The sequence below is a fragment of the Pelobates fuscus genome, chromosome 2 (assembly GCF_036172605.1).
Source record: "Pelobates fuscus isolate aPelFus1 chromosome 2, aPelFus1.pri, whole genome shotgun sequence".
In the NCBI taxonomy this organism is placed as follows: domain Eukaryota; kingdom Metazoa; phylum Chordata; class Amphibia; order Anura; family Pelobatidae; genus Pelobates; species Pelobates fuscus.
This window is the reverse complement of record NC_086318.1, coordinates 157,831,677-157,975,855: the sequence shown is the minus strand read 5'-3', so window position 1 is coordinate 157,975,855 and position 144,179 is coordinate 157,831,677. Positions and strand designations below refer to the sequence as shown.

The 144,179-nt window shown below is 42.6% G+C and overlaps 2 protein-coding genes across 2 annotated transcripts in view; both read right to left on the bottom strand.

Annotated features, from left to right (window-relative positions):
• LOC134585661 (transmembrane epididymal protein 1A-like) overlaps positions 1 to 763 on the bottom strand; it is a 2,316-nt gene extending 1,553 nt beyond the window's left edge. The window contains exon 1 of the mRNA XM_063441114.1: positions 68 to 763. The gene's annotated coding sequence lies outside the window, so the exon portion shown is untranslated. The remainder of the gene's footprint in view (positions 1 to 67) is intronic.
• Positions 764 to 25,366: 24,603 nt separating this feature from the next.
• LOC134585662 (major facilitator superfamily domain-containing protein 8-like) lies at positions 25,367 to 130,097 on the bottom strand. The gene is made up of 13 exons (XM_063441115.1): positions 129,793 to 130,097; positions 119,876 to 119,950; positions 108,072 to 108,257; positions 106,627 to 106,689; positions 104,527 to 104,646; positions 86,150 to 86,229; positions 75,556 to 75,862; positions 72,027 to 72,100; positions 71,858 to 71,941; positions 65,218 to 65,347; positions 37,363 to 37,485; positions 29,276 to 29,406; positions 25,367 to 25,675 (listed from the first exon to the last, which is right to left on the bottom strand). The coding sequence occupies exons 1-13, from the start codon at positions 129,815 to 129,817 to the stop codon at positions 25,607 to 25,609; spliced, it is 1,467 nt and encodes a 488-aa protein (XP_063297185.1). The 5' UTR covers positions 129,818 to 130,097; the 3' UTR covers positions 25,367 to 25,606.
• Between the last annotated feature and the right edge of the window lie 14,082 nt (positions 130,098 to 144,179).

Sequence of the window (144,179 nt, the reverse complement as noted above, 5' to 3'; positions counted from 1 at the left end):
GATGTTGCATTCTGCAAGGTTACCTATCCCAAATACATGACAGGACAGACAATCTTAGACCACCTACCTTTTGTTCTTAAACGGATAAACCAATATAACAAAGAATTCAATAGATCTCTTTCCTACAACAGTTTATCACTGATGTCTGTTTGAATAAAGTCCCACTCTGAATGATTCCTGTTTTTGATGCAAATCCTTCTGTGAAATTCAGATGTATTTTGTCTTAATACCTCTTTAATACATAGAAGTGTTGTTACAGCTGTCTTTTACATTGTCTTCTTTCAGGTATATTGCTCCCGCGTAGAGCAGTTGCTGCCTGTCACAGTCACAGACTCCAGAAGTTTGATGACAGGAGCAATGTGTAACCTGAGTTGCATTGTAGACACACCCTACAAGGTGGTACCTCTAGAAGCATGAAGCAAATAGCTTAATGAAGGTGTGGGATGACTATAGAAAAAGGAGTCTGGAGACTAAAAAAAAAAGGTTACTGAGACAAAAATGGAAGTGAGACCAAGTGAAGTAAAGCAATTATATTTACAATTGAAGGGTGTGAAGAATGGGGAAGAAAGATAACAGATGAAAGATGGAATGTGAGAAAATAGAGGAGGGAGGGGAGATGTGTGCACATCTGTGCCTACATACAATCATCTTACATGCTGTATGATTTCCTAAATATCGAGGAGAGCTTGTTTGCAATTATTTGTAGGGCAGAGCCGGTAAAGGTTGGACTTTGTTTCTGTAAGTTTTGTGTGTGTATGTGGTGGCTGATGCTTTAAAAGTGTGTGTGTGAGGAGGACGGTGGGGGAGGATTAGGAGGAGGGAGGAAGGTGGGGGGAACTGTGTACAGTGTGTGGTGGCTCTATTGTGTGTGTGGAGGAGTCTGAGTGTTGTGTGTAGTGTCCAAGTGTGTGTGGAGATTTGTAAATATGTTTCCCTCTCCTGCTTACCTTTTGGCAAGGGAGGGGTGTAATTCCTGGTTGTCCAGTGTAGGGTTTCCTGCTGGTCTGGGGAGGGAGCTCTGTGGTCTGTAACAATATCGGGTGCAGACCACTTAAAAACCTTTCTCAAACGATTTAACGCCAACTTTTCTCGAATGTTGCCTTCAGCGCTGATCTGGCTTTTGAAATTTTAGTTTCAGGAAGCATGGAGCAGAGCTGGGCTGGGAATAACAAGCTGCCCTGGAAAAAAAAACAATAACAGCCCTATCATTCATTAATTGTGCCAGCTTTGACAGATATACAGGCGAATGAAAGCAAAAGATTGAAAATCATTTAACCAACAAGAAGGAGAACACTCACAGGACTTAAAAATAAACAAAATAACTGCTTTAACCTTTACAGTCTTGTAATGGGAGTGAAACATTGAAAAAATGCTGCTGCATGTCTAATTTAAATAAATGTTATTTTGTTTAGTCCTCAAGCGTAAGAGTGCACTCTTTGTTGATTACAGTTTAACACCAGGGCATGAAGACTGGGAGAAAGGCAAGATTATCCACTAAACCAGGAGTAGTCAACCTTTTAATACCAAAAATAGAAGTGCAAACAAAACAGGGTAGTACTAGCGCTAATTTGCAAAAAGTGAATAGCGGATGAGCAGCTTTAACACCAAAATCTTATCTTTAAGAGTGAATTCAGTGGTAGTGTACTGGTGAAGCGCTATAAAATATTAAATGATAACAATCGTGTTTTTTCCTATTTACAATCAGTGAAAAAACTTTGGCATGGGAATATATACATAAACAGTACCTTTTAGGTATATACAAAGGTGTCCTAAGTTGGTAATCAGTACCTTAAATAGAAACAGAATATACCAAACATAGTGTAAACTGTGATAAAAATGAAAATAAATTTGAATTAAGAGGGAAAATTCCCACTCACACTTTAGAGAGCTAATAGTGTATAGCTCAATTTGATAGCCTGTGGGGTCCGTGGAGGCGACCCTATCCCTTCTTTTTGCTGGATATTGTTGTCTTTAAAACTCTGAAACGTTAAAACATATATATGGTGCAGTACCGTATGGTTCCAAATATATATGAAAAAGAGCAGATTTGTACTCACAGACACAGAGCCATCCACATCGGCTCTGATCACGGGTATATGTGGTTAAGGACCACACACCTTCTTTAAGAGCAGGAACAATGCCACCAGTGTTTATAGAAATATAAGTATATTTATTACATAAAACTATTTATAACAATAAAAACTATATATAGCAATATAAAAACACTGTGTAGGCATAAAAAAGTCCAAATGAATAAAGACCGGTATTCTCCAAGTTCCAGGACGCGTTTCGCTTCAACAGCTTCTTCAACTGGATAAAAAAAGTCTTTAATTCTTCTATGGGACCTGTTCCTGCTTTTATACGTCTTTAAGAGTCCAATCCTTAATTGAGAGTCTGTGATTTCGCGGGCTATCTCCATGGGAACGGTGACGCCCTGCGATTCACGTCTCGTTTTCGTGTATTTCCGGGTTTCCGCATCACTTCCGGTCACGTGTCTCTCGGCCGTTACGTCATGCGTTCCACCTTGCGGTTCACTCGGCCGATACCCGGAAGTGTATGGTATCATTCCACAATGATGGGGGATAGATGAAGGGATAAGAAAAGTATATGCATTCTTAATGACAAAGGTTCAAATTAGGGGAAAGGTTGATTCTTTCTTAAATCTTATACTAGAAAAACGGGGGATAAATATATATGTTTCTAAATGAATGGGGCCATCAATATATTACAAAGAGACCAATAGTTTTATATAGAAATATGTAGCAACAGGGGAAATGAATAATATACATATAAGATAACCAGGACCATAAAGTGCATAAATTATTTTCATAGTAAATCCTTGTTATAGACGTCCAAACGGGGCGTTGATAGAGAGATCTAATGTGGCAACTAGGCAATTAATCATAGAAATGTATACATAACCGGGACCATACAGTGCATAGATATAGTCATAAGGGATCCTAGCTATAAGCAGCAAAACCGGGCATATATAAAAATATCCTATATATAAAAATAACACTATCAGAACTACAAAGGCATACAAAGACCTAATAAAATTCTATCATAAGAATGATAACCTTCTAAAAATTAAAATAAAACATATATTTATCTTAAAAAGTGGCACATCTCAAAGTCCGTGTTAAGACCATATGGGATGAGCGTGTTTAGTTTAAAAATCCATTCCATCTCGTTCTTACTCATTCTTGTGTCAAAATTTCCTCCTCTCCAATCTCTTTCTAGTTTTTTAATCGCAAAGAATTGGGTACCGGCTGTTTCACAATTGTGGTGAATTTTGTAATGGGCCGAGACACTGTGGTTCTCAAACCCTTTAGATATATTCCTTCCATGTTCTTCAATTCTTATATGCAGTGCCCTTGTGGTTTTCCCTATATATTGTAAACCACAAGGGCATATCATGCAATAAATGAGATTATTGGAATGGCAAGTCAGGAGTTCTTTAATTTTATATTTAGTTCCGTCTTTGCTAAAAAAATGATTCAAATGTCTCTTTTTGCTGGTAGTTCTTTTGCATGCTAGACAGCTTCCACATCCAAAAAAACCCTTTTCTAAATTTAAAAATGTGTCATTAGTTTTTCTTTCTTTTAGGAAGCTGGATGTAAGTGCCGTGCGTAAATTGTTTACTCCCCTATGTATGAATCTGGGTCTTTCAGGGAGGAAGGTTTGTGCTACCGGGTCTTGAAGGAGAATGGGCCAGAATTTTGAAATGATATTTCTGACTTTATGGTTTTGCGTGCTATAGTTACATATGAAGGGGATTTCTTTGAGTTCATTATCCTTTTTTTCTTTGTATTTTAAGAGCTTCTCCCTCTCCATTATTTTTACCTCTTTCCTAGCTTCTTCCAATTTTATTTCCTCATAGCCTTTCTCTATGAATTCTTGTTTGATCTTATTTGATTGGGTCTCAAAAGTAGTGAGGTCCGTGCAATTTCTCACTACTTTTGAGACCCAATCAAATAAGATCAAACAAGAATTCATAGAGAAAGGCTATGAGGAAATAAAATTGGAAGAAGCTAGGAAAGAGGTAAAAATAATGGAGAGGGAGAAGCTCTTAAAATACAAAGAAAAAAAGGATAATGAACTCAAAGAAATCCCCTTCATATGTAACTATAGCACGCAAAACCATAAAGTCAGAAATATCATTTCAAAATTCTGGCCCATTCTCCTTCAAGACCCGGTAGCACAAACCTTCCTCCCTGAAAGACCCAGATTCATACATAGGGGAGTAAACAATTTACGCACGGCACTTACATCCAGCTTCCTAAAAGAAAGAAAAACTAATGACACATTTTTAAATTTAGAAAAGGGTTTTTTTGGATGTGGAAGCTGTCTAGCATGCAAAAGAACTACCAGCAAAAAGAGACATTTGAATCATTTTTTTAGCAAAGACGGAACTAAATATAAAATTAAAGAACTCCTGACTTGCCATTCCAATAATCTCATTTATTGCATGATATGCCCTTGTGGTTTACAATATATAGGGAAAACCACAAGGGCACTGCATATAAGAATTGAAGAACATGGAAGGAATATATCTAAAGGGTTTGAGAACCACAGTGTCTCGGCCCATTACAAAATTCACCACAATTGTGAAACAGCCGGTACCCAATTCTTTGCGATTAAAAAACTAGAAAGAGATTGGAGAGGAGGAAATTTTGACACAAGAATGAGTAAGAACGAGATGGAATGGATTTTTAAACTAAACACGCTCATCCCATATGGTCTTAACACGGACTTTGAGATGTGCCACTTTTTAAGATAAATATATGTTTTATTTTAATTTTTAGAAGGTTATCATTCTTATGATAGAATTTTATTAGGTCTTTGTATGCCTTTGTAGTTCTGATAGTGTTATTTTTATATATAGGATATTTTTATATATGCCCGGTTTTGCTGCTTATAGCTAGGATCCCTTATGACTATATCTATGCACTGTATGGTCCCGGTTATGTATACATTTCTATGATTAATTGCCTAGTTGCCACATTAGATCTCTCTATCAACGCCCCGTTTGGACGTCTATAACAAGGATTTACTATGAAAATAATTTATGCACTTTATGGTCCTGGTTATCTTATATGTATATTATTCATTTCCCCTGTTGCTACATATTTCTATATAAAACTATTGGTCTCTTTGTAATATATTGATGGCCCCATTCATTTAGAAACATATATATTTATCCCCCGTTTTTCTAGTATAAGATTTAAGAAAGAATCAACCTTTCCCCTAATTTGAACCTTTGTCATTAAGAATGCATATACTTTTCTTATCCCTTCATCTATCCCCCATCATTGTGGAATGATACCATACACTTCCGGGTATCGGCCGAGTGAACCGCAAGGTGGAACGCATGACGTAACGGCCGAGAGACACGTGACCGGAAGTGATGCGGAAACCCGGAAATACACGAAAACGAGACGTGAATCGCAGGGCGTCACCGTTCCCATGGAGATAGCCCGCGAAATCACAGACTCTCAATTAAGGATTGGACTCTTAAAGACGTATAAAAGCAGGAACAGGTCCCATAGAAGAATTAAAGACTTTTTTTATCCAGTTGAAGAAGCTGTTGAAGCGAAACGCGTCCTGGAACTTGGAGAATACCGGTCTTTATTCATTTGGACTTTTTTATGCCTACACAGTGTTTTTATATTGCTATATATAGTTTTTATTGTTATAAATAGTTTTATGTAATAAATATACTTATATTTCTATAAACACTGGTGGCATTGTTCCTGCTCTTAAAGAAGGTGTGTGGTCCTTAACCACATATACCCGTGATCAGAGCCGATGTGGATGGCTCTGTGTCTGTGAGTACAAATCTGCTCTTTTTCATATATATTTGGAACCATACGGTACTGCACCATATATATGTTTTAACGTTTCAGAGTTTTAAAGACAACAATATCCAGCAAAAAGAAGGGATAGGGTCGCCTCCACGGACCCCACAGGCTATCAAATTGAGCTATACACTATTAGCTCTCTAAAGTGTGAGTGGGAATTTTCCCTCTTAATTCAAATTTATTTTCATTTTTATCACAGTTTACACTATGTTTGGTATATTCTGTTTCTATTTAAGGTACTGATTACCAACTTAGGACACCTTTGTATATACCTAAAAGGTACTGTTTATGTATATATTCACATGCCAAAGTTTTTTCACTGATTGTAAATAGGAAAAAACACGATTGTTATCATTTAATATTTTATAGCGCTTCACCAGTACACTACCACTGAACCTTTTAATACCTACCGCCCACTTTTGTATCTTTGTTGATGGTAAAATTCCTTACCGCCCACCAGTGCCGCAGTAACTCATTTTATATCGCAAATATGATTTTGTTTTCATTTTTAGAAAGGAGAAATATGTACTTAATCTATTTTTTTCTATTTTCTATTCTACTTTTTTTCTTTCTATGTGTGTCTGTGGGGTGGTGTGTGTGTTTGAGAGGTGTAGTATGTGTGAGGGGTGGTGTGTGTGTGTTTGTTAGGGTTGCTGTGTATGTGTGTCAGGGGTGCAGTGTGTGTGAGGGGTGCAGTGTGAGAGGCGGGCAGTCTCTGATGGGACAGTGTGTGTGGTGGGGGGGTGTAGTGTGTGTTGGTGCGTGAAGGGTGCATAGGGTCTATGCTGTGTGTAGGTGGGTGAGATGTGAAAATCTATCTTAATGTCTCCCACTCCCTTCTTCTTACCTTTTACCAGGTATGGGGTACATAATGCTGCAATCCCTGGTGGTCCAGTGGTGACATGTTCCCTTTAGTCTGCAACTTCTCTGGCTGCAGGCGGACTCTCCTGTCCTCCTGCGAGCACAGCACTGTATCGGAGCGCTGCCATGGTAACGCACAGCAACGACCTGACCAGGCTGCCCGTGGTAGGAGCACTGAGGCTCCCAGGTCTTTCCCTCTCTCTGCTGGAACTAAGTGCCAGCGGGCCAGTGTGGAACATTTTTGATCTCATCAACAGAGGGCTTAAAACAAGGCTGGCTCTGCATGGGCTGACAGGGGAGATCTCCCCTGCCAGCCTTGGTCCACGGCCAACTAGGCCCACCAGGAGTTTACTGCAGAACCCACCACCGTCCACCTGAAATCCCAAACCGTACACTAGTGGGCGGTAGGGACCAGGTTGACTACCCATGCACTAAACTAAGAATTTTTGTGCGTGAAAATCTAAATTGCTAAATTTAGGCTAAACTAGTCAAGCTGTAACTATAGCTGAGTTGGAACATTTTACAAATCTGCTATTTTGATCTAAATTATGCAACTTGGATTTTCATCTCCTAAGATTTACAATGTAGTGAAAACCATCTGACATATGTAAAACCCTTGTTACATTTCATATGTGTGTGTAATTTCCAAGTGTATTATGTATGTATATATTATAAACAAAATATTTAAAAAATTATGCTTCGACACACAGACACAACACACAGTGTGATTTAAAGGGACACTATAGTCACCTGAACAACTTCAGCTTAATGAGGTTGTTCAGGTGAGAACTATAGCTCCCTGCAGCCTCTCTCATGTAAACACTGTATTTTCTGAGAAAATACAGTGTTTACATTGAAAGCTAGGAACACCTCCAGTTGCAGTCACTCAGAGTGAACAAGAGGGACTTCTGAGTTGATGGAGGCATAATATGCCTCCATCCACTCAGATCTGCTGTGCACGAGCATCCTGTGATTCAGTATCTCCTCCCACTGCATGCAGACACTGAACTTTTCTCATAGAGATTAATTGATTCAATTCATCTCTATGAGGAGATGCTGATTGGCCAGGGCTGTGTTTGAATCATGCTGGCTCTGCCCCTTATCTGCCTCCTTGTCAGTCTCAGCAAATCCTATGGGGAAGCACTGTGATTGGATCAGGCTATCACATGTCAGCAGACTGCTTGTTTTTCCTGAGTCTAACAGCATGCAGATTTACAGCTTCTGGCTTGAATACAGTAAGATTTTTACTATATTTATGGAGGCATGAGGGGCCCAGGGGGGCAAAACTGATCCATGGGGCCCCCCCGATGGACTCCTTCACGTGCGGCCCCGGAAATTATACCACACCAGTGGCGTACATACCGCGGTCGCAGGGTTCCGCAGGGCGGCCGGGCCCCCTGGAGTGACGAGCTTGTCGCAGCTGTGACCCCTGCGACTGCGGTATGTACGCCACTGGTCTCGGGTGTGTTAAATTTGGTGTTTTATCGCTCTAACACTCTCTCATACTGGTCACTGGAAGTTCAATATGACACCTCATGGCAAAGAACTCTCTGAGGATCTGGAAAAAAAAAGAATTGTTGCTCTACATAAAGATGGCCTAAGCCAGGCAAAGGCAACCTTCGACACTCCAGATGTTTTGGACTACACCTTCCATAATGCTTTGACAGCATTATGGGTGTAAGAGCATTATGGGGTATGTAGTCCACAACATCTGGAGTGCCAAAGGTTGCCTATCCCTGGCCCAGGCTATAAGAAGATTGCCAAGACCCTGAAACTGAGCTGCAGCATGGTGGGCAAGACCATACAGCTTTAACAGGACAGGTTCCACTCAGAACAGGTCTTGCCATGGTCGATCAAAGAAGTTGAGTGCACATGCTCAGCGTCATATCCAGAGGTTGTCTTTGGGAAATAGACGGATGATTGCTGCCAGCATTGCTGCAGAGGTTGAAGGGGTGGGGGGCGTCAGCCTGTCAGTGCTCAGACCATAAGCTGCACACTGCATCAAATTGGTCTGCATGGCTGTCATCCCAAAAGGAAGACTCTTCAAAAGATGATGCACAAGAAAGCCAGCAAACAGTTTGCTGAAGACAAGCAGACTAAGGACTGGAACCATGTCCTGTGGTCCGATGAGACCAAGATAAATATATTTGGTTCAGATGTTTTCAAGCGTGTATGGCGTCAACCAGGTGTGGAGCACAAAGACAAGTGTGTCTTGCCTAAAGTCAAGCATGGTGGTGAGGGTGTCAGGGTCTGGGCCTGGATGAGAGCTGCCGGCAGCTAAAGTTCATTGAGGGAGTCATGAATGCCAACATGTACTTTGACATACTGATGCGGAGCATGATCCCCTCCCTTCGGAGACTGGGCCGCAGGGCAGTATCACAACATGATAACTACCCCAAACACACCTCCAAAACGACCACTGCCTTGCTAAAGAAGCTGAAAGTAAAGGTGATGGCCATGCATGTCTCTAGACCTAAAACCTATTGAGCATCTGTGGGGCATCCTCAAACAGAAGGTGGGGGAGCGCAAGGTCTCTAACATCCACCAGCTCTGTGATGTCGTCATGCAGGAGTGGAAGAGGACTCCAGTGGCATCCTGTGGAGCTCTAGTGAACTCCATGCCCATGGGGGTTAAAGCAGTGCTGGAAGATAATGGTGGCCACACAAAATATTGACACTTTGGGCCAAATTTGAAAATTTCCACTTAGAGGTGTACTCACTTTTGTTGCCAATGGTTTAGACATTAATGGCTGTGTAAAAACCAAAGAAAAGAAAATGTTACCTGCGCTTTCTCCTTAATACCTATGTATATTTAGACAAATGGAGGTCATTTAGTTGCTCCAATGGCCATTGGAGGGAATGCCCGCCTGCCAACGTCAAGGCAGACCCCCCTAAGCGGGTCCTAACACTGACCCTTCAGCCTGCTTCCTTGAGCTTCTGGCAAAGATATCTCTAATGAGACAGAAAGGGGTATTTTTATATACACCCCTATACTTATTAACCCTTAATAGAGAACACATGGGATGGGCAGCAGCATTGTAACCAGGCTGTGTGATACAAAGTAAAAGGGTCAGTGTTAGGACCCGCTTGGGGGGGGTCTGCCTTGACGTTGGCAGGCGGGCATTCCCTCCAATGGCCATTGGAGCAACTAAATGACCTCCATTTGTCTAAATATACATAGGGATTAAAGAGAAAGCGCAGGTAACATTTTCTTTTCTTTGGTTTTTACTATATATTGGGGCTGATGTGTATTGTAGTCGTTGCTGCTGGCCCAGTAGTAATGGGACTAAGCGCAGGACTTCTCTTTTTGTATTTGTATTAATGGCTGTGTGTTGAGTTATTTTGAGGGGACAGCAAATTTACACTGTTATACAGGCTGTACACTTATTATTTTACATTGTAGCAGAGTGTCATTTCTTCAGTGTTGTCACATAAAAAGATATAATAAAATATATACAAAAATGTGATGGGTGTACTCACCTTTGTGAGATACTGTACATACACAACCATTCACTCATTAACAGACATTGGCGCACAAACACACTAATGCTGCATTCCATACAAACACTGGCACGCAAGCACTAATGCATAGATACTGACATATACACATACATATTGTGACTCATACAAACGCGCTGGCACACACACTCATTAACATATTCTGGCAAACATTGATCCATACTGACACACACAATGACCCATATAAACACTGGCATACACACAAACACTGGCATACAATGATCCATACTGACACACATTGATCTATACTGACACAAATACACAGTGATCCATCCTGACACACACACAAACACAGTGATCCATACTGACACACACACACAAACACACACACATATATATACTACCTACAAAAAATATATACGAAACACACTCACAATTACACCCTCACAGGCTCACTGACAAAAACACAATTTCATCCTCAAATATACACACACCCTAAGAATTAGTAAAATGAACATGAAATACCTGGGTGCCACTGCCCACTGAGTCCACCTTGCTCCTTGATCTGTGCTCATTTCCTGGCTGAAAGCTTCCATCCAGCAAAAGGAGGAATCAGAGGCACAGTCCAGCCCTGGCGTGGAGTGCAGCTTCACAAAGCTGGCTTGGAAAGAAATTTACCTTTTTCCAAGCCAGTTTTGTGAATATTGAGTCACTGATCGGGAGCATAAGCTGACCTCTTAGCCAATCAGCAGCGCCCAGCCAGGAAGCACTCCGCACTTCTAGATGCTGAAATTTCAGAAGCCTGATGCAATCTGGCAGGGTTTGGAGAACAGTTTAACCCCTTGAGGCAAGAGTAAGACTGGGGGCATCCTGGCACCACAACAACTTCATTTAGATGATGTTCTTTTGGTGCCTGTAGTGCCCTTTTAAGAAGCATCAAGAGATGGAGGTGATAGAGGTGCAGACCAAAGCTCCCTCCAGTAGGTAAGAGGGCCCAGGGCTAAGTAGGGAGAGCTATTGATCTCCCTGCCTGCTCAAGGAGGTCTCACTCACAGTCATGTTACCTTATTGAATATGCGGCTCTTCCATAGGGGACAGTATTGTCTAGTGGGCATTTTAGTTTCATTGTAGAAATATAGTAATGCTTGATTTATCTTAACTGGTGTGAATGTACTTGTGTTTGCAAATTTTTTTATCATGTAGTATTGTTTTTCTGTCAGATTATTTTAGTTATGCCAACTAGGATTACTTATTTCAGGTATTGAATAAGAACTCACAGTACACATCTCTGATTGTGGTACTTTTTATGTATTCACTATACAGTTAGCACAAATGCAGAAGGCAGTTTATACGCACATTAGTAACGTATTTTGTACACACTAGTGCACACTAGTATTGATTCACACTTTGGTGTTAAGACTGGATTTTCAATAACTTCTCATTTATTTTACTTCTATATACAGACACTTGGATTAATGTTCAGCAAAAAGCAAACAAAACACAGATGGGTGGATAATGGTTTTGAGCTGTGATCTTTTATTGTGCAATCTCGTTATTACATACTCTTTATCTTTCCTTATCTTTTGTTGCACAGGTGTTGGTGGGGAGGGGAGTGGGAGTGTTATACTTTCTATTGGTATGTTTATGCAATGGATGGATTCATTCATGTAAAACAAGCATGTCAAACTCAAAGGCTAGCAAGGGCCAAATAAAAAAGGTTTAAGTTTATGTGGCCCGCAAAAAAACACGTAAATATTCAACCCCTCTACTAAACCCCAGCCCAAATATTCTTCTAAACTCCAGCCCCCCCCCCCCCCCTTGTCTACTAAAACCCTGCCCCTGTTTAAAAAATAAAAAAAAACAGCCGACAAGCAATGTCCGGAGTCCGGCCTCTGGCATACCCCCAATGGCCCCATCCGCACCTTAAAAACAGCAGATCCTCCCGTTGCTCTTTGAAACCCTCACACACACTATACACAGCCATACACATATACACACAGACAGCCATACACATACACAGCCATACACCTATACTGCCATACACACAGACAGCCATACACATACACAGCCATACACCTATACACACAAAGACAGACAGCCATACACACACACACACACCTGTATTACCTGGGGTTTATTGGGGCTGCTGGGCGGGCAGGCAGGCTGGGGGCGGACAGGCAGTGAGGGAGCGCTGAGTGTAAGCATTCCCTGCTCAGCTCCTTCGCGCGCCGCAGTGATGCCAGGAGCCGGAGTGAAGTCATATTCCAGCTCCCTGCATCACTCCGGGGAGCTGAGCAGGGAGAGCTAACACTCAGTGCTCCCTCGCCGCAGCCCATGGGCCACATAAATATTAGTTGGGGGCCGCGAGTTTGACATGGTAAAATGTGGTTGTGTAAATTGAATTTTGTGTATTTCTATTTGAAATAAATGTGGTACTTTATTGTATACATCAACTTAAGCTTGGACTTAGCAAGTGGAGATCTGTGTAAGGGAAAACACAATGTAGTAAAATAGACACAACTCAAAGTTTAAGTCTAATACTATTAAACAGACCTAAAATGTACTCCCCAAGCTTCCAAGCTGGAGGATCCAAGACACACTCAGCAGGAATGATTATCCATTTTTCAATTGCTATATATATCAAATATATAAAATATAAAGAGGAGACTGGTTTGTCGGAGCACAAAAGGACATGGGGTAAAACGGACACAGGTATTTTACAGGCTCTAAAGCCAATATGTGGTTCATATTGACCCCCATAGGGTTTTTTTCCTAAATATTTACTGAGGCTTCCTAGTCTAAACCTAAACCTTGCTCTCCTAAGAGATTTTTGGTTCATCTGGATCATTTTTCCCAAATAGATCACATGGACAAATTGTGAATAAACCGGAACACCACATGATTGAAATTCAGTTTGTCCAAACCAACATTTTCTTTCGGACTATTGTATTTTTAATTCCTTCTATGAAGCCTTTATGCGCCTAGTAGCTGTACCAAAATTCCTTTTGAATCTATTAAAGGGACATCCATCATTTTGAGGCAACGGTCTCATTCAAAAGTTTTAGCTGCTAAACTCTGCAGGCTGAAAAAAGCAGGTCAAATTATTTTCTGTTAATGCTCACCTGCTTCTGCTTCTACACTAAAGGTACATAATTTTTTTAGGAATGGGGAGCTACTGATTGGCTTAAAGTGTTAGCTGACTCCACTCAGCACTTCTTGCTTACTTTGAGAGCAGGGATTAATCTTGCATGTTTGTATTTGCTTTTGTATTACACTGCATTGTCACAAGGCTGCTGGCCAACCTATGTGTGCCCTATTACGGGCTAATAAATGTGATGGGCTTTATAGGAATAAAACGTTCTGCCTTAGAGATTTTGCCTTTTAGCTAAAAATAGCAAGGTAGGGAGAACTTACCCAACAGGTTTGCCTTGTTGAGGGTGGTGAGTTTACACTTTAATGGCCATTTGAGTGATGCTAAGGACCTCCTGTTCTTTTCATTTGCATAGGGATTTGGGAAAGTGTGCAGGTAACTTCTTTGTTTGTATCATATATTCGGGAGAATGAATACTATAGCCATCACTGTTGAGTGGGAAGTTTAGCATTTTTCTGAGTTCTTGATTACCTTTCTCTTGCAATCTCTTAATGAGTGTTACACAAAACATAAACATTGTATTTATTTTTTGCAGTGAGATAAGATAACAGCCTGTAGTTTCTGTCTTACCTGACCTTATTTGCACTGGTATCCATTCATCCCTTTGAATTTGATCAAGCCTTATGACCAATGTTGTAATTTCTGCTAAATCCAAAGATCACTTATTGTTAAGAATCCTTCTTGAACTTTGTCACTTCTATCATTGTGGACCAGACCACCTGCCTTTTCTTCTTATCCATCAGACTGCACTGCATTTCTGCTTCGCTCTGCTTACCTTTTTCCCACCACTTTTTGGGTGTCTGTTTTCTCATTTTCCACAAGCACTCTTGCAGGGGTTAATTCTATTACTTGCATCTTCCTTCTTTTGGAAACCAGAAGCATGCCCTCTTGCTGGGATAAAGTGCTATCCACGTTGTTTCTGGAAGCACACTATGTAGCTGGTTATACTTTCTCCTTGGAGCTCACTGTGTCACTGATAAAGTGTGAACCAGCTTCCATGGCCATGCAGCGCCCCTGGGGAGAGATGCCGACTGCTTCATATTGTCACTGGGAATGGGTGCCACTGGCTCCCTCTGTGCACACACAGCTGCCAAGGTCATCAGCTGCCAAGGTCATCACTCAGCCACTGGTGAGGGATGTCACCTGTACTGGCTCCCAAGGCCCTGAACTGCAGCTGTGGAGAGATGCCAACTGCATCTCTCACTGGAACTGTCACCGCCAAGGCTTTCCTTTCAAAGAATCCCTTCCAGCACCAAGAGGAGTGACTATAGCTCAATGTTACAACTTATATAGCAATCTCACCCAAACACTAGTTGAGACTTCAAAGTGAAGGGTGAAGAAGAATTGTTTTTATTGTCAACTTGGCTCACTTATATACCCGGGGCCTCAAAAGGAGGACACCAGAAGAACAACGGGATTGTGACATCCCCGGCCCCTTGGTGTCTGTATCTAGATGGTTAATTTTATTAGCAGCCAGACACCTCGGTTCCGGGTAACAAAATAAACAATAATTCCTGTGCCCACATCCCCAAACAAATGGTATACCCAGAAACTCTCTTTTTAGCGCCACTCTGTCCAAAAAGGGCATGGATCAGAGATGGCTAGCATGAGTTAACTGGAAGTCAAGTTTTTAGCGGGCCGCGGCTACTCTCTGATCCAGAGTTCCAGGCCGCTGGGTGGAAGTTCTCCAAACTTCACTAAAAACCAAAGTGCCTTTCCTGGGTACATGGCACTCCCTCAAGTCTAGGGTGTTATCGGATGCCTCACCACCTCCCCTGTCTCTGCTCCAAAAAGTGCTTTGTTAGCTAGGTTCAGCAAGTTGTGGCTGGTGCTGGATCCAAACCAGAGTTCCATAGCATCCTGTGGCTCCTGGTTAGGTTTGCCGTGCCTCTGCTGTAAGTTGGGCTAGACAGGTAAACATTCTTTAGAGGGGGAAATCCTGTGAAGTATAGGTGAATTATAGTTCCTTTGGTTGGGGGGGCCATGTACTAGTCCTGTGTGACCAGGGTGTTCTATCACAATTATCGGCTGCAATTCATCACATCTCATTGTTTGCATAAGCAGCTAGTGGTCAAATACACAAATGAATAAATATGGCAAAGGGTAGTTAACATCAGCATCCAAGAGTTGCACAAGATTTAAATTTGACAAAATCAGGGAACCATGAGTCATAAAACTCATATTGCTGATGCTTTTTTGCTAAAGAGGCTCTGTCAGCTTCTGGGCTTTTGCATTTTTGCAAAGACCCTAGATAGTGACTTCTGCTTGTATTGCGGTAGCTGGAGGTAGAGGGGAAGGCAGTTTTTACTTACATGAACCCGTCCCTCATGGGTGCTGTCATTTTCACCGAGCCGTTCTTTAGTTCCTGGCACCTAATCTGATGGGACCCGACATCAAGAGTACAACAATGATGTCTATAGAAAGAGCCTTTTTCCCCTTCTTCGTCACTAGAGAGAACTGAAACCATGACAAAAAGATAGCTCTGTCAAGCTCTAGAAAAATACATAAGACAAAGTAATTCCTACTCTGTCTTATGATATCTTTTGACTGAATAGTGACAGAGCTGTTTTATTGCTTTTTAGTAGTACTTCTGTGAATAAACCATGGCAGCATTGGCATTGGCATTGGCATTGACATGGGTACTTTCTTTCTCTGACAAAGGAATGGGCAGGAAACAGTTCTATAATATGTGTCACAAATTCACCCTACTCCAAGCGTGCATGTGACTTGGTTCTGGTGGTGAAAAGGTTAAAATTCACCATTTGTCTTCACTAGACTGGAAATGATAAAAATTCCCCTTAACACCACCCACACAATTATAATAATACAAATAATACTATTTAATAACACTGCCACCACCAAGACTATTTATAAATTGGGTGTCTTGGTCCTTCAAATAAATTTGATTAAAAACCCACCAAAAACAATTTAGCACAATATCTATACAATTTCAAAATACTAATAAATTGTTCTAATCGAGTAACGCAAGTCTTTACTAGACAAAGGCAAAACTTAAAGGGACACTATAGTCACCAGAACAACTACAGCTTATTGTATTTGTTCTGGTGAGTAGAATCATTAACTTCAAGCTTTTTTCTGTAAATACTGTCTTTACAGAGAAAATGCAGTGTTGACATTAGAGATCCTTCCTGAGTCATTGCTGTCTAAAATGCATCCAAACATTCAGTATCTCCTCCCACTGCATGCAGACACTGAACTTTCCTCATAGAGGTTCATTGATTCAATTCATCTCTATGAGCAGATGCTGATTGGCCAGGGCTGTGTTTGGAATCATGCTGGCTCTGCCCCCGTTCTGCCTCCTTGTCAGTCTCAGCCAATCCTATGGAGAAGCACTGTGATTGAATCAGGCCACCACTTCTGAGGATGTCAGCAGACAGCTTGCTTTTCTGAGGCAAACAGCATGCAGAGCTACAGCTTCAGGCTTGAATACAAGTAAGATTTTGCTATATTTAGGAAGGCATGAGTGGCCCAGGGGGGCTAGATGGTGGTTTTAACACTATAGGGTCAGGAATACATGTTTATGTTCCTGACCCTATAGTGTTCCTTTAATAAAGGAATATTAATTATGAACAAACAATAGTCACAGTACATATATATATAAAAAAAAAAGATAAGCAATTTATTTACACCAACAAATAAAAATTAAAAATAAAAAGGAGAAATTAATAGAGAAACTACTTAGATGATAAAGTAAAAATTTGCACTTGGTGGAGGTACAGGCTAAAACCTCCCAGGTCCTCCCTCTCCTCCAGGTACCATGATCTGATGAAGGAGATATTTGATCTGTGAAGGCCTATAGTAAGACTGGCGCTTTGATAGTGCTTGCCCAGCATGGGCCAACTGGGCAGACCCTTTCATGTTCCCTGTTGGCCTTGGACCATGGACATTGTGGCAAAACAAGCAGTCTGCCTGGTTTGCCTGATGGTTAGTCTGGGCCTGGTGAGGCCAGTTGAAAAGTAGGGCTGGATGCAGTACACCTCCTGCAACCGTCAAGAGCCCGCCCTGCCAGGTGTTGATATTGTACCCATTATATCATATTCCTTTAAATTTCACATATTGCACACTTACCCAGTGAAAGTATTGCATACTTACCCAGTGAAAGAAGAAGAATGTTACATTGTAAACAATTTTAAATAAAAAGTATACAAACATAGCCAGGATTCAGCTGTAAGCATTTGCAACACTTACAACAATCAAGTAACATACATTCATATAAAATGTAAGTTACTTGGCCAGTCAATGTAATGACAGGAATGAATAAGTAGATAACTCCCTAATTCCCACAGTATTAGGGAGCTATCTACTAAAAGGTCTTTCAGCCAAATTTACTAATACTAAGTAAAGATTACTTAGTATTAGTAAATTATGCCCCTACTCGCTATACCGCGAGTAGGGGCATGTCAAGTAAACAGTGAACAGCCTGTAGCTGCTCACTGTAAGAAAAAAAAAATCCCCCCCCCAGCCCCCACCCCTGAGCGGCGGGTGGGGGCCCTAATGTCAAATAATGTTGGGGGGGACCTATTGTCCTCCCCCCGGGCCCCCACCCCTGAGCGGCAGGTGGGTGCCCTAAATCAGAATAGCAGGGAGCAAGCAGGGAGGGGGGACATAAAAATATATTAAAATAATAAAATAAAATAATAATATTAAAATTAAAATGCCCTCGCCTCACTACACAAACACACTGCATTCACACAAACACACACTCTGCATTATACACACACTGCATTCATACAAACACATTCTGCATTCATGATATACACACACAAACACACACATACTCTGCATTCCTTATATACACACACTACACAAACACTGCAAATAAATATTCAATTAATGTAATTTTTGGGGGATCTAATTTTATTTAGAAATTTACCAGTAGCTGCTGCATTTCCCACCCTAGGCTTATACTCGAGTCAATACGTTTTCCCAGTTTTTTGTGGTAAAATTAGGGGCCTCGGCTTATATTCGGGTCAACTTATACTCGAGTATATACGGTATATGGATTTGGCAAGAAGAAAGATTCCCAGGCACTCAATGTGTGAAAGCTTGATAAAGACCTCTTAGTAGGTCGAAACGTTGCTGTTCTTTTTGTTTCAATAAATCTGCCTGCGGCTTTCACACTTTGAGTGCCTGGGAATCTTTCTTATTGCCTTAACGTGTTGGGATTGCTGGTCCTGTTCCAGAGCACCGGTGGCCGCTGGGAGTGAGTGCGGTTCCTATGATTATCTTTGCTATTTATATGGATTTGGCATAAAAACAGCATGGTGTTTTGTATGATATCGTTTTTGTCATGGTTAAAGGGACACTATAGTCACCTGAACAACTTTAGCTTAATGAAGCAGTTTTGGTGTATAGAACATGCCTCTGCAGCCTCACTGCTCAATCCTCTGCCATTTAGGAGTTAAATCCCTGTGTTTATGAACCCTAGTCACACCTCCCTGCATGTGACTTGCACAGCCTTTCATAAACACTTCCTGTAAAGAGAGCCCTTTTTTAGGCTTTCTTTATTGCAAGTTCTGTTTAATTAAGATTTTCTTATCCCTTGCTATGTTAATAGCTTGCTAGACCCTGCAAGAGCCTCCTGTATGTGATTAAAGTTCAGTTTAGAGATTGAGATACAATTATTTAAGGTAAATTACATCTGTTTGAAAGTGAAACCAGTTTTTTGTTTTTTTTCATGCAGGCTCTGTCAATCATAGCCAGGGGAGGTGTGGCTAGGGCTGCATAAACAGAAACAAAGTGATTTAACTCCTAAATGACAGTGAATTGAGCAGTGAAATTGCAGGGGAATGATCTATACACTAAAACTGCTTTATTAAGCTAAAGTAATTTAGGGGACTATAGTGTTCCTTTAATTATAGCACTACACTTGAAATTCACATATTAGAGTTTTTTTGCTGTGTATACAAAGTGTGGGAGAACATTTATTTAACCATTTGGAACTGGTAGCGAGATCAATGACCAGCAGTGATAAGACACAATTTGCATGTTTATTTGTTATTGCAGTTTGGTTCTTGTTCCTCACTGAAATGGTGGGAGCATAAGGAAATTCATAGGAAACTATATGACGAGCAAAACAAAGTTGTGTAACCCTGTGGTGCAGAAGCTGTTAAAAACGGCAGATACCCTTCAGCGCTGGTTCTTGCTCCTTCAGAGATAGCCACGCTTGCATTAGAACCTTTCATTGGTCCCCTTTTATAATGTCAGGCTAAGTGGTGCTTTATTATTTATTTATAAAATATTTTACCAGGAAAGGTACATTGAGATTTCACTCGTTTTCAAATATGTCATTTATGATGATTTATATACACCTGTGACATCATAGCCAGGGCCGGATTAACATAGGGGCTGATGGAGCTGCAGCTCCAGGCCCAGGCCCATGGGACAGGCCCATTGATTTAAAAAAAAAAAAAGTGTTTTTTTTTTTTTACTCACTACTCTTAGGGTTGCCAGGTATTGCTCATGTATTTCTTATGGTTGCCAGGTATTTCTCAGAAATATTTCTCAGGTATTTGAGGCCGCCTAGCCGGTGCCGGTATTGCAGTAATAAACAGAGTATAAACAGAGATTATTCTGCAATACCAGCACCGGCCAGTAGAGGTCGCTGTTTATGTGGAGAGAGGCAGGGATAAGAAGTTACAGCATCTCCCTCCCTGCCTGCCTCTCTCTACTCACTGATCCGTCGGGGAGCAGCTCTTCACAGAGAGGCCCGACAGCTGCTCTGGGCCTGCAAGACATGGGGACGGTGAGAGAATTGGAGACGTTGAGACATAGGGACACTGGGGAACATGGGGACCCTGAGACACTAGGGACACAGTGGCCCCATGTCTCCCAGTGGCCCCTAGTCTCTCAGTGTCCTCATGTCTCCCAATGTCCCTGGTGTCTCTCAGTGTCCCTAGTGTCTCTCAGTGTCCCTATTCTCCCAGAGTCCCCTAGTCTCCCAGAGTCCCCATGTATCTGTGTCCCCATGTCTCCCAGTGTCTCTAAGTGTCCCCCAGTGTCCTAGTGACATTGGGACACTGGGAGACATGGGGACAAAGACTCTAAGGGACACTGGGAGGCATGGGGATACAAACACTAGGGGACACTGGGCAGCATGAAGACACAGACACTAGGGGACACTGAGAGACATGGGGACACTGAGGGACACAGGGAGAGATGGGGACACTGGGCGACTTTGAGACCTGGGAGACATGGGGCACTCCCAGTGTCCCCATGTCTCCCAGCCAGTGTCCCTAGGATCTCAGTATCCCAATGTGTCCCTGGTGTCTCTTAATGTCCGTAGTGTGCCAGTGTCCCTAATGTCTCAGTGTTTCCTAGTCTCTCAGTGTCCCAATGTCTCCCAGTGTCCCCATGTCTCCTAGTGTCTCAGTGTCCCCTAGTATAAAAGAAAAAATCTCAGGCACTCACTGTGATAGATTTAAGCAGGTTTATTTGACACCGCAACATTTTGACCTGTATCCAGGTCTTTATCAAGTCTCCAGTGCCCCCTATGTATCAGAGTGTCTCAGTGGCCCATCTCTCCCAGTGTCCCTGGTGTCTCTCAGTGTATGCAGTGTCTTCGTATCCATAGTGTCTCAGTGTCCCCTAGTCTCTTTGTGTCCCCATTTCTCACAGTGCCCCCAAGTGACTCAGTGTCCCCTAGTATAAAATAAAAAAAATCTCAGGCACTCACTGTGATAGATTTAAGTTGGTTTATTGGATACTGCAACGTTTTGACCTGTACCCAGGTCTTTATCAAGTCTCCAGTGTTCCCTATATATCATAGTGTCACCTATGTATCACATTGTCTCAGTGCCCCATGTCTCAGTCACCCAATGTCCCCATGTCTCCTATTGTCCCCAAGAGTCTGTGTCCCCAGGTCTCCCAGTGTCCCAAGTCTCTCAGTGTCCCCTAGTGTCCTAGTGACATGGGGACACTGGGAGACATGGGGACACAGAAATGCCCCATTTTTGTGTATGTTCATCCCTTTCGGCAGTTCTGGTTATGTGATTTGTGTAAGTGGCCCACCCTTTTACCCCATCCATAGACTTCCTTATTTCCTGGACACTGCTGTTAGGGGGTATGGGTTTACTTGAAAGCGTGAGATTAGCATAGGGTATGTGTAGCGGAGGCCTGATATTCCACAGGTTAACTCCACTATAGATCCCAGTGAGGCTCAGGAACAAGTAGTAAAAACACCATAAAGCAGTAATTCCAGCAAATAAAGTAATCCAAGAATATCCCCATACAGATCCCAATGACTGGACGACACACAGCATCAGGAGCAGAACTGACTTTTAATCCACACAGTCTCCTTATAAAGCATTCTCCCATGAAAGGGAGGGATTCACATTAATTAGGACAGTATCCAATAGTATAACCGTTACCTCCCACACATCTCCTCCCCTCAGTATGACACTTAATCCCATTACACATACTGTAGTTTTCCCCCAGTTCTAAATGTACCCCAAAACAAGCAGTTACAATAATCCTGGGGTTACCCCCTGGTAGCCCTGATCTGGGTGACTAACATATCCAAAAATCACCCAGATCGGTCCAGGGGTTCAGGAGTTAGGTGGAGGGTGTAATTTGACCGACCGCACCTCTTCCTTCGGGAGGTAAAATACACATCAAATACTGCCATCCACGATTAATCTTGGATTCGTATGAACCCCCTTGTTCGGTACTTTGAAACTACTGAACGGGAGACTGATTAGCCTTCCCGTTCTGGAGTTACGGAGACATGGAGGTCTCAGCGGTGTTCGGGTAATCAAGTGGCGGATTTGAGTTCCAGATACTCGACGACCAAACACCGCTGAGATTTTCGTGCATAAGATGGCCGCCGTGTGTTCGTATACCGAACAGCGGCCACCCAGATACAGCACTAAAGTACCGATTAACCTGCGGTTAGAGAAGTGTGAACGATTAATAAGGTACACACTTCTCTCTGGGGTGGTCTATTGGTTCGGTAGTTTACATTTGTATGGAGTATATATACGAATCCCACATACATTTTAACCATAGGAAAAAAAATAACACACGAATTGCAATAATATTACAGTCTTTTAGGACAGCCCTGATACCATCTGCTACAGTATGTGTTTTCTCATAGCTGCATCCTATGAGTTTCCCTCCAGCATCATCTCCATCAGATACATGACGCTTAGGAGGTAGGACTGTTTTAGTGTTTTTGGTCAATAAGATTTTGTAATTAGGCCCATCATAATTGTCAGCACCAGGCCCACTGGGCTCTTAACCTGGCCCTGATCATAGCCCTCTGTAACCAATCACAACCCAGGGTATTTACATTTCCTTGTGGTCCTTCTTTCCTTGCCCTGTTGTGGATCTTGTTACACGAGAGTGTGTTTATACTGTATATTGGACTTACGTTTTTTTTTTTTTTTTTTACCTCAGCTTGTTTGACCATTCTTGTTCTGTTATCCTGCCCTTGGCCTGACTATCGATTCTGTGGATCTCTGTTATCCTACACCTTGGTCTTTTTGCTTTCAGACATTTCAAATATTGATCTTAAGCACTCTAAGGACCAGTATGTTCCTTGCCTGACACTAATGCAGCTAAGGCAGGCCATCTTTTTATACTTTGCTTGCACAGGCCTGGCAACCTAGGTGCTTGATTTCCACCATCTTTTTTATTGGGCTCTATTATGAGACTCACTGAAACTTCAGGAACCTCTAAAATCCTGAAGCATAAAGAGCAGCAACCACAGACTTCTGCTCGCAGCAAGTATCAATTAAAAAAGCTGCTACGGGCACCTCTAGACAGATTGGCAGCTGTGAGCCTCACTATTGCTGCTGCTTAAACACTTTCATATTCTGAACTCTAGATTACATTTTTTACACCAACCCAACCCCCTTCTTCAAAGCCTAAAATACAATATGGCATCAAGTTGTTCTGATGCTCCGCAGAAGAAACAAACAAAAAAAAAAACATCTCCTAACTCTTGTACATCTTCTAAACGTATTTAACCAATCTTGCTTTAATGTATCCCCCATCTGGGACAAAACAAAACCCTATATATGTCCCTATGGGCATACTCATTGCTTAGATGGCGGCATAGCCAACTTCCTATAAGTGCTCTGAGAATATTAAAATCCTATATACAGGCATCCTTTACCACTGGCCAGTGCAAGCCGTAAAATAAATTTCAGCAATAAAACCTTGGAAACAAAATTCGCAAAACAGTGCTCTCTATTTTAAGGGGCTCTCTCTTATCCATTGCAAAATCTGGAGTATGTTCTCCAAAATGGATAAGCGCAAAGCTTGGCATCAAACTTACACTTCTTCAATCCTTGCAGCCTTGGCCTGGTCATTGGGCAAATCAGGCAAATACTCAGTAGGCATCATCATAGGTGTTCTATCCCTTTCCAATATCTCCATGACTGGCTTAGCACACCCTAATGCCTCAGAGCTTATGGCCTACTGCTGACTACAGGCATGCCCAGGAGTATATCAGGAACCTGCATGATGCGAAATTTATATTAAAGGGGAATAAAACCTGTAATACATACACACACCTCATGACAATTAGTCCCTGTCCACACACAATGCTTGACAACAGCCCTTATCCAACTCACTACAACAGCTCCCTCCAAACATATACCAAACAAACACCCCACACACTACACATAATGCCCTCCCACAAAGCATTTAACACAACAACAGTCATCACCACAAGCAGTCGCCCCACACATTCTCTTCCCTTCCCAAACAATGAAAGCAGCCTCTGCATAAAACACCCTGCCCCAGTCCTAGCTTCTGCGGTATAACCTTTCTTGGCACCATAGACAAGTCATCTAGAAGCACAACATGCTTGTGCTGCACTAAGCAGACACAGCATATACTTCAAAGAAGTGCACTGCAGCACTGCTTTGCACATGGGCTGTTACTGAAGGGCATCAAATTGACATGCCCAGTTTTGAGGCATGTGTGTCATAGGTGATGACAACACTTTCCTATACCTACCTACATTGGGGTGCTAAGTCACTAACCACCGGTGATGTATTTTTGTCACAATCAGATCCTTGAATCATTCTTTCGTAAACATGATTTACCAAAAACAATGTCAAAGGAATTTGGAGGGATATTTACAAGGCCAAATACACTTCAGATCTGTATTGTTTTACACTGCCCCATCCAGTCCTGCTTATCTTGCATAAAGGCTGTCCAAAAATGTATATTGCTCTTCAGGAATATTACTAGAGACAGAAAGCAGCAATGAAATAGTGGTGGCACCAAGAACAGAAGATTACTTGTGTCTTATTAAGAGTTTTGATGTTTTCAAATGCTACTGGTGGCAGCATCCTTTATATTTCCACCTCCTTGATTTACCATTTTAAAGTTGAATTTGGTTTTCCCTTTATATGGACACATTTAAAACAGCAATGAAATAGTGTCAATATAAGGGCTAGTATGTTTTTTAAAGTAGTTCGGTTTCACACGCTCCAGTAGGGTGTTTGGACGTATAACCTGCGGCAAGGAGCAGGTGTGAATAAGAGAAGACTAATTGGAGTTCAGCAATATTACTTGTACCACGCAAAATCCATCAAACACGAATGCATCACAGGATTAGGGGCGCTAACAAATAGAACGGAAAGCACTACCTTAAATGAACAGACATATATTCTTGACACTCTAATTCTGGAATGCAACATTAGGCCCCTGGCCTCCCTTTCTCCAGCAATTAAAGGTGATCTTTTTCTCCCACGCCGCGCTGGTCTTGTCTCCATAGCCAAAATTATTAAACTTGATCTCATGCAATCCAGTGTTTTCCCATAGGAAAGTATTGGGAGGCTGTTGTGGTTAAGTGGAAAAATATGCCAATCAGCATCTGATGATAGAGATGCATTGAATCAATACATTTATACAGGGAACTTTCAGCGCCTACATGACATAGCCACCAGAACCACTACATTAAGCTGTATTGTTTCTGGTGACTATAGAGCTGTATTGGTTCTGGTGACTATAGTATGCCTTTAAATATACATATTTTAAGTAGAGTTGAGAGTATTCAGTTTCAAGCAATCTATTTAGCTTTAATTAATTAGTTTATCTGCAAACCAAACTATTAAGAAACAGGAGTGAAACTGAACGAGTCCTGTGTATCACGTGAAGCGGACAGGTGGTGAGGTAGATGGGCATTTAGCAGCTCATGACTAGCAAAGCATTGAAGAGGTCTCATGTCTTTGCCAACAGGCCAAGTCCCCAAACGTCTTCAGTACAAAATTGGAAAGAAATGTAGTTTAAACTCCTCATCATCTAGGAACATGGACTTCTGTATTTATGGGTTCCAGCAGGTATTTATATGATGCACCAACCATTACCTGTGAGAAAAACAAGGCAACATACAGGGTCAATGACATAGAGTAATGGGAAAGGCTGACAATATGCAGAGAGTGAAAACAGGTATATATTGAGGTATAGAACAGGTATATAATATATAAGTCAATACGACAAGAGGAACAGAGTTTGACATTTATATGAAACACCTATAAGCCCATAGAACAGCTGGAACACGTGGAACATCTATTTATTCCCCTTATTGTGCCATGATAGCTCAACGTCTACTGCACCTGAGTCTCTCTTAACATACAATCCCTAATTGACTGCAAAGACGTAAGTAAAAGAACAAAACATGTAACAGAGGACTGATTGAATACACAATAAGGCAGAAAAGGGAGGGAAACGGATGAGAGAGAGAAATCATAGGAACATAGAATGTGATGGCAGATAACCATTCGTCCCATCTAGTCTGCCCAGCTCAATGCATCTCTATCATCAGATGCTGATTGGCATATTAACTTAACCACAACAGCCTCCCAATACTTTCCTATGGGAAAGCACTGGATTGCCTGAGATCAAGTTTAATAATTTTGGCTATGGAGACAAGACCAGCGTGGCGTGGGAGAAAAAGATCACCTTTAATTGCTGGAGAAAGGGAGGCCAGGTGCCTAATGTTGCATTCCAGCATTAGATTTTAAGGACTTGATTGATCATTTTTCAATTTACCATATTTTTTTGTAAAATGGGTTTCACTAGCCTTGAAAACAACCAGCTATTATTTTACAATGTATTTCTCGATGCACATGATTTTGTGGTAATTGTGGCTTATAGAAATATAGGTATATGAACCAATGATAGAAATAACCTAGTTTACATATGGTAACTTTCTAATATGAGCAAAATCTTAAAAGAAAAAAAGAAAAAGTGCACTTGTTTTTTTTGCAATGCCTTATAAATAAAACAGTAACTTAAAGCAGCACTGTCATGCCAAACATACCTTTTCCCCAATGGCTTCCTCTTCCTCTCTCAGGATCTGTTCTTTTCTTCCTAACTGATAGTTTTCTTTAAAACATAAGACTACATTGTCTTATGTATTTTTCCTAGGCTTGCCCAAATTTGACCCAAGGAGGAGCTTAAGTCCGCTCCATTTCCTGTGGTCAAAATATTTTCCCATAATACTCACCTCTCCATGTGTTGCTGTATTCGCCGTTCCAACACCCTGTTCGCTGGCAAAACAACTGAATTTCAACCTAACAGAATGTGTATAGTTTGAACATTTGTTTTATGACGCAATTCTGTACTTTTTGTTTGGATCAGAATTCCCACCCCAACCCCCCCCCCAACCCCTCCCCCCAGCACAAATGGACAAACTGTACTCATTCTTTTAGGTTGAAATTTGGTAGTTTTCGCCGGCGTTCGACCCGCAAATGCAGCAACATGAGAACACAGGATGAGAAGTTAGTATTGTTGAAAATGTTTGTTTCACCACAGGAAATGGAGCAGACTTAAGCTTCTCCTTGGGTCAAGGATGGCCAAGCGTAGGAAAAATAGTCTAAATGACAGGACGTTCGAATGGCAAATGAAGGTATCAGGAGAACACAGAAGGAGGATGAGTATTGTTGGAAAATTTCTTTGACCACAGGCAATGGAGCTGACTTAAACTCCTCCTTTGTTCGAAGAAGGTCAAACGTAGGAAAATACATAAGACAACGTAATCCCAACTTTTTCTTATGTTTTAAAGAAAACTAGATCAGATAGGAAGAAAAGAAGAACAGTAGAACAGATTCTGGGAGAGAAAGAGAAGAGGAAGCGATTGGCGAAAGGTACGTTCGGCATGACAGTGCCGCTTTAAAGCAGCATCATCATGGTTGCATCCGTTTTAGTTTTTTTTTTTTTTTTTAAACACTCCCTCAACTCCACTACATGTTATGGTTTCCCTAGTCAGCCACAAATGCCCCTAGGCCTCCTATTTTACCTTTTTGTCTTTATTTTGAATGCGAGATAAACACTTGGGCATTCAATTTCATCCGAAATTCTGACAGGAATTTTGGCAATTCATTTGTCAGAAAGACTAATGAATGAACAGAAATTTCAAGTGAACGAACGAAAACCGAATTTTGGTATTTGTTCGTATAGTTTATTACAAGAAGGGAGCTACCGGCTTGCGTCTCCCTCCTTGTAATATGTAAAAAATAGAAGCAGTGCCACAGGTTGCTCACTGTTTAGCAGACATGCCCGTAGTCACAGCATAGCGAGCAAGGGCAGGAAGGAGATTTTAATCTCCCTTATTTTCTAATAAGTAATTTAAAAGTATTTTAGCAGATAGGGCCCTAACACTGTGGGATTTAGGAAGCTATCTACTAAGCGGCTGCCAGATATAGCCATGGCACTGACTGGATCGGAATCTCATTCATTCTAATGAAATTATTAACCAAACAAAAAGTACCGAATTTCATTCTAACATGAATGGACAAACTGTACTCATTCTGTTAGCAACAGAACATGGAGTGGAAATAAGTTTGTGAATGTGGTATACCATCCCATTCACAAAGGTTGCCACATCTCCATGTAAAGTGGTACCAAAAATACAAAAAAAGGGGGTGTCCCATTAACGGTTAAAATTCTTGAAATCATGGACTTTTCCAAATATTCAACGATAAATTCCAAAAGAAGGCAATAGTCCGCACATACACTAGTAATCTTCAATGAACCACAGAGAAAAACAGAAATATGAAAAAGGTGCACTTTTATTGATATAGAAATATGCAGACTGTAAATACATGGCATCAAACTGCCCTGGCAGTCCTCATAGTTGCTGGAGCTTGTACAGGTATAGCATGTCACACGGACAATAAGTGTGTTGAAGTAGCATAGGTTTCCAAGCATAAGTAACAAACTTAAGCAAATAATAAATAAATAAGAAAACATGAAGTAAAAAAAATATTAAAAAAAATAAAACGTACTACCCTGCAGCTGCCAGACAGGGGAGAGACCACCCACACCACTACCCGAAAGAAAAAGTCGAGTGATAAAGCCCAGGATGCATTTCGCACCCCCTTGGTGCTGATGCCATTTATTTACAGTCTGCATATTTTTATATCAATAAAAGTGCACTTTTTTCACATTTCTGTTTTTCTCTCTGGTTCATTGAAGATTACCCCATGTATTGCTTACTTTTTGGAATTTCTCATTCTGTTAGGATGAAATTTGGTGAATTTGTGGGCGCCCTAGTCTAAATGACAGGACGTTCGAATGGCAAATGAAGGCATCAGGAGAACACAGAAGGAGGATGAGTATTGTTGGAAAATGTATTTGACCACAGGCAATGGAGCTGACTTAAGCTCCTCCTTTGTTCGAAGAAGGTCAAACGTAGGAAAATACAAAAGACAACGTAATCCCAACTTTTTCTTATGTTTTAAAGAAAACTAAATTAGATGTGAAGAAAAGAAGAACAGTAGAACATATTCTGAGAGAGGAAGAGAAGAGGAAAGAGTAGGAGAAAGGTACGTTTGGCATAACAGTGCAGCTTTAACAAGACCAGTTTAGTAAGTTAATAATTATGTACATACTTATCTCCCAGAGGAAACAAACATGTTTTATAGTACATTCTGTAAAGATACTGGTTATTGCATCAAACCTACCGTAACCAGGAGAAGTAGACCCATCATGACCCCGAGCATTATGTACAAATTCTCTATCAAACCCGCTGCCCACAAAGGACCCATGATTGTGGCTATACCACCCATTGCTCGCCGTATCCCATGGTTGAAACCTGCCAAAAAAAGGCCAATGCTTATTTTTACACAACAAGGTCACGCAAGGCTTTTAAAACCAGTAAAAGAAAATGAACAAAATATACATTAACACACGCTGTATATAGCTACTGTAAATGTTTATATGCAATGCAAAATATTCTAGTGCAAGGGTATTAAAATGTGATTTTATTAAGGTTTCAGTTCAAGCAATGTCGTTTATTGAAGTTTGGAGGAAGAGGGGCAAAGAACGATATATTAAACAGCCAAAATCCAGAAAAGGGTACTGGGGAAAAACATTTCCTAAAGGCTTTATATTAAGACCCAAGACTGTAAGACCTAGTGCACAAGGCAGAATGAATCTGGGGCATAAATCGTAGTGAAATTTAGGCAATTCCAGATCTAAACACCGCTATCTCAATGCTAAAGCTGCAGTATTCAATAACAGGAGAACACCATCAAAAGCAAGATTAGCAGGGTTATTTACCAACGTAAGAATTCAAAGTGAATTTAACATGTAAGACCAGAATAACCAAACTAAAAGCTTAGCTAGCTGGCTTAGAGATTTATCAATTTTTGCAAAGTTTGGCTCTTTTTACCTTAAATTTGAAATTCACTTTGAATTCTCATTTTAGTGAATAACCCTGTGGGGGTCTGTATTACCAGAGCTCATACACCTAGTCAGAACTAGAATGTAACTTCTTCTTATGAGTGCAAAGTGCAAATATAGTAAATCAAAAGATGAAGCTACCATAGGTACTACTATGAAACAGTGACAGATTACTAATAAAAAAACAAAACCCAGAGACTAAATGTATTATTAAATGGAAACACCGGGCATAGCGTGAACCATTCAATGCATAATACAGACATACCGAACATTACGATTTTTTGACCCCCGAACCAGATTTAATGGCGCGTTTTGAAAAGCTGCAGGACAGCCAATCAACAAGCATTTGACTTGTGTGCCCTTAGAAGCCATCACAGCCATGCCTACTAATGGCATGGCTGTGATTGGCCAGTGCAGCATGTGACCCAGCCTCTATATAAACTAGAGTCACGTAGCGCCGCACGTCACATGAGCTCTTATTAGTGTAGGAAGAGGATGCTGCAGCTGTAAGGGACAGATTAGGAAAGAATTCTGGTGTTTAATCTGCAAACGACAGCGATTATTTTTGTGGGTGCTATACTACATTTTTGTACCCTGCCCTGAGCCCAGTGCCACAGAGGAATAAGCAATCAGTCACTTGCAACTGCATGTGTGCCAGGCACATTACTTTAATCCTGTTCTGGTAGCTCAGTGGGCAACATCTAGGCATTTTTAAATATTGCTGTGACATTGCAGTTTGAAAAATTCACATTTCTTTGGTGCTAAAAAGTAAATTTGGGGCATGCACTTCATATCTGAGAGTCAAATAGAACCATCAAATACTGTGGATACATCGCACTTTGACCAATTGTAACAGTCACCAGGGAACTTGTGTAACAGTTTACCAGGAGTTGGAGCCCAGTTGAAGGAGATGGCACAGGAAGGAGGCAAAAACCAAAAGCGCAGTACAAATTAAGGGGAAATCCAAAGGCAGGGTCAGACGAGAAGCAGAAGTCAGGGCTGGCAGCGGCGTAACGAAGTCGGTAAATCAGGCAGAGGTCAGAGTCCAGGAAATCAGTCAGTAGCGAAGCAGAGATCTGGCAGGATACACAAAACAGGCAAAATAGCCAGATGCTAGGTTTCAGGCAAGGCTGGCTTTTACAGCCTGCTGATTAGATGCAGCTGACCCTAGTTGGAAAAGGGCTGCAGGTGGGTCAGCACTGCTTAATCCAGGGCAAGGGGGTCAGGAAGCAGAAAAATGCAAACAGAAACTGAAGCCCCCTGGTGGACAGCACGACAGAGAACCTGACTGGGATGCTGGAGCTGAGAGTTCAAACCGCACGACAGAGAACCTGACTGGGGATGCTGGAGCTGAGAGTTCAATCCCAGCCAGGTCTCTTAACCCCTTAAGGACCAAACTTCTGGAATAAAAGGGAATCATGACGTCATGTGTCCTTAAGGGGTTAAAGGGGCAGCCACGCCTTGCTGTCAGCAGGGCTCGGGCTGTGCCGTGACACCAATTTGGTGCTAAAAAGTAAATTTGGGGCGTGCACTTCATATCCGAGAGTCAAATAGAACCGTCAAATAGTGTGGTTACATCGCACTTTGAAAAATTCAAATTTTTTGGCGCTAAAATGGTACATTTGTGGCCTGCGGTGCATTTCTTGCAGTCTCCCACCCGGTCCCCTGCTGAAAGCTCAGAGTTGGCACTTGCAGTCCATGGCTGTCTTTCACCTCAACCCCTTGCAAATCAGCCAAGCAGTCTGAGACAAAAGTCATGCCGCAGTTGTGATAGAATTTATCTTGATTCCAAGGCTCAAGCTTATAGGTGTCATATAATGATATCCTGTATTAAAATTGGCTTGGAATTAGGATTGATTGTTTGATGCTTGAACAACACTTAAGACCATATATTTCTAAGTCCCGGGAACAGAGAGCCCCCACCTAAGATGTCTCTACTCTAATCTTGTTGTTCTCTCTTACCCAGAAACTTATTTGTTATGTATACATGGCGCTCATTCCTATGTCTTATCTGTATTCCCTTGCTATTTTTGTTCTAAGAGTATTTGCATGTAAGCACTTACTTTTTAATGTATAAAACCCAGCTGATGAATAAAAAACGTCAGAGGCTTATTTTGAATACCAACAGGTGTCTGGTGTCTAATTCTTGCTTCTCCAAGTGCACTTGTAACAACAATTTGGGTTTCCTCTGAATATAACAAAGATCAACATTCTGATCCACAACACAGTCTCTTATGCTTTTTGATGACTCTGCTGGCGGGGTTTCTGTGGGCCATCCACCTAGCCCTGCCCCAGAAGTGGAAGAGATTGAGTGCACTGATGCACAACCACTTATGTTTCAGGATGTGGACATGCGAGGACCACCGCAGCACGTCTCTGATGATGACGAAACACAGGTGCCAAATGCTGTGGCTTTCTGCAGTGTGCAGACCGGCAAGGGGGGCAGGGTTGAGGAGTGGGTGGAAGATGATGTGGTCCTAGATCCCACATGGAATCAAGGTCATGCGAGCGACGTGTGCAGTTTGGAGGAAGAGGCGCAGAGGCACCAGCACAGCATAAGAGGGAGCAGGGTGCTAAAGCGGAGCGGCCGTCCCCTAGACAGTATGCCTGCTACTGCCCACCACACCCAGGGACCGAGCACACCAAAGCCAGCTCCAAGGCGTTCCCTGGCGTGGAAGTACTTCATACAATGTGCTGATGACAAGACACGAGTGGTTTGCACGCTGTGCAATCATAGCCTGAAGCGAGGCATAAACGTTCTAAACCGGAGCACAACCTGCATGACCAGGCATCTACATGCAAAGCACGAGATGCAGTGGAGTAAGCATCTCAAAAACAAAGAAAGGATTAGCCTCTTCTGCTGTTGTCTCGGCCTCTTCCTCCACCTCTGGAGTGACAGTGGCACCTGCCACCCCGCAATCAGAGGATGTGGCAGCAACGCCACCACATCCACCACCGTCCCCAAGCATCTCCACACTGTTGCATGGAAGTGTTCAGCTGTCCATCTCCCAAACACTGGAGAGAAAGAGGAAGTACCCCCCTACCCACCCGCGATCCCTGGCCCTGAATGCCAGCATTTCAAAATTCCTTGCCTTTGAAATGCTGTCATTCCTTCTGGTGGAGACTGACAGTTTTAAAAACCTGATGGCGGTGGCTGTCCCACAGTACGCCACTACTTTTCCAGGCGAGCCATCCCTTCCCTGCACAACCAATTGGCGGACAAAATCAGGCGTGCACTGCGCAACGCCATCTGTGGCAAGGTCCACATAACCACTGATACGTGGACCAGTAAGCACGGGCAGGGACACTATATCTCCCTAACTGCACACTGGGCAAATGTAGTGGCGACTGGGCCTGTGGCGGATAGCAGTTTGGCGCATGTCCTTCCGCCGCCGAGGATTGCAGGGCATTTCTCTTTGCCTCCTGTTGCTGCCTCCTCCTCCTCCGCTTCCTCCTCCTCTACCACCTTCTCATCCGGTCAGCGTAACACCTTCACTACCAACTTCAGCACAGCCAGGGGGAAATGACAGCAGGCTGTTTTAAAACTCATATGTTTGGGGGAAAAACCCCACACCGCGCAGGAGCTGTAGACGGGCATGGAACAACAGACCAATGAGTGGTTGTTGCCACTGAGCCTCAAGCCCGGCCTAGTGGTGTGCGATAATGGGCGAAATCTCGTAGCAGCTCTCGACCTAGCCGGTTTGACGCACATCCCTTGCCTGGCGCATGTGCTGAATTTGGTGGTACAGAAATTCCGGAAAAACTACCCAGATATATCATAGCTGCTGCAGAAAGTGCATGCTGTCTGTGCGCGCTTTCGGCGTTCTCACCCTGCTGCTGCTCGCCTATCTGCGCTGCAGCGTAACTTCAGCATTCCCGCTCACCGCCTCATATGCAACGTGCCCACAAGGTGGAACTCCACCTTGCACATGCTGGAGAGACTGTGCGAGCAGCAGCAGGCGATAGTGGAGTTTCAGCTGCAGCATGCACGGGTCAGTCGCTCTGTGGAACAGCACCACTTCACCACCAATGAGTGGGCCTCCATGCGAGACCTCTGTGCCATGTTGCACTGTTTCGAGTACTCTACCAACATGGCCAGTGCCGATGACGCCGCTCTCAGCCTTACTATCCCGCTTCTACGTCTCCTTGAAAAAACGCTTCAGGCGATGATGGAAGAGGATGTGGCACAGGAGGAAGAGGAGGAGGAAGAGGGGTAATTTCCACGGTTATCAGGCCAGTCATTCACTAGTGGCTCGGAGGGTGGGTTCCTGCACCAGCATAGGCCAGGTACACAATTGTCCAGCCAGGGCACAGTTCTGGAGGATGAGGAGGAGGAACCGTGTTCACAGCAGGGTGGCACCCAACGCAGCTCGTGGGCATCACTGGAGCGTGGCTTGGGGGATACGGAGGACACAGACGATACACCTCCCACAGAGGACAGCTTGTCCTTGCCTCTGGGCAGCCTGGCACACATGAGTGACTACATGCTGCAGTGCCTGCGCAACGACTGCCGAGTTGCTCACATTCTAACTTGTGCTGATTACTGGGTGGCCACCCTGCTGGATCCCCGTTACAAGGACAACGTGCCGTCCTTAATTCCCTCACTGGAGCATGATCGGAAGATGCGCGACTACAAGCGCACGTAGGTAGACGCGCTGCTGAGGGCATTCCCAACTGACACCGGGTCTCAGTGGAAGCACAAGACGAAGGCAGAGGAGGAGGAAGAGGTTGCCAATGCAGCTGGGGCACCGCCAGCACCTCAGAAGGCAGGGTTAGCATGGCCGAAATGTGGAAAAGCTTTGTCAGCACGCCACAACAACCAGCACCACCAGCTGATATGGAAAGTCTTAGCAGGAGGCAGCATTTCAGCAACATGGTGGAACAGTATGTGTGCACACGCCTACACATACTGACTGATGGGTCTGCCCCATTCAACTTCTGGGTCTCCAAATTCGGCACATGGCCTGAGCTTGCCCTTTATGCCTTGGAGGTGCTGGCCTGCCCTGCAGCCAGTATATTGTCTGAACGTGTGTTTAGCACGGTAGGGGGCGTTATCACCGACAAGAGCAGTCGCCTGTCCACAGCCAACGTGGACAAGCTCACGTTTATTAAAATGAACCAGGCATGGATCCCACCAGACTTGTCTGTACCTTGTGCAGAATAGACATTTATACTGGCCTCACCCAGCCATTGTTATACTCAAGTGCACTTATTCTTTGTTTTCTTTTTTTATATGTCCCAATATTTTGGGGGCTACCCCATTTAAAAAACAAAACAAAACAACAAACAAATAAAAAACAGTGTTGGCTAGCTCCTCCTCCTCCACCGCCACGGTCACCGCCTCCTCAACCACCTACTTCACATGCTCCTCCTACTTCAAGATTATTATTTTTAATTTTTATGTTATTTTAAGTTATTTCCTTATCCACATTTGTTTGCAGGGCACTTGTCCAACTCTTACCCCCATTTTACTTCCTTTTGCAGCCCTCTAGCCCTTTCCAGGACTTTTTTAGAGGCATTTTAGTACCCAAAAGTTCGGATCCCCATTGACTTCAATGGGGTTCAGGGTCAAGTTGGAGTCCAGAACTTTTTGCCGAAGTTCAGCCGAACCCGGCAAACCCGAACATCCAGGTGTCCGCTCAACTCTAATCCTGATCAACAAAGCATAACAAGAGGATGCATTTGGTCCGATTCATAAATGCATTCACATAACTATAATGACCAGGCTAACCATATCATGCCTCCCAATCGTGCAGATTTCAGCTTGTTCCGCCATGCCCTCTTTTGGGGATACCAGGGAACTATCACCAAAAAGTATGGGTGCATTATTATTAGAAAAAGTGCATAGACAAGCTACAAAATTGATAAAGGGAATGGAGCATTTTAGTTACAAAGAAAGGTTAAATTTAAATCTCTCTAGTTTGGAAAAACTGCGCCTCAGAGGGGATATAATAACATTATTCAAATATATTCGGGGCCAGTCCAAACTATTATCTGGAAATCTATTCATTATCAGGGCTATACATAGGACACAAGGTCACGCATTTAGGCTGCCCGAAAGGAAGTGACATCCCCGTCACTCCTCCCAGCTTTTACCAAACATTTCTTAATATGTCAAGGTAGTTAGACTGAAGCATTGGTTATATGCAAATGCACGTCTGCTTAAAATAAACTCGCTCTTTTGTTTACTTTGAAGCACTATGAGCGCAAGGACGTCCAGTGTCAGTTAGGCAACATTTTTATACTGTATTTTTCTAAATAAACCTACGTTTCTATGAAAACTGAAGTTTTTGTTTTTTTGCGGCCCACATAAATTTAAACCTTGTTTATTTGGCCCTTGTTAACGTTTGAGTTTGACGTGCTTGCCCTACATGGTCTGCCTTCATTGGACTGCCCTGCATAATTAAATATTAACAGTACAGTTATTAATGTAATTTTGCAAAATGGAAATCAGGATCAACAAGAGTATTATAATGCTTTTTCTATGGGGTGATTTAGCGGTGTTGGAGTCACCAGGACGCAGAACAGGAACGCCTTGAAATTTTTAAAAAAAAATAAATAAAAAAATGGTGTTCTATGATAAAATACCCATTGGCTGTCTGACAATTCTTACATTTGTCAAACTGGAGGAACAGCATCTAGATCGCTACATTTAGATGTGGCGGCTTTGCATGCCGAGACATTTGATGCTTTTAAAAACGGTTACTCTAGATACCAAACACATCAATCAACCGCACACTGTTGTGCATACTGCATTTATGTTTGTGTTTTATACCTAACCATGTGTAGTTCAAGTAATACTCCCTCACCATATATGCATTATTTTTAATTAATTTATTTGTAATGGTTTCCATCTCCACCCCTCATGTACATACCTCTAACATGACCCCAAATGTGACTGTATTCATATTCTTTGTAATCTTTTTCACACTCCAATCATGGAGCGGCTGCCGGACATGTAGCGTGGAGAGCGGAGGGAGACCAGGCAGTTGGTAAGTGTTTGACTGTTACCAATAACACCGGCTAGGCACCAACATGCGGTCTCCCTGGTTCGGCAGCATGACAGTAAGACATTAAACTATTCAAAATAGGTTTGAGACTCCCTATAATGGGAAGGAGGGGTGGCACACAAGGCCACTCCTGTCCCCAGCAAGTTGTAGTGGTTATGGTGCTTGGAGTGTCCATTTAGCCACAATTCACTGTTTAGTGAATTAACTCTAAAAAAAAAGGTAAAAAAAAGTGTGGAATTTGAATTTAGATTCGAAATCGAACTGTTAAAATATACAAATAAATGTGTCATCCAAAGTTATCAGTGACAAATGAGATTATTTGCTCATTGAGGAAAAAGATATATGAATGAACTTACCCTGAGTATTCTCAGCTGTCAGCTTTGAAAACAGAGACACCTGGGGAACTGCCACGAAGGGCAGTCCAAGGATTTGTAGAAATACTCCAACTACAAACTCCCCCATTAAAAGGCCATAACCTCCTGCAAAACAATCAAAATAATATAATTACAAAGGAAGCTGGGTTAACAGAGGAGTAACAAAAGACACTGACGAGGAAATAAAGGGAGAAATACCTGTCTTTTGGTGGCGAGGCCAGTTAAAATAGAGTAGAGTGAATTTTAATAGAAATGTTACAGGTGGTTTGAAACAAAAGTAAAAAATTTAAAAAAAAGTAAAGGAAAGGTTATGATTGGAAGTCCATCTTTATGTATGAAAGACGGTTAGAGATATATTCATGGAGATATACAGGAAAGCACTATTGCATTCCAAAGATGTATATCTGTGAAAGATCTAGGTCACCTGGATGTAAAGGATTTGAAGCACTAAAAGTGTAACAAAATTATGGAAGTGCTGGGTAATAGCCACCAAAACGATTGTGAAGGGAATCAGTGGTGCCCCAAATAGCGCAAATTAGGACAAAATTACTATTTGAGTGGAAGGTACAGAGACGCAATGGGTACCACTTCTAACAAGGATTAGTATAGGAAGGCATCACTACAAACTACTATCACTGCATGTGATAACTGGAAGCCAGTATACTCATTGGAACACAGGGTAAAGGTTGGTTCTTTTAGTCTTTTAGTTTTATTTCTCACTTGCATTATGGTCCACTGACAGAATATACAGTGCCTTGCAAAAGTATTCACCCCCTTGGCATTTTTTGTGTTTTGTTGCCTCACAACCTGGAATTAACATGGATTGTTTGAGGATTTGCATCATTTAATTTACAAAACATGCCCACAACTTTGAAGATGTTTTTGTTTTTTTATTGTGAAGCAAACAACAAATAGGACAAAATAACAGAAAAGGTCTATTGCATAACTATTCACCCCCCTAAAGTCAATACTTTTTGAGCCACCTTTTGCGGCAATCACAGCTCCAAGTCGCTTTGGATAAGTCTCTATGAGCTTGCCACATCTTACCACTGGAATTTTTGCACATTCCTCCTTGCAAAACTGCTCCAGCTCCTTCAAGTTGGATAGTTTGCGCTTGTGAACAGCAATATTGAAGTCTGACTACAGATTTTCTATTGGATTGAGGTCTGGGCTTTGACTAGTCCATTCCAACACATTTACATGCTTCCCCTTAAACTACTCAAGTGTTGCTTTAGCAGTGTGTTTGGGGTCATTGTCCTGCTGGAAGGTGAACCTCCGTCCTAGCCTCAAATCACGCACAGCGTGGTACAGGTTTTGCTCAAGAATATCCCTGTATTTAGCACCATCCATCTTTCCCTCAACTCTGACCAGTTTCCCAGTCCCAGCTGCTGAAAAACATCCCCACAACATGATGCTGCCACCACCATGTTTCACTGTTGGGATGGGTGATGTGATGTGTTGGGTTTGCGCCAGACAGTGTTTTCTTTGATAGCCAAAAAGTAAAATTTTAGTCTCATCAGACCAGAGCACCTTCCTCCATACATTTTGGGAGTCTCCCACATGCCTTTTCACAAACTCAAAATGTGCCATTTTGTTTTTTGCTTTAAGTAATGGCTTTCTTCTGTTCACTCTGCCTTAAAGCTCAACTCTGTGGAGCGTACGGCTTATTGTCGTCCTATTTACAGATACTCCAGTCTCTGCTGTGGAACTCTGCAGCTCCTCCAGGGTTACCTTAGGCCTCTGTGAGGCCTCTCTGATTAATGCCCTCCTTGTCTGTGAGTTTTGGTGGGCGGCCATCTCTCAGCAGGTTTGCTGTTGTGCCATCTTCTTTCCATTTGGTTATGATAGATTTGATGGTGCTCCTGGGGACCATCAACAATTTGGATATATTTTTTTTTCATAACCTAACCCTGACTTTTACTTCTTAACAACATTGTCCCTTACTTGTTTGGAGAGTTCCTTGGTCTTCATGGCAGTGTTTGGTTAGTGGTGCCTTTTGCTTAGGTGTTGCAGCCTCTGGGGCATTTCAAAAGAGGTGTGTATATGTAATGACCGATCATGTGACACTTAGATTGCACACAGGCGGACATCATTTCACTAATTATGTGACTTCTGAAGGTAATTGGTTGCACCATAGCTTTTTATGGGCTTCATAAAAAAGGGGGTGGATACATACGCACATGCCAATTTTCTGTTTCTAAAAAAATAGTTTTATGTATATATTTTTCTAATTTCACTTCACCAACTTAGACTATTGTATTCTGATCCATCACATAAAATTCAGATTAAAAAACATTGAACTTAAGGCTGTAATGTAACAAAATAGGTAAAAAGTCAAGGGGGTGAATACTTTTGCAAGGCACTGTACCTGAAGCTCGCTCTGCTTGTACTTGTTTCCCAATGTTGGGTTGTTTTGTTTTACTCCATAGTGTAATTACTTTAATTATACTATATAAGATTTTTTTCTGTTGTACATAATAGTTTGTTCCTCTTTCCCAAAACTGTAACTTTGGCTCCTTTTATTAGAGGAACCAAACTGTATGTGTGGAAGCAATAGTTGAGCTAGATTACAGAATAGCAGGTTGTGCTATGAACAAGTGTCTTACTACTAGTTTACATTACTCTTCATATGTAAGGGGTTCTCTAGGTCTAAAGGGTATGTCCAAACATGGATCCCTTGCTCAATGTGCTTACTATGGTCAGGGCCGGATTAAGAGCACACTGGGCCTGGTGCTGACAATTATGATGGGCCTAATTACGGAATCTAATCGACCAAAAACACTTAAACAGTCATTCCTCCCAAGCGTCATGTATCTGATGGAGATGGTGCTGGAGGGAAACTCATAGGATGCAGCTATAAGAAACAACACTCTATGCTAATCTCTCTCTAATTTATGCTTTCATCTTTCAAGTAAATCCATAACCCCTAACAGCAGTGTCCAGTGAAGCAGGAAGTCAATGGGCGGGGTAAAAGGGTGGGCCACTGGTGCGAATCACGTGACCAGACCTGCCAAAAGGGGAGAACATGCCCAAAAAGGGGGCATGTCTGTCCAAAGAATTTGAAGGACAGCCTGGCATGAATGCATGTCAGGCTGCCCGCCAATCCTGCAGGCTGTCCAACTAAGGGCATACTATCCAGGCAGCACCCTGAGCTTGACATAAATGCATCTAATGATGCGCTCACTCATTGCTTTCTAAGGACTGTCCCCTAGCACTCGCTGGTCCACTTGTCTCCTTACCTTCTTACTAGCAGGCAGAAGTTCCTGGTATACAGTCTGAGACAGAGAAAAGGTGTATGTAGTGAGTGTAGAAGAAAGGGGACATGCCACAGTGTTAGAGAGACCAACGTCTGCATTACCTAAACTAATTTTATTGTCAGCCAGTCCACCCAAGTTTTGTTCCCATACATCCCTCTTAAGCTTCCAAACCTAAAAGGGACACTATAGTCACCAGAACAACTACAGCTTATTGTATTTGTTCTGGTAAGTAGAATCATTCCTTTCAGGCCTTTTGCAGTAAACACTGTATTTTCTGAAAAAATAACTCCACTGGCCACTCCTTAGATGGTTGTTAGAGGTGCTTCCTGGGGCAGCACTGCCTAGTGTGCAGCACTGCCATTTAGTGTCTCCACCCTCTGCATGCAGACACTGAACTTTCCTCATAGAGATGCATTGATTCAATTTATCTTTATGAGGAGATGCTGATTGGCCAGGGCTATGTTGGACTTGTGCTGGCTCTGCCCCTGACCTGCCTAGTTGACAGTCTCAGCCAATCTTATGGGGACGTATTGTAATTTGCTCAGACCACCACTTCTGATGATGTCAGCAGACGGTCAGTTCAGAGGCAGAGCCAGCAGCAGACTTGAATACAAGTTATATTTTACTATACTTAGGGAGGCAAGAAGGGGCCCGGGTGGTGATTTTAACATAATAGGATCAGAAATACATGATTGTGTTCCTGACCCTATAGTGCTCATTTAAGCAAGAGTATGTGAAGAGTAGTTAGGGTTGCCACCTTTCTTGGAAAAAAATACCAGCCTTAATAATTTGTATAATCACAAGGAGTGACATCAGAAAAAATTCTGTAAAATCACCAACAAACTACTCACAGTTGGATTCTGCTGTATAGATGGATTGCTCCCAGTGTTCTCAGTCTCGCAAGTCACCCAGTGTCTCAGTGTCCCTATGTATCACAGTGTCAGTGTCCCCATGTCGCCCAGTCCCCTAGTCTCCCAGTGTCTCAGTGTCCCCATTTCTCCCAGTGTCCCAATGTCTCAGTGTGTCCCCATGTCACTAGGATACTGGGGACACAGAGACATGGGGACACTGAGACATTTAGGGAAACTGGGAGAAAGCATAGCCTTTGGCTGGACTTTTAGACTTTCCTTCTTTGTGATGTAGATGGACGTTAGTGAGAAATAAAGACCTCCTTTGTTGGTCAGTACACAGACTAGTTATACCAGTGTCCAGAAAAGAATGCACTACACCAGACATAAGCAACCCTCGGCACTCCAGATGTTTTGGACTACACTTCCCATGATGCTTTGCCAGCATTATGGGATGTAAGAGCATTATGGGGGATGTAGTCCACAACATCTGGAGTCCCGAAGGGTGCCTATCCCTGCCCTACACCTTGGCCTTGTGACCTGGTGTATGTATTTGTCCTGCTGTCTCCCATGAAATGTACATCTTTGTTACAACTACTGGGCTTTATTGACTTCAAGGGGAAACTATGATTTTTCTCCCCTTTAAAGAGAGAGCGTGGAATCCCTCCAGCCTTGGGCTATGTAGAAGGCTGGCATCACAAAGTCACAGACTCGGGTACTCTGGCATGAGGTCAAGTATTTCCCAATCATGGTATGGCAGAAGCTCCTGGTGGTAGATCGCTGGGGTTCTTCAGCCTCTGATGCAGGGGAAATATATCTCAGATGGCCTTCAGCCAAGGCGGCCTAATTTAGAAGATCTAGGTGCTTTATAAAGGTTAGCGTCCGGAGGGGGTCCGCTTGCCTCCTGTTGCTCCCGGCTGTCTTCCTACTCCCGGTTCTGACATGGTGTAACCAGCGCAGGGGCATCCAGTTTTGCCCAGAAGCTTGCAAAGAGCATATCGACATTGTGGAGTAGTCACTCAAATGCATCATGGAGGGTTATGACAGTTTGTGTCGATCTAGGCACATGATGAGTAGGGGCAGCCGCCATTTTAAGAGTAACTGCTGCAGTTTGAACTTGTGTCTGAACAGTTGCTTGTAGTGTAGCTGACAGAGGTGTGTAAAGTAAGTCAGTAGACCGGGATAACCCCCACTGGTCCGGGGGGAGTGACAGCTTGGTACAGGTTTACTCCACCGGGTGAAGGGCTAGGAGAGCGTCCGTCTCTCTTTCACCCCCGCAAGCCTTAATGCTGGCGTTCCGGCAACGGGAAAGTCCAAATTTGGTATCCCTGGATACACCGTCATCCTGTTATCCGGGTGATCTCCAGTATCTGTCCGATATAGCAAGCGGCCCAGTTTAATTGTCGTTTTCCAGTCCCGCACAGTGGAACTCAGACAATGCATGTTTGATCCGCTCGGCAGCCAGGCTCCGCCCCCCATAAAATAGTTTTTATCCCATGCTGGCAGTGTTCCATAGGTACTTCGCAAACTGGTGCCTGCCCTACCTCTCCTGGCTAGGCAGAGGGAGCGTGGTTCCCGGTCTCATTTACCTCTCTCAAACATTACTTATTACAATAATTAATGAAAATGTTTCCTCCTTGCAATCATTATGCTTTAACTGCATATAAAAAATAAATAAAATCACAAAACACCCCGAATCGAAACTCCAACAAGCGCCAACACCCACACACATGACCAACCGTTACCATAGACGATTACACACACAACCTTCCAAAAGGCTACACAATTCCACCACCGACGCAGAGACAACCAAACAAACATCAGACACACACACCCCAACCCAAACCCAAACAATCTCACACCCACGGACACCAAAGAGAAGTGTTACAACCTAACAACCTAAACCAATCCCCCGCAAATTCACACACACAACAGATACCAGACAAACCTGACCCACAAGCCAGTGAGAGGATACGACATCAGAGCAAAGACAAAAGGGCAAAACATCAGGATATCCTATCCCCCCTCCCTTTTTTTCTTTCTGTACCCCACCCCAACCAATAGACAAATGAAAAGACGATACGGAACACGATTGTAACAATGGGCAAACGAACACATAAAACAAACGCCCAAAAAGAACTTTGTAACCAGTTGTATTGTATTTCGAACAACAAGATCAACCAATGCAAATGTTGTATGAAACAAACCGTAATTGTCTACCCCCTCCTTTTTTCTCTTCTGTACCCCTACCCCCAAAAACTGAACTTTCTATAAATAAAGAATTTATAAAAAAAAAAGCAGAGACAAAAAGTTCTGCAACTGACTCTGCCAAAACCCAGGGAAGGTCTGGGTATAAGCATCAGATTTAAAAGTATACCGGGTACCGGGGGGGCGGAGCCGAGCAACTGACCTGCGTGGACGCACGATCGATGAGCTCCGGGCTAATTTACCATAACCCGGTGAAAATAACAAATTTGCTAGCCTCAATACGGTAGCCCCATAGCCCCCAACGACCATGGGCAGGAAAACCAAGAAGTTGGAACCCAAGAGACCAAAACCAGGTGTGAATATTGGTGATCTTCTCCACCAAGCACATGGCGCATATGGGCCCAAGATGGCCACCGACCTGGGAGATTTCTATGATGACTTGTACGAGCTGTCCTCAGACAAAGATGGAAGCGGATTGACAACGTCCTCACAGCCTCAACCCAAGCCCAAGACCGGCGACTCCAGACCGGTGACGGCAGAAATGCTCGAGAACATACTGGGAACCCTCCAGAGGTCCATACAGGCGGAAGTGGCCTTGCCCCGCAATGATATCACACAGTAGGCTGCATAGGCGCAGTGGAAGTCACTTCTGAGCAGCACACTCAAACCATAGCGCAGCTCCAGCACGACATCCAAATGCTTACAAAACGCCAAGCGGCCTCTGATATGCTTTTTGCCTTGTTGGAACATCTCCTCTGGCGGCTCGTAGCCCATCTACTGGAGCCTAAGCATTTTAAAAACGTAAACCTGGATGGCACATTCCAAGTTCCAAAACCCAAGAAAATACCTGAATCGCCACCCAGAGACCTGATGTGCGTTTTCACAACGTAGCAGCTAAGACACTGGTGCAAGCAGCGCTTAAGGGGACTTCCTCGCTCAACTTTGAGAACATGGCTTTCTTTCTTTCTTCACGGGTCTCTCTGGCGAGACACTACAGTGGCGCAAAACGCTACAACCCCTCACAGCCCTGCTGAGCAGCCATGGCAAAGAATACCGCTGGAGATCTCCATGGGCCTTACAAGTAAGACAGGGAGACGCGGTACACTCCATCACCGATATCTCCGAAGCACCCGCATTCCTCACCAAATTGGGCCTCCCTACAACGCTCTAGCAACCAGGCAACGACATCAGCGACCCATCACCCGACCACAATCACACCATTCATCCCAAAGAACACAACGCCTGCGGCAGCCGCTACAGCAGCTACCTGAGATGGTGAAGTAGGCGCCAGGAACTTACCTCCTCTAATGCATGGGACTCACACTGCAGTTCGAAGTTGGTTAGACTTTTCTTTATAGACCTTTCTCCCTTTTAATTTTTAGCGGCCCACCTGTCAGATATGCCCATTCTCTCCCTGCCCCCAAGCCAGACTCTGCCATCTCTCTCACCCCCCCCCCCCCCACCTCCGACACGATAGTCCCCAGAGTCCGATTACCTCAGTGTGATGGAGGTATAGCGATAGCCCAACCCACAACCTGCCATCTCCTGATACACACATATGGTACATTACTGTCAACACCCAGATGGCAGGAATACCTGTGCCCACAATATGATTCAAGCATATTATTATGTTGGTCTTCGCTCTTGCATACCTAAATTGTTAATATGACTTAGAATGGCTCAGTACCGGCAAATGTTTATTTCTTACCTCATTTTAAAAATGTGCATGTACATTATGTGCCACAATGTTAATACAAATGGCATGACAACAAACGTTTGATTTGCATGTTGGGGCTTTGCAAGCGGTTATACCCTGCTGCACACAAAAATAAAGACTGGGGATGGGGAGGATATGGATGCATATTAGGGATCAACCGATTATCGGTTTTACCGATATAATCGGCCGATATTCGGTATTTTCGGCAATATCGGTATCGGCCAATAGGGATACCGATATTGCCGATAATACCTCCCAGGACCGCCAGGCTCATTACAAGCCCGGCGGTCCTGGGGGGGCGGGCAGCAAGCATTTACTCACCTCCCAGCAACTCCTCCAGCTCCCCAGTGTAAATCTCGCGAGACCCGCGGCCAGCTCTGACGGCCGCGGGTCTCGCGAGATTTACACTGGGGAGCTGGAGTTGCTGCTGGGAGGTGAGTAAACGCTTGCTGCCCGCTCCCCCCCCCCCCCCCCCCCCCAGCAGCCTAAGCCAATGCCACTGACTGGACCCCCCTCCCTGGCAAGGCAAAAAACAGGGAGGGGGGACAAAAAAAAAATTAATTAAACATATAAAAAAAAATATTAATTTAATATAAAAAAAATAATAATAAAAAATGCCCCCTCACACACATACACTCTATTATTATACACATACACTACACAAACACACTGTGTATATAATTCAGTGTTTGTATAGTGTGTGTGTGTATATAATGCAGTGTGTGTTTGTATAGTGTGTGTGTGTATAGTGTGTGTATATAATGCAGTGTGTTTATATTGTGTGTGTGTATATAATGCAGTGTGTTTGTATATACACACACTATACAAACACACACACTGCATTATATACACACACTATACATTATATACGCACACACTATACATACACACTGCATTATATATACACACACTATACAAACACACTGCATTATACACACACTATACAAACACACTGCATTATATAAACACTACACAAACACACTGCATTATATAAACACTACACAAACACGCTGCATTATATAAACACTGCATTATATACACAGTGTGTTTGTGTAGTGTGTTTATATAATTCAGTGTGTGTTTGTGTAGTGTGTTTATACAATTCAGTGTGTGTTTGTGTAGTGTTTATATAATGCACACTACACACGCACTCTGCATTATATACATACACTAAACAAACACACTACATTCACCATACACACACTACACAAATACACAAACTCTGCATTCCTTATATACACACACTACACAAACACACACACTTTGAATTTAGTATATACAGCATTCACTTTACACACACACACACTGCATTCACTTTACGCACACTACCCACACACTACACAAATACACACTGCATCCACTACACAAACACACACTGCATCCACAACACACACACTGCATCCACAAAACACACACTGCATCCACAACACACACACTGCATCCACTACACACACACTGCATCCCCTACACACACACTGCATCCCCTACACACACACTGCATCCCCTACACACACACTGCATCCCCTACACACACACACACACACTAAACAAACACACTACACAAACATACACAGCTCCCCTGTCTAAACACACTGCATCCACTACACGTGGCATGTATATTTTGTGCATTTACCTTTAGAAATAGTTTTTATTTTCCAAAATGGTAAATGTACAGAATATCGGCAAATTATATCGGCTATCGGCCTGAAAGTTCACAGAATATCGGTATCGGTATCGGCTCTAAAAAAATCAATATCGGTCGATCCCTAATGCATATTGGAAGGAGGTGGAAGGTGTCTAGAGCTTTACTTGCATGTTTGTGGTTGAATAAGCTGGTTATTAGGCTATTAGATGCATGGACTCCACCAACCCATTTATAAAGGCCAATCCACACAGCCACTGGACTCTTTTTGCTCACCATTCATTCCACTGGTCTTTACTCCTTCCTCTTCCTCTGGGTTGAAACAAAGCATTTTAGACCCTATTCTCACAAATGGTCCCCCAGGTCCATTATGTTCTTGACTCAGATGGCTAGGTTCTACTGCAGACATGTTTTTTTTTTTTGGTCACTTGGAGATGGTTCTGAAAACTAAGTTTTAAGCTCCCCAATGGGACAAGATTTGTGATTTAGTGCACCATTGCTCTCTGCCAACCAGAACGCAGGAATCTGTCTATAAGCTCTTATCTCTGTGGTAAAAGCGAACCACAGGCCCTACACCGGCTTGATGAATCTCAGGATGGCAGAAGAAGATGCCATTATGGCCCAGGCACTGTTCTACATAAAAGGTTGTGTTGCCCCTGAATAACTTAGTTCTGCAAAAGAATATATGAGGTAATCAAATGGTATATATATATATATGTGACAAAATGCCTTTTGTCACTGGATTTTTATATGACCAACTGCCCTTTGCCCCTGGCTGTTGGAGGAGCCTGATTGCCAGCCTCCTCCCTCATGACAATGGCCCTGGGGTGTATTGCCATTTAAAAAGACTATTTGGGGTTTATTGGCTTCTAAAAGACTGTTTCTGCCCATTTGAATCCATGTCTATTGTTCCAGCAGGGTGTTGGCTCAGGCACACTGCCAGACTAGTTGGAACTTGCTGTTTTGCCCCTCCTCGGTCTCTCATCAGCTCTTGCGGTGTTTTAACCCCATGGCGATTTGACTGTGGTTGTGGTATCTGAGCGCTGTTCGGATATAGTGAGTGCTCAGATCTAAGCTATCTGGGGATAGGTTGAATGTGGGGGTTCTGTTAAGTATAATAGGAATTATGTATTTTTATGTGTTTTTACTGTTGTTGTGAATAGAGCCATTTTCTGTATGCTGGAGGTAATTGGCTTACCACACCCAAGCCATGCTTGCAGATGGTCACAAAGGGACTTTCAACTAACTTTTGAACCACTGGACCAATTTGTATGATGTTTGTATTTGGAGTATGCAGATTCAGAAAATGTAAGTTTTATGTGAATGTGATGTATACTTTTAGAGTTATGAATATTGTGTAAAACTGTGTATTTTCCTGCCTGTGATAATTAAGTCAGACCATTGTGTTCAGTAATTATATCACAGGCAGAGGGGAGGATTTTGTGTGGGAGTGTCTGAGTGTATTGTACGTATTGATTGGTTGTTCTGCAAAACCCTGTGGGCAGTACTATGTTTGTAGAATGTGAATAAAAAGAGGCTGTATGTGCCAGTACAGTCAGTTCTACTTCACCCTCAATCTGAGTCCTGTCTCTTATTGGGGGAATCTGCTACAAGCAGGGCCGGATTAACATAGGGGCTGATGGAGCTGCAGCTCCAGGCCCAGGCCCATGGAATAGGCCCATTGGTTTTAAAAAAAAAAAATGTTTTTTTTTTTTTTTTTACGCACTACTCTTAGGGTTGCCAGGTATTTCTCATGTATTTCTTAGGGTTGCCAGGTATTTCTCAGAAGTATTTCTCAGGTATTTGAGGCTGCCTAGCCGGTGCCGGTATTGCAGTAATACCGGCAATACAAATGTCTGTCTCAGTATAAACATAGATTATTCTGCAATAGCAGCGCCGGCCAGTAGGGGTCGCTGTTTGTGTGGAGAGAGGCAGTGATAAGAAGTTACAGCATCTCCCTCCCTGCCTCTCTCTACTCACTGATCCGCGGGGGAGCAGCTCTGCACAGAGAGTCCAGACAGCAGCGGGGGAGCAGCTCTGAGACATTGGGACACTGGGGAACATGGGGACCCTGAGCATGGACGTCCGCAGGAATTTTTCCGGGGAGAGTTTGCATAATTGTAATGACATCCAAGCTTGGCACCTTTTTGACAGTGTCATGAAAGGGAAGGAGCATAGTCATTTTCACATAAAGCAAGGAGGAATAGCGTTTTCACAACTATGGTGTCAGGAATATATGTTTGTATTCCTGACACTATAGTGTTTCTTTCATCAAATTACAGGAACATTCTGGTCACCATAACAACTTTATCTAAATGAAAATGCTGTGATGCAAGGAGGCCCCTGGGTGCTCTTTCTTTGAAGGGGTGAAACCGCTCTCAAATGGTTTACCCCCCAAAGGCTTCCTTCAGCTCCAGATCTCCAGGTCGCTCCGTGGTATTCGACTTCTGAAACAGAGTGTCAGGAAGTGCAGATTGACGTTGGGCATGGGTGCCGCTGATTGGCTAGAGTGGTCAGCTGACACTCTAAGCCAATCGCTAGTTCCCGGTTCATAAAAATGTTTTACGTTTTTATGAATGGGGAGCTACTGATTGGCTTAGAGTGCTAGCTGACCCATCTAGTCAATCAGCGGCACCCCTACCCAGCGGCCCTCTGTGTTTCCTGACACTCAGTAAATAAAAGTGAACACATTAACACTGATATTGTTTGTTTTTACCTGGGGAGATGAGAAGGTCCAAAGTTTCCCTGCCAGGCCCAGGTACCAACGCCTTATGATGTGGTGTCCCGAAGGAAGTGCTCCAATCTCATTTTCTTCTCCTTCATTTGACACAGTCTTTTTTGTCTTCTGAGGCTCCTTCTGCTCCTTTACCTTTCTGCTACTTTCTGCTTATTTTGCGCCCTTCTGCTCATTTCTCTTTTTGATCCCTTTCTGCTCCTTGATGGCTCTTCCTGCTCCTTGATGGCCCTTCCTGCTTCTGGCAGACCCTTCCTGCTTCTTACTGCCCTTCCTGCTTCTTTCTGCCCCTTCCAGCTTCTTCCAGCCCCTTACTGATCCTTTCTGTTCCTTCTGATTCTTCCTGCCCCTTCCTGCTCCTTGCAGACCCTTCCTGCTCCTTGCAGACCCTTCCTGCTTTTTGCAGGCCCTTCCTGCTTTTTGCAGGCCCTTCCTACTCCTTTCTGCCCCTTCTTTCTCCTTGCTGACCCCTCTTGCTCCTCGCAGACCCTTCCTACTCCTTGGTGACCCCTCCTGCTCCTTGCAGACCGTCCCTTCCCATTCCTGCTGCCCCTTCCTATTCCTTGCTGACCCCTCCTGCCTCTTGCAGACCCTTTCTACTCCTTGCTGACCCCTCCTGCTCCTTGCTGACCCCTCCTGGTCCTTGCTGCTCCTTCTACTTTACCCTCCTGCTCCTTGAAAACCTTTCGACCCCTTCCTGCTTCTTGCTGCCCCTTTCTATTCCTTGCTGACCCCTCCTGCCCCTTGCAGAACCTTTCTGCTCCTTCTACTTTACCTTCCTCTATGCGGTCTCCCCCACCCCCCATCCCTCACTTACCTGCTCTGTGCTGCTCCCCTGCGGTTTCAGTCATGAGAGAGAGGCAAGGATAAACTGTCTCTAGTGTCTCAGTGGCCCCATGTCTCCCAGTGTCCCCATGTCTCTAAGTGTCCCCTAGTGTCCTAGTGACATCAGGACACTGGGAGACATGAGGACACAGACTCTAAGGGACACTGGGAGACATGGGGATACAAACACTAGGGGACACTGGGCGACATGGGGACACTGAGAGTCATGGAGACACAGGGAGACATGGGGACACTGGGCGACTTTGAGACATAGGAGACATGGCAGTGTCCCCATGTCTCCCAGCCAGTGTCCCTAGTATCTCAGTATCCCCATGTGTCCCTGGTGTCTCTCAGTGTCTGTAGTGTGCCAGTGTCCCTAGTGTCTCAGTGTTCCCTAGACTCCTAAAGTCCCCTAGTCTCCCAATGTCTCTGTGTCCCCATGTCTCCTAGTGTCTCAGTGTCCCCTAGTATAAAAGAAAAAATCTCAGGCACTCACTGTGATAGATTTAGACAGGTTTATTAGACACCGCAACATTTAGACCTGTACCCAGGTCTTTATCAAGTCTCCAATGTCCCCTGTGTATCAGTGTCCCCTGTGTATCAGTGTCTCAGTGCCCCATGTCTCTCAGTGCCCATAGTGTATCTGTGCCCATAGTGTCTCTGTGTCCCCTAGTATAAAAGAAAAAAATCTCAGGCACTCACTGTGATAGCTTTAAGCAGGTTTATTGGACACCACAACATTTTGTCCTGTACCCAGGTTTTTATCAAGTCTCCTGTGTCCCCTATATATCACAGTGTCTCAGTGCCCCATGTCTCCCCGTGTCCCCTCGTGTCTGTCACCCAGTGCCCCCAAGAGTCTCAGATTTCCCAGGTCTCCCAGTGTTCCCTAGTATCTGTGTCCCCATGTCTCCCAGTGTCCCAATGTCTCTCAATGTCCCCTAGTGACATGGGGACACTGGGAGACATGAGGACACAAACACTAAGGGACTGGGAGACATAGGGACACAGACATTCCCCCTTTTTGTGTATGTTCGTCCTTTCGGCCGTTCTGGTTATGTGATTTGTGTCAGTAGCCCACCCTTTTACCGCATCTATAGACTTCCTGCTTTACTGGACACTGCTGTTAGGGGGTATGGGTTTACTTGAAAGATGAAAGCATGAGATTAGCAAAGGGTATGTGTTTTCTCATAGTTGCATCCTATGAGTTTCCCTACAGCATCATCTCCATCAGATACATGACGCTTAGGAGGTAGGACTGTTTTAGTGTTTTTGGTCAATAAGATTTTGTAATTAGGCCCATCATAATTATCAGCACCAGGCCCACTGGGCTCTTAATCCGGCCCTGGCTACAAGGGATTGCTATGTTCTGCATATTCCCTTGCTATAATCACTGAGCTCTTGTAAGAGCTTGTTCCTATCTTGCTCTCTGAAGGAGTCTACGGTGGTTATGGTGTCGGCTGGAGTGCTTGGAGCCCTAAGGAAGCGCTAGGAGCATCCTTCAATGGAGGTACCCAGTCGGGGTGCCAGGTGATCCGTTACTATATGAAAGTCCACAAGAGGGACTGAAACGTTGATCTGCTCTTAATACTAAAAATAAAAGTTACCTTTAAAGAATCTGTGAGTGCAGCCTAATATCACAACTTTTTGGATATTGGAGCCTCGGTGATGCACCCGGTCACATAACTGAAGCCTGAGCAAGGTATAGTTGGATAGAGATAGATAGATATATATATATATATATATATATATATATATATATTACACATATACACACACACACACACAACAGCCTCCTAATTCCCCTAATCAAACCATAAACCAGACACCATTTTTACGGATTTCCAGGATGGGCCATAGTCATACGTACGTGGCAACATGGGCAAAATGGATAACCACCACTGAAACTGATGACCTTCCAGCCCCTCTTGATAGACCACAGGTTCCCAACCATTAGCCCTTGCGTTTGTTATAGAGTCTAGGCTGACCAGGGGAGGCGTGGCTAGAGCTGCATAAACAAAGTGATTTAACTGCTAAATGGCAGAGAACAGGCAGTGAGATTGCAGGGGAACGATCTATACACCAAAACTGCTTCATTAAACCAGACAGTGTTTGTTGTCAGACGGTATTTGAAAACCAACAGTCTCTAAAGTCTTGGTAGTCTGCTTCTGTGCAAGGAGTGAAGCAGGGAGACTGACTGTTTTTAAATACTGTCAGGGTGCATTCATATGGCTGAAGGAGCCTGCCATATAGCAAAAAGGGAGAGAGGAGGGTTTATAATTTTATATATATATATATATATATTTTTTTTTTAAACACATACTTCATTTAAAACAATCTATTTCCGTTCAAACTGAAAGAATAAATTATGTTAAAATAGTTTTGATGTTACTTTTGTCCCTAAAGGGACACTATAGTCACTAAAACAACTTTAATTTAATGAAGCAGTTTTGGTGTACAAATCACGTCCCTGCAGTCTCACTGCTCAATTCTCTGCCATTTAGGAGTTAAAAACTTTGTTTATGAACCCTAGTCACAGCCCCCTGCATGTGACTTGCACAGCCTTCCTAAACACTTCCTGTAAAGAGTGATCTAAAGTTTATCCTTCCTTTATTGCAAGTTCTGTTTAATTTAGATTGTCTTATCCCCTGTTATGTTAATAGCTTGCTAGACCCTGCAAGATCCTTCTGTATGTGATTAAAGTTCAATTTACAGAGAAAGAGATACAATTGTTTAAGGTAAATTACATCTGATTAAAAGTGAAAGCAGTTTATTTTCATGCAGGCTGTGTCAATCAAAGCCAGGGGAGGTGTGACAAGGGCTGCATAAACAGAAACAAAGTGATTGAACTCCTAATTGGTAGCGAATTGAGCATTGAAACCTGAAAAGCATGATTTATACACTAAAACTGCTTCATTAAACTAAAGTTTTTTAGGTGACTATAGTGTCCCTTTAAAATGTAGAAATCCAGACCACTGTATTTAGCACTATCCTGGAACACAACTTCACATTGGCTACTTGCCAATCATTTTAAGAAGTTGTGCTTTTTCCGGTAATTTAATATACTATATGAAGGAGCAAACCCAGAAAACATGGGGGTTGCGAATAAAGCATAATTATACTAGCTCAGCCCTAGTCCTGACAGGGACTTTCCTCTGCTGGATCACCAAAAGTAGAAGTCAGGAACAAGAAATTGCCAAATAAATAGCCCACCTCCTCCCCAGTAACTGGACAACACACAGTTCTGGGAGTAAAACTGAACTTTATTTTGCCACAAACGTTTTTTATGCATTCCCCCTTGCATGGGGTTTCCTTATCAGGGGTTTCTTTCCCAAGAGCCTTTGTGTTTGAGAGCTAATTGAGCTCAAATTAGGATAACTATCTCTCAAATACAGAAACTTATAAACATTTTTAACATACCCCCAAAATACACAAAAAGAATACAGGAACCCCACAAAAATCATATTCCTGAATAGCCCCGATCTGAGCGCACAACATATCAAAAAAGCACTCAGATCGGTTCGGTAGAACAAAAGTTCTGTTCAAATAAAGTTTTGACCGACCGGCCACGCGGGCATAGTCCAAAACCATTCCAGAGGATTGGGCAGGATCGTCAGCTGTTCGGGAATTCCTGTGCAAACACCAACGAATGCTCTTCCTGCCTGCTATAGCGCAAATGCTCCCCTTGTTCGGCAGATCATATCTCCCGAACGCAGTTTGTCTAGTTGATCAGGAAGTGGGACGGTCAGCGATATCATCATTGCCCGGGTTCGCGGAGATGTGATGCCGAAATTAGTTCCCGGCGTTCAAAGACCAGGTACCGCTGCCTGCATTCAGGAGACAAAATGGCTTGGTTATACGAATGGCGGCCACCCAGGAAAAGCACGCAGGGTGTAACGTGGTTAACAGCCAGGGGTGGTTGGTGTTTGCTGGGGCATAACAAGTCACCACCACGAACAAGGGGGTACAGGCAACAGAACACAAGGGGATGGAGTCTGCTGCAATGCTCCCCCATATCCACAAGCTGGCATACACCGTCTGATCTGGACGGATCAGTTTGGAGATGTCCAGGGGTGCTCACAGATCACTTTTCAAGTTCTGTCTGGACAATAAGTCAGCATTTCCATTTTGTTTTCCATTGCGGTAATGTATCGTGAAGTCAAAAGGCTGCAGCGCCAAGCTCCAGCGCAGCAGCCTGGCGTTGTTCCCTGCCATCCGGTTCAGCCATACCAACAAGTTGTGATCCGTCAGCATGGAAAATGGTTGCGTGTACAAATAGGGCTGTAACTTTTTCAGGGCCCACACCACAGCCAGGCATTCCTTCTCGATAGCGGCGTAGCTTAATTCTCGGGGTAATAACTTGCGACTGATGTAAGCCACGGGATGTTCTTCGCCATCTGGGCCAATCCAAACATAGGGTCTATATGAACGATAAAGCGTTTAGTTAGGTTGGGAGTTGCCAAAACAGGGGCATTCACAAGGGCCTGTTTTAACTGGAATGCCTGCTCACACTCCGGGGCCCAGACTACTTGTCAGGGTATGTTTTTACAGCAAGATCCGTAAACGGTTTGGCCAGGGCACTGTAATTGGGCACAAACTTTCTATAGTACCCTGCCATCCCAAGGAAGGCTAATACCTGAGTCCTCGTCCCGGGGGTAGGCCACTGCTGCCTGCATCCCACTCTGTGACCGAGGTGCTGTACCTTGGCCATGCCTATATTATATTTGCTGGTCTTAAGCGTTAAGCCCACTTCTGTAATCCTATCTAGGACCACTCCTATATGGGCCAACTGCTCCTGCCAGGTATCGCTGAAGATTGAGATATCATCCAGACGTGCACAGGCACAATCTTGGAACCCATCTAGGAGCTGATCTACCATCCTGTGGAAAGTAGGGGGATCTGCCAGTACCCCTTACAAAGATCAATTGTAATGAGGTACTGGCCCCAAGCCATCCTGTCTAGCAACTCATCAATGCTAGGCATAGGATAGGCGTCCGACAAAGTCTTATCATTTAACCTCCGGTAGTCCACACAAAAATGGGTCTTACCATCCCATTTCGGCACTAGGACTACTGGGGGGACCCAGGGGCTGTTAGAGGACTCAATAAGCCCCAGTTGGAGCTCCTCCTGGATCCCCTTTCGCATATTCTCCCGTACCAATTCAGGAATTCGGTATGGGGGTTGGTGTAGTGGGAGTTGACCTGGGGTCTCCAGCCAGGCACGTTGGAGAAGGTGGCTTTCTTCTCCCCTAATAACTGCAGTACCTGGGTACGCTCCTGAGGGCTCAGCCGTTCTCCCAGCTTGACCTCCTCTAACTCGCCTGTCTGACTCCCGTCCCCTAGGGGAAGGTTGTAACGGTACCCCAGGCATAAAATTGGTTAAACCGCCGTTTAGTAGATCTTCCCTTCCAGAGACACAGGCACAACTACTGTAGACACCAATACACCGAACCGGAGAAGCATATGAATGCCTTCAAACATACGAATGCTGTAAATAGCAGAATAGTAAAAACCATACGAATAGGTTTACACTCCTAGCAGTCAAACTGGAACAGCATACAATAAATCCCCCCAAGAACGAGACAAGGCTCAGTTTTAAGGGTCCAACAGACAGAGCTGTGGGTTTATTGTTCTTATATACACACATTCTTACACATTAGTACCACCCACAGGGTTTTGGAAAACAACCAATAAACACAAACAATACACTCAGACACTCCCACACAAAATCCTCCCCTCCGCCTGTGATACAATTACCTTACACAATGGGTAATGTAATTATCACAGGCAGAGAAATACAGTTTTTCCACATTATTCATAACTTTAAAAGTATGCATCACATTCACATAAAACTTAGAATCAGCATACTCCAAATACAAACATATGTCAAAATCATCCAAATTGGTACATTGGTTCAAAAGATAGATCAAAGTCATTTGTGACCAAATGATGCATGGCTTTTCTGCCCAAAACCGGTTCCACAGAGTCTTCTATCCTGGAGATAATTGAGAAGTAATCCAATTATCCTGGAGATAATTGAGAAGTAATCCAATTATCTCCGAGGACAGAGGCAAAACTTAATTAGCCACATGGTAGCAAAATACAGTAAAATACAATAAAATACACAAGGTTACATTTATTACATAAAATATAGACATGCAACATATCCCCAGACAGCTTACTTCTGAGCGCACATTATTACTGAATGGCGATCAGACGACACACATACAGTTTAACTGCCATGGAGCCAAAATCTTTTATTACACGAATAGGCTCCATGGCATAGCTATCTGGGTTAAACGAGTTTATTCAGTAAATACGAGAATCTACCGAACCCCAGGGCAGAAATACATGCATAGACCTTTCTGCATAGAAAAATAAAGTATTTAAATGCCGGTCCATAGTCAAAAGGCAGCAGGCAGGCAACCAGGCTCCTCCAATGCACAGTGGCGAGATTGGTCTCGTCACAAAGGTTATTAAAAAGTCTTCGGAGGCAGGGGCGCAGATCGCCACCACTTCCTCAGCTTTTTCATGTTCACATGGAGCATGCGTCGCCCTCCCAGTGCAGAGCAAGAGCCCATCACATAGATGGTGTCGCATTTCTTCTCTACCACCTGGTATGGGCCCTGCCAGGAAGCCTGTAGATTGTCATTATGGACAGGTTATGAAACTAAAACTTTGTTGTACCTGAAAACTACGGTTCTTGGCTCCCTGATCGTCCCATGTGCGCTGGCGCTCTGCGCCACCTGGGGTTTGTACGTACATCTAACGGATCGCCTGCCACCCCAACTGGGTAGCTCCGTTTGACGGATGCTCCTAGTGCTTCGCGAGGGCTCCAAGCACTCTACTAGACACCATAACCACCGCAGACCCCACAAACCGCCGCAGCTTGTTTGGAGTCTCGCCGTCTTCCTCCTACTCTGGGCCCAAGACCAGGGACCAGCTTCCAGTAGGTAGACCTCTCCTAAATCCAGAGAGCAGGAACCGGAACAGGAACAAGCTCTTACAAGAGCTTACTCTGGGGAGTATAGGGATTATAGCAATCCCCAGAGTGTAGATAATTCTCCAATACCCAAAACATGAGCCAAAGCATCATGAAGGTACAAGCTGATCTGTTTTTTGAGCACAAAGGTATTTCTTTTATACACATTTTCCCCACAAGGTTACCACCCATGTGGACCTTGTGGAGCACAGGACACAAATGTACCAAACCAATAGGAACAATAATTAACACAATAACACTCCCACATACAGTCAGCAAGCCCTCCCCTCTGCCTGTTATATAATTAAGCTAGCTAACAGAATAAGCCAATTATCCACCGGCAGAAAATATCCACTTTTACCCAGAGAGTCCAGAAACACCCCAAAACACAAACATATCCTCATAAATCATATATCCCTGGATAGCCCTGATCGGGGTGAACAACATATCCAAAAATCACCCAGATCAGAGCAGGGGTTCAAACGTTTTATGGAAGTCACATCTGAATGCACGGAAGGTAGAAGTCTCAGCGGTGTTCGTGGACATAGTAGCCGATAATAGTTCCAGGCGTTCGATGGCAAAACACAGCTGAGTGCGTTCGGCTGAACAAAATGGCTGCCACCACGTGTTCGTTCATATGAAGGCCGACCACCCAGCCATTCGCCAATTAAGCCGCGGTTAACCACAGCTTCTGGGTGGTTAACGAGCCGCACACTCCCCCTGCAGGGTGTTCGGTCGTTCGTCAGTTTGTTCGTCTGTTTGCACATCATCATCCTGGCTATAATAGACGTTAGAACTGCACAAACCAATATACGAACAACCAGGGAGAATGTAAAATCCAAGCAATTAAGGCAAACAATGCAATCTAGGACAGAGGGTTCTGTCCTAAGTGCCTTAACACCCACCAATTTAAAAGGGCCAGTCACAGAGCAAGAGGCTGTTCCATTGAACTGTTCGCATGGGCCATTAGTTTGGGAGTGGTAAGGCGAGCTCATAATCGGCTTATTGCTGCAGTGCCTCCAGAGTTGATGTGTGACCTCTGCGGTAAATTGAGAGCCCTGATCTGACACTATCTCCTGGAGAAGTCCCATGCGGGAGAAGATTCGCATCAGGGCTTCTGCAACCGTTTCTACATGAATGTTTGTCAGCGCCAACGCCTCTAGGCCAACAATTCACCCATTTCTGAACAACCTTCACTTTGCAGCATGGAAACTGAACGGAGGAACCTAGTTATGAGGGTTTTTTCTTAATCATTAGTTAACACTCTGTTGCAATCCAGAAGGAAAATCGACCTCCTCTGCATATTATCGTATTTGGTCAGTTTTTTTTTTCGGAATTGGTCAAGGATAACATTTCTTGTTTTTCTCCCACAGTTTCCAACATCTTGGATTTCCTTCAAACAGGTTTTGATAGAGGTCTCAGCCGGAGTTCTTTACGAGTGCAGGTTTCAGCCTTATCTGCCCTTACTGGAACTAGGTGGGCATTGGACTCCATCAGGGCCGGACTGGGAAAAAAATTAGGCCCGGGCATTTTTCAATCAGAGCGGCCCCCTAAGAAGGGGGCGGGGCCAGAGAAGGTGTGTTTTGTCATCACTAATGCCAATCACGCCCCCTCTCAAAGTGAGCATGTTGGTTCAATACACAGAGCCCCGCTGAAGAGCTCTGGCATTAGAAAAAGGCCCTGTATTTGTTCTGCGCAGCGCAAGCAAATTTAATAACATGCTTGCGCTGTGTTTGCTTTTAAATTGTCTCTGGTGTCTCCACAGGTGAGATACCAGAGGACAAAAGGGCCAGGAAAGTGTATGGTGCATGTGGGATTGCGTGTGTGTAGAGTGTGGTGTGGTATTGTGTAAATAGGTCAATTTAATTTGTGTTTGTGGTGTAATATGTGTGGCTAGGGGCTGTAGAGAGTGTGTGTATAGTGGGCATAGTGTTATAGGGGATGTAGCGAGTGTGTGCATACGGGCTGTAGTGTGTGTGTGTATAGGTAACGTAGTGTGTGTAGGGGTTGTAGAGAGGGTGTGTTTAGAGAATGTTGTATGTGTTTGCTGACAAGGAATGTAGTGTGTGTGTAGGTGGTGCAGTGTGTGTGTGTGTAGGAGATCTAGTGTGTAAAGGACCAAGAGTGTGTATAGGAGATTCTGTTTGTGTGTGTGTGTGTATATATATATATATATATATATATATATATATATATATAGAGAGAGAGAGAGAGAGAGAGAGAGAGAGAGAGAGAGAGAGAGAGAGGATTAAGAGTGCATATAGGGTAAGGGATCTAGCGTGTATCTGGAGCGTAATGTGTGTAGTGGTGCAGTGTGAGGGGTGCTGTAGTGTGTGTGTGTGTGTGTGTGTGTGTGTGTATATATATATTTGGACGTATTGTATGTGTGAGGGGCGCAGTGTGTGTGTATGTAAGAGGGGTGCTGTGTGTGAGGGTGTTTTTATCTGCCATCACATTCTAGGTTTCTAATTTTCTTTGTTAACTCACTGAGGGTTATTTTATATAATATATAAATATATATATATATATATATATATATATATATATGTGTGTGTGTGTGTGTGAGCGAGGGTGCTGTCTGTCTGAGGGTGCTGTCTGTCTGAGGGTGCTGTCTGTCTGAGGGTGCTGTCTGTCTGAGGGTGCTGTGTGTCTGAGGGTGCTGTGTGTGAGTGAGGGTGATGTGTGGTGTGTGAGTGAGGGTGATGTGTGGTGTGTGAGTGAGGGTGATGTGTGGTGTGTGAGTGAGGGTGATGTGTGGTGTGTGAGTGAAGGTGATGTGTGGTGTGTGAGTGAAGGTGATGTGTGCTGTGTGTCTGAGGGTGCCTTGTGTGTGTTTGGGTGCTGTGTGTGTTTGGGTGCTGTGTGTGTTTGGGTGCTGTGTGTGTTTGGGTGCTGTGTGTGTTTGGGTGCTGTGTGTGTTTGGGTGCTGTGTGTGTTTGGGTGCTGTGTGTGTTTGGGTGCTGTGTGTGTTTGGGTGCTGTGTGTGTTTGGGTGCTGTGTGTGTTTGGGTGCTGTGTGTGTTTGGGTGCTGTGTGTGTTTGGGTGCTGTGTGTGTGTGTCTGGGGGTGCTGTGTGTGTGTGTCTGTCTGGGGGTGCTGTGTGTGTGTGTGTCTGTCTGGGGGTGCTGTGTGTGTGTGTGTGTCTGTCTGGGGGTGCTGTGTGTGTGTGTGTCTGTCTGGGGGTGCTGTGTGTGTGTGTGTGGGGGGGGTGCTGTGTGTGTGTGTCTGGGGGTGCTGTGTGTGTGTGTGTCTGGGGGTGCTGTGTGTGTGTGTCTGGGGGTGCTGTGTGTGTGTGTCTGGGGGTGCTGTGTGTGTGTGTCTGGGGGTGCTGTGTGTGTCGGGGTGCTGTGTGTGTGTGTCTGGGGGTGCTGTGTGTGTGTGTCTGGGGGTGCTGTGTGTGTGTCTGGGGGTGCTGTGTGTGTCTGCGGGTGCTGTGTGTGGCTGGGGGTGCTGTGTCTGTGGCTGGGGGTGCTGTGTCTGTGGCTGGGGGTGCTGTGTCTGTGGCTGGGGGTGCTGTGTGTGTCTCTGGGGGTGCTGTGTGTGTCTCTGGGGGTGCTGTGTGTGTCTCTGGGGGTGCTGTGTGTGTCTCTGGGGGTGCTGTGTGTGTCTCTGGGGGTGCTGTGTGTGTCTCTGGGGGTGCTGTGTGTGTCTCTGGGGGTGCTGTGTGTGTCTCTGGGGGTGCTGTGTGTGTCTCTGGGGGTGCTGTGTGTGTCTCTGGGGGTGCTGTGTGTGTCTCTGGGGGTGCTGTGTGTGTCTCTGGGGGTGCTGTGTGTGTCTCTGGGGGTGCTGTGTGTGTCTCTGGGGGTGCTGTGTGTGTCTCTGGGGGTGCTGTGTGTGTCTGCGGGTGCTGTGTGTGTCTGGGGTGCTGTGTCTGTGGCTGGGGGTGATGTGTGTGTGAGGGGGCTGTTAGTGTGATTTTTTTATTTAAATGTAAGTTTTTTTTTATCAGATAAACAAATCACACTAACAGCCCACTCACACACACATCACCCCCAGCCACACACACAGCACCCCCAGACACACACACAGCACCCCCAGACACACACACAGCACCCCCAGACACACACACACAGCACCCCGACACACATGTGGTGCTGTGTTTGTGTCGGGGTGCTGTGTGTGTGTCTGGGGGTGCTGTGTGTGGGGGTGCTGTGTGTGTGAGGGGGCTGTTAGTGTGATTTTTTTTAATTTAAATGTATTTTTTTTATTAATAATTTAAAAAAAAAAAAAGTTATATCCCCCCCTCCCTTCTTACCTTTATCCTGGGAGGGGGGAGATCCGTTCTGCCTGGGTGGAGGAGGGGTGCCATGCTGCCATCCTTCCCTGGTGGTCCAGTGGTGAGAGTGAACTCTAGCCCCTGCCGGCTAGAGTTCACTCTCGCGAGATCTGAGCGTTGCCGTGGTAACCGCGGCAACGCTCAGACCTCGCGAGAGGACCCGTCGGAGCTGCTGGGTAGAGCTCCGCCGGTCCTCTCCTCCCTCCCTCACACCCCACAGCCGGCGGCCGCATGTTACAGTGCCTCTGGGCCGGTGAGGGAGATCTTTGATCTCTCCACCGGCCCATGGAGACACACAGCAGGGCCGGCGCTCGGATAGCGCTGGCCCTGCATGGGCCGGCCGGGGAGATCCTGAGATCTCCCCTGCCGGCCTCGGCCCCACGGCCATCGCGGCCCACCGGGCATTTGCCCGGTATGCCCGATGGCCAGTCCGGGCCTGGACTCCATGGTATCTTGGTTTCTTAAAGCAGTCAAATAAGTTAAACCTACTGTTAGATCCCTTTCTACACCCTGGGACCTGCTTTTGGTATTAAAAACTCTGTCTCTTCAACTGTTTGAACCTTTAGTAGAATCTTCAGATTGTTTGCTTACTTTGAAATGCCTCCTCTTTGTTGCAGTCACTTCAGGAAGAAGGATTTCAGAGATTTAAGCCTGCAGAAGAACCTTATACTGGCGGACCCAGCAGCCTGTGCGTGGGCGGACCCAGCAGTCTGTGCGTGTGCGTGGGCGGACCCAGCAGTCTGTGCGTGTGCGTGGGCGGACCCAGCAGTCTGTGCGTGTGCGTGGGCGGACCCAGCAGTCTGTGCGTGTGCGTGGGCGGACCCAGCAGTCTGTGCGTGGGCGGACCCAGCAGTCTGTGCGTGTGCGTGGGCGGACCCAGCAGTCTGTGCGTGTGCGTGGGCGGACCCAGCAGTCTGTGCGTGTGCGTGGAAGGACCCAGCAGTCTGTGCGTGTGCGTGGAAGGACCCAGCAGTCTGTGCGTGTGCGTGGAAGGACCCAGCAGTCTGTGCGTGTGCGTGGAAGGACCCAGCAGTCTGTGCGTGTGCGTGGAAGGACCCAGCAGTCTGTGCGTGTGCGTGGAAGGACCCAGCAGTCTGTGCGTGTGCGTGGAAGGACCCAGCAGTCTGTGCGTGTGCGTGGATGGACCCAGCAGTCTGTGCGTGTGCGTGGATGGACCCAGCAGTCTGTTCGTGTGCGTGGATGGACCCAGCAGTCTGTGCGTGTGCGTGGATGGACCCAGCAGTCTGTGCGTGTGCGTGGATGGACCCAGCAGTCTGTGCGTGTGCGTGGATGGACCCAGCAGTCTGTGCGTGTGCGTGGATGGACCCAGCAGTCTGTGCGTGTGCGTGGATGGACCCAGCAGTCTGTGCGTGTGCGTGGATGGACCCAGCAGTCTGTGCGTGTGCGTGGATGGACCCAGCAGTCTGTGCGTGTGCGTGGATGGACCCAGCAGTCTGTGCGTGTGCGTGGATGGACCCAGCAGTCTGTGCGTGTGCGTGGATGGACCCAGCAGTCTGTGCGTGTGTGTGTATGGACTCAGCAGTATGCGTGTGTGTGTGTGTATGGACTCAGCAGTATGCGTGTGTGTATGGACTCAGCAGTATGCGTGTGTGTGTATGGACTCGGCAGTATGTGTGTGTGTGTGTGTGTATGGACTCGGCAGTATGTGTGTGTGTGTGTGTGTATGGACTCAGCAGTATGTGTGTGTGTGTATGGACTCGGCAGTATGTGTGTGTGTGTATGGACTCGGCAGTATGTGTGTGTGTGTATGGACTCGGCAGTATGTGTGTGTGTGTGTATGGACTCAGCAGTATGTGTGTGTCTGTGTATGGACTCAGCAGTATGTGTGTGTCTGTGTATGGACTCAGCAGTATGTGTGTGTCTGTGTATGGACTCAGCAGTATGTGTGTGTCTGTGTATGGACTCAGCAGTATGTGTGTGTCTGTGTATGGACTCAGCAGTATGTGTGTGTCTGTGTATGGACTCAGCAGTATGTGTGTGTCTGTGTATGGACTCAGCAGTATGTGTGTGTCTGTGTATGGACTCAGCAGTATGTGTGTGTCTGTGTATGGACTCAGCAGTATGTGTGTGTCTGTGTATGGACTCAGCAGTATGTGTGTGTCTGTGTATGGACTCAGCAGTATGTGTGTGTCTGTGTATGGACTCAGCAGTATGTGTGTGTCTGTGTATGGACTCAGCAGTATGTGTGTGTCTGTGTATGGACTCAGCAGTATGTGTGTGTCTGTGTATGGACTCAGCAGTATGTGTGTGTCTGTGTATGGACTCAGCAGTATGTGTGTGTCTGTGTATGGACTCAGCAGTATGTGTGTGTCTGTGTATGGACTCAGCAGTATGTGTGTGTCTGTGTATGGACTCAGCAGTATGTGTGTGTCTGTGTATGGACTCAGCAGTATGTGTGTGTCTGTGTATGGACTCAGCAGTATGTGTGTCTGTATGTGTGTGTCTGCTAGTGAGGAAGCTTTTGTGTGTGTATGGACTCAGCAGTCTGTGTCTGTGCGTGTGTGTATGGACTCAGCAGTCTGTCTGTCCATCCACGCACACGCACATACTGCTGGGTCCATCCACGCAACTATGGCACTGTATCAAGGGAAATGTGTTTCTGTTTTAATAATCCCTGGTGGAAAATAATGAATCCTCCACCAGGGATTATTAAAAAAAAAAAAAAAAAAATTGTGTCGGGGGCGGGGCTTAACATGCAGCAGGGGTGGGGTCAAACTGCGGCGAGGGCGGGGTTAAATGTGCCCCCCTACTTTTGTCCCTGGCCCACCATGTGACCCCCCTAAAAATGAATCCTAGAGACGCCACTGCACTGATCTAGCTTATTAAAATCATGCTGTGTCCCTTGCTTCCATTTTATAGAATATGTATTTGGTTCATATTTTAACAGCTAAATGTTGGCAAGGTAAATTCCATCCTATTAAACATTTGTAATATGCATTCATTGACTGTGTGTATCAAATAAAAGACAAATACAAAATAACTTTGTTGTCTGGTTCAATGCCATTTCCTAGCACACACTATTTTTTAGTTTAGCTACTAGTTTCATAACAGCTTGAGTTCACATTGCATGTACTTGTAGGCCTTTTACTAGCCTCTACAGTAATTCCTAGTTTACTTTGCAATGGTCTACATAATTCACGGTTGTATTTGCTTTTGTTTCATATTAAACGGTTACACCTTTGCACATTTGGTTTGCCTATTTATAATTCCAGGAATATATGCATAATCATATTATATCATCATATCTGAGGCTGCACTGACAAAAGACAGAGAAGGTGATAAAATAGGCGTTACTCAATAAACATCAAATAAAGTCAAAAGATATCACTGACCTCTGGGTTTTGCCAGAAATACAAGGCACCATATACAGGATATGATACAGACCACAAGTCCGAATATAAGAAGAGCACGATCAGAAGAACAAGGACTGAGAGTACGGACAGCTAGGAATCCAATCAGCAGCTGAGGTGGCATAAAAAGTATTTTAAGCTTTCCAAAAGCTAAACACCAATATAATGTCCATATAAACACACCTCACCACCCACAATACACATTAAATACTTTTATATATTGACTGATATAGTGAAGACAATGCTACATGACTTTACAGTGGTCCGTGTCCTCAGAAGCCAGCAGCCCCAATACTACATAACAGGAACATGTGATTTCTAAAAGGTTTGAATAGGAGGACTAAAGCAATCTGGGTGTAGACCAATGGTAATTGTAGTTGAGAGTGCTGGAATAGAGTGAGGTTAGTCAAAAGTTGTGCATAAATAAGCCCAAAAGCAAGCCAATGCCAAATTGTTATGGTCAAAAAGCAGATGCTGCATAGTTGTCTAGCCTGAAAAAAATATAGTCATATCCAATTATGCTACAAAAAGGGGAAACAATTCCTTCTTGACGCCATAATGGTAGATTTCTCCTTGCATTAACAACATGTTTACATTAATATCAGTTATATCCTTGAATATTTTTGCAAAAAAGCATTACAGTTTTTTATATATATATATATATATATATATATATATATATATATATATATATATATATATATATATATATATATATATATATATAAAAAGACGAGAGGAAATTCTTGCACTCCAACAAAACAATAATAAGGTACCTGGTGCTCTGGTAGCAAAAATCATAAATATCCAAAAAATACCGGCACTCCAGGAATTCTCAGTGATACAAGTTTTTCTTTTATTCAGTTCAGGACGTCAACGTTTCAGCTCCTCCTGATGAAAGCTCCATGAGGAGCTGAAACGTTGACGTCCTGAACTGAATAAAAGAAAAACTTGTATCACTGAGAATTCCTGGAGTGCCGGTATTTTTTGGATATTTATATATATATATATATATATATATTCTGGTAACACAACCTCTTTAGGCAGAGGAACCCTTATAGCTACTGTAAGCAAAGGTGCCTTGTTTCCAGTCTCAACGGGTAACCTCTTGTCTTTGGGATATTCCTGCTAATTAACAGCCTTTATTCTAAAAAAAAAAAAAAAAAAAAAATCCAGTTTTGCTAGACTTTCCTCATAACTAATGTTTTCCATCTCCCTGACTAGTTTTGTAACATCTCTGTACTTTTTCTAGTTCTGCAATATCCTTCTTTAAAACTGATGCCCAAAATTGTTCTGCATATTCAAGGTGGGATCTTACCGTTGATTTGTAAAGAGGCAAAATGACACTTAGGTGATGTGAACAAATAACCCTTTTTATACACTAAAGCACATTACTAGCTTTTGTAACAGCAGACAGGTATTGACTGTTGTCTAGTTTTTGATCTTAACATTTAATGTTATCCCTAACTCTACCTCATTTAATGTATAAAATAACTGCATGACTTTTCATTTATCTATATTGAACCGCATCTGCCACTTGAGTGCCCTAATGTGTCCAATTCCATCTGTAAAGAAGTTATATCATGTTCAGACTGTATTTTCTTACCTAGTTTTGTGTCACGTGCAAACACTGACAAATAACTTTCAGTACCCACATCAAGATCATTTATAAACTGATTAAACAGAAATGGGCCCAGGATAGAACCCTGAGGCACTCCACTTACCACATTTGTTTAATTTGAAAACGTTCCATTTACAAATAATCTATGCACTCTTTAAACAAGAACAGTTATCCAAGAACAGTTTTTCATCTAAACCAACTGATATCAGTTTTACTAGTAACGTTTTGTGTGGAATTGTATCAAACGCCTTAGCAAAATCCAAGTAGAGGACATCTACTGGATCACCCTGATCTATATTTCTACCAACATCTTCATAAAATGCAATTAAGTTAGTTTGGCATGACCTATCTTTCATAAAACCACATTGATTCCTGCTAATGAAATTTTTGTTCAAAACAAATTCTTGAATATTTCTCCTCAACAGCCCTTCAAATAATTTCTCAATCACAGATGTTAAGCTCACGGGTCTGTCGTTACTGGGTTGACATTGAGATATTTGAAACAAAACTGGATGATATAAAGTTGCCAAAAGTACATAATCTTTAAACCACCACAGTGGGAATGGCAGCTGAGAGAGCTCAGCTCAGTGGAGAACCATGAACACACTTCCTGAGCACACTGTACTGAGCACAGCAATGAGACAGGACCTCAAAGTCTCTGTAGCCTGAGCTGGCAATGCAAGGAATTGTGAAAAATAGGGGGAGTGTCAGAATTAGAATTGTAGAGTTCAATAAACAAAAATGAAAAGAATATGAAAATATTGGGACAAAAAACTAGTAACGTGACCCATTAGTTTATGAACCTCTATGGGGTATTTTAAACTGTGTAGTACTCTATTGTACAAGAAAATAAGCAAGGATGGGAGAGAGACATTTTTTATGAATTTTGTGTGCTAAACCTCAAAATGGTTTGAGAAAGAGTGCTATTTCCCATAAGATTTTCTCTTTGCTTGTGTAATTATGTCTCTGGAACAGTCTCCCAGGCAGGAGTGGGATCTATGTTGGCATGATCCATAAATTGGAGAGTGGAGTTTATTAGGTTGTAATCTATTATCAAACCCAAAGAAAGCACAGGAGAATACAGAGAATGAAAAACTATTCAAATAATTCGCCCTTGTGTTTTAGTTCATCTTGTGGTTTAGTTAATCTCTGTAATGGCACAAAATTAGCAAAAAACAGCTCAAAAACTTAGCATGAACGCACTGAATAATTATTTTTCCCATTTACAGATATTTATTCATGATGGTATTAAATACCAAAACTTATTTTAAGAAAGCTTGCAGAACACGGTCATTGATAAATCAAGCTGCCACCATGGCTTGATGGAGTTCCAAAAAGCCAATTCCTTCGTCTCTGTAGAAACTGTTCATGGACTAATGATTTTGAACAAACCCAGACATGCAAAAAAAAAATGTATTCATTAAATTTATTGAAAAGAGTTATCCCCTCAGAAAGTTTAAACACAACTCTCATGACAATTAAACAGAGCAACAGAAAAGACCTCTTGGAATATAAAAATAAAAACAAAGACGGTTCTCCATTTATGCCAATTATTTTTAATTTTAATAACAAAAGTAATGATGTTAGAAAGATTATTAAGAGACACTGGCACATATTAAAGCTGGATGAAATACTGAAAGATTTTAATACAGACAGACCAAACATAATTTTTAGGGGTTTCAAATCCTACCTTCACTAAGAACTTTACTAAAGACCGTGGTAATAATGTATTTTGTTTATTCAAGTCAAAAGCCGTTTTTTTTTTTTTTTAATACAACAGATGTATAGCGTGTAAAACTACAGATCCCAATAAATAATTAAAAACGACGCACTTTACTTCCAAAAATATGAGAAATACCTATGTGATCAAAGACCTCATATGCTGCAATACCAAAAATGTAATAAACTTATTGGAATGCCCATGTGACCTCCAATATTTAGGAATGACCTCTAGATGCATGAAGACAAGATTGGCAGAGCATTGTCTGAATATTATCAAAGGGTATCATAATAATTCTGTATCCAAGCAATTTATTAAGTATGGTAAAAATCCCAAACTTTTAAATTGTATTGGTATCCAAAGAAGTAACATCCCCTGGAGAGGTGAGGCTATTAAGACATTTTTGGGTAGAAAAAAAATGCATTGGCAGTTTCGTTTATAAATCCTTGCCCCAGAAAGTCTTAGTGTTGATTTTGATATGTTTGACTATTTATGAAGTCTTTCAATCCATTATTTCTCTCTTATTCCTTTTATGAGCCTTTCCCTCTATAAAAACAAGTATTATGTTATGTACTTGCCCCAGAAGGTCTTAATGCTGATTTTGTTTTGTTTTAATTTGCATTAAGTTTCTTTATCCCCTACCTATGTCTTGTTCTTTTTATAAGCCTTTTCCTTTGTTATGGGCAAATGCAAATATTACAAGTTTTAGAATTAAATGTTGTATTTCTTAAACGGTGTACTTTGTCTTTAAGAGATATTGCAAACTGACAAGGTGTTAGAAATGGAACATACTGTTCTTCATAGATGTTTCTTTAAGCAATAACCTCAGTGCATAATATGTTTGCGCCATATTGTCCCAGACTAACTAAAATAACAATAATGTATAAACAAGCTTCAAGGCTATGCTACGACTCTTTCAGTACATAATATACTGTGGTAACCTTAGTAGATAAGGATTTCAGACTTTAAGATGCCATCTTGAACTAAGTCAGGAAAATTTCCATGACGTATACACCCTTTAGTTATGGCCTCGTATGTTTGCCAAATTAAGGGAGGTCCTAAAATGAATAAAGTAAAAGAAGTGTTACTTTTTCATATATGAACTATGGTGACCCTAAAATGAAGACACCTAAGGTGTACTTTTAAAATGTTAAGACACAGAGGAGAGACTTGGAGACAGACGCTGCTCCATCTTAAAATGACAGAGAGGCTGACATGATGACATGTTCAGGAGGGTATGTCAATCTATTAATGATATTTGCAAGCATTTAGTTTAATCTTATAAATTCTGCTATAATGGATTTTATATGTCTATATTTATATTTTTATATAATAAATATCTAAAAGACAAAACGTATTGCTTCCAAGACAATCCTTATTTTATATTGTATTCTCAATTATTTATATATGTTAAATGGAGGAACTCTAACACTAACTATATAAAATTATGGCTTAGATATCTGTATGGTTAGCCCTACTAAGTTCTATGCTTTAAGACATTATAGTGGTAAATAAGGGAACCAGCCGCGGTTACAACTTTAAGAACTTATATCAGGCTGTATACTTGCCTCAGAAGGTCTTAATATACATTGCGATGCCTTTTTAGTCACCACTTCTGTTATCTTCATAGCCTTTCCATTTAGAACCTATATTATCCCTTATGGAATCTTTATCAACCATTATGTCTTGTTCCTTTTATTTATTCTGCCCCTTTAAAAATACACACCAGTAGTTTTTCTGCTATGTATAAATCTATTGGGCTTATTTTATTACCTACCTAATATACCCTTTTCTTTTATGATTGCCAAATAAATTTGTTATCTGCAATATTCTCCCCCCTTCTTTCGTACGGATCCTCGGCTTTCTCCTGATCTGACAATAAAATAAACTCTTCCACAGAATCAGGTTGTTGTTTTTACAAGTTTTAACATTTCTAGCATTACTACATTTAAAGTCACTCTCTGACTATTGGTTCTGTTTTACTGTGAATATATCATATTATCTTATCTGGCGCAACCTCCTGTTCTTTTTCTTTTCTGATTTAGCATTCTTTACCTACAGTCTTCACATTTTACTCAATATTGTGTTAAGGAAATGGACAGCTTTGGAAGTCGTGAGAGCACAGTAGTTCCACACGCAAAAGGTCCTTAGCATGAAAAGTTGCATGGTCTGCCGATTTACCAGTAAATATAAACCTTTTTTATGACGTGTACATTTTGGAAAGTCATTTGAAACAATCAGTTGTAAGGGGGCAGCTTTCTTTTCAAAATAAATATATACAGATAAATATAAGCAAGTTTCTAGGATCATAAAAAAGTCAAGAAGAAAGGTCTCGCAAAATAAATAGAAAATGAACTTTAATGCTAAAGTAATCAAAATAATGAGAGACTAAAAAAGAGCCTATAGGCTATACTGCAAGATGGGGGCAGGTTACATAATCCTAAAATAATACGGTATTATAATAATAGACTAGCCATAATCCCAAATACCATTTTTTCAAGAGTTTGATACATTTCTCTCCTGTGCCCATACAAAGAGACACCAAAACAGAAATATAGACAGAGGAATAAATATACACACAGCATCAAAGAGAAAGAGAGGTGTACATATTGACTAAGGTTTAGCTTAGAACCTAGGCATGCCATTTAGCTTAATTCAAGTTAGTAAAACCTGACTTAAAAGAACACTATAGAGTTAGCTATACAAACCCATATACTCCATGCTAAAGTGCCACTGTCCCCAGTAATATACAAGTCATACCTCCGCCCACCATTGTGCAATAAAAAAAATAAAATAAACTGTGCTAAGGCTCCCTCTGTGCTTATCATCTGTCTGCCTGTATGGTCTCCTCTGGTGATGGTCCTATTGGTGATCTGACGCACATGCACAGTGAGAGTCACACACACAACTAAGCTTCCCCATAGGAGAGCATTGCTTTCCTATGAGCTTCAACATCACATAACAGTTTTACTCTGTCAGTGCCGTGATAGCATCTTTAGTGGCTGTGAAAACACCTCATTAATACGAGGAGGAATTGTGTGCTCACAGGACAAATATGCAACGGATAAAACATGCAGGGATAATAGATTGCTATAGTGCATACTGCACCCATTTCTTGTCATGCTTACACAGCCCCGTATCTGAGAAGAAACAATACTACATTGTTATAGTGGGAGCTTGGAAACTACATCCAATAAGGTCATGCTGAATGAAAAATATATATATATTGTCCTAGACACATCCTTCATATGTCATTTTTATTATTTCTTCACAATACATACCTCAATCCCACACAAGAAATAAAGGAGTGAGTTCTGTAGATCTTGAAAACCAAGGTATTTTTGGGCAAGGGGTGTGACCAGGGTCTGAAAAGAGAGTGACACGTGAGAATTCCATTATTATTCCCCCACTACATTGATGCTTTCCTACTCAAAATCTTGATATACTCACCTCTAGTGCAGTTTGGTTAAATAATGTTACAAATTGAGCTGCAAGTAACGTTACGATCTCCTCCCGAACAAACCCTAGAAAAATAAACAATGTCAGTTCCCGCTGAAATACATACCCAAAGAAACATCTTGAGACATGACATCAGAAAGCATGTTTCCCAGTGAAAAAAGTAAAGTGAAAATTATAAAAAAAAAAAAAATCTAGTACAGTAGAGATGTTCTGAATATTCCTTTAAAGTGACACTCTACTGCCTAAATACTAAATAAATACAAATCACTTTTTAGTAGATATACCGACAGCATGCAAGCATCTAATAATGCATTTTTCCATTGAAGTTCTATCTAAAAACCTCTTGCAAAACCTGCATTTCTCTTGTCTGCTGCTTTGGCAAACCCTACTAATCCCGCCTAGACTTCCTGTGGCTGTCCAATCACAGACTTTCCAGTGCAGCTCAATGAGACGTCTTTGCAAGGCAGGTGCTTTGAGCAATTGCCACCTATGGAGTTTAGCTCCATTGAGCTAACCAAACCAGGATGTAATAGGACCTGTTCTGCTTGAAAGCAATGGGGTGTACCCAACCCAACCCATGATGACGATGCCATACCAAAAGCAATGGTCTCTAAAGCAGGCACAATCAGGGAATTTCCCATGAAATGACATACAGAAGACAAAGTACAGCCGAACTGGAAAATAAACCTATCTAGCGTTTATGATCAGCTATTTTGGGCTAACAGTTGCAATACCCTCGTTAATATATAGTTAATGAATAACTGAAGAAATTGGTAGGATCTGATGCTACTTATTGTGTACCTACACATAATTAAAAAGTTTGGCCAACATGTGATATAGTAATGAAAATAAAGCAAATAATCATGAACAACATGCAAATTATAATGTAGCCTCAACCATAGCGTACGATTTAATCATAGATAATACAAGGAATGCAGAGAGCAAGAGGCATTAAAAAAAGCCAAGTCAAGACTATGCTGTCATTTTTATTTTTGGCAGTCAGCCCAGAGAGCAAAACATATATAAATAAATAAAGGGCTTCACAAACACAATATATGTATTCTATAGACTAACGAAATACAATGAAAATATTTATCCTAGCTTCACACAGCAGCCACAGACATTTTCAGACAACGGGCCAAAAATAAAAAGATCAAAAAAAGACAAAAAGACATTTCTCAAAATGACAAAAGTAATGAGGTACAGGGCAAAGCAGTAGTCATTTTGAGAATTTAAATAAAAAATAAAAACCCAGCAAGACCAGGACAGGTTCAACTTCACTTATAACAAAACATTGTGAAATAAACATGTAATGTATCATAGTAATAAATAGACTTTTGTACAAATCCCTTTAGGTTACGTAAAAAACAAATAAAATGTCTGTTTATCTGTGGACGAACAAATTGACCCTCTCCTCCCCAAACATTGGCGCCCCAAGAAGCGAGACACTGGTGTGAGGGGGCAAAGGTGGCGGGCCAGTGATGCAGTAGCATTACTGGGTCCATCCTAAGGGGCAAGTCCAAGCAAAGAACTGGCACACCTACAGAGTTCTAGTGCATCGTGATCACGTCTAATCACGTGCTTGAGATGAACGTTTTAGGGGCAGTTTCCTGGTGTCCCTAAATGTGGGACACCGGAGAACAAAATTGGGACAGCAGGACAGGATTCAAAAACCGGGACTGTCCCACTGAAATACTGATGTTGGGAGGCATGAATGGATTAATCTAAATTACCTAATGAATCGATTAATTCGTCCATATATTAACAGGTATTTGATTAGTTCAACACAGCTAAAAGAGATTTGTGTACAAGTTAAGAGATTCATTTTATGATGAATTGCTTTAGGAAATGCTTGTTTAATATACACACCTCCTCTCAAGGCTCAACAGTGCAGCCGATAATGTGGCATTGTGGGAGTTATAGTAGTGTAACATCTACCCTCTATCTTTCCTTCAGATACAAATATTCTTGTTTGGAATAGTTTTTCAAGCAAGGCATTCCCCCTCATTATGCAGAACACACACTAACTTAATTTAGAGCGCATTATTATTAATATTATTATGTTATTATTAATATAGCGCCAACAAATTCCATAGCGCTTTACAGTGGGTGGACGAACAAACATGTAGATGTAACCAGGTAAGTTGGACACACAGGAACATAGGGGTTGAGGGCCCTGCTCAATGAGCTTACATGCTAGAGGGAGTGGGGTAAAGTGACACAAAAGGTAAGGATATTATTAGACTAATGACAGCTGCTAGAGAGGAATTAACATCAGAGGGGCAGAAAGGAGGGAAACAGGTCAGTCCTCTAGCAAAAGTGAGAGACTCCCTAAAGAAATTTCACAGCAAGTAGAATGCACGTTTCCCTACTCCCACCATCGCTTGTTGGCATTGCTTTCGTCAGAGGCATATCTAGATTAACCATACGGCTATGTCTTAATCGATCTTTACCCTTTAACAACATTTATGTGTGATGTATTTCTTACATTTCTGTCCAGAAGACTTCGCTTGTGCTAGTTCTATTCTGCTGTATTTTCGTTTTCCATTATTTTCTATACGTTACTAGAGTTAAATGCGGACCCGTCTCTTCCAGAGAAGTGCCAGAGGCTGTTCCTCATTAAAACGCTATTATAGCATTCACTGGGATGAATACTGCAATAGAGGCAAGTGCAGAAGAAAACAACACAACACAACACAACACATCCAGTCCTGAATGCACACTACTAAAGAAATGCCATACCAGTAAATGCATGCTCAGCATTTTCTCCAGTAGCGCTGTCTGCACATATGTGCCGTGCGAGAAGCACTACAAGAATGAACTCATTTTACCTTGCAGAACATGTAAATAAAAACATTATTTTAGCACAATCTACAGCTAAGTTTAAGTTAGGTTTAGTTGTGCTAAAATTAGAAAATGGTCGTAGAGGGCCATAAGATGCAATATTCTAAAGGTAATCTTCATCTTGAAAACCATCATTATCTCCTCCTGGAACCTGTCCTACAATTTACTCAACTTTAATAAAGTGATGTAAAAAAAATACATCATTGAATAAAACATAAGTTTTTCGGTTTGTTTGTTTTTTTTGTTTACATTTTTATGTTCAAGTCATGTTCAGTTTTCTTTCAAATGTTTATTGAAGATTTAGCAATTGCCATCAAAATCCAGTTCAGTCCTGGCACAGCCAAGGAACACATGCATTGAAGAAGAAACAAAAATAGTGTTACAGTTTTTTTTCACCTCCATGTTCATTGACAGAAATGGGCAGAGCTTGTATCAATAAATTACCTGTAGCCAAGATGGAGGCTCTTTGTACTTAAAGAGCGACAATACAGCGGTGTGTTATTGTATATTTAAACTATATTTTTCAGAGCTCATATACATTTATGCTAAATGTAGGCAATAAATAAACATAATATTTAAAACCCTCATGATGTTATGGATACCCTTTATAATGTATTATCGATTTATCTATGTAGTATTGAAGAATATGCAGAAACTTTGTAATTAAAGCTTTTACCTGTTGCATTCTGGATATTGTTGCAGTTTCCATCTTGTGCCCCGTGTTCTGGATTGCATGTGATAATCTGTGAAGTGGGGGAGCAAGTGTTTGAAGAATACTCGGTAGTGTCAGCGTCCTCTGTTGATGGCTTGTGGGTGCTGTTGATTGTGCCATATGATGGAGTCAATTCTGGATTCAGATTCTCTGTTTGTTTCAAGAGAGGTTCATTTTCTTTCTCTAGTGCTTCTGGAGGCTTCATTGGGAGATCATAAAACATGAAAAGCACCATTAACTGCATCAGAGTCCAAAGTGCACACATAAATATCTGGAAGAATAAACAGGAACAAATATTAATTGTGTAGGGACATAAAAAAAAAAAAGATCTTGTAAAAAGTAAGCAAACAATCATGAAAAGGATTTGTTTTTGGGCTACACTGAAACATTTACCAACCTTGCATAAAATTATCATTGACTGGTAAGACAGGTTGTGGAGTGGTCCCCTGTATACATCATAATTGGATTTGACCAGCTTAACGAGAATTGAGCAATACAAAATAGGCTAGTTGTTTATTCATAAATGGACATGTTAACCTTAGCTGCTCCACCTGTGGGTAATTGCTAATAAATGAAAGAAGTAACTCGGTCCATCTAAATAAAACAAAGTTACTGTGCACACCTGACGACATCCTAAAAATATATATCCCGGGGAAAATAAAAATAGAAAACCATTTTCTCCTGTTTTTTCCTCTGAGACAGGCAGTGAAGAGCATGCTACATCTGACTCCGACTCACACAGCCTAAGATACAGGTGATCTTGCACTTCCTTAAATACTGTTCATGTGTGAGGTCATTTCCAAAGAGATTAGATAATATTGTGCGCATGAGCCAGGGAGCCAGCTAGACATCGAGGCGCCACGTCTGAACTTGAGCTGCAGCTCCGCATAATGGAGTCAGACATTAATGAGAACAGATCCTCTCTTTCCAGCAGCCCACAAGTCAATAGAATAAAGCGGCATTTTGTCTCATCCCCAAAGGTGATTGAATATGCTTTTCATTTCTAATGGTTAAACGGAAAAAAGCAAAACAGCGCTAAAGTAAACCAATACTGAGCTAGATAATATAAGAGGCAGCAACCTTAAGATAGGGTTCCCTCTAAGCCCTATAGGAAAAGGTAATACACAGAACAGTATAGGAAAAGGCTGCGCCAAAGCTGGCTATGGTCCAGCTAAAATATACAAAGTCCATATAATAAATAGTGCCAGAACAAAGTCTCAAGGTGGGCCTTATGGGGCACTGGCGACTTGTGTAGAAGAATGTTCTCTTTATGGGTCAAGTGAAGGCGGCTTTCAGGATCCGTATGTAAAGAAAGAAACAAGTAAGTGCAAATACGTCTGATACAAAGTGTTGAATTGCAGGAAGAAGAGATCTATCGAAATCCTACTCACGTGTAGTAGAGCTAAACTAGCTCTAGTGTGGATGGCATACAGTGGTACAATCCCCGCTTGTAGGATACGTAGGGAAGTATTGGTCTTTAGATCCGTATGTGGGGAAAAAAAAAAAAAAGACAGATGACATGGCAATACATCTAGGAAGAGGTGGTATGTACGACAACAGAGTCTACTATAGTCCTACTCACGTGGGGTAGAGCTCAAACTGGCTCTAGTGTGAATGATGTACAGCGGTATAATCCCCGCTTGTAGGATACGTGTAGAGGGTTGAGTCTTGTTTCGTTATATAGATCATGAAAGAGAAGACAAAGCATCATAGTGTAATATGTTAAAAATAAGATGTAGTAACCAGCAGCAGAGCAATACTACTCACAAGCCTAGAGCCAATATGACATATGGCTCTTATGTGCAGCACGGTGGGACTCTTAATAGGATGTTCCCATCCTTCTTGGTCTTCTTCCTTGAATGATTGGAAGGCAGCAGTAGAAAATGGCAATATTCCAATATGTTGATCCAATAAGGAGACTTTATTGTAAATGGAAATAAATCTTCCCGATTAAAATTTCAAATATAAAAAAAAAAAAAAAAAAGAAATCTATAATAGACAATGTTGTCCAAATAAAAGTTCAAGATGTAGACTGTATATGTCCAAAACGCGTTTCACCCTATGGTGGGGGCTTCCTCAGTTGGTATCAGTCGATATTATGAGTGTAAGCCTTTTAGCGTCTTTATATAATGTAAGTTCTTTTTCCTTCCGGGTTTTCTCCGTGTGGAACGCATCCTGCGTTCCACCGCCAGTTCCGTGCACGTCACTTCCGGTTCCTGTTCTCGGGGTGCACCAATGGCCTGCCCCCGTCTGCTTATGCGCGTCACTTCCGGTTTCTGGTCCTGGGACACACCTATGACGTCACTGGAACGCATAGTATAGGATCTATGCGTTCCACTGCGGACAAATACGTTTTTGGTATTGTCCCAAGGCTGCTAAACACATATCTATCATCTACATTGTATAATTGAAAAAGTAATACATCACCACAATATAATATATATATCCAAAACATAGAAAGTACATAATATGTACACCTAATAAAACAATCTTAACAAGAAATGTATATTAAACATAATTGATAATGTTAAAAACAATCAATTCACACCAACATACAGTGTATATATTTAAAGTGCCAACAGATCCCATTTTAAAAAACTTGTTACCAACAAGACCAAAAATTATTTATAGAGGTGCAGCTAACTTAAAAAGATCTTTAGTTCACAGTAGCGAGGGCCCATCTAAAAATACATCACATTTTTTAAACCAAAGCAAAGGTTTCTTTGGGTGTGGGACATGTTTAGCATGTAGACAGGGCCAGACTGGGGATACAAAGCAGCCCTGGAAAAAAAAAAATCTATGCCAGCCCCATAAGTCATTGTGCCATATATTGTCGCTAATATATATATATATATATATATATATATATATATATATATATATATATATATATATATATATATATATATATCTTTTTCTAATATAATATATTGGTCCTTTCAGAGTAAAACATTGATACACAGCCTCATAGACAAACAATTTCACTAATATACATAAGCTCATTGACATAAAAACACAAGCTCACTCACTAGCAGGCGCACACACACACACATGCAAGCAAGCTCACTCACTAGCAGGCGCACACACACACAGCTTAATGTAGTGGTTCTGGTGTCTATAGCCTGTCCCTGCAGGCTTTTGAATGTAAACACTGACTTTGCAGAGAAAAGGCAGTGTTTACATTGCTTCCTAGTGACACCTCTAGTGACAGACACTCAGACGGTCACTAGAGGCGCTTCCTGTGTCAGTGCGGATTGGCTGAGATCATCAAGTTTGATGATCTCAGTCATAGAGGCAGAGACCAGCACGACGTTGAGAAAAAAAAAAAAAAAAGGTGAGTAAAACACTATTTTTAAAAACACACACACACACACCACGACTGACACACACACACACACACACACACACCATGACAGACAAAGACACACACACACACACACACCATGACAGACAAAGACACACACACACACACCATGACAGACAAAGACACACACACACACACACACCATGACAGACAAAGACACACACACACACACACACCATGACAGACACACCATGATACAGACACACCGTGACACAGACGACACAGACAGACACACAGCGTAACACAGACAGACACGCACACAGCGTGACACAGACACACACACAGCGTGACACAGACAGACACACACACAGCGTGACACAGACAGACACACACACAGCGTGACACAGACAGACACAGCATGACACAGACACACCGCATGACACAGACAGACACACACACACACACCATGACAGACACACACACACACACCATGACAGACACACCCACACACAATGACAGACACACACACACACAATGACAGACACACACACACACAATGACAGACACACACACACAATGACAGACACACACACACACACAATGACAGACACACACACACACACCACGACTGACACACACACACCATGACAGACAAAGACACACACACACACACATACCATGACAGACACACCATGATACAGACACACCGTGACACAGACGACACAGACAGACACACAGCATGGCACATACAGACACACACACACACAGCGTAACACAGACAGACACACACACAGCGTGACACAGACAGACACACACACAGCGTGACACAGACAGACACACACACAGCGTGACACAGACAGACACAGCATGACACAGACACACCGCATGACACAGACAGACACACACACACCATGACAGACACACACAATGACAGACACACACACACACACACAATGACAGACACACACACACAATGACAGACACACACACACACACCATGACAGACACACACACACACACCATGACAGACACACACACACCATGATAGACACACACCATGATACAGACACAGCATGACACAGACAGACACACAGCATGATACAGACACACACACACAGCATGACAGCATGATACAGACACACACACACAGCATGACACAGATACACAGCATGACACAAACACACACACACACAGCATGACACAGAAACACACAGCATGATACAGACACACACACACAGCATGACACAGGACAGACAGACACACACACACACACACACACAGCATGACACAGACACATACACACACCATGACAGGCAGACACACACACACACCATGACAGACAGACACACACACAGCATGGAACACACAGCATGGAACACACACACACACACACACTCCCACTGACATACATATTTTTTAGCACCTGTGGGTGGGCAGACTGGTAGCTGTGCTGGCGGCCGCAGGGAGAACTTGAAAGGCGGCCGCAGGGGAAGCTCTTCATGAGGCCGGGAGCAGGCTCTTCTGGGGGAGCAGGCTGTTCTGTCTCTGCTCCCCCTCCCTCGCGCGCAGCTTAATGAGACCGGAGCCGGAATATGACGTCATATTCCGGCCCTGGTCTCTTTCTAGCGTGTGAGGGAGGGGGAGCAGAGACAGAACAGCCTGCTCCCCCAGAAGAGCCTGCTCCCGGCCTCATGAAGAGCTTCCCCTGCGGCCGCCTTTCAAGTTCTCCCTGCGGCCGCAGGTCACCCCGGCCCCAGGTGCCGACGGCCCACCGGTATCCCGGTGGGCCAGTCCGGCCCTGCATGTAGAACAAAAAATCCTAAAGGGCACATTAAGAACCTTAACGAACATATGAAGATTGATTTTATTTTAAAAGACCAACTAACTTGTTTTTCGAAAGGAGTCCTTTATTTATTGAAATGTCCCTGTGATTTATTGTATATAGGCAGGACCATTAGAAATGTAAACGTCCGCATATCTGAACATGTCCAAAACATTATAAAAGGTTTGGAAACCCATAGTGTTTCTAATCATTTTAAAACCCATCATAATCTTAATCCAGAACACCTCTTCTTTTGTCCATTAAAAATAGTAAAAAAGGATTGGAGAGGTGGAGATTATAATAAAAAAAATAGGCTCTGAAGAGATTAAATTTATTTTTAATTTTAATACCTTAATTCCCCATGGTCTCAATTCAGACTTTGAGATCTGTCACTTTATCTAATTCTTACGTTTGGGTTTTAGTTCCTCCTTTATGTTTTGTTTTTTACTTGTTTTATATTTGGATAATTTTATGTCTTCACCCATAATTTTATCACTATAAGAGTTGGCACTTTAAATATATACACTGTATGTGGATGTGAATTGATTGTTTTTAACATTTATCAATTATGTTTAATATACATTTCTTTTTAAGATTGTTTTATTAAGTGTACATATTATGTACTTTCTATTTTTTGGATATATAGATTATATTGTGGTGATGTATTACTTTTTCAATTATACAATGTAGATAGATATGTGTTTAGCAGCCTTGGGACAATACCAAAAACGGATTTGTCCGCAGTGGAACGCATAGACCCGATACTATGCGTTCCAGTGACATCATAGGTGTGTCCCAGGACCAGAAACCGGAAGTGACGCACATAAGCAGACGGGAGCAGGCCATTGGTGCACCCCGAGAACAGGAACCGGAAGTGACGCGCACGGAACTGGCGGTGGAACGCAGGATGCGTTCCACACGGAGAAAACCCGGAAGGAAAAAGAACTTACATTATATAAAGACGCTAAAAGGCTTACACTCATAATATCGACTGATACCAACTGAGGAAGCCCCCACCATAGGGCGAAACGCGTTTTGGACATATACAGTCTACATCTTGAACTTTTATTTGGACAACATTGTCTATTATAGATTTCTTTTTTTTTTTTTTATATTTGAAATTTTAATCGGGAAGATTTATTTCCATTTACAATAAAGTTTCCTTATTGGATCAACATATTGGAATGTTGTCATTTTCTACTGCTGCCATCCAATCATTCAAGGAAGAAGACCAAGAAGGATGGGGACATCCTATTAAGAGTCCCACCGTGCTGCACATAAGAGCCATATGTCAAATTGGCTCTAGGCTTGTGAGTAGTATTGCTCTGCTGCTGGTTACTACATCTTATTTTTAACATATTACACTATGATGCTTTGTCTTCTTTTCTAGAACCTCCAGATGTGTGCTCCACCTATTGTATGCATTATTTGTATTTCTATATAAGTGGTAGAAGGGGTTTCCACTTAGGTGGTTTGTAGCTGTTTAGCTACCACACATTTTTTTCTCACTGTACATCTATTATTTTTCACTTTATGAAAGAGAAGAGACAACTAATAGTGCTCGCTGTATAAAATAGTATATTCAATACTACGTGAGTAGGACTATAGTAGACTCTGTGAGCGGTGGGTGGGGGCCCTAAAAACCAATTAGGGGGGGACCTAATGTCCTCACCCTGGCCTCCACCCCTGAGCGGCGGGTGGGGGCCCTGAATCAGAATAAGGGGGGGGACCTATTGTCCTCCCCCCTGGCCCCGACCCCTGAACGGCAGGTGGGGGCCCTAAATGAAAATGTTACCCCCCCCCCCCCCCCCCCCAAGGTGATTTTCCCCACGCTGTGTAATTTGATTCATCACAATCCACCAGAGTGTTAGGAGTCAAATTGCACAGCGTGGGAAAACTCCAAAGAACTTTCCCACGCTGTGTAAAATTACACAGAGCACTCTGATTGGTGGATTTCAAACCAACCAATCAGAGTGCTGTGACAGGTAAATGTAGAGATGGATATTTTTTTTTTGCGCTCGTTTTATTATGGATGCGTTGGTTATTATGGATTTTTATTTGGCCTTTTTTGGGGCTGAAAAAAAAAGATTTTAGAAGAAAGAAAACATCAAATTGTACGTTTTATTTTATTTTTTTCCAGGTACTTAGTTAAATGGTCCCCCCTCATTATTTTTAGGGTGAGGGGAGTAGGTAGGGGTTAATTTTTTGGGGGAGGGGGGTGACTAGGGGTTTGGGGACCTATAGTCACCCGGGGGAAGAGGGGGGTTAATTTTTTTTTTATTTAGGGCCTCCAGCCGCCGCTCAGGGGTGGGGGCCATTAGGTCCCCCCTCATTCTAATTTAGGGCCCCCCACCCACCACTAAGGGGTGGGGGCTAGGGGGAGGACATTAGGTTCCCCCCCCTTATTTTACTTTAGGCCCCCCACCCACCGTTCAGGGGTGGGGGCAGGGGGGGTGGATATGGGTCCCCCCCTTCAGGTTAGGAGGGGGAGGGTGGATGTGTTTTTTTTTTGTATTTTACAGTGAGCAGCCACAGGTTGCTCACTGTTTAATAGACATGCCCCTACTCGCGGTATAGCGAGTAGGGGCATTATTTACTATAACTTAGTAATTAGTATTAGTAAATTTGGCTTAAAGACCAATTCAGATCTTTCAGCCTTTTAGCAGATAGCTCCCTAATACCGTGGGAATTAGGGAGTTATCTACATACTCATTCCTGTCATTACATTGACTGGCCAAGTAACTTACATTTTATATGAATGTGTTTTACTTGATTGTTGTAAGTGTTGCAAATGCTTACAGCTGAATCCTGGCTATGCTTATTTGTGTACTTTTTATTTAATATTGTATACAGTGTAACATTCTTCTTCTTCCACTGGGTAAGTATATTAGTACTAGGCAATACTGTGCTTTAACACTTCGGGACCTCGGCACTTCGGAAGTACCCGTATGTCCGAATTGCCCGAAATTCGTCTGAATTCATATTCGGCCCGAAACTAATTGCACATGTCTAGCAATCAGTTAATGTTGCTATGAGTACTAGGAATAATTACCAGTGCTGGAACTGATCTTTGCAATGCAGCCTCAAATCACTGACTGCGCACACGTTCCCAAACTAGGGAACTTATGGAGCAATGAAAAAAATAAAAGCTGGGGTGTACAACAGCAACAGAAAAACATCTCAACTGCTCACACTCCTACCTGATGTAGAACATGAAATAGGGAGGGGAATTATATATTAGTTTTGGCAGTATTTTCTGTTTACTACCTTTGGAAGTGAATCCTACCTCACCATGTGTGCTGCCAGATACACTGATCAGCCACAACATTAAAACCACTGAAAGGTGAAGTGAATAATATCGATTGTATTGTTATATAGAAACATAGGATGTGACGGCAGATGAGAACCATTGAGCCCATCTAGTCTGCCCAATTTTCTAAATACTTTCATTAGTCCCTGGCCTTATCTAAATGCTAGGATAGCCTTATGCCTATCCCACGCATGCTTAAACTCCCTCACTGTGTTAACCTCTACCACTTCCATGCATACACTACCCTCTCAGTAAAGTAATACTTCCTGATATTATTTTTGAAAAACGTTGCCCCTCTAATTTAAGACTATGTCCTCTTGTTGTGGACAAAAACAAACCTCTATAGGGAGAAGTGGAAGATGACAAGATGCCTGTTCTCATTAGCCATCATAAATAAAAGTTTAAAAGGCATGATGCCATAGAAGAAGATCCATCCATTGCCACATTATGAAAAAACTTGAATCACAGGTAAGACAAAGTGGTCCTACCATGTATACACATTCTAATTTAATTCTAATCTAAATATAAAAAATATAGACAGCATGTTAATACTGTCTAAATATTTTTTGTTTTTTATATATTTTTATATTTTAAAGCTGCACAAAATCGTATAGTAGAAAAGTCAAATATTAGATGGGGTTGATCAGGATAATAATATTAACCATCCCTCCCTTGCACAGAAGCAATTTGTTCGATATTTTGCAAATTGCATTATGAAGCAGCTTGCCCTTGTCCCCATGGGTGCTTTAAGTATAGATCTCGGTTTTCCAGAATGATCTTCCAAAGCACTGAAGAGAGGCCCCGAAGCAAACTGCAGTATATTGAACAAATTGTCTTTGTACTGGATAGAAACATTATCCGAAACCTGAAAATCTCCTCCAGCTCATTATGCAGATAGAGACCAAATGCTGCAACAGACAGGGTTGAAAATGTGTTCCCTCCAGAGACAGAAAAGTCTTCAAATAATAGAAATAAAGAACCTTTGCTTTTCTCCAAAACACATTCCCAGCATTACATTTTTAAAGCCTTCTGTAGAAATTTACAACCTCCAAGTGCTGATAAAAGATCTGGGTGACACAAAAAAAAGGTTCAGATAACCTTGCAAGCCAAGAAGTCTGAAAGCTGGCGGACCATCAGATAGGCTTAGAATTCAGTAACAGACAAATACATTCCTGAACCGTTAAAGGATCAAGAATGTCAAGTTTTATGCTAGTCAACAATTCGTCTCTTTAAAAATATAAATCTCCCCTTATCTGCAAAGAGAACAGAATAACAGATATGGTTTACAACCCACCTTAGGATAGAACATATGAGCTTCACATAACCAAATACATTAACTTAAATAATATTTAGCCAACTTGTCTGGTCATCTGGCATACAGCGGGTTAAAGATACTACTGTAAAACACATGTACATATTACTTTTGATGTAGCAGGATATGTTGCAGCTGAACATTTTCTTTGACAGGTTGTCAGCACGCAGATGGAACTAATTATAATGATTTAAAATCCAGTACATTTCTCAATGTAAGATATATTTAAAATACACACACAAAAAAAAAAACCGCTGATGTATTTTCCATTGCTTAATTATAATTCCCACGTCTACTACTGATGCTACCAAGTTTCTTGGCATACACAAATACCTAAAGGAGTACTTGGAATGAATTGTAAAGGGTGTATTTATATATTTAAGAGTAAGGAATGACCGGGTTAGATTTTTGGTTTGCATTAGGCATGATCTGACATTTAATAAAATAGAAGGTGTGTGAATATTTAGTTTTTGCACAGATAGCCTAAAATGTTCTAGGTTATGGAAGAATTTTGATGACAAGGGTAACATAAGGAAAGCCATTCCCAATCCTGTTAGGCAGAAGTCTAAATGAACGCTGATAACGAACAACAATTGTTCTTTATGGAGAGATATATATATTTTTTTTTTTTTTTTTTTTTTTTTAATTGTATTTATTTTTTTGCTGAAAACACTAAATTGTGAACTGTGAGGAACTGGCAAAAGAGACTACACATTTTAGGACAAAATATCCAATCTGTACAGTGATGCTTGAATTCTGATCCCACTAATCGCAATAATTTTGTAACTGTCGATATTCTCAAATACTTACTCCAGGTGCTGAAAATTTGTTCACATGAAAAGGGCCAATGTTGAAATTACAGTATCTCAGGAAGACATTAAATGCAGGACCTGAAATGATACAGTGAAGAAGACCATTTGAGAAGAAGTAATGCTTAGAGTTGGAAAAAAAATGCATCATATGGTTCACAACATTGTGCACGAGTATTACATTGTGGAACTTAACAACAGACCTTTAATTGCTAGACTAGTACCTCCAGAAATAGCCTGTGACAATTGTGACAATAGTAATTGCATTTAGATCTAATATAATGATAAGCATCTATATGTCTTAAAAAACAAGAACCATGCTATTTTAGAAGCAAGCACACAAGAAGCTTTTTTTGGGGGGGGGGGGGGAGGAGAGGGGAGGGGGTTAAGAGTGGGAGTTTACACAAAATCAATTATGATGGATTTATAAATGATGGAGATCACTACAGAAGAAAAATGTACGGACTATCATTTACAATAAAGACAACTGCAAGCAAGAAATAGGACTAGTGTTTAATTAGCATTGTGATTGACAGATTGCAACTACATATTCTCTAAATATCTGAAAATATATAAACCATCTCTCATTGCAGGGGCTTTGCGAGAAGATAATGCATTAACAGGAATCTTACAAGCGACCCAGTGGTGCCTCACAGTGACAGCATGCGTGCTGCTCCAGCTGATTAGCTGAGAGTTAGCATGTGACGAAAATACCACGTTGACATTTACAAGACATTCAAATTGTCACTTGAGTTGAAGAGGAAACTTGAGCAAAATTATTTGACTCAGGTCAGCCCTTACATTCATCCTTAAACTAAAAGAATTAAAAAATAACTTTAGTAAAAAAAAAAAAAAAAGAATTTTTAAAGAGTTTAAAATCTGTGTTCGCTTAATTCACGTGCGGTTTGCTCTGAATTTAGTGAAACAAAAGGCAAGTGAGGGCAGAGATTGGTCAGTTATTGGCTTTAATACAAGATACTTCATTTTTGTTAATGTATCTTTAATAACAGGGAGCAAATTCTATCCAATTATGAAACATGAACACTGCTCTGATCAGCAGCAATCGGCATTTCCCAATTTTCATACAGAACCTGGTGCAACAGGGCTTGAAGCAGACTTGGTTAGAGAGAGTTTTTTTTAAAGAAACATATGGAGTATTTTAGCAATTTCCAAAGTGATCTCTTGAATCCAGCCATCCTGTGGGGAAGTTAAATGAAGAAATCCATAATGGATGCATGAGAAGGCATATAAAGATCGATGTGGATGAAGGAGGAGAGGGTGATGGCTTTTGGCCAATGAGAATATTTCTCAATATATTTTACCATCAGGCAATGTGTTTAATCTGCTCACCATGAAAACTGATTTGTAAAACTATGGGAAATGAAAATAAAACCAGTAATTAAGTCAAACGTGGAAAATAAAAATTACAAAAAAAAAAAAAACAAGAACAACCGATAATGCCTGGGAAGAAATATATGCATAGAAGAACAACCAGAAATTCCATTGTTTAATTAATAAATGACAGAATGCCAATGTAAAAAAAAAAAACAACAACATGCAAATAAGCAGAGATAGCAGTGGCGATGGTGACTTGAACAGGAGATCACTGTATGCATGAGTTTAACTTTAACCTTACCACTCCCTGCACCTGTATCTACCTCTCACCTCCATCCTGTGCCATGTTATGGCGTAATCAAGTAAAACTGGAAGACATCTCTTAAATGGAAATGGAATGTTCACAAATGTGATGACAGAACAGATAAACATAGCCTGTTTACATTCCTATATGCAGAAATAAAATATGGCTTTGAAAATTGTCTTTTTAGAATATTACTTTAAACTAAATAAAATGTAAAAAAATTCAAAAGTCTAATATATATACACACACACTGATATATACACACAAATAAAATAATCCTTGCGGACATGAGCAACATGGAGGTGCAAGGTTTTGTTTGTTTGGGTTTTTGTTTATTTTAATTGATATAGCAGCTCTACCATGACATTCTGAAAAGTTAACCCAATTCATGCACATTTTACCTGTCATCACCTGTACAAGCTGCCCATAAAGTAACATTCCAATGACCATAACCACTACAGTCCACTGTTGTGTTTATGATGCCCGGAGAGCCCTGGGACCCTCCCAGGGTAAGCAGTTAAACTGCCTGAGAACGGTCTGAAAACTTACCTGGGGTCCACTGGGCAAAGAGGCTAAGCCCTGAGAGTGCCCTGAGCCAATTATTTTTGGCATATATTTAGCGCCAACTCATTCGGCAGCACTTTACAAAGGGATATGTTTTACAATAAATGAAACGATTACAAAATGTTACAGGAGTAATAGGTTGGCAAGGACCCTGCTCAAATGAGCTTGCAGTGCAGAGGAGGTGGGGTATAAAAACACAATAGAAAGAGCATTGTGAGGGATAGCAGCCAAACCACAAAGTGGGAAAATAGCAACACTGGAGGCAAGAGTGGAATGCAGGCCTTCAGGAGACAGCAAGAGACAGGTTTGTGAAATAGAAGTAACTCTGGGAGACCATAAGCGTTTTTAAGTGGTTTGCAGTCGCCAACTTGTGTTTTATGTTAATCACCTGAAATGTGTGTAAATGGTGGTAATTTGTACAGTCTAGCATGAATATCAGGTATGAGCGAAAGTGGAAAAGAGCCCCAAAAGCTTTTAACCTCAAGAGTGCAGCGTTAAAATGATGGAAATGTGACCACCTACCCTAAATGGGGGTATATCAGAGTATTCCGAACTTCGATGGTATTCCAATCCAGTAGGTATCAAGGCAGTTAAATAAAAAAATTAAAATGGGGGGGAAGCACCTAGCATAAATCTATGATAAAAATGAAACGTATTGAAACTACAGAGTGAAAACTCAGAGTAGAGCCTCAAATAGGACAGGCTTAAATCTCTTCAGCAGTAGTGCCGTCTGGTGGCACTCTCCCCTTTGTTCCAAATTGTATACCTCACAGAGTAAGACAAAAGCAACACAACAGGAAACACCTTCTGGTGTAGTGAATCACAATATATGAATGTGAAGGTAATAAAGTGCAGGTGATTGCTCACCTTGTCCAGAGCCTGTGGACCTGGCTAGAATGGCTTGTGTGTCTATAAACAGGACACCACCCTTCTTTGAAGCAGCTTGTTGGAGGACCCACAACAGACTTGAAGTATAAGAGAATTTTTTTGTAAAGTTAAAACACTGCACAAACCATTAAAATAAACAAGTAACGGGGGGGCGAGGCCTGACCAACATGGCCGACAGACATACATGTGGTGAGCTCCTCTCACAAATTAAGCAAAACAGGGCAAAAAAACGTGTTTATACCCACAAAACTGAACCTCAAGCGACGGTACACGGCACCTGCACAAAAGGGTATGATCACAGATGACTCCAGAGACTCACCCGCTGATCCAGCATCAATCGACACTTATGACGCCTACACACGGGGCAAAACCCATGGGAGGAGGAAGCGGACGATCCTTCAGCCTGGGGTTGCAAGGCTACAGCAAACGACCCGTTTCCCCCCCCCCCCTCTGGACCGGTGGGGGTTATCCCGGTCCCTGCTGGGGGAGAGGCAGGAGAGAGCACCTCACAAAACCCCGCCGCAGACTCTCGCTCCCGAGCCGCAACTAACATGGCCGCCGGTGTGAGGGAACACGACGCCACCTGGGAAAGCGAATTTAATACTAAATTCGAAGCGATATGTACAGCGTTCTGGCGCCGGATTAACACCCGTGCAGAACAGACGCGACTACCTACCACTCCTGCCCCGCAGCTCCAGATGACAGCTAGCCCGGAGGTCGGATCCGTTGAGACGGCGGGCCCAGAAACAAAATCGGACGGCACGGTAGCCTGCACCGCCTGCTCTTCTTCTGAGCTGGGCACTCAATTGGAGGTTCCTCCCCAATGCCAGCCGTACACCAGGGGAGATCTCTGCACACTGAAGAAACCCCAGGCTCACGACCCTCAACAAGGGACCGTCGGCAAGAAGGCACGAGTGCCCCCTAAAGCCTCAGGCCGAGGACACGCGGCAAGCGGACACCACGGGTCCAGGAACAGCCGAAAACGACCAACACCCAGGTCAGCCAAGAGACCCTCAGCAAGACAAGGAAGGTCCAACAAAGCACCGCTGGCCTGCACCCAAACACCAGGCAGACAGGGCCTCCTCTCAAGACCCGATAGCCTGATCCTCCAGAGCCTCCACGCGTTCCCACCATGCGGAGTAGATTGACAACAAGCTACAAACATGGACATACACCCTAAATGTGTCACTAACCCAGCAAGCGGACCATGTTAATTTAGAGGATTCAGAAAAGCGATAATTTCTCTATTGTTTACCCCTCTCTCTCTATAACCACCTACTGCTATTAATACTATCGACCATACTACTCCTTTTCACCCAGCAGATACCTCACGCAGCATACAAGTATAGCACATATAAGACACGCGTCAGCCTGACACAAATTACATATGTATGCTTCCTAACCAACACACAGGTTAGACAGAAACCTTCTTATATGCCTGTATATATCTTGTTTGCCTTTAAACCTAATCTGTGACATGTTTTATTAACGTGTTTTATTAACGTGTTTTATTAGCATACCTTAGACTGCCTCTACCGTGAAATTCTGTTTAAAGCTGTTAAACCTTATAAGCTCCTGTAGTTATCTAAAATGTCTATCCTACCTTTTCGTAACTATCAGCCTGATTGAAACTAAGGTTGTAGACATTTATATCTAGCCTGACTCCTTTTTAAAATTGTGCCGTCAATGTTCGCCATGAAACTGTTTATTCTTTGTTATACCATCGACTTGTACCTGCTGTCGTGGCGATATAAGCATGTCTGTCAATCTAAGAACTACAAAAAAAAAGAATTCAAAAAAAATAAAAATAAACAAGTAACATTATACAAATAGATAATATCCACCATGGATTCCTGACTGAGACGCGTTTCACCCTACATAAGGGCTTTTTCAATCGGTGTATGCTGCTCCAAGTTTATTCCGTTTATTAAATATGGCGGTGTCCCTGTTCATTGGGGTTCTCCGTGGGGTTTAACCAATCGGAATCCAATGATCTGAAGGTGTGTTCATGTCAGCAGGTTCCTATTAACTCAGTGAGTCCGTACCGGAAGTGATGTACTGCATATAAGCAGCGTCATCTCTGAAGTTGCATTCCCCATCTTATCTTCGGACGAGTATGGAGTATTTGCTAGGAATTGACGTTACACAACATATTGTATACATCATTTCCATAATGCCTGATGGATTCCTATTGGAATAGGGAAATGTTATTCATTATAGCACTTTACCCTCGATGGACAATCTTGCGTTCGTGTTTACATTGGGCTTTTTCCCTATTTGTGTCAATCTAGCCACTTATGTTCCCCTTGGCCCACATATATCTTTCCGCCCATCTACGTCTGAGTGGCCGCATGATATCGCCATCATACAGAGTCGGTATACACGACTGACAATGCCATGTCACTCATCTACGTACTGTCAGGATCGGGACAGGGATCCAACACGCAGAGTACAAAGTGTAGTAGGTACGTATACCGGACCTTAGAATGGCCGGACTTAACGTAAGGAGTAAGTAGAGAATGGTCAGAGGCAAGCCGAGGTCGAGGGAACGAGAAGACAGGTAAGCGAGAGACAAGCCGGGTCAAAAGGATAACAGAGATAAGCAGAGTGATACAAACAAGCCGGGTCAGAACCAAAGAGACAATAGACATACAAGAGCACTGAGTGACTAGACTGGCTAGAACCACGACAGGGCAATGAGCAAATGCGGCAAGCTCTATTAAATACCCCGGTTCTAGGAGGTAATCACACCCCCGACGAGTCCTGGTTCGTGTTCAGGGTTTGAGTGACAGGTCGAGCCGGCTTGGCGTCATGACGTCGGCTACTGAGCGTCACGTCATAAAAGGGCGTGGATCCCTCGCGGCCGGCGTGTAACCGACCGGAGGAACCGCGAGGAACGGAGGAAACAGCCCTTCTGAACGGGAAAACGTCTAAGTCTCTCCTCTTATCAGAGGTAGAGACTACAGGTACCCTGACAGTACCCCCCCCCCAGAAACGCCCACCGGGCGGAAGCATCCGGGACGAGATGGAAAGCGGGAGTGAAAAGCCCTGCGGAGGCGAGGAGCATGAACATCCTCCTGAGGTACCCAAGTCCTCTCCTCAGGACCATATCCCTTCCAGTCGACAAGATACTGTAACCTCCCTCGAGAAATTCGAGAATCGATGATGGAGTTGATCTCTTACTCCTCCTGGCCCTCAACCTGAACAGGACGGGGAGAGGAAACAGTGGAGGAAAATCTGTTGCAAATTAACGGTTTCAGCAAGGAAACATGAAAAGAGTTAGGGATGCGTAAGGCAGATGGAAGTACTAGACGATACGCAACCGGGTTAATACGAGCCAGAACCCTGTAAGGGCCAATGTAACGAGGCGCGAACTTCATAGAAGGAACCTTTAAACGAATGTTTTTTGTACTCAACCATACCCTATCACCAGGAACAAAAACAGGAGCCGCCCTTCTGCGTTTATCAGCGGGTTTCTTGAACAACATGGAATTATGTAGGAGAATTTGTCGAGTCTGATCCCACAACTTCCTCAGATTGGCAACATGAACATCAACCGACGGTACCCCTTGGGAAGGAGAGACCGAGGGAAGAATGGAAGGATGAAAGCCATAATTCATGAAAAAGGGGCTAGAACGAGTGGAATCACAAACAAGATTATTGTGTGCGAACTCTGCCCAAGGAATCAAACCGACCCAATCATCCTGATGTTCGGAGACAAAACAACGCAAATATTGTTCAATTTTTTGATTGGTACGTTCAGCAGCTCCGTTAGACTGAGGGTGATAAGCAGAAGAAAAATTCAATTTGATGCCCAATTGAGAACAGAAAGATCTCCAGAAACGTGAAACAAATTGGGAACCTCTATCAGAAATAATTTCGGAAGGTATCCCATGTAAACGAAAAATTTCTTTAGCGAATATTTCCGCCAATTCAGGAGAAGTCGGAAGTTTAGGTAAAGGCACAAAATGAGCCATCTTAGTAAACCTATCGACTACAGTGAGAATAACAGTCTGTTTTTTAGACATAGGCAAATCAACAATAAAGTCCATGGCCAAACAGGACCATGGTTTTTCTGGAATGCCCAAGGGCTGTAATAGGCCACATGGAAGAGTATGAGGTTGCTTAGTCTTAGTACAGATCTCACACACTGCAATGAAATCCTCAATATCCTTTCGTAAAGAAGGCCACCAGAAATCTTTAGAGATTAAGGAATATGTCTTGCGAATACCAGGATGCCCCGCCACCTTACTCTCGTGGAAACACTGTAAGAGCTGCCTTTGGAGTTCAGGGGGAACGAAGTGTCTTGCCACAGGAGTCTGCCTAGGTGCCAGATGTTGCAACTTCATGATACGGTCAAGCAGTGGAGAATGAATTTTAAGACTTGTGTTGGCGATAATATTGCACTTGGGGACTATAGAGGACAACACTGGCTCAGACACAGTAGAAGGTTCATATTGGCGAGACAAAGCATCGGCTTTAGAATTCTTAGAACCAGGTCTGTAAGTGAGTACGTAATTGAAATGGGTGAGAAATAAAGACCAACGAGCTTGCCTGGAGGACAATCGCTTAGCCTCCCCAATATAGGACAAGTTCTTGTGGTCCGTCAAAATAGTAACAGGATGTAAGGTCCCCTCCAATAAATGTCTCCATTCCTTTAAAGCCATGATAACTGCTAGTAGTTCCCTGTCACCAATGTCATATCTGCTCTCCGGGCCAGATAGCTTTTTGGAAAAAAAAACACATGGATGTAATGGTTTATCCACACCTAACCTTTGGGACAGGATAGCGCCTACACCTGTCTCTGAGGCGTCTACTTCGAGTAGGAAAGGCAGAGTAGTATCAGGGTGAACTAAAATTGGTGCGGAAGCAAAAAGTTCTGAGGGTTTTGAAAGCAAGAAGTGCTTCAGTAGACCAATTCTTAGTGTCAGCCCCCTGTCTGGTCATATTGGTGATAGGGGCAATAATTGACGAGTAACCCTTAATGAAGCGCCTATAATAATTGGAGAATCCAATAAACCTCTGAATGGCCTTGAGACCCTTAGGTAAGGGCCAGTCTAAAATGGACTGGAGTTTATCCGGATCCATCTTAAACCCTTCCCCAGAAATCACATAACCAAGAAAGTTTGTCTGGGACTGATCAAAACTACATTTCTCCAGTTTGCAGTACAAGCCATGTTGAAGAAGTTTGCGCAAAACCCTTCTGACTTGTCTGTGGTGAGTCTCAATGTCCCTAGAATGTATAAGAATATCATCCAGGTATACAATAACGCAGTCCTGTTGAAACTCCCTAAGAACTTCATTGATCAAGTCCTGAAATACTGCCGGCGCATTGCAGAGACCAAAAGGCATTACGGTATACTCGTAGTGCCCATATCGAGTGTTGAACGCCGTCATCCACTCGTGACCCTGCTGAATCCTCACCAAGTTATATGCCCCTCTGAGATCTAACTTGGTGAAAATCTTGGAACCCTTTAAACGATCAAAGAGCTCGGTAATCAAAGGAATCGGGTAGGCATTTCTAACGGTTATTTTGTTCAAACCTCCGTAGTCAATGCAAGGTCTCAGTGTACCATCCTTCTTTTTAACAAAAAAAAAACCAGCCCCGGCAGGGGAGGAAGATCTCCTAATAAATCCTTTGTCTAGATTTTCACGAATATACTCCTCTAGGACTAAGTTCTCCTTAGTAGACAAAGGGTATACATTGCCCCTGGGAGGCATGGTACCAGGGAGTAGATTAATCTTACAATCAAAGGACCTGTGTGGGGGTAAAGTATCGGCCTTCTTTTTGTCAAATACCGCCTTTAAGTCCAGATACAGTGGAGGTATTTGTACTTCTGTAGGGTCGGTAGACTGAGTGGATGCATTAACTATGCAAAGCGGTGAGACTTTCTGTAAACACTTCTCCTGACAATTCTGACCCCATGAGATTATCTCCCCTAATTCCCAATCAATAATAGGGTTATGTCTCTTTAACCAAGAATACCCCAGGACTATGGGAACAGAAGGAGAAGAAATGAGTAACAGAGATATGTCTTCCTCGTGTAAAATACCAACAGTTAAGTTAACGGGTATGGTTTCACGAAAAATCACAGGCTCAACTAAAGGTCTACCATCTATGGCCTCAACGGCCAAGGGCGTCTCCCTTAACTGAGATGGAATAGTGTGTTTAGTGACAAAAACTTGGTCGATAAAGCTCTCAGCAGCTCCTGAATCTATCAATGCCACAGTCTCTACTACTCCCCTTTCCCAAGTTAAGGAAACGGGTAGCACAAGCCTATGATCTTTATAATTATGAGTAGAGGACAAAATAGAAACACCCAAGGCCTGTCCTCTAGAGAAACTTAGGTGCGAGCGTTTCCCGATCGATTAGGACAATTTAGGCGTAAGTGACCTCTGACTCCACAGTACATACACAGCCCCTCCCTTCTCCTGTACTGTCTCTCCTCTTCTGAGAGATGAGTATTGCCTATCTGCATAGGTTCTGGAAAAGGTAAGGTTTTGATCTCAGGGCTTAGAAATGAGGGGGCTAGTTTGAAGGAAGGTCTACAGGTTCTATCTCGAGTGTTCTGTCTCTCTCTTAAGCGTTCATCAATGCGAGAGATAAAAGAAATTAAATCCTCCAAATTCTCAGGAAGCTCTCTAGTAGCAACCTCATCAAGTATTACATCTGATAATCCGTTTAAAAATACGTCTATATAAGCCTGTTCATTCCACTTAACTTCTGCCGCCAAGGACCTGAACTCTAGTGCATACTCCACAAGAGTTTGGTTATCTTGTCTAAGGCGCAACAGTAATCTGGCTGCATTGACCTTTCTACCAGGAGGGTCAAAAGTTCTTCTAAAAGCAGCTACAAAGGCATTATAATTATATACTAACGGATTATCGTTTTCCCACAACGGATTGGCCCATCTCAGAGCTTTCTCCACGAGTAAGGTGATAATAAATCCGACCTTCGCCCTATCTGTAGGATAGGAACGGGGTTGTAATTCGAAGTGGATACTGATTTGGTTTAAAAAACCTTGACACTTCTCAGGAGAACCACCATAACGTACAGGTGGGGTAATACGAGAGGAGGCACCTACAGTGGCTACCTCTAAACCTGAACTTACAGGGGAGATAGAATTATTACGCATCTCTTCTGGTGGGTTATTAGGACGAGATAATAACGCCTGTAGTGCTAAGGCCATCTGATCCATTCTATGTTCCATGGCGTCAAACCTAGGATCGGAAGGACCAAGCTGACTACTTGTACCTGCAGGATCCATTGGCCCTGTCGTAATGTCAGGATCGGGACAGGGATCCAACACGCAGAGTACAAAGTGTAGTAGGTACGTATACCGGACCTTAGAATGGCCGGACTTAACGTAAGGAGTAAGTAGAGAATGGTCAGAGGCAAGCCGAGGTCGAGGGAACGAGAAGACAGGTAAGCGAGAGACAAGCCGGGTCAAAAGGATAACAGAGATAAGCAGAGTGATACAAACAAGCCGGGTCAGAACCAAAGAGACAATAGACATACAAGAGCACTGAGTGACTAGACTGGCTAGAACCACGACAGGGCAATGAGCAAATGCGGCAAGCTCTATTAAATACCCCGGTTCTAGGAGGTAATCACACCCCCGACGAGTCCTGGTTCGTGTTCAGGGTTTGAGTGACAGGTCGAGCCGGCTTGGCGTCATGACGTCGGCTACTGAGCATCACGTCATAAAAGGGCCGGATCCCTCGCGGCCGGCGTGTAACCGACCGGAGGAACCGCGAGGAACGGAGGAAACAGCCCTTCTGAACAGGAAAACGTCTAAGTCTCTCCTCTTATCAGAGGTAGAGACTACAGGTACCCTGACACGTACTAGATGACACAAAACTTTGTAAAGTAATAAAATGTGAGCAGCTTATTGCTTTGCTGCGGAGGGATTTGGATAGATTGGGGGACTGGGCACTAAAATGGCAGATGAAATTTAACGTAGAGAAATAAAAAGTTATGCACTTCGGGGGGGGTAGTGAATTAGGGATAACCACACACGAAAAGGATTTGGGAGTTGTTATAGACAACAAATTAAGCAGCAACATGAAATGTCAATCTGCAGTTGCTAAGGCCAGCAAGGTTTTGTCATGTATAAATAGGGGCATACATTTTTGGGATGAAAATATAATTTTGCTTCTTTATAAATCGCTGGTAAGACCTGTTCTAAAAAAGGATATCATGGCACTAGAAAAAGTGCAGAGACGAGCTACAAAATTGATAGAAGGAATGGAGCATTTTAGTTACGAAGAAAGGTTACAAAATTTAAACCTCTTTAGTTTGGAAAAACCGGCACCACAGAGGGGATATGATAACATTATACAAATATATTCGGGGCCACTACAAACCATTATCTGGAAATCTATTCATGAACAAGGCTATACATAGGACACAAGGTCACACATTTAGGGTGGAAGAATGGAGATTTCATCTAAGGCAAAGAAATTTTTTTTCCAGAAGTGGCAATAAGGATATGGAATTCTCTGCCTGAAGAGGTGGTTTTATCAGAGTCCATACATATGTTTAAATTGCAATTGGATAAATACTTGCAAAAACATAACATACAGAGATATAATTTCTAATTAGTGAGGTAATAGCTGCTTGATCCAAGGAGACATCTGACTGCTATTTTGGGGTCAAGAATCAATTTTTTTCCTACCGTATATACTCGAGTATAAGACGAGTTTTTCAGCACATTTTTTGTGCTGAAAAACCCCCACTCGTCTTATACTCGAGTCAGTTGTCTGTATTATGGCAATTTTCATTGCCATAATACAGACAAGGACCGGGGGCTGGCAGGAAGCTGTAACTTACCTTCACAGCAGCTCCTGTCAGCTCTCTTCTCTCTCCTCCGGTCCGTGCAGCTCCCAGGTCAGCTCCCTCTGCAAGTCTCGCGAGAGCCGCGGGGTCAGAGCGTTGCCACGGGTTACCGTGGCAACGCTCCGCGCGGCCGCGAGACTTGCAGAGGGAGCTGACCTGGGAGCTGCACGGACCGGAGGAGAGAGAAGGGAGCTGACAGGAGCTGCTGTGAAGGTAAGTAAGAGCTCATAGAAAATTTGTTTTTTGTTTATTATCATAATTGGAACACCATCTGTCATTCCCTTTCTATCAAAAACAGCAGCTCAAAATGTTGACAATTTTCATTTTCTTTTGTCACTATTGGGTAGTATTGCTTTCTGTGTGTTCCATTTCCAGACAAACTAATATAGAGAACATTTACAAGCCTGTTTCAGAGCACCAGATAGAATTTTGGTAGTTCTAGCTGTTACAGTGATGGATAGGCTGCATTTATTGTACACGTCCAGCATGCTGAGCACAGTAGGCCAATACGTATGTTGTGCCGACCAACCATGTCCTGTAAATGAATACATTCCTCTGGCCTCACCTTACACCTGTTTGTTAACCCAAACAGTTAAACAGAGAGCTATGTAGCAGCTGCAGCTTAATATGTAAAATATATGTGAGGTTGTGAGGTTTAGGTGTTGTTTAGCTAAATGTTAAATAGACCATAGTATACATGTTGGTGGCATGGATGCTGGTTATAGTATCTATGAAACAGCTGCTGACCTTTTTAAATTTGAAACCAATCAATGGATTGGCAGCCACAGAAGGTTTAAAAAATGCAAACTTTATAAGGGCTTACTGACACAATTAATACACACACACACTGCACTCATATACACACACACACACACACTGCACTCATACACACACACACTGCACTCATTATATACACACACTGTAAATAAATATTAAATTAATATAATTTTTTGGGGATCTAATTTTATTTCGAAATTTACCAGTAGCTGCTGCATTTCCCACCCTAGTCTTATACTCGAGTCAATAAGTTTTCCCAGTTTTTTGGGGTAAAATTAGGGGCCTCGGCTTATATTCGGGTCGGCTTATACTCGAGTATATACGGTAGTTTGTTGCAAAATTGGAAGTGCTTCAGACTAGGTTTTTTGCCTTTTTTGGATCAACAGCAAAAACATATGTGAGGAAGGCTGAACTTGATGGACGCAAGTCTCTTTTCAGCTATGTAACTACCATAACTATGACATCTTGCCAATTATTCTCAAGTCTTGGGGTGATAATCAACTATATTGCCTCATTTGCAGCATTGTATCTTTGCAACAATAGCCCTGTCTTATATGAATATACTTTCGGCTAAGGGATTACTTTTTTTCCCCTCTTTATCCTTTAGTCTATTTCGGATCGATAAACAGTGTCCATCCCATAGGGGTCTCATCACTATTTTATGGTTGGATTAGGTGCACATTCACTTCTTATGAGATGTATTTTCTTAAACATTTGTTATTACACTATCCCTGCCCCCTCAATTGGGATTGGTGTACACATCTCATTCTAGCAATGTATTTAAATGCATTCCCTAGGTTTGTTCACTGAGTTTGCCCCTGATGACGACATGTAAGCACGCCGAAACGCATGTCAGGCTTTTTAGCTCTTAGCACTTGTATCTTCACCTTGGTAGCACTATGAGCACTTTTTACTAATTTTTTTCTTTTGTTTACACTAGGGCTAGTTGGTTCAGGTAGGCACTAGCTTCATGCGGTGCCGAGGTAACTTAGGGATAGATCTTGTGTCAGTACTCCTCTCTGTTAGGTTTACCTCTTGTGTCTCTTTAGTGATATATGTAGGTCTTGAGCCTCTGTGTTTATACCATAGATCAGCAGATACTAATTTGAGTCCCCTCTACCCATATGTTTTACCTTTAGGACTTATCTGGATCCTATAGGGTCTGTTAAGGGCTCTAGCTCACTGTTGATATAATAAATACTATAAACTTTTAGAGACAGATCTGAGCTTGTACCTATATACATGTGTGGTTAACCTTCTAGATTTACGAGTTTATCGTTTGGTTTATGATACAGATATCAGAGAACCAATTAGTCTCTTTTAGTGTCTAAACACACTTTTTCCTATTTCCCCCCTTTTTAATCTAGAATCAATAAAGGTATTGCTCCCCCCTGTAATATATCCCCTTGTATGTTTTTTCTCCTTTTCACTGTGCTCTCCCTTGTTGAGTTTCCCATCCTATTAAGGAACTCATTGAGACCTATTGTCATTTGCTGTTTATTTGTTTAAGGGTTATGCCCTAACCTCTAGAGAGCACTGTTTAAGCGACCATTCTCCACCCTGGAGATTTGATATCGTGGTTTCCTCTCTTCCCTAGTTGGAATCAGAGGTTACCACCTGATCTTTTTACCAATTGTTTTGACAGGATAGAGAATTTATATTAACAGGAGTAAAAGATCTCAAACTTAGCATTCCCAACTGCAAATGTGGGACAATCTGCAAAATGCACAAATGTTCCATTTTAAGGTAGATAATATCACAAAACATGTCCACTGCTATTGTGTAACACTGCATGGAACATCAGTTGTAGAAGGGGTCAATATTATATCAATAAAGAACATTATACTTCTGTTACAGCTGGCTTTGATAAGCATTCCCCTATACTTGTCTGTTCCTCTTGCTAGAACAAATTATTTTCAATTATTTTATCAATACAGTAACATCGACCATCTTAATTCCTGCTGAGTACGGTAATTCAGGTCTATACAATTTTAAACTGCAAACATATTGTGTAAAAAAGGATCAAGAGATACAGTATTTTAACTCTTGACTCATAGCAGTCTACAGGTGAGCTGGTAAGAGGTACCTAGATGGTCTGTAGATGGGATCACCTTTCTTTCTGTCTTAAGGTTGTTAACAACTCTATATGCCTCAAAACACCAATGAAAAAATAGATTGAGGACATGGAAATAAGACAAGGACTCATGATTTGCTAGATATGCATCATCAGCCAGAACAAAGCAACAAAAACACAACACATCAATTCTCTGCCACAAACCAGGTATGCACAGAGAAACATCTTACTCATTAAGCATTGACTTAAAGCATCTGCATTAGCCATTAATGGGCTTGCCCATCTTTTCTGCATTGGTATGGTACCGTATTAGCTATACTCTCCAGTAGAATGGGGGAGGGGAGAGGGGGGGTTGAGTTGTGTGTGCCTGGGGACTCTCAGTGTCATTTGGATTGACATTGATTTGGCTTTGTACATTTGGATGGCACAAGGAGATTCCAGGCACAATAACCACTTCAAATATATAAAGTGGTTATGGTTCCTACAATGTTCTCTTTTTCTGTTTAAATGTCTGAGAAAATGACATGCTGTGAACTGCTGTTGCTATGGCCTCAGCATGCATGGCCCTACCTTTGCTGCTTATCAAGAAACGGACTGTTGGGTGGAGCATTAATTCTATTATCTTGCCAGGTAAACTCATTACTGAAGCCACACCAATTCTAAGGTTTAATTCAGGACATGGTACTATTTTGTACACCGGTAGTCTATAGAGCAAAGTGCACTGACTGCATGGTTTCAAAAATATTTTTTGTAGCTTTGTCCAAGTCTTTTGTGCATACTTCCTGTAGACAGATAGTTAAATGATCAAAAACACATGTATATATAAAGGATTGGGTTTTTTTTGGGGGGGGGGGGGAGGAGGGGGACAGGTGGAGGGTCTACATAGATACACTGAGACCTTCATAACAATGTGTGTGCCTAGCACTAGATATGGTGCAAAAAGTTCCCTTCTGATTTGGCTTGTAACTGCAGTGAAACATAGAAACATAGAATGTGACGGCAGATAAGAACCATTCGGCCCATATAGTCTGCCCAATTTTCTAAATACTTTCATTAGTCCCTGGCCTTACCTTATAGTTATGATAGCCTTATGCCTATCCCACGCATGCTTAAACTCCTTTACGGTGTTAACCTCTACCACTTCAGCTGGAAGGCTATTCCATGCATCCACTACCCTCTCAGTACACTCTAAACTTGCTGCAGATAGACCTTTCACCCACTCAAATAGGACACTGGGGGGGAGCAATGCTTTCCTTTAGCAGTTAAAGCACATATATGCTGTATGTTTGTAGGCTCACACAAACATTTCACTTTTCTGAGAAGGTCTTTCAAGTAACATATGCAAACCATAGATTTACCTTATGTATAGTAGTCAATACATTGTTGACCTGCACACACCAGTCACGCCATAATACTTGGCTTTTCCTACATAATTCTGACATTTGCAGTGCTCCAAGAAAGCCATGTTTAAAATAGAATAACAAGGTAAAAAGGTTCTTTGATAAACTCATTTGCATATGCCCACCCAGAATCCCTTGTAGTAGTAACAGCACTGCAAATGCGAGATTTCAATGGGAAAACCGTAGCGGAACAACTACTGATGCAGCTGCATTGGAGCCAGTACGCTCAGGGGGCCCATCGGGTGGCCCATGCACTTGGGGCCACCTGATTGCCATTTTTGATCAGGGGCACAGTTTGGTGCCGTGGCCCTTTAACAGCGCGACCTGGTCTACGTGGTGCCGCGGTGCTGGAAGGAAGGAAGACACTAGAAGAGGACCAGAGAGGAGGGAGACTGAGCCAGGACCATACACTTATCAGGAGCAACTTGAGGATTAAATCAAGATTCTTAATATGTAATAGGCTGTACAATTTTAGCCCTATGATTGACAAACACATCATAACATGTGGAATCAGTGCCAGATCCACTTTGTTGGTATTAAAGTCATTCACTGAACTAGAGATATACAAACGTTTGTAACCTGTGAATGTGCATGCTTAAATAGCATGTTCATTCAAGATCTCTGACAATAAAGATGCCAAGAAGCAGGAGTAAAGGGTGATGAGGCAGAAGAAGATGGGCATGGTCAGGGCATGGAAAGAGCAGGGCACAAAGATGTGAAATTTATCCGGCAACTGGAAAAAAATAAATAATATATATAACTGGAGTATTACATTATGCAAAGGTACTTTTGTATAGACCAACATAATATTTAAAGGAACAGATTAAGCATTATAACATCTTATTGAAGTTGTTATAGTCAAGCCCTACCCCAATAAGTCTTTTATTTTAATAGTTTGAAGGCTTGGAAGCATGGTCCTCTTAGTACAAGAGCCAGGAGTGTTACTTCCCGGCTCTCATACCCTATGAGGATATCGCTACAAAGCTTGCCTTTTAAATTAAATTTTAGTACCCAAAAAAATATATTTTTTAAAAAAAATAAAGTTATTGTTGTATACTGCAAAAATCTGTTTCTTTGGGCAACATATAAAATAGGAGTATAAATAAATCCAACCAATGCTGGAGAGATCAGGATAAGTATCTCCAAATTTGTTTTTTTCATGATAATGGCCCTGTTAGCATACAAATGGAAATGTTCCTTTGCATATTATATGATTTCAGGTTCACATGACCCCTTATCCCTTTTTACTACCAGAACTGCTCTTTTTGAGGACTGTAGCAAAGCTATAACGGAGATTTATGTTAGAGAAAGCAGAGAGCAGAGCAGTGTTGTATACTTGTCAGTGAATTATTAGAGCAGAGCACACTTGAAAGCTAGATACGGACTTATTAGAGCAGAGTACAATTATACGTTTGGCATTGAGTTACTACAGCACTTAGCATGCAGTGCTATGTTCTCTCCTGCTTGAGCTTTAAAAAAACAAACAAACTGTACTGTGTGCTCTGTATTCAACAACATAAATCTCTGCTATAGGTATGTAGAAGAGAAAGACTTGCTTCAAATGATGTCAGGACTACACAAAATAAACCGAAATGGAACATGTCAACATTATAATAATAATAATTAAAGCACAAACTTCTCAGCACTGTACAATGGGTGACATACACATCTAAGAATGGAGAAACTGAATGAACTGGGGTAAAACCATGGAGTAGCCAATATGGAAGAGGTGCCACATTCTTTGAGCACACACGTGAAACATTCTCTGGGAAAAGTGCAGTGTATTATGGGACATTGTTATTGTAGGCCAAGCTCTGCCAGCACAGCTTTGCATGTAATGCACAAAATATATAACCTATATAAAGTGAATGATTATCCTTCCCCATGTTCCCAATACTGCATTTTTTGGCAACTGTTTTCACGAAATGACTGAAGTTAAAAATCACTTCTAGGGTTATTCACTAAAATGAGAATGGACTCAAAGTGAGTTTCAAAGTTAACACCAAAAATAGACAAATCTGACTTAAAGAATTTTTCCAGTTTGACTATTTTGGCTTTAATTTTGAAATCCACTTTGAATTCCTGACAATTCTCACTTTAGTGAAAAAGCCTATTAGCATTATTTTGGTTTTATAAGCAGAGAGTCCTTTCACTTACAACAACAGTGACCCAGATATACATCCTCACAAAGACTTGCCTATTAAGAGCCCTACTTGCCGGCATGACATGGCCATAGCAAACACCGTCACACGATCCTGGGAGCTGGACGTTCTCGTCAAATAGCCAAATATTGAAGCACCTGCACCAGCACCAATACCTAGGAAGGGGACAGAGAGACATAAATAATGGCCATCAGCAGGCCTAAACCACTTCACTTAATGTGGATAAATCAGAACTAAACTCTGGTTTTAACTCAACCAAAGACAGAGGAGGCTTGAACTCTAACCCTTTAACGTGTGACATAAGACTTAAACAGGAAATAATTGTCAGCAGAAATTAATTGTGGACAAGCTTAACTGACCTGTATTCACTGTAACTGCAAGCTTTAAAGGGAAACTGTCACCACTTACCCGGCCTTCTTCTCCCCTGCCACAATCTCCTTACAGAAGTGGGTGTCACACTTCTGTAGCACCCACCTCCGGTGTGCCCATACTCCACTTTAGCTCCTCCATGATGCAGACACGCTGGCTTGGCTACCAGTATCTAGCATGACATTCTGTCTCTATACATCGGTAGCAGCACCGGCTAGGGAGTTACAAGTCCCACTGTTCTGCACCCATAGTATCCTATCTTATGTTTTCCTGGTCTCTAAATTCCTCTGCATTATGTGTCTGCTCAGGAACTGAGTGGCAGAGGGGAGAAAATATATCGTTATATCTCCTATATCTCTCAACATATACATTTGCATAATATATATATATTATATACACATTTATATATGTCTAGATCTCACGGTGGGCATAACAGGTCCCCAACCATTCAAAAGCTTTTCCTTTAGAGATCTTTATTTATTTATTTTCTTAAAGTTAATAGACAACACACCTAGTTTTAGCAGCACAAACTCCAATTCAAACAGGGCAAACACAGCATATAGAAAATCTTATTTCAGTGGCCCAGTGTGCAATATACCAAGTGTACATAAAGCCGATAGCAAATCTCACTTTATGGGTCTCACGTGCAGCATGTCTAGTGTGTTGCAAACATGCACGTACTGAACAGTACACATGATGAGAGATGCAGCACAATAAAATCATTATCCTTTTAACCACTTATCAGCTACTGCATGTTTTTCGGCAATAAACAGACTCACTGGGTGATCTACAGCAGTGGTCTTCAGCCACTGTTCCACGGACCGGAGTCGGGCCGCAAGAATTTATTGCCGGCGTGCGAAAGCTCTCACCCAACATTACAGTCAGATGAAAGCTTTCGCGGACCGGCAATAAATTGGCGCAAAATATTTCCCCGGTGCCATGATCTTAGCACCGGAAACCGTGCTTCCTTCTCCCCTGCCGGCTTTGCAGGACCAAAGGGGAGATCAGAGATCTCCCTCCCTGGCCTGCTAGCAGTATAATGCTGGCAGCCAGCAGGGGAGGGAGGGAGAGATGACCCGGGGAAGCTCTAACCTGCAGCTCCGCCGGGTTCTCCTCTCGTGAGCTTGGTGCGTTGCCGTGGTTAGCACGGCAAAGCTCCAAATCACGCAAGAGTGAACTCTAGCAGCTCCTGAAGCTGCTAGAATTCACTCTCACCACTAGGACCACCAGGAAATGTCCCCTCTCCCAGGCAAAGGTAAGAGGAGGGGGGGGGGGAATATCAAAATTATTAGTTTTTGTTTTAATTAATCATTCTCCCCTATAAACACACACTGCCCCCCATACACACACACACACACACACACACACTAACTCCCCCCCCCCCCCAATACCATTGGTTTTTATTTCTGGCTGATGCCTGTTCGCAACAAACTTCTCGTCTTTTCGCCGGGCCACTTTTCTACATGATTTACTGAAGTGAGAATTCAAAGTGAATTTTACATTTAAAGCCAGAATTGCTGAATCCAGTTTGGATATTTTACCCTTAAATTTAAAATCCACTTGGAATTTACCTTAAATACTAATTTTAGTGTATAACTATGCTAATCTTATCTGACTATCAGAGATGGCTATACTTTAATGAATTGGGGGGGGTTAGGAGATTTTAACAAACACAGAAAACACAAGTTAAAAATGGTTTCAAACATCACCAAAGTATCCTTAACTATCCACCTCAGCAAACTCATTAAATAAAATAAAAAGGTTACCTGCTACCAAACGACTGCTGAGAAGAAGCCACTTGGAGATTCCAACAAAGTATATAAAATTTCCTGTGTAAGCAGGAAAACATGAAGTTAATAAGAGGATTCTTGATGTATACCACAGTAGAGAACTCAAGAGATAAAATGCGTGCATGTGAATAGGGCCACTGTGAATAACAAACATGTACAACTCAATAAATCTGGAAGAACTTAAAGAAGAAATAACAAATTGCAAAAAAAAAACAAAAAAACTAAACAAAACAATGTATTGATGAGATAAATATGTAAACACATGAGATATTTGATGCTACCTAAAAATTGTGTACTTTGCCAACTTCCAAATAGTATGATCTTCATTTCGGATATATTTCTCTTTAAAAAGGGACTACTTTGTTTTGTGTAATTTGCCTGTGCTTGCAAATTGTGACAAAAGTGTGGAGATTAAGGCAAGCTTTACTTCCTATGTCAAGCTAACAAACAGTGATGCTTGCCTCAAGCCCCACCCTTTGCCAAGATTGCCAAGTGTATGAAGAAAACATAAAATAAAGTAGTCCCTACATTTGGCAACCTTGACAAAGGGTGGAGCTGAATGAGACAGTAAAACAACTGGGTCATTAAAACAACTTTAGCTAAATAAAGCAGTTTTAGTGTATAGATCATATCCCTGCAGTCTCACTGCTCGATTCCCTGCCATTTAGGAGTTAAATTACTTTGTTTATGCTGCCTTATTCATACTTACACAGGCTTCTTAAACGCTCCCAGTAAAGAGACATCTAATGTTTCCACTTCCTTTTATTGTAAATTCTGTTTAATTTAGAATTTCTTATCTCCTGCTCTGTTAATAGCTTGTTAGACCCTGCAGGAGCCTCCTGTGTGTTATTAAAGTTCAATTGACAGAGCAGGAGATAGAAACTTTTAAAACAAGTGACTTTCTGATTGAAAATAAAACCATTTGTTTCCATGCAGGGTGTGTCAGTCATAGCCAGGGGAGGTGTGGCCAGGGCTGCATAAACAGAAACAAAGTGATTTAACTTCTAAATGGCAGTGAATTGAGCAGTGAGACTGCTCGGGAATGATTTATACACTAAAACTGCTTAATTTAGTGAAAGTTGCTTTGGTGACTTTTGTACACTTTAAGGCAACAATTTGTTAGCTTGACAAAGGAAGTAAAGTTTGCCTTAAGCTCCACCCTTTTGTCACAATGTCCAAGCGTAGCAAAAATAAGACAAAGTAGTCTCTGCTTTGTCTTATATTTTGTAGTAAAATAGATAAGAAATTAAGGAAATTAAAAAAAAAAACATTCTGAAAGAGGGAAAGAAGAGGAAACAATAGGGGAAAAAAAAAAGTTACTTTGAGGTGACAGAGCAGCTTTAAAAGCACAGACACAAGTAGGAGTCCTAGGATGCCAAAGACAAATGTTTGTTGTAATGGTAATATATTGAAACTCTTGCCTGCAATCTCAAAGCAGTTGCTTAATAGGATGACAAACTTGGTCTGTCCAGTGCGATCCGACCAATACCCAAACAAAGGACCTGCCAATAGTTCAGTGAGACTGAAGGCTGAGAGAACAAGTCCCAAAAAGAAAGGCTGAGCATCAAGTTCTTGTAGATACATCCATATCGTTGGCAAGACCACAGCTGTAATGGAGAAATATAGGAGTATTAGAGAACATGCTGGAATAAGGCAGAAACTGGATTTAATATGTAAAAAAATTTGAATTACACAAACAAGAAATTTGTTTCATTGTATGCAACCTAGACAGACAACAGATAATAAATAGACAGAGAAATGGTCACCCAAAAATGTCCCATACATAAACAGTGCACACAAGAGCACAGCTTTGTATTCCTGGCACTTTAGAATCCCTTTAATAGTAAAAGTACTTGGTTAAACAAAAATATTTTTTCAGCAAGCTAGCAAAATTGCCTTAAAAATAAGCATATACATAACTACTTAATGGAAAAACTAACGGCACATGTAAGAGGGACACTGAAGAAGGTTACAAGGCTTTGGGAGCCATGGGAAGCTTACTCAGGGACGATAAGGGGGGAACAGGGTGACTCAAAACTCCAACTGCATTCCGTCTTCGAGCACCCGGGGGATTCCGCCTGGCTGCCCCCTGCCCTTCCGCCCTGCTGCCTCTGCCGATTGTGACCCGAAACTCTCCTCATCGTGTAATTTTCTCTGAATCTGCTCTGTCTTACTTCACCCTACTCTATCACCGCTCCATACTTCTCCTCCCATTCTTGATGGGACTCATAATACACACCGTCAACGCTACTATTATGTCACACTGAAACACATATGCCAGGAAACAACTAAACTACCATCCCTCATAAGGCGGGTCCAAAATCTATCATAAAGACACACGTTCCCATAGCACCAACAAAGCAAGGGGTGCCAGTGGGGCAGGGCATCCACCCACTAGGCCTTCGCCACTTGCCATTTCATTAGGCGAGGTTAGACCAACAAACAGACACGTCTGATTGTACGTACCTACGGTATAGACCCAACCTCAATAATTGATGCCAAACGCCTTGCACCCTCCAATGCTATAAGTATGTCTATTTGTTTAAGTTGCATGGATTTCAAAATGTATCAAAATGTATAATCTCTTATGTGATTGTGAACTGTACTATTCTGTTTGACGACCTCGCTAAAAGCGTAAAAAATAAATAAATAAAAAGAATACAAATAAAAATTAAAAATAAGCATATACATTTTCATAGCATAAAACTGGTGTTAAATTATTTAGGACACGGGAGGCGGAGCCAAGCAACCAAGCAGCCCAGACGTGCTCAAAGCGAGCTCCCACGTCTGGGGACATAAAACGGGGTACTACACCCAGCCACAAGCACCCACAAGCTGCAGACCGCAATAACGGTGACCGGGAGGGGCTACCGAATCGGAGGGTACCTCTCTCGAACACGCCGAGGTTTGCGGCCTACCTGACACTCAGCCACGGAGAGACGGACGCTCTCCAGGCGACGTAACGCAGACTGGGACCCCAGTGACATCATCCCCCGCCTGCCCCCCCAGGACCGGCGGGGGTCATTTAAATGTCTTTAAATGTCCCTCGGTTGGTACCTTAAAAAGTTCCATACAGAGCTTGGTCACACAATTCCTAAGGTGGATATTTCAGAACATCAAATAACCTTCATTATTAAATGTAAGCATATTTTATTCCTGGAGTGCTTACCATCACTGTTATCACTGGACTGAGTACACGTAGAGGCAGCAAGAAAGATTCCCAGGCACTCAAAGTGTGATAGCTACAGGCAGATTTACTGCAACAAAACAGGCAGCAACGTTTCGACCTACCAAGAGGTCTTATTTCAAGCTTGAAAAATACCTCTTGGTAGGTCTAAACATTGCTGTCTGTTTTGTTGCAATAAATCTGCCTGCGGCTTTCACACTTTGAGTGCCTGGGAATCTTTCTTCCTGCCTTAACGTGTTTGATTGCTGGTCCTGTTCCGGAGCACCTGTGGCCGCTGGGAGTGTGTGCGGTTCCTGTGACCAATTTTGCTATGGAGTACACGTAGAAGCCATTATTTACTTTTTATACACAAATTTCAGGGAAACTAGCAGATAACATTACTGCTTGTGGTATTGTATCATACACATGTAAACACAGCTGCCTGATCACATACCATCCCATTTTTATCATTGTTTGTGACTGGCACCAGAGACAATGTTGCCAAGTTCCCAGTAACAGAATTCCTGAAACTAGCAATCAGGCGAGCAGTGGGAAGATCCAGCAATCAGGAACTGTCTGGGTATTAGAATTTTGGATCTGAACAGAACTTTCCATACTATTTAGGATCAGGAACAGAATCGTTCAGCAACAGTATATCAGAAGAGTTTAGGCAATACTTAGCCCCTGCACCAAGCAGAGGCTACATCACAAATTTGGTTTATGAACAGGATTGGACACTGCACTGGAAAATCTAATTGCAAAGGCAATCTCTGCACTTCCCTATTTGTATCCATTGCATGCTTAAAATATTTCATAAACAACATGTGAGGCATGGAGCAGCTGCCTCAATACTTGCGCAAAACTAACCATAGTGTAAATTCAGGAAGGATGACATATTATATATATATATATATATATATATATTTGTGGTCGGTTAATATCGTATAGTGAAATACCTTGTGATTGGAATTAAGTCGGTGTGGTGTGCCGGAACCGACGTAGAGGGTAGGCCTGAAAAAGAGGGCAAAAGGAATGCCAGAAAACACACTTATAGCACTATATAAAATCCGTTGTCTTACTACTCATGCGTTGGGAATGTTCCTGTATAATATAGCCGATTCCTAGTGCCTCTAATTGTTGTTCCGGCGTACTGGATGTCGTGCTTATAGAATGGATGTGAAAAATAGGAGCCAGTGGTCCTACTTACTCTAATGACAGGAGTGTGAATGTAGAATCGTATTTAGAAGTAGTTAGGGAATGATTAGTAGGTTAAGTGTCTCGATTGTCTGGTTCGAACGTTGACGTGACGCGGAGTAGTGTTTGTACCTTCTTAAATTTTCCTTGGGGAGACATGACTTACCTGTCTGATTAGTTGTGATCGTGGAGTTGTAGGGTTCCCGAACCCTTGTATGGTTGCAGGCACATAGATTTAAGACCTGGTTGTGTGGCGCGAATGCTGTTTTTGGGAGTCTGATACTGCCCGGTATTCCCACCTGTGTACGTACGTTACTGTGGAGCGATAAACCAATTATCTTTGATATCTTGTGTAAAAATGGGGTATGGTTTGAAAGGTTTGTCAGAAACGTGTACGTCAGTTCGGAATAGTGCGATCATGTACGTATGAAGGTTTGAATAAAAGGTGGCAAAAATGTAGAAAAGACTACAGGGTGATCAGAATGCCAGTGGAAGTCATGCTCCACTGATTCTTGGAAGAATGTCACGATTCTGTTATATGTATCTGAGAGCAAAAGAATAATGTACTAGATGATAACTCGTGTTGAGCCCCGACAGCCGAGTGACCGGAAGGGGATGCCAAAATGCGGATTATGCCTGAGAGATGTGAGTTGGGTGAGGTACGAGACTGAGCGACTCATGGATAGTCGGCCCTAACAGACACGAAAATGCTGCAATCCCCCGTCTGACGTTGCGTTCGTAGGACATCCTGAAAAAGAACATGACAACAACAATGAACTCAAACAACAACAATACGGTTAAGCAAAATAGAACTGGCTGGCTAACTAGTGCCGAAGCGAAAAGCTCACTACCCCGTGACAAGTGAGGCCCTGCTAGTAGCCAAGCGGCTGGTGAGAGGCTCTACCTATGATTTGGGCGTGGGGCTCGAGCCACTAGCGTGGTGGCGGGGTGGTGGCCTCTCGGTGACAGTAAAGATCCAAAAACGTGTGGCCGTGTCAGGTGAGGCCCTAACTATAAACCCGATAGGTGGGTGAATGCGAGGCACTAACTATGATTTGGGCCGAGGGCATAGGCGTGCGCAGCCTATTGCATTAGGGTGTGCACCCTAAAGCACAAACACGCCGCATGTGTATATATTTATTCTATTTTTATTTTTCTATTTTTACTATATATATATATATATATATATATATATATATATACACACACATACACTGCTGTGTGTGTGCTGCTAGTGTGCTGTGTGAGGGTGGTGTTAGTGGGATGTGTGGGTGAGGGTGCTGGTAGTGTGCTATGTGGGTGAGGGTGTTTGTGTGGGTGCTGTTTGTGTGTGAGGGTGCTGGTAGTGTGCTGTGTGAGGGTGTTTGTGTGTTTTGTTAGGGTCCTGTTACTGTGCTGTGTGAGGGTGCTGTGTGTGAGGGTGCTGTTTGTGTGATGTGTGTGGGTGTCGTGTATTTGTGAGGGTGCTGTTTGTGTGTGTGTGTGTGTTTGTGAGGGTGCTGTTAGTGTGCTGTGTGTGAGGGTGTTGTGTGTTTGTAAAGGTGCTGTGTGTGTTTGTGAGGGTGCGGTTAGTGTACTGTGTGTGTGAGCGTGCTGTATGTGTCTATGTGCTGTGTGTGTGTGTGGGCTGTATGTTGGGAGGGGTTGTGGAGGTGGGGGCAGATTAGTAAATATCCCCCCTCCCTACCTTATGTAGGGAGGGGGGATCCTTGCTGCCATGTACCATCCCTGGTGGTCCAGTGGAGAGTGAACTCTAGCCTGTGGAGCTAGAGTTAACTCTCGCAAGATCTGAGTGTTGCCGTGGCAATGCTCAGATCTCGTGAGAGGAACCTGGCAGAGCTGCTGTCTAGATCTCCCCGGGTCCTCTCCTGCCTCCCTCCGTGTTGCTGTGGGTTGGTGAGGTAGATCTTTGATCTCCCCGCCAGCCCATGGAGGCTAAGAGCAGAGCCGGCACTCAGATAGCGCCGACTCTGCGTGAGCCGTCAAGGGAGATCCGGACATCTCCAGAGAAGTCCTGGGGAATAAAGTGTGGGAACTCTTTTCCCACCCCCCCCCCCCCAAAAAAAAAATATACACGTGTGTGTGTGTGTGTATATATATATACTGACACACAGATATATATACGCGTGCACACACATACTCAGACACACACATACATTCACAGACACACACACACTCACATACCCATACACTCAGACACACACATACTCACAGACACACACTCACTCACAGACACACACACATACTCACAGACACACACACAGACACACACTTACAGACACACATACACTCACAGACACACAAACACACACACACTCACATACATTCACACAAACATACATTCACAGACACTCACATACATTCACAGACACACTTACAGACACACAAACATACATTCACAGACACATACAAATTTTTTTTTTTTTTTTTATTAAAACAAATGTCCACCCAGCCTCCCTACCTGGAGTGCTGGCGTGGACTTGTCCCTGGGGTCCAGTGGGTCAGGTGCCTGTGTCCATCTCAGACGCGGCGAGGGAGCTGTGTGCTCTCTGCTCCCTCTCGCCGCGCGGGCTGTCTGCTGTAGCTGGGAGCCGGAATATAACGTCATATTCCGGCTCCCGGCATCTGCAGACAGCCCGCGCGGCGAGAGGGAGCAGAGAGCACACAGCTCCCTCGCCGCGTCTGAGATGGACACAGGCATCCGACTGGGGGGGGGGGGGGGCATGGGGGCTTGAAGGGGGCATTTGGGGGCACTGAGTGCCCGCAGGAACAGCGTTCCTGCTCAAATAAAAGTGCAGGAACGCTGTTCCTGCAGGACTCAATACATAGGCGTGCCGCGGGGATTAGGGTGTGCCCAGGCACACCCGGCACACCCCGTGCGCACGCCTATGGCCGAGGGGCGAAAATCTCCGTGTTGAGATTGGGGAGTTGGCCTCGCGGGACCAGCTACGTTGTACAGCTAAGGCCAGCTCCTAACCCTAGATAGCCAGTTCTCTGACCCTAGACGGGGGCTTGATAAGGGGGTAACGTAACGTGCTTGGAAACCCAAGTTGTAGATAGGTACCCGGATATTCCCAGATAGAGACAGAGGAAAAGAAGGGAGAGAAAGGAGGAAGAAAGAAGAAGGAACTGAAGTCGAGGGAAGGAAAATAATGTGCAGTAAAGTGAAGTACTATGGAGATATAGCTGATAGTGCAGTATCGATAGACCCTGAGGGTGCTGAAGATTCTCGTGATGGTTACTATATAAACCTGAAAGGAGATGAATGAAGGCGTTGTGCCAAGAAAACGCCGTAGCAGCCGACGGAGAGAGGAGGGTGAAATTAGCAAGGTAGTGAGTAACAAAACGATTGTTACGGGTAGTGAGTACGAATGAAGAGTTGTGGAGTGGAGCCGTGGCCTGACGAGGCAAGGCAGGAATCAAGCCCCCGTACCCCAAACATGTAACAACGTGGCCTAGTAGAGGCAGTTGTTTGGAAACACAACGAAACCAAACCTGATAGAAACAGGTGATAATCGTTTAACAAAGGTCAATTGTGTAACAATTGTAGTAAATGTGAACGAAAACACATTTATACCAGATAGAAACAGGCGGCAATAGCGAACCAGTAATTGTCTACTGCTAGCAGATGACAAAATGAAACTAATAGTAATTGTGATTGTCGGTTCGATACCCCATCGTGTAACAACGTGGCCTTGTCGAGGCAGTTGTTTGAAGTGTGGACGAAACAAAATTGTACCTGATAGAAATAGGCGATAATAGTGATCTAGTGACTGTCTAATGGTAACAAATGACCTGGTTAGATCTTGTTACAGATATTGCCGATCTGATAGAAATCTCAGCTGTAGCCAGAGATTGACTATTTTAGCCTGAATTTTTTAAGTCTGATCAAGTCACTGTTTAGGCAGTAACCCCCCAAATTGAATTTGCATGAAAGGTGCTCTGTGAGCATCCTGAGCCCACACTCTCCTAAAATCCTGATGGGTTTGCAAACAGTTTGTTTATACAGCGTATTGATGCTGCACTGAGTGTATAGATGAAGCTTCAGTGTCATGTAATGGTATTTCACAATTATATATTCCTCTAACAGCCTGTCAGATTTAACAGTTGATTATTTAGGTTTGCATTTTATTAATAAAGTAATAATTACGGTTGACAAATTAAATATCACCTACCACCATTGGGATTTAAGTAATTATTAAAGGTAGCTGGTGATAAACTGATTTATTAAGAATTACACAATAATGATCACTTTATCACTTTAAACGCAATGATATAGTACGTTGGCAAGTATGGTAATTTTGAAAATGCGAACGGCGGGAGTAGCCCGAACGTGGCTATACCCGCCGGTACCTGGACTTCAGCTGGAAGCGTTTCGGCAGAGTTTCCCCGAACGGAGGGGGGAACTCTGAACCGGCGGGACGTGTGGCCGGAAACCGGAAGTGCGGGGTCATCGAGGAGGACCAGTGAACCCGGAAGTTCGGCTGTCACGAAGGCGAGGTGAACAGCGTGCGTACGGCAGGTAGGAAGGGGGGGGAGTAGCGTTTATATGGAACGCTTAACTCCTCCCACAAATACAGGCCTTACGGCCTTAAACATATAAAAATAAATATAAATAAATAAAATAAATTAAAATTAAAATACCGTATATAAAATTTGGGAAGAAACGCCTGGTGTCACAATGCCTAGACCAGCCAGACCCCAAAGTAGAACCAAGTATACAGACAGTTACAGAGGTTTGTTTTGGTGGAGTAACATTTTACAAAGATCCTTTCTCAAACCATAGTGTGAGCCAGAAAGTTGGCTTGAAAGAATCACAGAATCACCATAAACTCATATGATCACTGGGAAATCCTGCTCATTAATGCGAAAGCTAGACACACTTTTAGGAACAATTTTAACATGCTTATAATTTGATAACGAATATAGGCTTGTTTAGTCAAATAAATCAATCCAAATGTACTTATCACAAAAATTGTTTACAATATATTAAATTCAATTTATATTTTAATATCTTATAAAAAAATAATAATTACAAATTTAAAAAAATAACTTTAATCTTATGTTTAACTTTAGTTTTCAATGGTGTAGCGAACATTGCTATTTCTTCCCTCTTTTCAATATAAAGGCAGACCTTCAATCTATCAGTATGCAAGCTTCACTTCACAGAGAACATTATGTATCCCTTTACAATTTAATGTTCTAAAATTTAAATGGCACTACCCTACACATGTAACCTTCAACCTAATTCTAGACATTCTAGCCTTGATGCAGTTCACATATTTATTTATATATTCAAGAAAAAGAGAGGAATCACCCATCAAAAGCAAGGTTGTTAAAGAAGACTGCGGTGCTAATAAAATGCTAAAAGGCTGTGTGTTTCGAATGATGTTGGTCACTGATGATGTAGGAAGGAAACTCATCATGCCTAGACTGCCCATATGGATGTACTCAAAGCTGACAAGGGCACTGAACTGACCCTCTTGTCAAACAAATAAAAAACATAAGGAAGCTTTTAAAAAAGGGCAAAGTTGCAGAATGTAAACTTGGAATTCAGAAAGTCAGCCAACTATCTGGGACCTATAGACAGTCTGCACATTGACGGCGACTGATATTTCTATGAAGGAAAGTATATCCCCCAATGATGTAGGCTTAAGAGAGAATATAAAACAAACTATGAAAATGGTTCCTAAATCATTATGCACTTAAATCTTAAAAACCATTGTAGTATAAAACTGTACATTCTATCACAGATCTAAGTATCAGGTTATTGATTTTAAAGTATATACACATTTCCTAGCAATTGGGCTAGGATGTCTTTTCTAATACTTGGTATTATCCCCTGGGCCCCAGGAACAGACAGAATTATTTGTGTAGCTGATAAAAGATCAGTTGGTCCATTTTTACATGATAGCAGCACGCATCTCCCACCGATATGCCAGCTGTACATTTATAGAGCTAATGTGTTACTGTGTTGTGCTATTCTCCTTCGAAGGACCACCTATATCAAGTTGATGATGTGGTGCATTCAGAGACGATCTCCTGCCCAACACTACTGTAACACAGGTAGAGTCATTGACTAAAGGGAGTATAACAGGAAACACAAAGTGAATTTCAAATTGTAGGTCAAAATAGTTGAACTGGAAACATTTCTCCCAGTCAGCTACTGCTTTGAGTTCTGCAACTTTGGCCTTCAAATTTGAAATCCACTTTGAATTCCCTGCAATTCTAACTTAAGTGAATAACCCTGATGGTTATTTCAGTTGCTGTCGCTTTCAAGTTGAATGAGTCTGGACGTTCTCCTCTGATCTCTCATTGACAAGGCATTTTGCCCATAGAACTACCAATTATTTTTGCATGTTTTTTTCCCCCCGTATCTTTCTGTGTGAACTCCAGAGTCTGTTATGCATAAAAATCCCAGGAGATCAGCACTTTGTAAGATATTCAAACCATCATGTCTGGCAATAACAATCATTCCACAGACAAAGTCACTTAGATCACATTTGATCTCTATTTTAATACTCCATTGGAAACATAAGCTGAACCTCTTGCTCTATAATGCAGTGCCTAAACAGCCAGCCACACATGATCAAGTGTACAGGTATAACAAATAAAGAGCCCAATGGGTGTTACCTCCAGGAAAAAAAAAATGTCCAAACTAACTCCTAAAGTTGGATGGTGGTGGTTTTGTTTCTTATAAAACAAAGAAAAACATTATAAACTCCACATACTTTGGCCCCCAGCAATCTGGGAACTTCTCCAAGGACAACCTCCTCAACAAGTACGAGGGGAAGACAAGGTTGAAAGAACAGGAGACGGTTGTTAAACAAAAATAGTTTGATAACTCAGCAAGTTTGTCCACCACCATTCAACATGTACATTACCCAATTAAAGTGTGTGTATTTGTTGCCACAGATTTACTTTTAGGAGGAGTTCAGGATTACAAATATTTTGATGGATAAGGAGAATGTTATTTTCCGCATTATGAGATCCGAAGCAGACGGTTAGATTTTATTTCATGAGAATATAGAGAAATATCACCCATATTTTGTTTAAACTTTAAGGATCTATCAATATCCAGCTTGTAAGACATGTAAATATGCCAATTTAGAAAGTGTATATACCGTATATATATATATATATATATATATATATATATATATATATACACACACACACACACATACATACACACACACACACAGTCTTGAAACATATGTGTGCCTTTGTGGTGTGGGGGAATAGGATTGATGATTAGAATTTGATGTCTCCTCTGCTAATGGGAAATTAGGAAATCCAAATAAATGTATATGACCTTTTGGCTGTGAGAGAAGTGTGGAATGCACTCCTGTGCAATATGCTACACATCAATCTCGCACTCCGAAAGTCACTTTTTATGCGCAGGGATTTTGCATAAACTGAAAATGACCCTTACACACATTTGTCTAGAATTCACCCAATCCCAGCATACATCTGAATTTACTAATCTACTTTATTAGGAATATGCAATGCAAGAGAGAATTGGTTATTTCCAAGAAATACGTTAATAAGTACATGCACACACATCCTACTTTGCTTTAAAGTAAAGAAGATTTGAATAGATAAAAATACATGTAATTGCTAAATAGGTCACACACAATTGTTGTATACATAACAATCCATTAGTTTATGGTCTCTCAGTCACTGATTGGTGCCATATAGTGTTACACTTACTCTACACAGCAAAAAGTATGGTTAGTTTATTAAATTAGCAAATTGAGCCTTTTCAGTCTCAGCCATGGCAAATCGGTATATGAGATAAAGAATAAAAATATGCAATAGATGAATGTTGAAAGCTGTCCCAAACATCATAACATGACCTTCAAAATGGCCCAACAACAGGATCCATGTTATTGTTAAATAGAAGTGTATGACATAACAGCACTGTTGCCTATTTATTGGCCACACACGCTCATAGATGGGACCACAGAGTGCTGAAACAAATACTCCATTACTGCCTTCAGTTAGAACACTAACTACAGAGTTCAATACAACACAAACTTCACAGTTCCGGAAGCAACAGCAGCACAAAAATATTCTGGTCACCATATGCGATGCCATGTATCAAATGGAGTGTGGTCAAACGTACGACTGCTGGGCACTGGAGCCATGGAAGACAGTTATCCAGAAGGGCGAGTCATGGTTCATCATCTGGCCATTTACTCTGGATTTGACAAATGCCAGGATTAAATAAATACATTTAAAAACCTTCCTGAATTGCTATGCAAGGATAGGCAACCTCTGGTACTCATGGTGTTTTGGACTACATTTCACATCATGCTTTTATAGCCATAATGCTGGCAAAACATCAGCAAAGCATCAGGAGAGATTTAGTCCACAACATCTGGAATGTCGAAAGTTGCCTTCCCAAATCTTCATAATTTGGGCTAGGCTCAGTCACAATAGAGAGACTTATTTGGTCTTAAAAGGAGGCATATAGTCCTGGTTTACAGTCCATATTCTATCATATATGCTCAGCGTCACAAATGTTCTTGTGCCTGATTGCAAAGAAATTCATGCAGTAGGCAATGTTCAATTATATGCTTGGAACCCACTGCAGAAGAGTGGTTGCTATCATGGAAACACAGCTCAGTGAGATAAGGAGCGTGGGATACGAAGATAGAGTTTATGTGGATGTAAACACATGCGTATATATTAAGTAATGAATTATAGTTTATTTTTTTATACTAGTCTGACCCTTTCCTCCAGCAAGATGATCCAAATAATCCAGCTCCCCCCACCAGATGTTTGATAGAGTAGACGTATTCTATCCATTTTCATGACACAAACAACATCATTTAAAAAAGTAAGAGCACTGTCACCAACCATATTCAATGCCGCTCAGCAGAAAAATGAATCCAATGACTACATAAGTCAGCTTTCTCTTCCTCTGCAACACATCTGAAGAAATGAGAAAAAAATATACATAGCAGATCGAGTATATTTAGCAGTCATGTCATACAAAACAGATAGACCATACAGATGACTGCTACAATATGTAGCAGGGACAAAATTTGTGACACAATGGTCAGCAGATATAACCATGTTAAAGGGACACTATAGTCACCTGAACAACTTTAGCTTAATGAAGCAGTTTTGGTGTATAGAACATGCCCCTGCAGCCTCACTGCTCAATCCTCTGCCATTTAGGAGTTAAATCCCTTTGTTTATGAACCCTAGTTACACCTCCCTGCATGTGACTTGCACAGCCTTCCATAAACACTTCCTGTAAAGAGAGCCCTATTTAGGCTCTCTTTATTGCAAGTTCTGTTGAATTAAGATTTTTTTTTTTTTTTTTTTTATTCTTTATTTTTGTAGTGCATAGAAGTTGTACAAGCAGGCCTGAGGTGCCCCAACAGCAGTCCTCAAACATTTTCGTCGCTTTACATGAGGGACATACAAGTACCATGCACAATTTTATAGTATAGGTAGGTTTAGGTAGTGGTAACAGTAGAGTTTACAGTGTACAGATTATCAGACATGTAGTGAAATCAGGCAGTAAATAGTTTACACAGCAACATAAAATGACTGAAGTTTACAGGCTAGTCTGATTAAGCTGGAGTGAAAGAAAAGAAGGCAAATATAACAACAGTTTAAGAGGCACTTTATGTTGGAACAAGTTATTTCAGTTAGGTTACGTAATAAGTAAGCGTTCAACGACCTGTGCGATTACTGCGCCTCAGCTGCGGGAACATAAATATGCTCAACATAAAACATGCTTGTTAATCCTAGAGCATTCAATATCTTGTAGTCTGCTTAAAAGTATATACTTGCGGTATCACCGTGAAGTTAAGTAGGGTATGAGGCTTTACATGTGTAAGCTATGTTCAACAGTGAGGTAGCAAGCAGATGAGACATGTAGTGTACTCCCTCTTAGTGAGAATGCATATAGGTGTGCACGGTATACAATGCAACAGAGAGAGGGGATGAGTGATCCTCTGAGGTTAGTTAGCCGTTGCGTGCGATGTAGCTTACTGGTGTATGGAGTGACTGTGTAAAATATATTATGCTAGTGTAGGTATGGAGTGTAGTATGAGTGTCGCCGTGATAGGCAAGCCAGGGTGCCTACCAGCCCTGCGGAGCTGGTCGTCACAGTGCCACAAACCTACCCAGCAAAGTGAGCAAGTCTGTTAAAGCGATTCCTGCAGTACCCTAATAGTTGAGTTAGGTGTGGTTTACAGTTAAGTTATGCCAGTACATGTTGATAATGAGCTGATTTGCCGCCTACATGTAAATGAAAAAGAGTAAGAGAATAAAATAAATAAAACAAATTAAGAACACATTGTGTGAAGTCTGGCCAAATAAAAAGTAACAGGCGGGCTATATGTATTGCTTACAGCAATCTGGCTTGGGATCGTATATCTATAGGCGATCACATTTTTCGAAGTGCGGCATGTTTAATAAAATAAAAAGAAAGCAAGTGCATATGGAACGGCGTGAAGACATACAGTGCTTAAGCTGTGTGATTGGGTCCAACTGGGTCAGTGATTAAGCAAGCGTAACGTGGGTGTGGTGTTGCTCTGTCCAAGTGTCCCGGTACAATCGATGCCAACCATGGGTAGAGTTCTAGAGTGTGAAATGTGTTGAAGTTGGCTTTCAGGAAAAATTTGAGGACAAGAATGAACAGGTATAATTCAACTACCATATGCGTGCTTGTCATCGGAACCGATAGTCCCTGTGGTCACCCATCACTGTTCAAGTGGTGATGGTAGCGTATGGGTCCGGTGTGAGGCCTTGCGGGACGAACGGGACAGTCCTGGTTGGGTCCCAACTGTGTTGCGGGGAAGCTTGGCTCTTCTGGCCTTTTGGTTTGATGGAGTCCATAGTTAGGCCTAAGGATTGTAGGAGTGGTGCCGCGTCACATAAGTCCCGTATCTGATGAGAGTCAGGTCCCTGTTGGACCGTGAGGGTGTGAGATGGTCGCCAGCGGTAGCTGAGGCCTTTTTGGCGGAGGAGGGTGGTAAGTGGCTGGAGGGACCGTCTCCAAGCTAGGGTGCCGTTTGAGAGGTCTGCGTAGAAACTCAGAGTCCTGCCATCAAACTGTGGGGGCGTCTTGCCCCGTAGGGCGTCTAGTATCGCCATTTTGTCGGAACCTTTCCGGAGAACTACTATGGTGTCCCTGGTGGACCCAGTGGGCGCCTTTGGTGACTTGGGGACTCTGAAGATGTGTTCTGGGCGAATGTGCTCTGCTTGTGCCGGTGGCAGTATCATTGTGAGCAGGCGTTTGATGGTCTGTGCTAGGTCTGCATCTGTGGTGCCCTCTGGGAGCCCCCTGAGTTTCAGATTGTTACACCGCCTGGCATTTTCGTTATCGGCCATGCGGTAGTCGTGAGAGCGTTGTTGCAGTCGCAGCTCCTGCACCGTGGGTTTGAGCTCCCTTATGTCTTCGGAGTTAGTTTCGGTTCGGTTCTCCAGTGTAGTTAGGCGGCTGGTCACCCCCTTTAGATCCCCCCTCAGTGCAGTGATCTACTTGTGGATGTCATTGTGATGATCCGCTAGCATTTGCTTAAGGATCGCTACTGTCACTGGTATGGAGTCCTGTGTGGCGTTGGTCGGTGGTGAGGGCCGTCCTACTGTGTGGGTCGGTAGGTATTCCTCACCTGAGAGGTCATCGGAGAAGTCCGAGCAGCCTCCATGGAGTGCCGCCATGTTGGCTTCGTTTGCGCCTCGGGCCTGCCGCCACATGTCTCCTATGGTGAGTCCCGGGTTGTTTTTCCCCGGGTTTTTTTTGCCGGTTTTGCGACCCATATTGTTGGGGTGTAGGTCGAGGGTTTTTGCCGTGGTCCGGTTGCAGGTTAGTTGTGATTTCGTCCAGTTTTACTCGTTTGGGCCTCGGAGCTCCAGAATAGTGCGACCGCTTGTCTCGGCTGTTAAGCTCAGCCCCCAATTAAGATTTTCTTATACCCTGCTATGTTAATAGCTTGCTAGACCCTGCAAGAGCCTCCCGTATGTAATTAAAGTTCAATTTAGAGATTGAGATACAATTATTTAAGGTAAATTACATCTGTTTGAAAGTGAAACCAGTTTTTTTTCATGCAGGCTCTGTCAATCATAGCCAGGGGAGGTGTGGCTAGGGCAGAACCAAAGTGATTTAACTCCTAAATGACAGTGAATTGAGCAGTGAAATTGCAGGGGGATGATCTATACACTAAAACTGCTTTATTTAGCTAAAGTAATTTAGGTGACTATAGTGTTCCTTTAAAGTTAAATACAAGTTCAACGTGGGTTGCAGTTGACTTTGTGAAAAAGATGCACAAAAGCCCATTTAATGTTAATGTAAAGTCCATTTTGACGAACCCTTCTCATCCCATAACTCTCAGTCATTACATTAGTTCCCTATACATTCTCAGATTCACTTCAAAATTGTACTCCTTGCCTATTAAAAAAAAAAAAAAAAAAAAAAAAAAAGAAACATAAAATACTGTGTCCTGTGTCCACAAATCCTCTTACATTTTTTATTTCCCATTCCTGGCCACTCCACACAGCCAACCACTTACGCATTTCCTCGGTTCACACTTGGGACGCCAACTGCCGTTTACAGGACGTCTCTAGAGTTGCACCATATTTATGAAATATTCTCAACCAATCTAGAAAGCTTTTCCTGACTCTCAATCCTTAGACAATAAGCACATTTCAGCATGACCCTCATAACCTTGTGTTCATATAACTCAAACTTATAATAAATGTTATAATTGAAATAATTTTAAAATGTATTTGTACTGTACTGCAGAAAATAACAGTAACAAGAAGACTATGATACACTGAAGAATGGAAGCACTGAATTGGATTGATTGTTGCACATATGCTAAATTGTATACTCATCTTATGATCATAAAATGGGATGCACATTTTTCTACTGACTTCATGGAACAATATATTTAGAAATTATATTTTCCTTTGTCAAGAGGACGCAACATTGTTTTTGTTCCAATTTTAGTATACATGCTGCCAAAGCGAGCACATAACATTGTTTTCAGTTAGAACAGGGGTTGACCTCTATGCACAAAAGAGCTTTACTGTATCCATTAGTAAAAGGTACATTGCATTATTAGACTATAAAGATTCTGGGGGATGCTTTAGGAAGCTGTTGAGGCAATGTCTCTTGAAGGCGGATTTATGATGATTGCAAAAAAGAACCTCTTAAAGGAACTCTAACTTTAAAAATAAACATTTAGTTATATTATTTGGTTTTTCATTTTAATGTATTTAGTGTTTCTCAAAGAGACCAGGAAGAAAAATACTACATAAAAATATATAATTTTTTCTGTTTGGGGAATCATCTCCAAATAGGGCAAATCCATAAAGACCACAGTTGAAGTTAGAGTGGACCCAAGGTGGGTGTTACAGAAGTGCAACACCCACCTGTGTAAGGAGATTGTGGCAGGTGAGCAGAAGGTCAGGTATGAGATGTCCCTTTAAGAATAATAAAATAATAAATAAAAAACACACCTTTATTACAGTGATGGGAAAGTCTCCTTATTCAGTCACTCGGCCTACCATGATGTCATCATTTATGATAATTCTGTCCAATCCCAAATTTCCCATAAAGAAGAAATGGGGACACAGGACATTTGTGCAGCAATCACCAATCAGGTGAACACAGTTGATGTGATAATGCTGTGCATGAGGATACCAAATGTGAAAACCTTCAATTTTCAATATGTTGTCTGTCAAATGTGTAAATTGTTTCTCAGAAACGTGTAATAACTATGCCAACAGAAAAGCACTTCATTCGGGTAAAGTGGTTTTGGTGCTTGTATAACAGCTATAAATCTAAACCAAAGCCAGGCAAACTAAAGCATTTAACATGTAATAATAACGATGCATGTAAATATAATTTATTTTATCAGTAGCATGAAGATTGTGAATATAAATGTTTTTGAATGGTTTAACACAGAAGTTCCTCGGCACCCCAAGCTGTCTCTTTTCTAGTGTTTGGCTAATGTGGAGGTATTCGCTCAAGCACAAGTGGGTGGTAATAATTGGTTGGCTGCCCATAATTTTTTAAGCTGTACTCACGATGGGCATACAGTTATTGGCTTAGAGTGTCATCTTCTGGTTTAGCTGAGCACCATTGAACCATTACTGAAAATAAGATTCGCATTCTAGAAGTAATGGACACACACAGCATCTGCATATTTTTATTTTTTATTCTTCCCAAGACGGTCATGCACAAACAAGTAATGTACAATCAGATAACGCATAACATAAAGAGCAAAAAGTGATGAAAAAGGGGGTGGGGGGGGGGGGTAGAGTGCCATGAGTATCTGAACATGGGGCGGGTTGGAAGAGGAAGCCAAAGTGGGAAGGAGAGCCCAGAAAGCATCCACAGGAGAATATCTGCCAGAGGGATCATTAAAGTCCCCCCAGTAGGGGATACGAGATGGAACCAGCGACGTCATAAGGCGCAAAGAGCGTAGGAGCTGTTGAGGGGGGAAATAAACCCACCCCACCAAATCACTCAGCTGTCCACATCCCTGGCCATCCAGGGGCCACATACCCTCTCGAATGTCTTCATAGTGCCCCTCACTTGGGCCGTTAACTTGTCCATGCGACAAGTGTCCTTGATTTTTTGGACTACTGCTTTCACTGAAGGAGTCTCCCTCTGAAGCCAGCTAACGCCCTCCTGATGGCCAAATTAAAAATTTGTGCAAAAGTTTTTGCTCCATTTTTGTCCACTCGTCCAAGGGCCTAGCCAATAAAAATATCAACGGGGGCTAACTTAACGCCACGCCTGGATGTGCGCCAGTAGTGCAAACAGATAAGACCATTTGACCCTGTCAAACGCCTTTTCAATGTCGAGCGACAGGATCATTGTTTACCTGTCTCCGTATAATATCAACATTACGTCTCGTATTCTTGAATAATTGTCTGCCCGGGACGAATCCTACCTAACCCGCGTGGATCAGGCGTGGCAGCATGGGGTTCAATCTGTTTGCAAGATTTTTGGAGTCATGGTTTATTAAAATCGATAGGTCAAAAGTTAGCCGGTTCCGGGGGGCGGAGCCTGACAGCCAAGATGGCCGGTCGAGTCTTTTAAGAGCTCCAGCACCGGTGGGCTAATAAACGCCAATGCTGGCCAAACTACAGACGAGACCGACCCACGGTGACCAGAAAGCGACTAAGGAAGCACCGGGGAGCAGGATGATACCTGTCCCGGCCCAAAACGTGACGAAATCGCCTGAACCGGCCATGCGGCCTAAGCCAGAGCGGAGCCAGAAGCCTGGGGGAGGCGGCCGATCTCCAGGCGGAGGGCACGCTCACAAGCCTGACACAGCTCTGCTACCCCCCCCTCTGGACCGGCGGGGGTCATCCCGGTCCCCGAAGCACACACTCACTCAGCCACCCAAGCATACGGTGGAGTTTTTCGACCGGCTTTGCTCCTACCTCTGGATGAAGTTCCAAGCTCAGAGACGGTCCTACAACAAGGCCGTGAAACAGGCGGCGGCGTGGATCCGCCCGGCTACCCGGCGCTACCTGCGGGGAAACCCCCCTCATGTCTCCAGAGCAACCTCACGACGGCACCCTCGACGGAGATCGGTGAGGCGGGAAACTGCACCAAGTTCCCTGGACGGCAGCACTCACGCCATCACCCATCAGGGTAGGACCCGCCAGCATCCCCGACCTGCCTACCGCTCCGCGTTCCCAGCAACGGTCGACCACCTCAGCGCAGCCCAGCACAAAGAAAGGCTTAACTACTGCGACACTGTTCATGATGCAGCAGGGCCGTCAACCGAGGAAGGGGCCCTGGGCAGACATCTGTACTGCCGCGCAAGCAACCTCTCCACTACCTCACCAGGCGAGCATGCCGCCCTTAGACAGGTCACCCCCATGCCGGACAGATCTGCACACCCAGTGGGCATCGGCTGAAGGAGTCGTTTTGAAAAGCATGCAGTGCTGGGCTCCAGCCTCTACAGTCTGCACCTGAAGGGACATTGTTACTGCTGGTAATCACCCAGAGACTCGAATCACAGCATATGTCTTGAATCACTAGAATGGTGCCCGGATAGGTCATACAGCTATAGAGTGTATTTCATGTTAGCTATAACTTCACTACACCGTTAACTGAGCTTTATACATACTGAACCTAGGACCTATGCCTATACTTAATGATGCCCACCACACTTTATTTTCTTGTTGCAACAGATTACTTATTGTTTTTATAAGCCTTTATATAGAAAAGTTAATTTGTTTAGCGGGCAATTTGTTTGGCGGGCAATTTGTTTAGCGGGCAATTTGTTTAGCGGGCAATTTGTTTAGCGGGCAATTTGTTTAGCGGGCAATTTGTTTAGCGGGCAATTTGTTTAGTGTGAGATTTCAGCGAATAATGCACAATGTACCAATACCACAGATGACAAGAAAAAGCCTAACTACTATATATTCTGACAAAAACAAACGAAGTAACTTCTTAATGTTGATACTGCTCTCATATTAAGCTTTATGTGCTCAAGCTACACACGTCTGAGTGCTAGCATGATGCGAAACCATTTACCCACTTGGGCAGACAAGTGAGATGTATCACCACCCGTTCCTCAGCTTAGCGAGAGCTACCTAGTATAATCTTGAACATAGATTGTATGCTCAAACCTTGTTCTCCTCCTTTGTCTCTCTTCTACCAACTTTTCCATGATATGTACGTTTTAATACGCATAACTTTCAAAATTTGCACACTGTTAATGTTGATTGCATGTACTAGTACGCATACCTACTCACAAAAAATGTGCAGATCAAACCTGTCATGATGATGTTAACGTTGATATACCTGTGACTGCTGTCGTGGCATAACAGGCTTGCTTGTAACCTATCGTGCACAACAAAAATAAAGAATTAAAAAAAAAAAAAAAAAAAGTTAGCCGGTTCCGAGTCATCCTTGCCGAGTTTTGGCAATAGGACGATATCTGCCAGGTACATGTCCCTGTTTGGGGTGCCACCTTCCATAAAGGTCATTAAACCACGACTCCAAGTGGGGTGACAATTCCTCACGAAACGTTTTGTAATAGCTCCCTTCAAAGCCATCGGAGCCTGGAGCTTTGTTACCTTTCAGAGAAGATATGGCAAGGTCAATTTCTAGAAATACGGTTCCTCAGGGTGTCTGAATCCGCCAACGTTGGGAGTTCTAATTGGCTTAGGAAAGCACGGATACCATTGGCTTTCATCCCTTTAGTAACAGAATCAGGCTTAGTGTGGATAAACAACTTCGCAAAGTACTCCGTAAAAATAATATATCGCCATGAGATAAGCCCCCAAAGAGTCATTGATTTTCGTGATGTGTTTTTCGCTAACAATGTGTCCATTTTATTTGAGTTCTCGGAATAGGTTCTCCTGGACCAGACTATGGCCCGTGCCGTGTCTTCCAGTAGTGTTTCCCTAATTGACAACCGCAATGTGCGTACCGTGTTCAAGTTAGCAGGGGAGGTGTCCGATATATGTTTCTGTTCCGCAGTCCTCAAGGATTCCAGGAGGGACGATAATAGTTGGGATTTACATTTTTCCCTCATCGTGGCTTTGCGAATCAATATGCCTGGATTACCACTTTATGAGCCGCCCATACCATCGCAGGTGAAGGACCTGGCAAGTGTATTTCCTACACTTGCCAAAAAGGTAGAGTTACCTCCTCCAAGTTTTGTTATTTACCCCAGTCATTACTGGTGACAACTGGTACTGTTTATGGCAGATCCCATGGTCTCGCTGGATTCTCCATAGGCCTCAGTGTTGTACTCTTGCGCATGTGTGATAATACAGTCACATGGGCCCCTAGCAGATGAAATGACAGGAGCTGAAGATGACCTTCAAGAAGACCATGGCAACAGATTGAGTAAAATTCACCCTCCATGTACCTCGCAGCCACTGGTCACCCAGCAGAGCAGTCATCATTTGGGTTTTTTGCAAAATATGCAAAATCCCCAAACGATGACCACCCCTGTTGTACAGGATTTTAATCTAAAGATAGATGAATTACTATTAAACCTTGCACAGTCCTTACCAAATAATCACCTAGCAGGTGACATTTTTTATTCCGAGCCATTAGGGGTGGTGTTTTTTTGTTTGTTTTTATTCTCCAGGGTATTAACTCTACATGAAAAAACATTGTGGAAACCTGACACGATTTACAATCTGCATGTACAACATCACATGTATTTAATAGAAACATAGCGCTATCTTAGCATATCCTGCAAGACTTATTGTCAATACTGATGATACAGATACACATTATAGTATTACACACTGCATTTTAGGTCATTGTTACACAATGAACCCAGGAGTGTCTGGGTCTTTCCGAATAAGATTAAAAGGATTTTTAGACCAAAGCATTGTGGTTTATTCACTAAACTCTGAAATCTGGCAAACTATGTCAAAATAGCTGGCTCTAAAATAACTCTGCAACTCGCAGCTTGGTCAATGTAATGTAAGCTACATTTTGCAACTTGGCTTACTATTTGCTACAATTTGGGATTTAATAAACAACATGTCAGTGTGGACAACTAGCCTTTTTTAAATAAGGGACATGTGTGTCAGGGCTTGTCTGATGGTGCAAACAATACCATATAAACCATGATCTTGTTTTGTAACAGTGACATGGCTATATATTGTACCTGCATCACAAGAATGCTGCTACACCTGTTTAATAGTATTTTTTTAGCATGCATATATACACATTTGGACAGATGGAGACAGCTAGTGTTGTTTTACTGTGACTGTGTCTGTAATATCCCCTGATCCACAATAAAAGAAGAATTTCTTACTGTCAGTGACTGCTTGGGGATCCATTTAATCTGCCTCAGATCTGGCAGCTCTGTGTATTAATAGGAACAAGCATACTCTGAAACACCGGTCCTCCTTGCTCATTACACAGGGTTTCCCTATGCTGCTCTCCGGTAACAGGCTACTGCCTCCTCCACAGCCGTGATCCAGGCCCCTTTAATGCTATTTCCGGGAACCCGGGTCCTGTTCACCTTACTCGGTGTCTGTAATACCAGCCTTATTATCACACATTAACCTGCTGTCAGCACTCCCTGGCTACAGCTACCCTTCCCCATGTGGTTTGAAGTCCCAGCTGCAGCCTGACAGCTCTTTGAACAAGCAGAGCTTTATTGGTATTATTAAGACATAGAATGAACATTGCTCTGAGGTTCCATATAGAATGTTACACAGCATTCTGATAACAACCTTTACTTATCTTATACAATGGAATGTTTGTGATATATACGGTTATTATTACAAAGTATTTGGGGGCAAAGTGCTGAAGGCGATCAGATACCAGGGGAAGCAGCAGACATCTTCCACCTTTAACACTATGGTTCGGAATTGAAACAGCCAGGGCGAAAAGGTTTCGAGTTAGGGGTGTGGCTGTAAAGCATTGCTGGGACCATGTGGATGGCATTATATGGAGATCTGTTTATGGAACTGAGCAAAGCTTTTAGAAGAAGAACAAAGTGTTTTGTTTACACAAAGAAAGTCAACAGTCACTGCACTTTAAAACACCCATTAATGTCAGGGAAATTGATGTTTAGCTCTGTGATCCATTCATATAGATCAAACATTCTGAGCTCCTAAGAAAAATTCAGACAGAGATATTGGTCCTAAAAAGGCACTGTTTCAACAAAAAAAATGAAGAGATATTCAGAGCATTTATATATAATTTAGACTCATTACTAGATCAATGATTATAACCATTTAAAGGTAGTGTAGTGTTTAGAAGTATCGTGAAATAAATACATGATGTGATTGTACATACTAAAATGTTATGCAAGCAAATAAAAAAATTAAAGGGACACTACCATCAAAACCTTTTCATCTCATTAAAGTGGTTATGGTGCCTGAAATTCCACAGCACCAACTCAAAGTTCAATGTTCAAGTTTGCCAATTCTTGTACTATTTAACATTGACTGAGATCATCAGCCGCCTGCACAATATATGGCTAATCAGGGGTTGCACTACACGTTAACAGGGCCGGCCCAAGGCATTGTGCTGCCTGGGTCCAAGCACGAAATGCTGCCCCCTCCAACAAAACCACACCAAACAAAACACACCCACGTCCATTATGTTATGCAGTGTGTGTGTATTGCATTGCGTGTGTGTGTATAGTGGATGCAGAGTGTGGATAGTTGATGCTGTGTGTGTAGTGGATGCAGCGTATGGATAGTGAATGCAGTGTGTGTGTGTATAGTGAATGCAGTGACCATGTTTGTGGTGATAAGTAAATTTGTGGGGGTGAGCTGTTTTTTTTATAATTTTAACTTATTCCCCCCTTCCTGCACTTCCTTACTCCTCCCTTCCTGCACTTACTTATTCCCCCCTCCCTGCCTCTTACCTGTGGGCAGGGAAGGGGCTACAGAATTCCATGCTGGTCCAGTGGAGCTGGAGGACAGTGAAGAGCAGCAGCTAGTACTCTTCTCTCACGAGCCACGAGAGCTTTACCACAGGTTGCCGTGGCAACGCTTCGCGTGGCACGCAATGCTTGCCGGAGCGTTTCCATGGCAAACCGTGGTAACGCTCTCGCGAGAGAAAAATTCCTGCTGCTGCTGGGGATTGTAAGATTACTCTCAGGGCTCCCTCTTCACTAGACACACCAGCAGGGCCCGGAACAGCACATATACATAGCGGTACATATATTTATGTGCAAATAGGCGGCCCGGGCCCTGCTCCAGATTTCTTAAAGGTACAGGGGCGGCATTTTCCTGCCCCTGTCACAGTGCCGCCTGGAGCCATTGCCCCACTGGGGCCAATGGACGGGCCGGCCCTTACGTTAGACACACAAACTTGTACCGGTATAACTGTGATAGCCTGTGATGTTCAGCTAATACTCTCAGTCAATCACTGTTGACCGCCGCTACTGAGGCTAATGTGGAAAAATTAGCCCTAGCAACAATTTAAAACTCTGTGGTATCATAACAGCAAGAGACTCCAGGTCCCATAAACACTTCAAGGAGATGAAGTGGTTATAATGTCTACAGTGTCCCTTTAAAGAGAAACTATGCAAAAATGTATATCTTTATTTTGGTGCCATTAATATTGGATTTTATATTCAAGCTTAAAAAAAAGTAAACTTATCTTTTTTAGATCTGTCCACTCTGAAGTCATCAAACTACTTATGATAGCTTGATGATCATTGGCAAACTTTCCATATAGAAGCAATGAGGACATTATTTGTACTGGACGCAAGAATGGGGCCTGCAAGGCCATCTAAGTCAGCACACTATATATGACTATTGTAAGTGACTCTGTGGTTGGTCAGAGAGCGTATTCATAGTAATATAGGCTGAAAAAATACTTCAGTCCATCACGTTCAGTATTTCTCACATCTGTTTTTGCTGTTGATCCATAAGAAGGCAAAAACTGTTTGAAACTTGTTCCAATTTTGCAAAAAACGAGGAAAAAAATAATTCTTGACCTCAGAAAGGAATTCAGATCTCTCCTTGGATCAAGAAACTGTTACCCCACATATTAAAAATGATATCCTAAGCAAGAAGAATGACTCCCTCTGAATGATAAGCCTAGAGGGAGAAGCTACTGCTTTAACATCCTGTACGAGAGATAGGATACTACTAAACTAAAAGTAGTTTACTACTCGTTTTCCTGGCACTATAGTGCCCTGAGGGTGCCCCCACCCTCAGGGTCCCCCTCCCGCCGGGCTGGATGCAGAGGAAGGGGTTAAACTTACCTCTTTCTCCAGCGCCGGGCGGGGAAATCTCCTCCTTCTCTCCGCCTCCTCTCCTCCTCTTCGGCTGAATGCGCATGCTCAGCAAGAGCCGCGCGCGCATTCAGCCAGTCTCATAGGAAAGCATTTACAATTACAGTGAGAAGCACGCAAGCCCTCTAGCGGCTGCCAATGAGACAGCTACTAGAGGCTGGACTAACCCAAATATAAACATAGCAGTTTCTCTGAAACTGCTATGTTTATAGAAAAAAGGGTTAACCCTAGATGGACCAGGCACCCAGATCACTTCATTAAGCTGAAGTGGTCTGGGTGCCTATAGTGGTCCTTTAACCCCTTAAGGACACATGACGTGTGTGACATGTCATGATTCCCTTTTATTCCAGAAGTTTGGTCCTTAAGGGGTTAAGAGAGTACAGCTACAGCATTAGAGAACCACAACCACTTCAGTTAAGATAAGTTATTATGATGGCTAGGACAAACCTATGGTTTTATTGTGATTGTATTACTCTTCCAAAGGAGACCTTACCTATATGACCCACAGAGAGGTAAACAAAACAAAAAGAGAACGAGGCACATAAAGAATATGCATTTCTAAATAGTGTTGGTTTGTAAAGACTACGATATACACATATCAGCCACACTATTAAAACCACTAACAGGTGAAGTGAATAACATTGATAATATTGTTACAATGGCATCTGTCATGGGGTAGTATATATTACACAAGTGAATGATCAGTTCTTAAATATCATGTATTGGAAGCAGTAAAAATAGGCAAGCGAAAATAATGACTTTGACAAGGGCTAAATACTGATGGTTAGATCACAGAGAATCTCCAGATTGGCAAGTCATGTGTTGTGTTCCCGTTACGCAGTGGCTAGTAGACATGTGCATTCGTTTTCAAACGAAAGCGTTTTTGGCCGAAATTCCTGTGGTTTTCGTATTCGTCAGCAGAAACGTAAACGAAAGAGCAACATACGATAATGCAAACGAAAGGAAAGTGGAAATGCCGAATGATTACCTTTTCGTTTCCATTTTTGTTTATTTAATTAGCCTCCATGCTGCGGGATAATTAACCCCCACAGCGCGGAGTAAAAACTTAATTCCCAGGATCTCCCTGAAATCTAAGATTTTTTTTAGACATTCTTTATTTATTGAGTTTTTCAAATAAGGGAAGGAGACAGAAAAAAGAAAGGGGTGTGGGGGGATATCAAACGTCAAGATACAATGTATGACATATGCAATAACAGTGCATCGAGCCCGGCATTGAGACAGAGTCGGGTTCGGCGTTTCATTCGTAACCATTTCACATCCAGTTTGCAGCGTGTCCGCCTGGGCGGGACTAGGTCGGTGGCTCGGGACGTGTTTTATATGTGCAATATGTGATACGGGTGAGTCCGTAGCGATTAGGGGGTTATGAACGTGCGCAGGTGCTCATCAGGGGGTTGTTTCCTTGTAAGAAGGGGGGGGGAGGGGTGGGAGCTCCACATGCGGAGGGCTCCTGTAATCTCAACCTGGTGGGTTGTCAAGTCCTGTTGAAATCTAAGATTTAACCCGTGCAGGGATGCAGGGAGACGCTTACAAGCATGGGTTAAATCTCCCCACACTGGCGGCTATGTGCTGCCCCGGGAGACTTCACACCGGCAGGACTCCGTGCTGCGGGATAATTACCCCCCCTGCATTAAAATCCATGGGGGTCACTATGACCCCCATATTAATAAATGGGAGGTTAAATCCTCCTGAATTTTAGGACAGCGAGCAGACACTGGCTGCTCCCTGTCATTTAAACTTACATAAAAGTGAGAGAGCTGGTAAGAGTACTGTGGGAAAAGTAGCTATTTAGATCTAAATAGCTACTTTTTCCTATTGCAACATTGTTATAGTTTTACTATAACATTTTGTTACATGTACTCTCTCTTACCATAGCTCTCACTCACTTCTATGTAAAATACTGATTTAAATGACAGAGAGCAGCCACTGGCTGCTCGCTGTTTAGGTGACATGCCCCTACTGCAGGGAGGGGGGGGGGGGGGTGCTGGCACAGGTAGGGGCAGCAGGATACCTGTGCCAGTCCCCCCCCCCCATTTATTGCACTAGTGACTGGGCAGCAATAGCTGTCCAGTCACTTGTAATTTTAAATTTGTTTAGGCGATATGCGATGGGCGATAGGGGCAATAGGGAGGATTTAATCTCCCTGTTATCAATATGGGGGTCAGGAGTGACCCCCATATTGATTTATAATTAGTGTGTAATGACAGTGAGCAGTCACTGGTAGCTCGCTGTTTAGTTGACATGCCCCTACTCGCGGCAATGCCGCGAGTAGGGGTGTTCAGGAGGATTTAACCTCCCATTTATTAATATGGGGGTCATAGTGGATTTTAATGCAGGGGGGGGGGGGTGGTTAGTAATAATTTTTTTACAAGGAGGTAGCTGGTAGAGATGCCGGCTCCCTCCTTGCTTTTTTTTTTTTTTTGGATGAAAACGAACACATTTTTAACGATTTTCGTCCGAAAACGAATAGTTTGAAGACGAAATTCGGGATTGGCTAATTAATTTTTTATTTAAAACAAAATATTTGTAGAAAACAAAAATTTCATTGGTGCACATGTCTACTTCACATTGATACAAGCTTTTCTCAACACTCATAACAATAAAAGTACATGTTCATTGTTTTCTAACTCATGAGAGATTTTGATCTGGAAGACCATTGGAAATTAGTTAGTAATTTCAAAGTGCACTCAGCAGGTACATTGCTTGTCACTCCAGTTTATTTTATTTTCTGAGTGATGCCTTCTCTCTGTTAAAGGACCACTATAGTGCCAGGAAAACATACTCGTTTTCCTGGCACTATAGGGTCTCTAGATCCCCCCACCCTCTGGGTCCCCCTCCCGCCGGGCTCTAGGGGGTGAAAGGGGTTAAATCTTACCTTTTTTCCCCCGCCGGGCTCCCTCGGCGGTGGGGACTCTCCTCCTTCTTTTCCCGTCATCAGCTGAATGCGCATGCGCGACAGGAGCCGTGCGCGCATTCAGCCAGTCCATAGGAAAGCATTCTCAATGCTTTCCTATGGACGCTGGCGTCTTCTCACTGTGAAAATCTACCATAGATGGGCCAGCACTGCACTACCATAGATGGACCAGCACTGCACTATCATAGATGGACCAGCCCTGCACTGCACTACCATAGATGGGCCTGTACTGCACTGCACTACCATAGATGGACCAGCCCTGCACGGCACTACCATAGATGGGCCTGTACTGCACTGCACTACCATAGATGGGCCTGTACTGCACTCCACTACCATAGATGGACCAGCACTGCACTCCACTACCATAGATTGTCCGGTACTGCACTACACTACCATAGATGGACCAGCACTGCACTGCACTACCATAGATGGGCCAGTACTGCTCTACATTACTAAATATGGGCCAGTACTGCACTGCACTACTATAGATGGGCCAGTACTGCACTGCACTACCATAGTTGGACCAGCGCTGCACTACCACAGATAGGCCTGTACTGCACTGCACTACCATAGATGGGCCTGTACTGCACTGCACTACCATAGATGGACAAGCACTGCACTCCACTACCATAGATTAGCCGGTACTGCACTACACTACCATAGATGGACCAGCACTGCACTGCACTACCATAGATGGGCCAGTACTGTTCTACATTACCAAATATGGGACAGTACTGCACTGCACTACCACAGATGGGCCTGTACTGCACTGCACTACCATAGATGGGCCTGTACTGCACTGCACTACCATAGATGGACAAGCACTGCACTCCACTACCATAGATTAGCCGGTACTGCACTACACTACCATAGATGGACCAGCACTGCACTGCACTACCATAGATGGGCCAGTACTGTTCTACATTACCAAATATGGGACAGTACTGCACTGCACTACCACAGATGGGCCTGTACTGCATTGCACTACCATAGACGAACCAGCACTGCACTGCACTACCATAGATTGGCCGGTACTGCACTACACTACCATAGATGGACCAGCACTGCACTGTACTACCATAGATGGACCAGCACTGCACTACACTACCATAGATTGGCCGGTACTGCACTACACTACCATAGATGGACAAGCACTGCACTGTACTACCATAGATGGACCAGCACTGCACTACACTACCATAGATGGGCCTGTACTGCACTGCACTACCATAGATGGGCCAGTACTGCACTGCACTACCATAGATTGGCCAGTACTGCAACTGCACTACCATAGATGGACCAATGCTAAACAGCACTACCAAGAACCAGTGCTTCACTAGTGTCCACAGAGTGACTAGTTCTGCACTACACTACCACAGAGAGGCCAATGCTACACAACACTACCATAGTGGGCCAATGCTGCACTACACTATCATCGTGAACTAATGCTGCACTATTTGCCATTGAGGGACCAGTGCTGCACTAAACTACCATACATGGTCTCGTGCTGCTCCACACTACCGAAGAAGGAAAAGTGCTGCTCTTCACTACCATAGAGTGCAGCTCCACCTATGACATACATAAAAAGACATGAAGGACGTTTACGAAATAAACTGCCAATGTGGCACACACCGCTAGCAGGATCACTTTGAACTACAAACTAGCACTGAAAAGCAATATCAGAATGATAAAGACTACCACAAAAGAATTGTTAATAATTGAGTTCTTGAAAGAAACTCTCCAGGCACTCAAGGTGTTAAAGCCGCAGGCAGTTTTAATGAAACAATAAAGAGAGCAGCAACGTTTCGACCTACTATGAGGTCTTTGTCAAGCTTGCTTGCTAGCTTGACAAAGACCTCATAGTAGGTCGAAACGTTGCTGCTCTCTTTTTGTTTTATTAATACTGCCTGCGGCTTTACTACCTTGAGTGCCAGGAGAGTTTTTTTCATTGCCTTGACGTTGTGGGATTGCTGGTCCTGCTCTGGAGCACCGGGTGGCTGCTGGAATTGAGTGCAGCTCCTACCAACGCTTTTGCAATAATTGAGTTCTTGGCCTAAATCCATGCAGAACACAACGTACGATAAAGTACTTCCCTAGTCACCTATATTACATGGAATAATTTAAGCTCTATAATCTTTTGGCCTTTGTCGGAATGGGTCTTATTTTTATTCTGATTGTGATGGTAAAGCTCTGGGTAATTCTGTTTGAGTATTGCTATTGTTGTTCTGGGCTATTATCAAAATCAATCACTGAAGACAATTTAAAAGAATAATCTCATTTCATGGATATGTTGATTCTTTATAATTGCGAAAGGTATAAGGCAATGACAAAGGGATGACTAATGCGTCAATAGTTACTATCACATGCACAAATCCAAACAGTTCCAGATATCTATTTGGCAATCAGCAAATATGCAAGCAAAATATTGGCATCTTTATCATTTCATCATTTGTTATAACTTCTCCTTCCCATTAAACAAAGCACTAGTTTGAAAATTAACTAGAGCAAGTCAGAAGAACATAATTTCCAACTCAACGACTAACAAAGCACATAAAAAATACATGTTTCCAATGAACAGACGCTTTCCCACAATATAAGATACACACATGACTATCTTAACTGAACACTTGATGGTTGTGCCATGAACATTATGTCAGTTAGGATTGAAATGATACACGTTGTCAAGCAACCCCCCCCCCCCACACACACATTCCAAATCCAACTCCAGAGGCCCTAAGGTAAGCTGCTGAGAAGCAAATTGAATCTAGCTGAGAGCCCACATGAGTAACTTTTAATTAAAGAAAAAAAAACCACATGCATGGCTCAAATAAAAGGGACACTCTTAGTGGTGGTGGTTTTGGTGTTCATATACAGTCTGAAAAATGTCAACATTGCAGTCTCTGAGAAACAGCAATTTAAAAAATTTTAAGTCAAGTTGTGTCTAGTGGCTGTCAACAGACAATCAATCAGTTTATCAGGTAGCCACCAAAAGCACTTTATAGTGAAGGCTTTTAATAACTAAAAGCTGTCACATTCGGTATCACTGAATGCTTTGAATGAGAGGCATGGGATTCAGTGATTCTCTATCAGAAATATCCATTTGACTGACTGCTGCGAATACCATGCATTCCCAGTAGGTCCCCATGCTTCCATCCAGACCCAATGACAAAAAAAATCATATCTGTGTACGTATGCAGGTGTGTATACCTTTTTTTGGAAGGGTGCTTCACAAATTCTGAGCCTACAGACTCATTAAAAGTAAATCTGACCCTTTTCCCTAAAACTAGTGTTACAACAGACACTACACTCAAAAGGTTTCATTGATGGAAAACATGTTGCACACAAGAAGAATCTAGAACACATTTTACAATGCACAGATAACCCAATGGAGTTAAATGTTTGATGGGAATTTGCATTTGTTTGTCAATGCCACAAGTGACCATTCTCATCCAGAAATCCCGTAATGATTAAATAAAGACAAACTCATTTTAGCTTTTTTTTTTTTTTTTTTAACGAATCAAGTCATTAGTGAACTATATTTCTGACTTCAACTTCCAGAAGTTCATAATTAAAAATGTGGTTGATACTCCTTTATCTCAGATTTTACTGTCTGTCCTGTAACTCTCTCGTGTTTTGTTGGATATGTAATCTTGGTAAATTCAACAGAAATGACTCAAAAGAGAATACACACAATGTGCTATATTAAACAGGATACATGCTTTACTCGTACGCTTATGTCACTGTGGAGGTATCTGGGGTACTCATTAAAGATATGCTTTTCCTCTAACTACATAGAAATGGTATAAATAAGAACATTAAAACTAAAACTGTAGAATATGTAATTATCATGCAAAATTAATTCCTTAATTAGCTGAGGCGAGACCAAAATCTAAGCTTCTGACTGAGGTTTTGTTATAAAATAAAATATTCTGTTATTCGAGCAGTTTTTAATATTTAAATCTCAAACTGCTCACTGGTCTTTAGCATTACATTATATTGTATAATACCAATTTCAACCAAATATTCCTGTACTTTAGCTATATTACCAACTGGGCCAAGACTAGAAATAAAAAATATTCGTAGCCCACACCCTCACCAAAAAGTGTTTGTTGTAGCAAAATACAAACACTTATCTTTTTAATGCACAGCTTCCCCAGGAAACTTTCTAGGTAATGTCCTCCCTCAAATTAGCCAATATACAACGTATGTAACGGGGATGCAGCTGTGAATCTACAAGAAAAATAGTGATATAGTGTAATACGGTTAATGGAACCCTTGTCACTAGAACAACTACAGCTGTATTTGTTCTGGTGAGTAGAATCATTCCTGTAACGGACCGTTTTACACACAAGAGGTTAAAAACCGTTTAGGCAATATTCCCCTTTTCCAGATGCACAGGCAGCTACTGTAAGCACCAATCTCCCGAACTGCAACTACACGACTCCTCCAACTCCCGAACAGGAAAGACACGAATACTGGAAACAGCCAAACAGGATAAACCATACGAACAGTTTACACTCCTGGCAATCAGCATACAATCCAATTCCCCCAATAACGAGACGACACTTCGTTTTGAGGGTCAAGCAGAATCTGACTGTCCTGGCACATACAGCCTCTTTTATTCCCAATCCACAAACAGAGTACAGTCCACAGGGTTTTACAGAACAACCAATCAATCCGTACAATACACACAGACACTCCCACACAAAATCCTCCCCTCTGCCTGTGATATGATTACTGAACACAATGGGTAATATAATTATCACAGGCAGAGGAATACAGTTTTTACACAATATTAATAACTTCTAAAATATACATGCCATTCACATAAAACATACATTTTCATAATCAGCATGCTGGAAATTAAACACATACTCAAAAATCAGGGCAATCGGTTCAGGGGTTAAAAAGTTAAAGGAAAGTCTTATTTGACCGACCGCAAGCACATTTTCATGCCCAAAAGAGTTCCGTAGATTTGGGCTGTGCGGTTGGTCAATTCCACACATAAAAATGTCTAAGTCCCATTCAAATGCACGAACGGGACCGTTCGTGCAACTAGACCAGTCTAACAGTGCGTTCGAATTGTCGAATGCACTTCGATTCCAGTCGAAGCGTCGAAGTTCCTGAAAGTAACGGTCAGCGCTGTTCGTGCAAAGGTGTAACCGATTTTAGTTCCATAGATTCAAGGGAATGCACCGCTGACCGTGTTCGACTAAATTAAAATGGCCGCCGCCACGTGTTCAATTTTCGAATGGCAGACACTTCGACTACTTCGGCACTTCAACGGCATTTTAAGTACCAATTTAAAAGTACAAATCCTTTCTCTGGGAGTTAAAGGGTCAGCAGCAGCACAACAAAAATCCATTATGCCCAAATCTGTTATTTCAAGGGCCCAACCTCCCAGGAACCATAATCACATGGCAAGAGGCTGGCAAGCATTCCTCTCCAGGCACAAGTGGCGGGGCTGGTTCCGCCACAATTCCGTTCAGACTTTTTGCAGTAAACACTGTCTTTTCATAGAAAATGCAGTGTTTGCATTACAGCCTAGGGATACCTCCACTAACCACTCCTCAGATGGCTACTAGAGGTGCTTTCTGGGGCAGTGCTTTTGATTATATCAGCCAAGCAGGCAGACCAGGGGCATAGCCAGAAGCAGCAGACTGGAATAAAGGTAAGATTTTACTATATTTAGGGGGCAAGGCAGGGGCAGGGTTTTTAAAAAACAAAACAAAACACTATAGGGTGAGGAATACATGGTTGTGTTCCTGACCCTATAATGTTCCTTTAAGGAACATAAACTGTGCTATTTGAAAAGCATTCACAAGATAGAATGTTGATAAAGTGCCTCCTCTGAAATTCCTGGGGGGCTGACCAATGAAACCTTTGCCTCAGACTGTCACCTCCAAGCCAGGAACAAGTGTGTCAGTACTCAGGATAGGTATCAGGAAGTACTGAAATAGAGTTATTTGCAATATTAACAAATAAAATACAAATAAAGTGCAAAGGCCCAACAAGTTTTATTCCAGTACTAGACATTTTCAGGGACCAAAAAAGTGTAAAAAAGCATAAAAACAATAAAATCAATTCCAATAAAATACTGCCTGTATTCCCTTCTTCCCGAATCCTCCCTTTATCTTATTAGTGGTTCAGGACCTAAAAAAAACCCCAGTCTGAAGCACTTCCAATTTTGCAAAAACTAGGAAAAAATTCCTTCTTGACCCCAAAATAGCAGTCAGATATCTCCTTGGATCAAGCAGCTATTACCCCACTAATTAGAAATTATATCCCTGTACGTTAGGTTTTTGGAAGTATTTATCCAATTGCTGTTTAAACATCTGTATGGACTCTGATAAAACCACCTCTTCAGGCAGAGAATTCCACATCCTTATAGTTCTTACTGTAAAAAAAACCTTGTCTTTGCCTTAGATTAAATCTCCTTTCTTCCAGCCTAAATATGTGACCTCGTGTCCTATGTATAGCCCTGTTTATGACTAGATTTACAGACAATGGTTTGTACTGGCCCCAAATATATTTGTAAAGTGAGATAGATGACAATCTTAAAGCACTTTGGCTCTCATTGGTGGCAATGGATTTGCAGGAAACAGACTCTGTGTCACTGATCTCTGTGACTGTTCAGTCATTGTGCGCAGGTCATACTGCTGGAAGTTACAAAGATATTTGGTATCACGTTTCTCAACTCCTGTAGCCTCCACCTACCAAATTCATATATTGCATGTTCCAAGTGGTCAGATTATCCACACTAAGATCTGTGAGTTTTTTGTCCAAAAAATAAAGGCCATAGACTTGCACTTGGCCTCAAGCTAAAAGTTGCCAGCCAGCCCTTTCCGTGTAGATTGGACAGTTTGGTAGTTTTTTTATTTTTTTTTTATCTATACACTGTCTATTAAGTGTGTTACATACAGTTTGAAACTCCTTCACTGTAGTTTACAGTTTCAGTGTAAATGAAAGACATAGATACAACCATACAGAGAGAGAAAGTTCGGGTAATGACTATGCTGTTTATTATATACTGCAATAAACGGAAGGCGTGAAATTGAGTTTACTAATACGGTTCCTTATTTAACATGTGGGTTTGACCTGTGGGTGATTGAAAATGCAAAAAGGTAGAGAATCCCAAATAAAGGGAAAAGCAAAGGATACAGATTTTCGTCCGCATACAATAATGAAGTTTGCTGAAGCAATGAGAAAAATACTGATAAAGCAAGGGATTTATGAATCACGGATGAAATATATAATAGGTGAAAGCTGATGTGTGAAGGTAATGTGTTGGGCATGCTCAAAAAAGAACTCAAAACCCACTCTCTGTAACATCTCTTTAATTATATTTGAATAATTCTAACTACTGTGATCACTTGGATTTGGAAAGCTAGAAAAAAATGCTTTCTTCTGTGTTTGCTTAACTCCCCCTAGTGGAAAAATCAGATTTGGTGTAAATATTTTCTTTCTAAGTTTTGATGCAAAAATTGTTACTCTCATCTATTCATTAATATGACAATCTTTTTATCTATGTTTCTCTATATTATCTTATTTTCAATTCTTTATTTTTATTTTTTTCAATTCTTTATTTTTGACGTGCAAATACATAATACAAGCTGGCGAGAGGTGCCCCAAAAGCAGTCCTCTGGCTTTTCCCACGTGGAACATGTGGGGTACATGAATAACAAGCACAATTTTTTTTTTTTTTTAAATTCTTTATTTTTGTGGGTTTTCAGCAAAGAACTCAAGATACAACATGTGTATAAAATAATAGGATGTAACAAGTTACATATGCAAGGAACATTACGGCATGTCAAGTTACACAGGTGCTACGTCAACCCAATTTTAATTTTTTAGTCTAGTTGGGTTAAGCCCCTTAGTCTGTGCGGAGCAAGTCTGTATTAATGTCAAGGGGTGTTTAGGTGGGAAGCTGGGTATACCCCGCCAAAGGATATGGAGTGCCACGCATTGCCTAGGGTAAGTGCGTCGGGGGTCGGGGAAGTTATAATAATGCGGCTTGTAGATACTCATGACCTTTCGCATGCTTTATGTCCGGTCCCTGGCTGTCTGGTGGTTCGCTTCCCTCGCATTGAGGGCCGTTGTCGGGTAAGCAGGGCCGGTGGGGGGGAGGGGGGGAGATTCGCTTAAGTCTTGTCGTGGGCTGTCCGCTTACGGAGCCAGAATGAGATTATATCTCCTAATCAAAAGCAATATAGGCAATATAACAGTAACGTAGAAGGAACATAAAAGGAAAATAAACATTGTAACATGTGAGTAACATAGCAGAGAGTCCCATAGGTGTGTTTAGGAGCCGGTATATGTTACGGGCCTGCCCGGCCTTCAACTGGGTATTGTAGTGCGTATTTGCAAAGTCCTGTATGATGTGTCTTAGAAGTGGATATCTGCTCGGTTCATGTCGGTAGGTCTGCAGCCCTCTGCAGCGTTTCTCTGGGCACAAAGGGTGTGATGTCCGCGACGTTCCACTGTGGACGGGAGTCCGTGTTGTTCG

What these genes read in the sequence shown, in the direction of transcription:
- LOC134585662 (XM_063441115.1), bottom strand. Translation starts at nt 129,817, where the DNA reads ATGGATCCCCAAGCAGTCACTGACA. An exon ending in GCTGAGCGGCATTGAATATG is followed by an intron (nt 108,258 to 119,875) that starts GTTGGTGACAGT and finishes TCTCCATTACAG; the next exon opens with CTGTGGTCTTGCCAACGATA. An exon ending in CAACTGCTTTGAGATTGCAG is followed by an intron (nt 106,690 to 108,071) that starts GCAAGAGTTTCA and finishes CTGCTTACACAG; the next exon opens with GAAATTTTATATACTTTGTT.